The 113,386-nt window shown below is 43.8% G+C and overlaps 3 protein-coding genes across 7 annotated transcripts; 2 read left to right on the top strand and 1 right to left on the bottom strand.

Moving 5' to 3' along the window:
- Positions 1–30,674: 30,674 nt before the first annotated feature.
- LOC129838627 (sprouty-related, EVH1 domain-containing protein 2-like) lies at positions 30,675–61,690 on the top strand. Of its 5 annotated transcripts, none has more exons than XM_055905766.1 (6): positions 30,675–31,083; positions 47,365–47,542; positions 47,882–48,050; positions 48,319–48,383; positions 58,049–58,207; positions 58,494–61,690. In XM_055905766.1, exons 1-6 carry the CDS (start codon positions 31,058–31,060, stop codon positions 59,211–59,213), a joined length of 1,317 nt encoding a protein of 438 aa, XP_055761741.1. In that variant the 5' UTR covers positions 30,675–31,057; the 3' UTR covers positions 59,214–61,690. The 5 variants fall into 5 exon arrangements, with proteins under 5 accessions (XP_055761741.1, XP_055761732.1, XP_055761724.1 ...); XM_055905757.1 differs by having other exon boundaries at positions 58,049–58,237; XM_055905749.1 differs by having other exon boundaries at positions 47,882–48,104.
- Positions 61,691–74,138: 12,448 nt separating this feature from the next.
- On the bottom strand, positions 74,139–95,202 carry LOC129838620 (actin-related protein 2-A). Its single transcript, XM_055905724.1, has 9 exons — positions 95,057–95,202; positions 92,806–92,916; positions 86,565–86,780; positions 85,665–85,737; positions 84,692–84,828; positions 84,119–84,268; positions 82,256–82,401; positions 76,557–76,689; positions 74,139–75,948 (listed from the first exon to the last, which is right to left on the bottom strand). Exons 1-9 carry the CDS (start codon positions 95,102–95,104, stop codon positions 75,778–75,780), a joined length of 1,185 nt encoding a protein of 394 aa, XP_055761699.1. The 5' UTR covers positions 95,105–95,202; the 3' UTR covers positions 74,139–75,777.
- Positions 95,203–104,241: 9,039 nt separating this feature from the next.
- On the top strand, positions 104,242–107,469 carry LOC129838615 (ras-related protein ORAB-1). Its single transcript, XM_055905709.1, has 6 exons — positions 104,242–104,422; positions 105,107–105,179; positions 105,314–105,409; positions 105,505–105,600; positions 105,772–105,903; positions 106,116–107,469. The coding sequence occupies exons 1-6, from the start codon at positions 104,409–104,411 to the stop codon at positions 106,311–106,313; spliced, it is 609 nt and encodes a 202-aa protein (XP_055761684.1). The 5' UTR covers positions 104,242–104,408; the 3' UTR covers positions 106,314–107,469.
- The last annotated feature ends 5,917 nt before the right edge of the window (positions 107,470–113,386 follow it).

The raw sequence follows: 113,386 nt of genomic DNA, 5'->3' as shown, positions 1-113,386 counted from the left end.
CCAATATGACAGTAGAAGTGGGAAGAGAATCGGCGCAATTAAGCGCACATCAAACCACAGGCCTCAGTTCTCTAATATAAACATGGATGGTTTGGTGCATTGGGGACATGGGCAGCATTGTGTAATGAGAGCTTGCAAATAAATGACTAACTGTACTTGTATGTGTCAAAAGACAGTCACTGAACTATAGCCTATCAAGTTCAGTTTACTAGCTATTGGGGATTAAAGCTCCCTTCGCCGACCGTGCATAACATTATGAATTTCTTTAATTATGTTGTAGTTAGTCTACAGTTTAGTCTGTAAACAATTTAACTTTTGAGTCCGTATCCAACAGAGTATTAATGTTATCAGGTCAACTTTAAATGAAGATTGGAGGACAAGGGATTTAAATATAGCATGAAAGTCGTATAGAGTTTGTCCAAAGTGTTATCCAAAGACGCATAGCCTTGCCAAGCTTCAAACTGAGAGGCTGGTCGGTGGTTGACTTCAAAACACGGTAGCTTTACCCAGAGAGAGTGGCTACCTTGTCCATAGCAATTAATTTGGACTTATTTCCCTCGAGGATATACCTATGAGTAGATGGAATCGTACCAACCTCTTAAATACTTGGAATATGTGAGGTTAAGAACATATCTAAATAATTTCAAATAGTCTATAACCTCTGTGGTAGGCTATTACAGCTGCTTTCAGATCAGAACATACATTTGATGAAATGAAGCATGGCTGCAGGACGTGCAGGCAGGCAAAACCGCTTTGAAACCAAACTTTTGAGTACGAGTATGAAGTATGAACTTTTGTTTTATGAAGAAGCTATCCAATGATGTCCTTATAATTACATATGTTTATTAAAGGTACTATTCATGTATTTTTCTGTCAATCTTAGGATAAACTCCATGGAAGGACTTGATGGAGCCTAAACCGAAAGTGTAAGAAAGGTAATGAACGTTTATTGTAGTTTTGAAATCGTCAATCAATAATAATTATTATTCGGTATGAAATAAATGATTCCATTTGTAACGTGAATTAACGAATATCTGTGTCTACAGGCTACTTTTACAGCCTTTATTACCACTCCTAACATGTTTTAATATAAGCTTTACTCGACCACAATCCGCAGGGTTATTCATGTCTAGGCTAACCAAAACGTGAATCGGCTCATTTGGAAGACCCACATTTGTATTGTGGTCAAGAAAATAATATAGCCGTAGATACAGTGTAAGTTAACATCATTTACAGTAGGCCACATTTGACCGTTTGTTTAAGAATCTCTTATCTCGGAATAGCTCATCAAATGTTTGCGGAACAAACTCAAATTTTCTGTTGAGTGAACATATTTTCTTTTGAAAACCATTCAAATGTTTTTACACATAGGCCAAAATTATCTTACATTTCACAGAAAACTCAAACGTAACTTATGGAATAGCCTTTCACAGCTGAAATTACTTTCGGGAAGAAATTACTGCGGGAAGAAATATTGTAAAGGAACTGGTATCTTCCCTTTTACATTAGTCCATTCTTAATAATGTTATACAAAATGTGTAATTTGTGTATCTCATGACACTGATAACAATCTGTTCTCAACATTACTGTAATCAAATGAAGCAATCTGTTACATCACAGGTCTAGCTGATTTAGGCATGCATACCCTACAATGAAATATATTCTGAAACCAAGAGATGGGTAAACAAGTTCTCAATGTTTTCACTGATGCTGTTTGGGCAGTTTGTTTGGTAATTTACTGGACCATTTGCGCCATCTAGTTGTAGGCAAGCGCAAGTTCAATTAAAATGTGTTTGAGTTGTGGTATTTATTGTAATAGGTGTGTTATAGAGTTGTTGTAGCCACTACGACTGAAAATAAACATTTCACTTTATATAAACGGATTTTATGCAGAGAAAACGTATAGCAAAAGACACCTGTTACACCTGAGTTCCACAGATAGTTAGACTACATGGAATTGCAGTGGTGGAAAAAGTACCCTAATGTCATACTTGAGTAAAAGTAAAGATACCTTTAATAGGAAATAACTCAAGTAAAAGTGAAAGACACCCAATAACATACTACTTGAGTAAAAGTCTAACAGTATTTGGTTTTAAATATACTTAAGTATCAAAAGTAAATGTAATTGCAAAAATGTACTTAAGTATCAAAAGTAAAAGTATAAATAATTTCAAATTCCTTACATTAAGCTAATCAGATTGCACAATTGTTCGTGTTTATTTTTTATTTTTATGGATAGCCAGGGGCACACTCCAACACTCAGACATCATTCAGAAACAAAGCATTTCTGTTAAGTGAGTCGCCGGATAAGAGGCAGTAGAGATGACCAGGGATGTTCTCTTGACAAGTGCATGAATTGGTCAATTTCTGTCCTGCTAAGCATTCAAAATGTAACAAGTACTTTTGGGTGTCAGGGAAAATGTATGTAATTCAACGGCTCAGATACGAGACGTATGTGGCAAGGTCTACAGACAATCACAGACTACAAAAGGAAAACCAGCCACGTCCCGGACACGTCACGGACACTGACGTCTTGCTTCCAGACAAACTAAGCAGCTTCTTTGCCCGCTTTGAGAATAATACAGTGCCACCTACGCGGCCCGCTACCAAGGACTGTGGGATCTCCTTCTCCGTGGCCGACGTGAGTAAGACATTTAAACGTGTTAACCTTCGCAAGGCTGCCGGCCCAGACAGCATCCCTAGCTGTGTCCTCAGAGCATGCACAGACCAGCTGGCTGGTGTTTTTACGGACGTATTCAATCTCTCCCTAACTCAGTCTGCTGTCCCCACATGCTTCAAGATGGCCACCATTGTTCCTGTACCCAAGAAGGCAAAGGTAACTGAACTAAATGACTATCGCCTCGTAGCACTCACTTCTGTCATCATGAAGTGCTTTCAGAGACTATTCAAGGATCATGTCACCTCCACCTTACCTGTCACCCTAGGCCCACTTCAATTTGCTTACCGCCCCAATAGGTCCACAGACAATGCAATTGCCATCACACTGCACACTGCCCTATTCCATCTGGACAAGAGGAATACCTATGTAAGAATGCTATTCATTGACTAAAGCTCAGCATTCAACACCATAGTACCCTCCAAGCTCATCTTTAAGATTGAAGTCCTGGGTCTCAACCCGGCCCTGTGTAATTGGGTCCTGGACTTCCTGACGGGCCGCCCCCCTGGTGGTGAAGGTAGGAAACAACACCCCCACTTCGCTGATCCTCAACACTGGGGCCCCACAAGGGTGCGTAGTCAGCCCTCTCCTGTACTCCCTGTTCACCCATGACAATAGTGGGCTTGATTACCAACAACAACAAGACAGCCTATAGGGAGGAGGTGAGGGCACTCGGAGTGTGATGTCAGGAAAACAACCTCTCACTCAACGTCAACAAATCAAAGGAGATGATTGTGGACATCAGGAAACCATAGAGGGAGCACCCCCCTATCCACATTGATAGGACAGCAGTGGAGAAGGGGGAGAGTTTTAAGTTCCTCGGCGTACATATCACAGACAAACTGAAATGGTCCACCTACACAGACATTATGGTGAAGAAGGCGCAACATTGCCTCTTCAACCTCAGAAGGCTGAAGAAATGTGGCTTGTCACCTAAAACCCTCACAAACTTTTACAGATGCACAATTGATAGCATCCTGTCGGGTTGTTTCACCGCTTGGTATGGCAACTGCACCGCCCACAACCACAAGGCTCTCCAGAGGGTGGTGCGGTCTGCACAATGCATCACCGTGGGCAAACTACCTAACCTCCAGGTCACCTACAGCACCCGATGTCACAGGAAGGCCAAAAAGATCCACAAGGACAACAACCACCCGAGCCACTGCCTGTTCACCCCGCTACCATCCAGAAGGTGAGGTCAGTACAGGTGCTGGGACCGAGAGACTGAAAAACAGCTTCTATCTCAAGGCCATCAGATTAAACAGCCATCACTAACACAGTGAGGCTGCTGCCTACATACCGACTTGAAATCATTTGCCACTTTAATAAATGGATCACTAGTCCCTTTAATAATGCACTTTCATAATGTTTACATATCTTGCATCACTCATCTCATTTGTATACACTGTATGTTTTACCGTCTGTTGCATCTTGCTTATGCCGCTCTGTCATTGCTCATCCATATATTTATATGAATATATTCTTATTCCAATCCTTTATTCAGATTTATGTGTATTAGGTAGTTGTTGTGGAATTGTTTGATTACTTGTTAGATATCACCGTACTGTCGGAACAAGAAGCACAAGCATTTCGCTACACTCGCAATAACATCTGCTAACCATGTGTATGTGACCAATACAATTTTATTTTATTTAAGTAAAAAGTACATAATTTTCTTTAGGAATGTAGTTAAGTAAAAGTAAAAGTTGTCAAAAATATATGTAGAAAAGTGAAGTACAGATACCCCAAAACATTTCTTAAGTAGTATTTTAAAGTATTTTTACTTCAGTACTTTACACCACTGGGGCATTGTAATATCCTGGTGTGATGGTATGGAACTACACAGTAACTAAACTAATTTGAAACAGAATTTGGCAAGTTCCCTTTCAAAACAATTACCGGTACATCATTTTTTATTGATCTGCTTTCACCATGTACAGCTGCTGTACAACTACAGAAGCTTTTGTTTGGCATAAGAGCAACTTGTAAAGTGTTTCTGAGGACCCATCAAAACTGTTCAACTTTAAGCATACTAAAGTAGACATTTCTCTGTCCATGTTTTATGAGCTATGCATTTTGTACATGCATCATTTCCTATCTCTGGTCCAAAATAACAATTTCAACTAATGGTAGGAATTTTCTTGTCTCTGAACATTTGAAAGAAAAATATTATTTAAAATAGATTCATAGTCATCATACATAGTCAAGACCTAAACTGAACCATTTTCACAGTGACTGTTCTCTGATTAAGGTTGTTACAATATGGTGACCAAAACTGCATCATCAGCGCTAAATACAGGTGACCTCAAGCAACAACACAGCATATATATCTCATTCTGCAATATGTCACACTATTATTCATTTATGGAGACAGATAAGTGTCAATATTATGTAAATAATCAGAATACACAATCCTCAAATGTACATCAGTCACAATCCACAGACAGATACAATTTGCCTTGTACTCACACAATATTATTTATGTACTTGACTGTACATCCTCCACCCCCCACCACCACACAGAAACGAGCCCCAGCGGGTAGATAATGACGGTTGGGATATTCTGGGGACAAGGGGGGAAGTTTGCAGTGTTTCCTGTTGTTATTATTATTACAACATGAGGATGCGTCCCAAATGGCACCCTATTCTCTATGTCGTGCACTACCTTTTACCAGATCCCTATGGTCAAAAGTAGTGCACCACATAGGGAATAGTGTGGCATTTTGGACGCAATCCGTGGGACAATTCAGATTGCACAATTCAGATTGCCCTGGAATGTGAAAAGAGCGAGTTAAGGGCCACGGAAAAAGGTCACGGCCGCAATTATCTCTGGCCTCTGCCTGACTGAGACAGCTAAGCAGGCCTGGTATTCTTCCTGTTGCCTCTTGCTGTTGCTGTTTTGGGGGCCAAATGGACGATGTTTCTTAATCCCCATGGTCCCACTTGGTAGCTATTCTCGTACTTTTAAAGAATTGTACAATTTGGAAAGATATGAATAGGCTACCCGGAAAAGGCTTCTGCTGAGGATGAACCTGAATGGGGCCAGTATGTGCATAAGTTATTAGGAATATACATACATACAGCGCCTTCAGAAAGTATTCACACCCCATTACTTTGTCCACATTTTGTTGTTTTGCAAAGTGGGATTCAAATGGATTGAATTATTTTAAAAAATCTTAACGATCTACACAAAATACTCTGTAATGTCAAAGTGGAAGAAATTTTGAATTAAAAAAAATAAATAATAAAAAATAAAACACTAATACACTGAGTGTACAAAAAATTCCATGACATAGACTGACCAGGTGAATCCAGGTGAAAGTTATGATCCCTTAATGATGTCACCTGTTAAATCCACTTCAATCAGTGTAGATGAAGGGGAGGAGACATGTTAAAGAAGAATTTTAAGCAGTGAGACAATTGAGACACGGATTATGTATGTGTGCCATTCGGAAGGTGAATGGGCAAGACAAATTATTTAAGTGCCTTTGAACAGGGTATGGTAAGTAGTAGGTGTCAGGTGCACCGGTTTGAGTGTATCAAGAACTGCAACGCGGCTGGGTTTTTCACGCTTATTAACAGTTTCCCGTGTGTATCAGGAATGGTCCACCACCCAAAGGACATCCAGCCAACTTGGCACAACTGGGGGAAGCATTGGAGTCAGCATGGGCCAGCATCCCTGTGGAATGCCTTCAAGTCCTTGTCGTCCATGCCCCGACGAATTGAGGCTGTTCTTCGGGCAGAAGGTGGTGCAATTAAATATTAGGAAGGTGTTCCTAATGTTTTGTACACAGTTTATATCTTGATTAGATAAATATTAAACCTCCTGAGTCAATACAGGTTAGAATCACCTTTGGCAGCGATTAAAGCTGTGAGTCTTTCTGGGTAAGTCTCTAAGAGCTTTTCACACCTGGATTGTGCAACATTTGCCTATTATTGTTTTCAAAATTCTTCAAGCTCTGTCAAATTGTTTGTTGATCATTGCTAGACAACAATTTTCAGGTCTTGTCAGATTTACAGTGCAATCGGAAAGTATTGACTTTTTCCACATTTAGTTACGTTACAGCCTTATTCTAAAATTGATTAAATATGTTTTTCCCCTCATTAATCTACACAAAATACCCCATAATGACAAATGACAAATCAAAAGTATTATAATTATAATTATAATATATAATTATAATGAAAATATTATATTTACATAAGTATTCAGACCATTCACTCAATACTTTGTTGAAGCACCTTTGGCACCGCTTACAGCCTTGAGTCTTCTTGGGTATGACGCTACAAGCTTGGCACACCTTTATTTGGGGAGTTTCTCCCATTCTTCTCTGCACATCCTCTCAAGCTCTGCCAGGTTGGATGGAAAGCCTCTCTGCACAGCTATTTTCAGGTCTCTCCAGAGATGTTCAATCTGATTCAAGTGCGGGCTCTGTCTGGGCCACTCAAGGACATTCAGAGACTTGGCCCAAAGCCACTCCTGCATTGTCTTGGCTGTGTGCTTAAGCTCGTTGTCCTGTTGGAAGGTGAACCTTCGCCCCAGTCTTAGGTCCTGAGCTCCCTGGAGCAGGTTTTCATCAAGGATCTCTCTATACATTGCTCCGTTCATCTTTCCCTCGATCCTGACTAGTCTCCCAGTCCCTGCCGCTGAAAAATATTCCCACAGCATGATGCTTCCACCACCATGCTTCACCATAGACATGGCGCCAGGTTTCCTCCAGATGCGATGCTAGGCATTTAGGCCAAAGAGTTCAATCTTGTTTTCATCAGACCAGAGAATCTTGTTTCTCATGGTTTGAGATTCCTTTAGGTACCTTTTGGTAAACTCCAAGCGTGCTGTCATATACCTTTTACTGAGGAATGGCTTCCGTCAGGCCACTCTACCATAAATACCTGATTGGTGGAGTGCTGCAGAGATGGTTGTCCTTCTGGAAGGTTCTCCCATATCCACAGAGAAACTCTGGAGCTTTGTTAGAGTGACCAATGGGTTCTTGGTCACCTCCCTAAACCAAGGCCCTTCTCCCCCGATTGCTCAGTAAGGCCGGGCAGCCAGCTCTAGGAAGAGTCTTGGTGGTTCCAAATTTCTTCCATTTAAGAATGATTAACAGGTGTGCCTTCTTTAAAGTTAATTTGTGGACTTTCATTCCTTCTTAATGCGTTTGAGCCAATCAGTTGTGTTGTGACAAGGTAGGGGGGTATACAGAAGATAGCCTTATTTGGTAAAAGACCAAGTCCATATTATGGCAAGAACAGCTCAAATAAGCAAAGAGAAATGACAGTCCATCATTACTTTAAGACATGAAGGTCAGTCAATACAGAAAATTTCAAGCGCTATGATGAAACTGGCTCTCATGAGGGCCGCCACACGACAGGAAGACCCAGAGTTACATCTTCTGCAGAGGATAAGTTAATTAGAGTTACCAGCCTCAGAAATTGCAGCCCAAATAAATGCTTCACAGAGTTCAAGTAAGAGACACATCTCAACATCAACTGTTCAGAGGAGACTGTGTGAATCAGGCCTTCATGGTCGAATTGCTGCAAATAAACTACTACTAAAGGACACCAGTAAGAAGAAGAGACTTGCTTGGGCCAAGAAACACGAGCAATGGACATTAGACCGGTGGAAATGTTAAGATTTATGGTTCCAAACGCCATGTCTTTGTGAGACGCGGTGTGGGTGAACGCATGATCTCCGCATGTGTATTTTCCACCGTAAAGCATGGAGGAGGAGGTGTTATGGTATGGAGGTGCTTTGCTGGTGACACTGTCTGTGATTTATTTAGAATTCAAGGCACACTTAACCAGCATGGCTACCACAGCATTCTGCAGTGATTCGCCATCCCATCTGGTTTGGTCTTAGTGGAACAATCATTTGTTTTTCAACAGGACAATGCCCAACACACCTCCAGGCTCTGTAAGGGCTATTTTGCCAAGAAGGAAAGTGATGGAGTGAATCCCCTGACCTCAACTAAATTGAGATGGTTTAGGATGAGTCGAACCGCAGAGTGACAGAAAATCAGCCAACAATTGCTCAGCATATGTGGGAACTCCTTCAAGACTGTTGGAAAATTATTCCAGGTGAAGCTGGTTGAGAGAAAGCTTTGCACACTCTTGGCAGTCATCAAGGCAAAGGGTGGCTATTTGAAGAATCTGAAATGTAAAATATATTTTGATTTGTTTAACACTTTTTTGGTTACTACATGATTCCATATGTGTTGTTTCATAGTTTTGATGTCTTCACTATTATTCTACAATGTAGAAAATAGTCAAAATTAAGAAAAACCCTGGAATGAATAGGTGTTCTAAAACTTTGGACCGGTAGTGTTAGATCCCCATGTTCATCTTCCTCTGTGTGTTTAAATAAAGCTAAATAAACACTTGGGCTGCTTTATTCCCCTCTAACCGGGGGAAGCGTCAGTCACAATCCAGTTAAATACATAGACCCAAGTCACTCTCTTTCATGGTCCTTTGTCTCGCCGGATTTGTGACTTTGCTGACAGCACTAGAGCCCACAGAGACCACACAGGGTACTTTCCACACTGTACACCTGCTGTCCAGTGGAGCATGGCCCCGGGGTCTCCAGTGAACTACTACAATTGTCACGCCCTGATCTGTTTCATCTGTCCTTGTGCTTGTCTCCACCCCCCTCCAGATGTCGCCCATCTTCCCCACTTATCCCCTGGGTATTTATACCTGTGTTTTCTGCCTGTGTGTGCCAGTTTGTCTTGTTTGTTATAGTCAACCAGCTCTTTGTCTCAGCTCCTGCTTTTACTCAGTCTCTCTTTTTCTCGTCCTCCTGGTTTTGACCCTTGCCTGTCCTGACTTTGAGCCTGCCTTCTGTCCGGTGCCCTTGCCCCTACTCTGGATTACTGACCTCTGCCTGACCTGACCCTGGGGATCTCTGCCATCCTGTACCTTGGCCCTTCTACTCTGGATTATCGACCCCTGCCTGCCTTGACCTCTGCCTGACCTGACCCTGTCTGCCATCCTGTACCTTGGCCCTTCTACTCTGGATTATCGACCCCTGCCTGCCTTGACCTCTGCCTGACCTGACCCTGGGCCTCTCTGCCATCCTGTACCTTGGCCCCTCTACTCTGGATTATCGACCCCTGCCTGCCTTGACCTATCATTTGCCTGCCCCTGTTGTTGCAATAAACATTGTTACTTCAACACAGTCTGCACTTGGCTCTTACCTGAAACCTGATAACAATGTGGATTATACCCCCTTTTGGGATCCCCACGCCTGCTGACGATGCATTATGGACCCTATGGCCCCTCTCCTCCACCTATGAGATGATACTCAGCACCAGGTGGGGCCAAATCCCCAGCAACCCAGCGCGTGGATTGTTCTTCTACGTTGGAGTACCAGGGAGTTGCAGCGTTGTGGACATCACTGCATATGTCATGAGTACAGGAAGCTTGTTTAGCCCGTATTGAGCAGAATATACAGTATTTTTCACATTATGCCACAGAAGACCAGATCCCGAGCTTCTACAGAACCACAAGTATTCCACTACCTCTCCCACTTTTCATCCCCATGTTCATCTTCCTCAGTGTGTTTAAATAAAGTTCCTGTATGTGTTAACTCTTGGGCTGCTTTATTCCCCTCTAACCGGGGGCGGCGTCAGTGAGTCACATTCCAGTAAAATACATAGAGCTGGGTCAAGGGGTGTGAATACTTTCTGAAGGCACTGTACATACACACACACACAGAGACAGACAGACACACAGATGTGACACATGCACACACACACACATTTCATTTCCCGAGGTAAACCAAATCAAACCATCTGAATAATTGACCCCAGTGCCCTACTCCCTTGTCACTGTTGTCGATCTCAGAGGACTAGATAAATGGAAGCAATACGACAACATTTCACCAGCCAATCAGAAGGCACAATGTATTACCATAATGCAAAAGTCTATCCCATCATCTCAGATTTACTTCCTTGAGTGCCTAGGGTGTAGGGGCTAGGGGTTGTTTTGGGATTCAGAAGAGTATGGCTACATTCTGAACCTCTACCCGTGCACTCGTTCACTCCCCCTGATACATTTAAAAGCATTGGATTGGTGCAAGCATGACTGGAGAGTGTTTCCAACATATTCCTCACATCAGTCCATTATTTTTTTTATCTATAAGAAGAGTGCCCGCCCACATGGTATAAATACTATAGTTTTCACTGTAGTGTTTTTGCTGACTTTACTGTAGTATTGAATGTAGTGTTGCGGACATGATTGTAGTACACTGTAGTATTTACAGTTTACTTATACAATAAGGCCCGAGGAGGTGTGGTATATGGCCAATATACTATGGCTAAGGGCTGTTCTTAAGCATGACGCAACGCGGAGTGCCTGGATACAGCCCTTAGCCGTGGTATATTTGCCATATACCCCAAACCCCCGAGGAGCCTTATTGCTATTTTTTTAATTTTTTTTAAAATTATTATTATTATTATCATTTATTTTTTATTGGGGGGGTGGATCAGCTTAATATTGCGGAAAGAATGTTACTTCCAATGTAATTGTCTGCATCATTTCCAATCCCCCATATTTTTTAGGGTAAATATATATATCCATTCACGTATGCATACATATACACATATATACATACACATACCTACATAGACATTCATACTTTTTTTAAAGAGTATACCTTTATTATTATTCCCTGCAAACCCTACCACCGATCCCCCAATTGGAGTAAACTGATAAACATTTCTGTTTTTACCTTCAATTTATACATCTTATACACATTTTACAGACACAGTCTACTTTATAATAGTTCTCTCTTGTTTGTTCTTAGTCCTTCCTCTATTTCTGTTGTCCATCCAGTTTGATTTCCACTTGTAACTGTGCTATTTCACAATAGCTCCGCACCTATACACATTTCACAGATCCCGTATGCCCTACATTGTTTATCTTGTTATTAGTCCCACCCTTCAGCTCCACTCAACCTTTCCCATCTATCTTCCAACATCATCCATTTCGGATTTTTATTTGCCATATATTTTTCAACTGTGCTGTGATGCTTCACAAAAGATTTGAATCTTCCTATTCTCATAGCTTCCACGGATTGTAAATTAAAAATAAACATTTTTGCTAAAATAATTATTATATTATTGATTGATTGACTATGGCTTTTCAAATCCCCCAGTATTGCTATCTGTAGCGTTAGTTCTACGCAAATGTTGCAATTCTTCAACCATTCCTGGACCTGTGACCAAAAACGAGCTACATGCGGACAATACCAAAATAAATGGTCTAATGACTCTGCCTCCTCACAGCAGAATCTACAGAGCAGAGAAGATTGTATCCCCCATATATATAAAATATATAACATTCTATTAGTTGCAAGAATTTTGTACAATAATTTAAATTGAAAAATTCGAAGTTTTGAATCCGGCGTTGTTTTGCGTATCAATTCATAAACCATGTGCCATGGAATGGGTACATCGAAAATCTCTTCCCAACTATGCAATTTATATGGCACAGCTGTAAGTTTTTTGGTCCTTAAATGAAATTGGTATATGTTTTTATTTATCACACTTTTCTTTAACCATTTATGTTCTTTAATATAAGGCCGACATACAAGTTCCTTACTTTTATCCCCTTCCACCTGCCTCTTCCATTTTTGTGGTAATGCTGCAATTAATTGGTTGTAATTTTGGGTAGAGCAGACATTTCCATATGTCTGTGTTAGCTGCATGTGTGACATTACTCCACCAGTCCTATTTATGATATCATTCACAAAAATTATACCTTTTTTAAACATTTCTTCGATAAATACAGTTTTTTTTATCAATTACTATATTTGAATTTAACCACAAGATTTGGTGTACTATTTGTTCCGTCCTTTCAGGTGGATTAAACTGAAATTGCAACCAACTTTCTAAGGCTTGTTTAAAAAATAAAGATATTTTGGAAATTATTTCCTTTTCAAGCAACCGAAAGTGAGCAGGTGTAATCTGAATAAAGGGAAAAAGGCCCTTCTTGAACATAGGATGAGACATTCGTACCAATCTACTAGAGAACCAGTTTGGATTTAAGTAAAACTTTTGTATGACTGATGCCTTTAGTGAGAGGTCTAATGCTTTAATATTTAATAATTTCTGCCCTCCGAATTCATATTCGTTATATAAATAGGCCCTTTTAATTTTATCTGGCTTGCCGTTCCAAATAAAATTGAATATTTTTTGTTCATATAATTTAAAAAGCAGGTCACTAGGTGTAGGCAAAACCCTAAGCAAATAGGTAAACTGTGATATGATTAAAGAGTTAATCAGGGTGATTTTCCCACAAATAGACAGGTATTTTCCTTTCCATGGTAGCAAGATCTTATCTATTTTTGCTAACTTTATACAAAAATTTATTGGAGTGAGATCATTTCTTTCTTTTGGGATTTGTATACCGAGTATGTCCACATCACCGTCAGACCATTTAATTGGTAAACTACATGGCAATGTAAAATGTGTATTTTTTAGTGATCCAATACGTAATATGGTACATTTATCATAATTTGGTTTTAATCCAGAGAGGATAGCAAATGTATCTAGATCCTCTAAGAGGCCGTGGAGAGATTCTAGTTGTGGTTTTAAAAGAAAACATGAATCATCAGCGTACAATGACACCTTAGTTTTTAGGCCCTGGATTTCTAATCCCTTAATATTAATGTTTGATCTAATTTTAACAGCTAACATTTCGATGGCAATAATAAATAGATATGCCGATAGTGGACAACCTTGTTTTACTCCTCTAGATAGTTTAAAACTTTCTGAGATGTAGCCATTATTTACTATTTTACACCTAGGGTTACTATACATAATTTTTACCCATTTTATAAATGATTCCCCAAAATTGAAATATTCTAGGCATTTATATATAAACTCCAGTCGTACTTTATCAAAAGCCTTTTCAAAATCAGCTATGAAAACCAGGCCTGGTGTCCCCGATATTTCATAGTGTTCTATTGTTTCCAGTACTTGCCTTATATTATCTCCAATGTATCGTCCATGTAAAAAACCTGTCTGATTAGGATGAATAATATCTGACAAAACTTTTTTTATTCTATGCGCCAAGCATTTTGCTAGGATTTTTGCATCACAACACTGAAGTGTAAGAGGTCTCCAATTTTTTAAATGGACTGGATCTTTATATATACCACTTGGGTCCTGTTTCAGTAATAATGATATCACACCTTCTTGTTGCGTGTCTGATAATCTCTCATTTATATAGGAGTGATTAAAACAAGCTAATAATGGTCCTTTGAGTATATCAAAAAAAAAAAATTATACTTCCACTGGTATGCCATCCAGTCCTGGAGTTTTCCCATCCTTAAAGGCCCCAATTGCATCAAGTAGTTCCTCCTCCGTAATTAGGCCTTCACATGAGTTTTTCTGTACAGATGTTAATTTTACATTATTATTAGGGAAAAAATCCATACAATTAGTTTCAGTTAGTGGAGATGGAGGAGCCTGAAACAAAAATATATTCTTAAAGTACTTTACTTCCTCTTTCAAAATATCATTTGGTGAATCATGCGTGACTCCATCATTTGTAATAAGTTTTAATACGTTTTTTTTGGTAGCATTTCTATATTGAAGATTGAAAAAGAATTTGGTGCATTTTTCCCCATATTCCATCCAGTTCGCTTTATTTTTGTAATATATTACACTGGATCTTTCTTGAATAGGTTCCTCCATTTCTTTTTGTTTTTCCTCTAACTTATTCTGTGCCTCTATGGTACCGTTTTTATTGTTATCTAACTGTACTGTTAGTCCTTCAATTTCCTTTGTTAATATGGACTCTTTTGATCGAAATTGCTTTTGTTTTATAGATGAGTACTGAATTGCATGGCCTCTAAAGGCACACTTAAAAGTGTCCCATACAATATGGGGATCTGCTGTACCTATGTTATGTCTAAAAAAGTCAGTTATAAATTCTTCTGTCCTAGTTCTAAACAATTTATCATCTAGTAGGCTTTGATTAAATTTCCAATATCCTCGCCCACGTGGAAATTCTGTAAGAGTAATATATATGCCAATTATGTGATGGTCCGACCACATTCTGTCCCCTATCAAACACTTTTTAACTTTTGGTGCCAGAGAGAATGATATAAGAAAGTAGTCAAGGCGACTAGCTTGATTAAGCCTCCGCCATGTATATCTCACTAGGTCAGGGTATTTAAGTCTCCATATATCCACTAATTCCAATATATCCATGACATTCCTGATTTCCTTAAGTGCCTGAGGGTGATAGTTTGTAGTGTGATTTCCTTTCCGGTCCATAGAGGTATTTAAGACCGTATTAAAATCTCCCACTATAATAATAGAGTCTAGTGTTGCTTGTAGAGTTGATACATTCTTATATATATTGTCAAAGAAGCTTGGATCATCATTATTCGGACCGTATAGGTTAATAAGCCATATATGTTTATTGTCCAATAACATATTTAAAATAATCCATCTACCTTGAGGATCTGTTTGGACAAGTTGCACATTTGGATCAAAGTTATTATTAATTAAAACCATCACCCCTTTTGAATTTCTTTGCCCATGGGAGAAATATATTTCGCCCCCCCAGTTCTTTTTCCACAAAACTTCATCTAAAACTGTTGAATGGGTTTCCTGTAAACAGTAGATATTATAATCCTTCTCTTTTAGCCAGGTAAATACTGATCGTCTTTTCTTATTATCTGCTAAGCCATTACAATTGTAACTGGCTATACTTATTTCACCACTTACCATAATGAGACACACCTTTCAATTATTTTTATCAAAATATATGTTTGTAAACGTCCTGTTAAAAAGTAGCATAATGATTGAGTGTCTATATAGTTGTACCATGACATTTGCATCTCCACTAAGCAAACCTCCAATTGGTCCCCACTATTTGTCACGACTTCCGCCGAAGTCGGCCCTTCTCCTTGTTCCGGTGGTGTTTGGCGGTCGACGTCGCCGGCTTTCTAGTCGCCATCGATCCACTTTTCAGTTTCGTTTTGTTTTGTCTGTATTATCCACACCTGTTTTCAATTCCCCCATCATGTTCCCTATTTAACCCTCTTGCTTTCATTTCTGTTTTGTCCGTGATTGTTTATTACGTTAGTGGTTGTTGTTAGTTCTGTTTTTTCCCTTTGTGGATTTTTTGCTGTATTTTGAGTAAACGTTTTATGTTTCGCTCGAACACCTGTGTCCTGCATTTGACTCTGGTACTTCGCTACACACAACCCTGACAGAATCACGGACCGGACTTCAAATGGAGTCAGCAGGCACAGCCAGCCCCTCTATCCAAGTCGAGGAGCAAGTTCAACAGCACGCGACCATGTTACACAGTTTAGGGACTGCCATGGATCGCGTGCTGCAGACAATGGACCGATGGGAGAGAGGAGGTCTCCCGGTAAATCAGACCCCATCAACACCACCCGCGCCTATCTTTATTCCACCGGTCATCCCTCCATCTTCAGGACCCAGTGGGATTCGGCTCTCGCTCCCAGGAGCGTATGACGGTACAGCAGCCGGGTATCAGGGGTTCCTCCTACAGTTGGAATTATACCTGGGAACTGTTCATCCGACCCCTTCAGGACGAGAGAAGGTGGGCGCCCTCATCTCCTGTCTGACTGGTAAGGCCCTGGAGTGGGCCAACGCCATCTGGGGAAGAGAGGGACAAACACTGGACAACTATGATGACTTCTCTCGCCGCTTCCGGGCGGTCTTTGATCATCCACCTGAAGGGAGAGCGGCGGGAGAGCGTTTGTTCCATCTCAGACAGGGGATGAGGAGCGCTCAAGATTTCGCCTTGGACTTTCGTACTCTGGCCGCCGGTGCGGGATGGAATGAGCGGGCCCTGATCGATCACTACAGGTGTAGTCTACGAGAGGACGTTCGTAGGGAGTTAGCCTGCAGGGACACCACTCTTAACCTGGACCAGCTGGTGGACTTATCTATCCGGCTGGATAACCTGTTGGCCTCCCGCGGACGTCTAGATCGGGGTCCGCCCGTTCCATTACCCAGCCCCTTGGATCCTACACCGATGGAGTTAGGAGGGGCTGCTAGTAGGGGGACAGGAGGGAGGACCACTCCATGCACCAACTGTGGACGCAGAGGACACACTGCTGTCCGGTGCTGGGGTGTTTCTCCTGGAAGTCGAGGTAGCAGGCGGAGCACTGATGGGTCATCTCCGGTGAGTAGGCACATAATTCACCCAGAGTCTTCTGTTGCGCACATGTGGTTACATATAGAATTTCCTGAGTTTTCCTCGCATCCTCAGCATAAGGCGCTAGTAGATTCAGGCGCAGCTGGGAACTTTATTGATCGCTCTTTAGCACATAGATTAGGGATCCCTATTATTCCTGTTGATGTTCCCTTCCCTGTACATGCCTTAGATAGTCGTCCTTTGGGGTCGAGCCTGATTGGGGAGGTCACAGCGCCCATCGCTATGAGAACGCAGGGGGATCACGAGGAGAGAATTAGTCTCTTTTTGATCGATTCTCCTGCGTTTCCTGTTGTGTTGGGTCTTCCCTGGTTGGCCTCTCATGATCCGATTATTTCGTGGCAACAGAGGACTCTCAAGGGATGGTCCTGTCAGTGTTCAGGTAGATGTGTAGGTGTTTCCTTAGGTGCCACTACGGTGGAGAGTCCAAACCAGGTTTCCAACATGCACATTCCTCCCGAATATGCCGATTTGGCACTCGCCTTCTGTAAGAAGAAGGCGACTCAATTACCACCCCATCGACCGGGGGATTGTGCGATAGATCTCTTGGTAGACGCTAAACTTCCCAGGAGTCATGTGTATCCTCTGTCACAGGAGGAGACGGTGGCTATGGAGACATATGTCACCGAATCTCTGGGACAGGGATACATTCGGCCTTCCATCTCACCTGTCTCCTCGAGTTTCTTTTTTGTGAAGAAGAAGGATGGAGGTTTGCGCCCGTGTATTGATTATCGAGGATTAAATAAGATCACGAAAAAATACAGTTACCCGCTACCACTCATAGCCAGTATGACCGAGTCATTACACGGGGCGCGCTTCTTCACAAAATTGGACCTCAGGAGCGCTTACAGCCTGGTGCGTATTAAGGGGGGAGATGAGTGGAAGACAGCATTTAGCACCACTTCTGGGCATTATGAGTACCTCGTCATGCCGTACGGGTTAATGAATGCTCCATCAGTCTTCCAATCATTTGTGGATGAGATCTTCAGGGACCTGCACGGGCAGGGTGTAGTGGTGTATATAGATGACATTCTAATATACTCCGCTGCACGCGCCGAGCATGTGTCCCTGGTGCGTAAGGTGCTTGGTCGACTGTTGGAGCATGACCTGTACGTCAAGGCTGAGAAATGTCTGTTCTTCCAACAGTCCATCTCCTTCCTAGGGTACCGCTTTTCAGCGTCAGGGGTAGAGATGGAGAATGACCGCATTTCAGCCGTGCGTAATTGGCCGACTCCAACCACGGTAAAGGAAGTGCAGCGGTTTTTAGGGTTTGCCAACTACTACCGGAGATTTATCCGGGGTTTTGGTCAGGTAGCGGCTCCCATTACCTCACTGCTGAGGGGAGGACCTGTGAGACTGCAGTGGACAGCTGGAGCGGACAGGGCGTTTGGTCACCTGAAGGCTCTGTTTACTTCAGCTCCCGTGCTGGCTCATCCTGATCCTTCCTTAGCATTCATAGTTGAGGTGGACGCGTCCGAGGCGGGGATAGGGGCTGTGCTGTCTCAGCGTTCGGGTACGCCACTAAAGCTTCGCCCCTGTGCATTCTTTTCGAAGAAGCTCAGCCCGGCGGAGCGAAACTATGATGTGGGGGACCGGGAGTTGCTGGCTGTTGTCATGGCTCTGAAAGCGTGGAGACACTGGCTTGAGGGGGCTAGACACCCTTTTCTCATTTGGACTGACCACCGCAATCTGGAGTACATACGGGCAGCGAGGAGAATGAACCCTCGCCAGGCAAGGTGGGCCATGTTTTTCACCCGTTTTGATTTCACCCTTTCCTACAAACCAGGTTCCCAGAACGTTAAGGCAGACGCACTGTCCCGGCTGTATGATACAGAGGAGAGGTCCTCAGATCCCACTCCCATCATTCCAGCCTCTCGCCTGGTGGCACCGGTGGTATGGGAGGTGGACGCGGACATCGAACGGGCGTCACGTTCAGAGCCCATTCCACCTGACTGTCCAGCTGGGCGTATGTACGTTCCGTTTGATGTCCGCGATCGTTTGATCTGTTGGGCTCATACGTCACCCTCCTCTGGTCATCCTGGGATCGGTCGGACGGTGCGCTGCCTTTCTGAGAAGTACTGGTGGCCCACTTTAGCTAAGGACGTGCGGGTTTATGTTTCCTCCTGTTCGGTATGTGCACAGTGTAAGGCACCTAGACATCTGCCCAGAGGGAAATTACAACCCCTTCCCGTTCCACAGCGACCATGGTCACACTTATCGGTGGATTTTGTGACGGATCTTCCCCCGTCGCGGGGTAACACCACGATCCTGGTTGTTGTGGATCGGTTTTCTAAGTCCTGCCGTCTCCTTCCTTTGCCCGGTCTCCCTACGGCTCTACAAACTGCGGAGGCTCTGTTCACCCATGTATTCCGGCACTACGGGGTGCCTGAGGATATAGTTTCTGATCGGGGTCCCCAATTTACGTCTAGAGTCTGGAGGGCGTTTATGGAACGCCTGGGGATCTCGGTCAGCCTTACCTCAGGTTTCCACCCCGAGAGCAACGGGCAGGTGGAAAGAGTAAACCAGGATGTGGGTAGGTTTCTGAGGTCCTATTGCCAGGACCGGCCGGGGGAGTGGGCAGCTTACATCCCCTGGGCCGAGATGGCCCAAAATTCCCTCCGCCACTCCTCTACCAACCTATCACCTTTTCAGTGTGTGCTAGGTTACCAGCCGGTCCTGGCACCATGGCATCAGAGCCAGATTGACGCTCCTGCGGTGGATGAATGGTTTCGGCACTCAGAGGAGACTTGGAACGCTGCTCACGTACGGCTACAATGGGCCATCAGGAGACAAAAGGCGAGTGCCGACCGCCACCGCAGTGAGGCCCCCGTGTATGCACCGGGGGATCGGGTCTGGCTCTCGACCCGAAACCTACCCCTTCACCTGCCCTGCCGGAAGCTGGGTCCGCGGTTTGTGGGGCCATTTAAAGTCCTGAGGAGACTGAACGAGGTTTGTTATAGGTTACAACTCCCCCCTGATTATCGTATTAATCCCTCGTTCCATGTGTCTCTCCTCAGGCCGGTGGTGGCTGGTCCGCTCCAGCAGTCTGAGGTGCGGGAGGTCCCTCCGCCCCCTCTTGACATCGAGGGGGTCCCGGCGTATACCGTAAGGGCCATCATGGATTCTAGACGTCGGGCGAGGGGCCTTCAGTACCTCGTGGAGTGGGAGGGGTACGGTCCGGAGGAGAGATGCTGGGTACCGGTGGAGGACATCCTAGATCCATCAATGTTACAAGAGTTTCACCGTCTCCACCCGGATCGCCCTGCGCCTCGCCCTCCGGGTCGTCCCCGAGGCCGGTGTCGTCGCGCTGCTGGAGCCGCGCGTCAGGGGAGGGGTACTGTCACGACTTCCGCCGAAGTCGGCCCTTCTCCTTGTTCCGGTGGTGTTCGGCGGTCGACGTCGACGGCTTTCTAGTCGCCATCGATCCACTTTTCAGTTTCGTTTTGTTTTGTCTGTATTATCCACACCTGTTTTCAATTCCCCCATCATGTTCCCTATTTAACCCTCTTGCTTTCATTTCTGTTTTGTCCGTGATTGTTTATTACGTTAGTGGTTGTTGTTAGTTCTGTTTTTTCCCTTTGTGGATTTTTTGCTGTATTTTGAGTAAACGTTTTATGTTTCGCTCGAACACCTGTGTCCTGCATTTGACTCTGGTACTTCGCTACACACAACCCTGACAGAATCACGGACCGGACTTCAAATGGAGTCAGCAGGCACAGCCAGCCCCTCTATCCAAGTCGAGGAGCAAGTTCAACAGCACGCGACCATGTTACACAGTTTAGGGACTGCCATGGATCGCGTGCTGCAGACAATGGACCGATGGGAGAGAGGAGGTCTCCCGGTAAATCAGACCCCATCAACACCACCCGCGCCTATCTTTATTCCACCGGTCATCCCTCCATCTTCAGGACCCAGTGGGATTCGGCTCTCGCTCCCAGGAGCGTATGACGGTACAGCAGCCGGGTATCAGGGGTTCCTCCTACAGTTGGAATTATACCTGGGAACTGTTCATCCGACCCCTTCAGGACGAGAGAAGGTGGGCGCCCTCATCTCCTGTCTGACTGGTAAGGCCCTGGAGTGGGCCAACGCCATCTGGGGAAGAGAGGGACAAACACTGGACAACTATGATGACTTCTCTCGCCGCTTCCGGGCGGTCTTTGATCATCCACCTGAAGGGAGAGCGGCGGGAGAGCGTTTGTTCCATCTCAGACAGGGGATGAGGAGCGCTCAAGATTTCGCCTTGGACTTTCGTACTCTGGCCGCCGGTGCGGGATGGAATGAGCGGGCCCTGATCGATCACTACAGGTGTAGTCTACGAGAGGACGTTCGTAGGGAGTTAGCCTGCAGGGACACCACTCTTAACCTGGACCAGCTGGTGGACTTATCTATCCGGCTGGATAACCTGTTGGCCTCCCGCGGACGTCTAGATCGGGGTCCGCCCGTTCCATTACCCAGCCCCTTGGATCCTACACCGATGGAGTTAGGAGGGGCTGCTAGTAGGGGGACAGGAGGGAGGACCACTCCATGCACCAACTGTGGACGCAGAGGACACACTGCTGTCCGGTGCTGGGGTGTTTCTCCTGGAAGTCGAGGTAGCAGGCGGAGCACTGATGGGTCATCTCCGGTGAGTAGGCACATAATTCACCCAGAGTCTTCTGTTGCGCACATGTGGTTACATATAGAATTTCCTGAGTTTTCCTCGCATCCTCAGCATAAGGCGCTAGTAGATTCAGGCGCAGCTGGGAACTTTATTGATCGCTCTTTAGCACATAGATTAGGGATCCCTATTATTCCTGTTGATGTTCCCTTCCCTGTACATGCCTTAGATAGTCGTCCTTTGGGGTCGAGCCTGATTGGGGAGGTCACAGCGCCCATCGCTATGAGAACGCAGGGGGATCACGAGGAGAGAATTAGTCTCTTTTTGATCGATTCTCCTGCGTTTCCTGTTGTGTTGGGTCTTCCCTGGTTGGCCTCTCATGATCCGATTATTTCGTGGCAACAGAGGACTCTCAAGGGATGGTCCTGTCAGTGTTCAGGTAGATGTGTAGGTGTTTCCTTAGGTGCCACTACGGTGGAGAGTCCAAACCAGGTTTCCAACATGCACATTCCTCCCGAATATGCCGATTTGGCACTCGCCTTCTGTAAGAAGAAGGCGACTCAATTACCACCCCATCGACCGGGGGATTGTGCGATAGATCTCTTGGTAGACGCTAAACTTCCCAGGAGTCATGTGTATCCTCTGTCACAGGAGGAGACGGTGGCTATGGAGACATATGTCACCGAATCTCTGGGACAGGGATACATTCGGCCTTCCATCTCACCTGTCTCCTCGAGTTTCTTTTTTGTGAAGAAGAAGGATGGAGGTTTGCGCCCGTGTATTGATTATCGAGGATTAAATAAGATCACGAAAAAATACAGTTACCCGCTACCACTCATAGCCAGTATGACCGAGTCATTACACGGGGCGCGCTTCTTCACAAAATTGGACCTCAGGAGCGCTTACAGCCTGGTGCGTATTAAGGGGGGAGATGAGTGGAAGACAGCATTTAGCACCACTTCTGGGCATTATGAGTACCTCGTCATGCCGTACGGGTTAATGAATGCTCCATCAGTCTTCCAATCATTTGTGGATGAGATCTTCAGGGACCTGCACGGGCAGGGTGTAGTGGTGTATATAGATGACATTCTAATATACTCCGCTGCACGCGCCGAGCATGTGTCCCTGGTGCGTAAGGTGCTTGGTCGACTGTTGGAGCATGACCTGTACGTCAAGGCTGAGAAATGTCTGTTCTTCCAACAGTCCATCTCCTTCCTAGGGTACCGCTTTTCAGCGTCAGGGGTAGAGATGGAGAATGACCGCATTTCAGCCGTGCGTAATTGGCCGACTCCAACCACGGTAAAGGAAGTGCAGCGGTTTTTAGGGTTTGCCAACTACTACCGGAGATTTATCCGGGGTTTTGGTCAGGTAGCGGCTCCCATTACCTCACTGCTGAGGGGAGGACCTGTGAGACTGCAGTGGACAGCTGGAGCGGACAGGGCGTTTGGTCACCTGAAGGCTCTGTTTACTTCAGCTCCCGTGCTGGCTCATCCTGATCCTTCCTTAGCATTCATAGTTGAGGTGGACGCGTCCGAGGCGGGGATAGGGGCTGTGCTGTCTCAGCGTTCGGGTACGCCACTAAAGCTTCGCCCCTGTGCATTCTTTTCGAAGAAGCTCAGCCCGGCGGAGCGAAACTATGATGTGGGGGACCGGGAGTTGCTGGCTGTTGTCATGGCTCTGAAAGCGTGGAGACACTGGCTTGAGGGGGCTAGACACCCTTTTCTCATTTGGACTGACCACCGCAATCTGGAGTACATACGGGCAGCGAGGAGAATGAACCCTCGCCAGGCAAGGTGGGCCATGTTTTTCACCCGTTTTGATTTCACCCTTTCCTACAAACCAGGTTCCCAGAACGTTAAGGCAGACGCACTGTCCCGGCTGTATGATACAGAGGAGAGGTCCTCAGATCCCACTCCCATCATTCCAGCCTCTCGCCTGGTGGCACCGGTGGTATGGGAGGTGGACGCGGACATCGAACGGGCGTCACGTTCAGAGCCCATTCCACCTGACTGTCCAGCTGGGCGTATGTACGTTCCGTTTGATGTCCGCGATCGTTTGATCTGTTGGGCTCATACGTCACCCTCCTCTGGTCATCCTGGGATCGGTCGGACGGTGCGCTGCCTTTCTGAGAAGTACTGGTGGCCCACTTTAGCTAAGGACGTGCGGGTTTATGTTTCCTCCTGTTCGGTATGTGCACAGTGTAAGGCACCTAGACATCTGCCCAGAGGGAAATTACAACCCCTTCCCGTTCCACAGCGACCATGGTCACACTTATCGGTGGATTTTGTGACGGATCTTCCCCCGTCGCGGGGTAACACCACGATCCTGGTTGTTGTGGATCGGTTTTCTAAGTCCTGCCGTCTCCTTCCTTTGCCCGGTCTCCCTACGGCTCTACAAACTGCGGAGGCTCTGTTCACCCATGTATTCCGGCACTACGGGGTGCCTGAGGATATAGTTTCTGATCGGGGTCCCCAATTTACGTCTAGAGTCTGGAGGGCGTTTATGGAACGCCTGGGGATCTCGGTCAGCCTTACCTCAGGTTTCCACCCCGAGAGCAACGGGCAGGTGGAAAGAGTAAACCAGGATGTGGGTAGGTTTCTGAGGTCCTATTGCCAGGACCGGCCGGGGGAGTGGGCAGCTTACATCCCCTGGGCCGAGATGGCCCAAAATTCCCTCCGCCACTCCTCTACCAACCTATCACCTTTTCAGTGTGTGCTAGGTTACCAGCCGGTCCTGGCACCATGGCATCAGAGCCAGATTGACGCTCCTGCGGTGGATGAATGGTTTCGGCACTCAGAGGAGACTTGGAACGCTGCTCACGTACGGCTACAATGGGCCATCAGGAGACAAAAGGCGAGTGCCGACCGCCACCGCAGTGAGGCCCCCGTGTATGCACCGGGGGATCGGGTCTGGCTCTCGACCCGAAACCTACCCCTTCACCTGCCCTGCCGGAAGCTGGGTCCGCGGTTTGTGGGGCCATTTAAAGTCCTGAGGAGACTGAACGAGGTTTGTTATAGGTTACAACTCCCCCCTGATTATCGTATTAATCCCTCGTTCCATGTGTCTCTCCTCAGGCCGGTGGTGGCTGGTCCGCTCCAGCAGTCTGAGGTGCGGGAGGTCCCTCCGCCCCCTCTTGACATCGAGGGGGTCCCGGCGTATACCGTAAGGGCCATCATGGATTCTAGACGTCGGGCGAGGGGCCTTCAGTACCTCGTGGAGTGGGAGGGGTACGGTCCGGAGGAGAGATGCTGGGTACCGGTGGAGGACATCCTAGATCCATCAATGTTACAAGAGTTTCACCGTCTCCACCCGGATCGCCCTGCGCCTCGCCCTCCGGGTCGTCCCCGAGGCCGGTGTCGTCGCGCTGCTGGAGCCGCGCGTCAGGGGAGGGGTACTGTCACGACTTCCGCCGAAGTCGGCCCTTCTCCTTGTTCCGGTGGTGTTCGGCGGTCGACGTCGACGGCTTTCTAGTCGCCATCGATCCACTTTTCAGTTTCGTTTTGTTTTGTCTGTATTATCCACACCTGTTTTCAATTCCCCCATCATGTTCCCTATTTAACCCTCTTGCTTTCATTTCTGTTTTGTCCGTGATTGTTTATTACGTTAGTGGTTGTTGTTAGTTCTGTTTTTTCCCTTTGTGGATTTTTTGCTGTATTTTGAGTAAACGTTTTATGTTTCGCTCGAACACCTGTGTCCTGCATTTGACTCTGGTACTTCGCTACACACAACCCTGACACTATTCCACCCGCCAAAAGCCCCCATCTCGAGTTGGGTTGTCATCCCAATGCCCGGCAGACCACCCCCGACCCCCCGCATCGCACAGCCCCGGACCGACTGGGATCCATCCTTCGAAAAGTGCACACAGCACCATCCACCGAACCGAAGCAGATCCATTGCCAAATGCATTTCCATCGCCCTCACCTCGATTTTTATTACATATTGCTGTGAATCATCCTCTGTAGTCCCTAACATATTTTACTTCTTCCTTCGCAACAGTTGTGGGATACACACATACAACCACACACATTCAGCCCTTTCCCCCACACAACCATAAGCTCACCCTCTCAACAATTGCACCATCCCAGAGCCCAACTCAAGATGGGTCATGATTTACAAATGTACTTGCAGTTGCAGCTGCATGAGAAGGCCTGCAAGACCGCGCAAAAAATGAGCATAAATGTAGAGATTTATTTACCATTGTCATATCCTAGATGATGGAGGTCAAATGTACACCTTCTTCCTGAAACACCCACAATACGGTCATCCATTTTGAGCATGTTCCCAAGCATCTCCATGCATTCCGATTGGTTTCGTGCCACCAGGGCCACACTAATATACCCCCTCTCTGAATGTCCGAGTGTGACCCCCTCCCCGTGGGTTACTGCAGCTAGTGTTGCCAGCACTGCCACTGCCTGAGTGGGGGCACCCCACCGGAATCCCCACCGGCTAGGTACAAGGTCATCAAGGTTCTCATTAGCAGCTTTGAGAATTTCCTTGTTTATTATGCTCTCCCTTTAGGGGGCTTTGGCTTTGCAGGACCAACCCTGCCAAGCAGGCTCAGAATCTTGAGGGGGCAGTGCTGCTCTTGGTCCCTGACCTCATTTTGGCTGCATACAGACCGCATACAGCATGCACATAAAACAATTAGGGACTTCTCCTTAGTATCTGGGCCATTCATGTGGGTGTCTAGGGTATAGGGCCATGGACCGTACCATTAAAATAGGATAATAAATAATTAGATATAATTTATTTTAAAAATGTAGTTCCCCATGATAGGACAATAAATAAATAAGACGTGTAATTCATTATAAAAGTATATCCATCATCTGAACAACATTGAAAGCCCTCTCATACCCGGCCCACAGCAATACACTGGCTCTGGGATATGCAACTATTTCATTACTCACTCACTCAACTTTCCAAACATAACAAATAAAAATAAACACACACCACACCATCCACACATACTGTGCCTTCTGTTTACTTAGTTTTTATCTTCACTATATAGAAATAGTGCTTGTGTTCAATTAATTATATGTGAAGATTTATAGAAAAGCTATATTTTGTATTGTATTGTTACAATCAGTAACCGGGCTTGAATTGTGTTTATTTTCCTCATCTATGAGAACTTTGTAATTTTTAAAATAACCATGGAGTAATCTTTGTGTCTCTGAACAACTGGTTATCAATTTATAGTTTATCAACGAAGAGAGCTACTCGTTTCGCTTTTAATCTATTTTCTTTGAACTTTGCGCCGTTCTGCAATTTCTTTCGGAAACTGATCATTCATGCCAATTTTGGTCCCAGCAAGTCTTTACCTAGGCTTTTAACCATTATTTTATCTTTAAATGAAGCAAATTTGGCAACGATTGGGCGTTCGTACCTCTGCCCTCTCTGTCCGAAGCGGTGTACAAGTTCAAGTTGGATCTTATCGATAACTTCGCGCGGTATCTGAAGCGCTGCAAAAAGGAACTCTCTAACTACAGATTCAGGAACCTCTCCTTCGTTCTCTTGGATACCTGTAAGTACCAAATTCTCTCTCATGGATCTAGTTTGTATGTCCAGTAAGCATTCCTACAGAACGTTGTTCTCCTTTTTAAATTCATTCATTTCGGTTTCAATCTTATTGACCGTCCCTTTTAGCGCTTGTGTTTCCTTCTCCAAAGCCGTAGCTTTTTCATCACTCATCTCTAGGCTTGCCTTCAACTCTTTTATATCTTTACTAACTAATTCAAGTATACCCAGTTTGTCATTTATTGATTTTAACAGATCGGTTTCGACCTTTACCATTGCCGGTGTTGAGAATATTAGATCATCCGTGTCGGTTGAGGAGTCACGTTTTCGTTTTTGATTCGGTTCCCCTGTCTTATTCTCCGTCATGTTTGGGTGTTGCTTGTTTTCGTAATATTTGTCGATAAATGTCTCTAGTCTTAGGATTTGTTTTGTGTTATTATCCAGATTGAAGGTTATCACCCACCAGATTATTTAGTGCTAATATTTTAGTCTAATTTAGCAGATATTTTGAATATTATGTTTTATCTTGAGGTGCTCTACATAACTTCGTTCAGGCCGCCATTACCTTTACGTTACCTTTACGTCCGCCGTCTACGTCCTACCTGCTGCTACCCTCTTATTGCTATTATAAACTGGTTACCAACGTAATTAAACCAGTAAAAAGTACAAAAAATTGTATACCCATGGTATATAGTCTGATATTCCACAGCTTTCAGCCAATCAGCATTCAGGGCTCAAACCGCCTGGTTTATAATATAAAATAAATAATGTAGTAAAAAAAACTGTAGTGTATATTTATATAGTAATAACTGTAGTATTTTGGCAGACTGTAGTAATTACTGTAGTGTTTTTGCAGACATTACTGTAGTATTTACTATAGTGTTTGAGGTAGTTCAGAGCTTCTGCTCTTTTCTATAACCTGTAGGTAACACAATATATGGTCTATACATATGGTATATACATTTATACCATTCCAGCCATTACAATGAATCTGTCCTCCTATAGCTCCTCTCACCAGCCTCCACTGGTATATGCACATTAAATACTGTAGTATATACTTTAGTAATTACTGTAGTGTTTTTTACGGACTGTAGTGTTTTTGCAGACATTACTGTAGCATTTACTGTAGTGTTTTTGCAGTCTGTAGTATACTGTAGTATTTACTATAGTATTCTACACTATAGTGTAAAATTCTATAGTAAGTACTACACATGTTCGAGGGATACTACAGTGTGTAGCATAGTATTCTACAGTATACTACAGTTTACTACAGAATTCTAAAGTAAGTACCGTAGTATTCTATACTACACTGTAGTATGTTACACTTCAGGAGAAGGGTAGAGAATCTGAATGTAGCCAGTACTAACCATTGATTGAAGCATCCAACAGACTTTGGCTCCCTCTACTGAATTTGGCCATAACATGCTATTTTTTTTAATTTTTTTTTTATTCAACTTGGCAAGTCGGAATAAATTGTTATTTACAATGACGGCTTACCCCGGCCAAACCCTCACCTAACAACGCTGGGCCAATTGTGCGCCGCCCTATGGGACCCCCAATCACGGCCGGTTGTTACACAGCCCAGGATCGAACCAGAGTCTGTAGTGACGCCTTAGACCACTGCGTCACTCGGGAGCCGATTGCTGTGGTATTGTAATCATTTGTAGAACCTTCACTTTGTTTTTGTTAACTGTTTAAAAAACGAATAATATAATTCACAGATATATAAAGCAAAGTGTAATACATATTTTCTAGCTACGTTGATGTCAAACTAAAAGTATTACTATAACATGGTGACACAATGCAATAATATTACAGTACAATGCAAGAGTAGGCTACCATGCAATGTTATTTCAGTACGTGCTAGGTCATTTTACACCAAAATGTAATATATCAGATCATATAAAGTGCAGTGGTGTGAAGTACTTAAGTAAAAATACTTTAAAGTACTACTTAAGTAGTTTTGGGGGGGTATCTGTACTTTACTATTCATATTTTTTGACAAATTTTACTTTTACTCCAATATATTCCTACAGAATTCATTTTCTATTAAGATATCTTTACTTTTATTCAGTTTGACAATATTTGTACTTTTTCCACCGCTGCTAAAATGTAATCTGGACAATTGTGAACGGCAAATGAATGTAACACATATGTTGACCACTAGGTGGTGGTAGAAGACAACTATTGTAGTTTGGACCATGATTACATTTACATTTACATTTACATTTAAGTCATTTAGCAGACGCTCTTATCCAGAGCGACTTACAAATTGGAAAGTTCATACATATTCACCCTGGTCCCCCCGTGGGAATTGAACCCTGGTCCCCCCGTGGGAATTGAACCCACAACCCTGGCGTTGCAAGCGCCATGCTCTACCAACTGAGCCACACGGGACCACCCCGATTCGTTGTGCCTTCTATGTGTAAGATTTGAACTTCAGTTTATTGACAATAGAAAGAAAAAATATGTTTTCATTGTCACTAAGGCTGAAACAGCGGTAATGTGATACAATGACCTTAATTGAAAACTATCTACAGCTGCTCTACACCGCCTGGTACGGCAACTGCACCGCGCATAACAGCAGGGCTCTCCAGAGGGGGGTGCAGTCTGCACAACGCATCACCGGTGGCAAACTACCTTCCCTCCAGGACACCTACAGCACCCGATGTCACAGGAAGGCCAAAAAGATCCTCAAGGACAACAACCACCCGAGCCACTGCCTGTTCACCCAGCTACCATCCAGAAGGTGAGGTCAGTAGAGGTGCATCAAAGTTGGGACTGAGAGACTGAAAATAGCTTCTATCTCAAGGCTATCAGATTGAACAGCCATCACTAACACAGTGAGGCTGCTTGCTTACATACAGACTTGAAATCATTTGCCACTTTAATAAATGGATCAGTAGTCACTTTAATAATGCCACTTGAATAATGTTTACATATCTTGCATTACTCATCTCATATGTATATACTGTATGTTATACCATCTATTGCATCTTGCCTATACCACTCTGTCATTGCTCATCCATATATTTATATGTACAGTATATATTCTTATTCCATTCCTTTACTCAGATTTGTGTGTATTAGGTAGTTTTTGTGGAATTGTTAGATTACTTGTTAGATATTGCTGCACTGTCGGAACTAAAAGCACAAGCATTTCGCTACACTCACAATAACATCTGCTAACCATGTGTATGTGACCAATAAATTTTGATTTGATATATATTTTTTTCTCATCACGTATTGTGTCAATGAATGACAGATGTGTTTGGCAAATAATTGATGATGGTGCGATGAAAAATATGTTGTATTCCAGTAACTTCAGCTGTTATGAATGCATGATAATGCATGATTGAGGTATTCAGGTTACTCACTAGTTCATAAATAAGCTACATTAGGTATCATTAACCCTGTATCCACATCTTCATAATATACTAGCATTACTTGAAAATGTAACTAAGCACCTATGATAAAGTACAGGCCAAACTGTGATGTAAATGTAAAGTACTGAAAGTGACCTTATTGGGTGAAACAGTAGAAATAGGGAAACACATACATCATAATTTCGTATAGCCAAATAGTCCACTGCTAACGTTGGACATCCCTAAAAATTCTATAAGATCTGCAGTCCTTCGGGTCTGACGTCATCGTTTCCGCAAGCCCCCCCCCCCCCCTCCACTTCCAGTGTCGGCGGCGTTGGCTTCTACCTACAGAATCCAACATGGAGTAACCAGAGATGGGGCTCGTACGGGGCCATCCTCACCGACATCAACGCACGATTTTAATTACCGCATTTCAGCATGGGGCGCGACGGGATTAAATCGGTGGAGGTATTCCAAAGGGATTTACTCTCTCGTGGATGCGCTCGAATAATTGTAGTAAAGCGCTGAGAGACGAAGAAGAGAAGCGAGAAATAACGCAAACAAACGGAAAAAAACACTCGGAAAACTAAGCTACTACTGTTAGTGTGTGATCGAGGGGTTGGACGAGAAGGGAAAGATAAAATGAAGACACCACATTACGTACCCTCGGTGGAATATTATTGTAGGTGAAACGAAAAAATGACCGAGGAAACACACCCAGACGAGTGAGTAGCCTATAACGTTAGCTACTTCACAAAAGTAGTCTTAATTGTTATGTTGCATGTTATAAATGCTCTAATTATACCCATGTTATGCATGTCTGTTGATGGGATACTGAGACGGATGAGGAGAGTGGACCTAAAGTTTTTCCCCCAAGTTGAAAATGCTTTGTTACAATGTAACGTTAGTGGACAGAGGAGCGGGATGGTTAGGCCCCCTCGCCCTCCTGAACGACTTCAGTCTTGAAAGAGGGGGGACGAGGGGAGGGATCGGATCGGAAACATTTTGTAAAGGGTTTACAGTGAATAGTTTCAACTGCACTTCATATCACCATTTGCCATGCAAATAACACGGTAGACTTTGTAACAACATTGCATGTTGACCACAATGTAAATTATGTGGGTGCACGGTCACGGAAAAAGTAGCTTTCGTTTGCATTGTGACGATGTTGGCTAGAAAGTCTTTCTTTGTGGGGGACTGATATGCCATATCCGCCATTTCTTTTCGTGAATCGCTCTAATTTGCATACTGTCCTTCATTCATAAAAATACCAACGGCAAAGGCCGAGAGGGTGCGCGCAGCGTTGATAGAGTTTACGCGAATATTTAATCATTTAATCATAAAGTACGATCAAATATGAATGTCTAGTTTGACAGATAATCCAGTTGATTCAGTCCAGTACCGAATGATAGTCAACATTTCCGTCCTAAAGTGTTTTATTTTATTATAAGTACGTTACGTTAGGCTATTGGGTTGGTTGTTAGAAAAAATGCTCCCTCTATTTCTAGGGGTCAACCCATTTTCACACATGCCATTTTCTCATGTAAAAGTTCATTCCGTCTTACTTATAGGCATACACACTTTTGCTTTTCAAAATAGATATCCTATTGTAGCCTACATATAGCTTCCTCAGTGAAGGAAGGAGGAGGACCATCCTATTCATTGAATTTAATAAAAATAGTGAAACATTTAAAAAGTTATCATTTTTAGATAAAACTATAGGTACTAAATATTTTCACATTTCCCCAAATAATAGGGATGGACATCTGCCATTTTTTAAAAACTTTGCATGATTGTTTTTCCAGTACTCAAATGAAGAAAAAAAGATATTTTAGAACATTTATCTATATGCCACCAACGTATAATTTATCATAACCATTACAAATAACACATCCTAATTGCTAAAATACCCCAGTCAATAAAAAAAAGTGCAATTTTAAAAGTAATTAATTGAAACAGTAATTTAACCTGGTTATATTTTATTGTGGAACACAATCTTTAAAAAGTTAGTTGCCTCAGCAGTGGTGTTTGCTTGTAGAATCCTATGGCTGTGCAATGGCATAGCCTTATTTTTTTTATTTTTTTTACCAGGCTCAATTTTGTGAGTTGAAAGACCATTTTTTTAGGGTTACATACCCAAATCTGTCTTTTTTCAATATACATGCATTCGGTTTAGTTGGCCTAGGCTTAATGATTGTGATGGAAATATGCAATTTCTATTTATCAATCTGTTTTTCATATTTTCAGTGTGGAACCTGTCGCTGTTTAGGGGGGTTATGGCATAGGCTAACCAATTCTAAACGGCACTAGCAGTTCGCAAAGTAGTGTTGCCACCGCCTATTTCTTAATATCTTATTTAAACCTAACCCTTAACCCTAACGTTAACCACACTGCTAACCTTATGCCTAACCTTAAATTAAGACCGAAAATCAAGTTTTTGTTTTAATACAGTTTTACAGTATAGGCAATTTTGACTTTGTGGCTGTGGTAACTATTGACAACTGCAAAGTAGCCTGAGTGGAAATTAGACTGGACACAATTATTCCAAAACAGCAGCTTCTTGTTGGAACACGTATTTCCTTCAGTCAACCAGTCCATTTAGAATTTGTGAAGAAACTATCGTCATTTGGCATGGAATGTAGCTTGTGTATCCCATCAGTTAGATATGTTTTTTATTTCTAAAGGTCTAGAGCGAGATTGTGTGTGGCACTCATCATGCATGTGTAGAGGGAGCAATCAGAAACGCAATTGAGTGAGACACAGTGGGAAAGGGAATTTAGGGAGAACTGTTTGGTACATTTACATTTTTTGTCATTTAGCAGACATTCTTATCCAGAGCGACTTATAGTAGTTAGTAGGCCTACATCATTTTTTATACTGGTCCCCTGTGTGAATCAAACCGATAACCCTAGCATTGCAAGTACCATGCTCTACCAACTGAGCCACACGGGACCGCTTTGTTTAGTTTTTGTTGTGCCCCTGCAAATACATATGTACAAATGGAACACGAGTCAAAGCAAATTAACGTTGTCTTCAAAGACGGCCGAGTTTCGACCAAATATTTTTACAGTATTTGAAAAACGTGATCTCTGGTTAAAGATAGGTTTGATGTAAGTTCAAGTACTCGATTACTCATACCCATTCCTACCAAATAACTGATTAAAACACACTGTTTGCAATGGTCTGCAGTAGCCTCAACAGCACCCTCTAGGGTAGCACCATGGTGTAGCCGGAGAACAGCTAGCTTCCGTCCTCCTCTGGGTACAGTGACTTCAATACAAAACCTAGGAGGCTCATGGCTCTCACACACTTACATAGACTTATACAGTAACCCTAACCATAGCTATATTTTGTTGTAATTTTTCTTCTTAGTTTACCTTTCACTTAATGTAGCAAATTTAGGCATTATTGAATGTGTCACTTTTGATTACTCCATTTTGTCTCTCAACCTGTGCACCCACGGTATAAACTTTAATTTGTAGGCAAGGTTGTAGCAACCTCATGACGGGTATAAATTCCATTATCATGTAGTAGCCAAAACCTATTGATGTTACACTGAGCTGGGTGAATGGAATATGAATGACAGTCACCCGTGCTCTAGGTTGAATTCAGAAAAAAAGTGGGACGCTTTTTGCATTTCTGTCTTCTGTAACCTCTTTCAATGTCTATCCAACATATTAGCCCAACTAATGATACAACCAATGATACAATAGTCATCCCTAATATTAAACGGCACTGACCACCACTGGCCTACACGTTCTATAAGGCGTATGTTTTTGGGGTGTAGAGTACACCTTGGATGTTTGGCAATAAAGGTTCTGTTGCTCATAGCTTCATGTCCTTTATCCTGCGTGTAGAGATTTGGCAATAGCCTACTCCTTCAGGTCATGGGTTATCTTTTCTTATAATGATTTATGGTACACTCACACCCCTATAGGTAAACACATGACTCAGATGGTAATGTAAGGGGAAATCTAATAGTTTCAGCTTGTGAAATGTTTATCCGAACTGAAAGTACTAAAACAAGCAGGTTACTTCAATCCATAACCGTTGGCGTTGACATTTCTTAAGCAATTGAACATGATTGAAAGGTGGGAATGTTGGAACAAGGTCGTCTTGGCAACTTTTTATGTGTGCACAAAAGGATACGTGGGATGCTCAGGTTCTCGAATGATATCACAAGTTTTAGTACCCTCGAGCAACAGGCCAGAGTAGTTACACAACAGAGTTCCTGCAAATTCCAGCTACCTACAGTACACAACTGTTAAAGACTGTTTTATTATATGTATCCAAATGGCTAATAGTGGTCCAGTTTTATTGGTCTAAGTGCAATAAAACTCTGCTGTACTATGCTAGACAGCAAGTTTGTGAGGTGTTGTCTTGCCTTGCATTCCCCCAATCCATGTGCACGTCCCCCCTCCCCGTTTCCGGAGGTTGGGTTTGCTAGTTGTATTGATCAGAGTAATGACGCCCCAGCACCGGCAAACTCTGAGCTGTCAATAATGCCACTGAGGGGAGAAAATGACATTGAGGAAAGGTCACCACAACTCTCCCCAGCTTCCCAGCCCCATTACTGCCCTGGATCGATTTCATATCAACCCTCCCCTTCCATGAGCTGGGCCGGCAGGGTTCAGCTCAACAACGGCGAAATTAAGCAGAGACGAGATGAAACTATTGGAGCCAAATAGTTGCTGTTAGTGATGTCATTTTTCCCTCTACCGAAACATTGTTTGAACGTCAACAGAGAGATACCTCATTGCCACAGGCTTATTGTCTATCACCAACGACATGAAGCTTGTCATTACATGAATAATACTGCACTAGACAGTCTCTTTCATTCTAAGGTCTCGATCCCGACTTAAACTGCTCCAAACTTTGATGGACTCAAACGTGGTCAACCTGTACACTACATTGGGGCTTTTTGCCTAGTGATTGGGAAGTCACGGGGCAGAGATGGTGTTGGCCTGTAGCCCAAATGGCAATGTGACATGTCTAATGGAAGATGGATTTCCTTTACTTCAGTTCAATAGTGGCATCGCACGGGTCCACATTCTGCCTCTATCGACTTCGCCACACAGACCTGCTCACGTTTCGGATATCTGTCGACAGGGGAGCGCATGTGAAAGCACCGCACAAGGTCACAGTGTCCTTTTCCTTTTCCCCCCGGTTTGGTTGACTTGGTTAAAGAGCATAGGCCCTCTCTTTGTGACGGCGAGGGAACTCATTCTCAATGTTTGGCAGTGACCAAGTGAAACACCATCTGCTCCATCTCTCTGCTGATAGGGGAACTGAGATCTGACCATTTTGTATGGGGATGATGTCATAAGCACGTGTGGAGTTTTCATTCGTTTTCTCCGGTGTCAGTGGACCACCTGAGGCAACAGTGTGCTCGAACGGCTGAACCTGTAACGTCCAGCCGATGGGCCTTTGGCGTAAAGTTTGCTTTAGCAGAGCCACCCATTGCTGGTGAACGGTTTGACATCATGACTAGTTTTGCAGATATTAGATTTGGGCATGCAAAAAGGAAGTTCAGTTTACTATCGCAAAAAACTAGTTATTATCCTAGTTATTCCCATCCCAATGTACAGTACATTTGCCCCAATGGAGGTTTAAAAAAACTCAAGACACAAACTTATGCTGTAGAAAATGGTCACTAACATACTAAGTCTTGATGCCCCACTGAGGACCAATCAAAACTACCAACAGGTTTCTTAGCTAATAGGTTCTTGGATTTGATGTGATTGTGTGTTTTGGGGGTTTAAAAGCAGGCGAGGTAAGATTAGCCAAGCCTTATCACATCCTTTTCTTATCAGCGAAAGGGTGCAGAGGTTGGAACAATTTGAGCCGATTATTGTTTTATTTTTTTACCCCTGTGTGGCAGTTTGTTTTATTTGATTTATTTTGGCAGTAGGTTTGGCAATGTGGTTATGGAACAGCTGCTTAAGTAACATTTACGTACAGAAATGTAACTATCTTTCGGTATGCAACATTTAAAAGTGCTGTTGAACTACAGTACCAGTCAAGTTTGGACACCTACTTATTCAAGGGTTTTTCTTTATTTTTACTATTTTCTACATTATAGAATAATAGGGAAGACGTCAAAACTATGAAGTAACATGTATGGAATCATGTGGTAAAGAAGTATCTCCTGTTCCGTAGTGGTGGTGGTGTGTGTCTGGAGTATATTAATAAAGTGTGTTGCTACACTCAGTCTGTAGTGCCACCACTAGGCATGTGGTCTGTAGCCACAGATTACATGCCTATCATTTTCTATCCAATTTCAGCTGCCAGCCATACTGTGACATCTTCATTCTGAATTTAGTACACCTTCCGTATAAAGGTCCCTGTAAAAACTAGAGCGTACTATACTAATCGGAGATGTGTAGGGGGAGGATTGTTGGATAGTAAAGGGGAGAAATTGCGGTGTAGATATTGGAGGGGGCGAACAGTTGACGTAGGGTCACACATGCATATGTATTTATGTTAAGAATAAAAAGATGAACACTGAGTTTTATTATAGTTGTAGTTCGCCAACCCTATGCCCAGTCCACTAATATATATATATATGAGTGATGGTTGATGGTCTGATGTTATTTTAAAATGGACAAAAAATTGCTTTTCTTTCAAAAACAAGGACATTTTTAAGTTACCCCAAACTTTTGAACAGTAGTGTTTGTGTGTACACACACATACACTGCTCAAAAAAATAAAGGGAACACGTAAACAACACAATGTAACTCCAAGTCAATCACACTTCTGTGAAATCAAACTGTCCACTTAGGAAGCAACACTGATTGACAATACATTTCACATGCTGTTGTGCAAATGGAATAGACAACATGTGGAAATTATAGGCAATTAGCAAGACACCCCCAATAAAGGAGTGGTTCTGCAGGTGGTGACCACAGACCACTTCTCAGTTCCTATGCTTCCTGGCTGATGTTTTGGTCACTTTTGATTGCTGGCGGTGCTTTCACTCTAGTGGTAGCATGAGACGGAGTCTACAACCCACACAAGTGGCTCAGGTAGTGCAGCTCATCCAGGATGGCACATCAATGCGAGCTGTGGCAAGAAGGTTTGCTGTGTCTGTCAGCGTAGTGTCCGGAGCATGGATGCGCTACCAGGAGACAGGCCAGTACATCAGGAGACGTGGAGGAGGCCGTAGGAAGGCAACAACCCAGCAGCAGGACCGCTACCTCCGCCTTTGTGCAAGGAGGAGCAGGAGGAGCACTGCCAAAGCCCTGCAAAATGACCTCCAGCAGGCCACAAATGTGCATGTGTCTGCTCAAACGGTCAGAAACAGACTCCATGAGGGTGGTATGAGGGCCCGACGTCCACAGGTGGGGGTTGTGCTTACAGCCCAACACCGTGCAGGACGTTTGGAATTTGCCAGAGAACACCAAGATTGGCAAATTCGCCACTGGCGCCCTGTGCTCGTCGCAGATGAAAACAGGTTCACACTGAGCACGTGACAGAGGTGACAGAGTCTGGAGACACCGTGGAGAACGTTCTGCTGCCTGCAACATCCTCCAGCATTACCGGTTTGGCGGTGGGTCAGTCATGGTGTGGGGTGGCATTTCTTTAGGGGGCCGCACAGCCCTCCATGTGCTCGCCAGAGGTAGCCTGACTGCCATTAGGTACCGAGATGAGATCCTCAGACCGATTGTGAGACCATATGCTGGTGCGGTTGGCCCTGGGTTCCTCCTAATGCAAGACCATGCTAGACCTCATGTGGCTGGAGTGTGTCAGCAGTTCCTGCAAGAGGAAGGCATTGATGCTATGGACTGGCCCGCCTGTTCCCCAGACCTGAATCCAATTGAGCACATCTGGGACATCATGTCTCGCTCCATCCACCAACGCCACGTTGCACCACAGACTGTCCAGGAGTTGGCGGATGCTTTAGTCCAGGTCTGGGAGGAGATCCCTCAGGAGACCATCCGCCACCTCATCAGGAGCATGCCCAGGCGTTGTAGGGAGGTCATACAGGCACGTGGAGCCCACACACACTACTGAGCCTCATTTTGACTTGTTTTAAGGACATTACATCAAAGTTGGATCAGCCTGTAGTGTGGTTTTCCACTTTATTTTTGTGTGACTCCAAATCCAGATCTCCATGGGTTGATAAATTTGAATTCCATTGATAATTTTTGTGTGATTTTGTTGTCAGCACATTCAACTATGTAAAGAAAAAAGTATTTAATAATAATATTTCATTCATTCAGATCTAGGATGTGTTATTTTAGTGTTCCCTTAATTTTTTTGAGCAGTGTATATATATATTCCTTGTTTTTGAAAGAAAAACATTTTTTTTTGTCCATTTTAAAATAACATCAAATTGATCAGAACTACAGTGGTAGACATTGTTAATGTTGTAAATGACTATTGTAGCTAGAAACGGCAGATTTTTTAATGGAATATTTATCAGCAACCATCACTCCTGTGTTCCAATGCCACGTTGTTAGCTTATCCATGTTTATGATTTTAAAAGGCTTATTGGTCATTAGAAAACCATTTTGCAATTATGTTAGCACAGCTCACAACTGTTCTGATTAAAGAAGCAATAAAACTGGCCTTCTTTAGACTAGAGTATCTGGAGCATCAGCATTTCTGGGTTCGATTACAGCCTCAAAATGGCCAGAAACAAAGCACTTTCTTCAAAAACTCGTCAGTCTATTCTTGTTCTGAGAAATGAAGGCTATTCCATGTGAGAAGTTGCCAAGAAACTGAAAATCTCGTACAACGCTGTGTACTACTCTCTTCACAGAACAGCGCAAACTGGTCTAACCAGAATAGAAAGAGGAGTGGGAGGCCCCGGTGCACAACCGAGCAAGAGGACAAGTACATTAGAGTGTCTAGTTTGAGAAACAGACGCCTCACAAGTCCTCAACTGGCAGCTTCATAAAATAGTACCCGCAAAACACCAGTCTCAACGTCAACCGTGAAGAGGCGCTCCGGGATGCTGGCCTTCTAGGCAGAGTTGCAAAGGAAAAAGCCATATCTCAGACTTAGATCTGGACAGAGGAACTCTGCCTAGAAGGCCAGCATCCCAGAGTCGCCTCTTCACTGTTGACGTTGAGACTGGTGTTTTGCGGGTACTTTTGAACAGGGGGGGGGGGGGGGGGATTGTGTGTGTGTATACAGTACCAGTTAAAAGTTTGGACTAGAGGTCGACCGATTATGATTTTTCAATACCGATTATTGGAGAACCAAAAAAAGTCGATACCGATTAATCGGCTGATTAAAAAAATATATATATTTGTAATAATGACAATTACAACAATACTGAATAAACACTTATTATAACTTAATATAATACATCAATAAAATCAATTTAGCCTCAAATAAATAATGAAACATGTTAAATTTGGTTTAAATAATGCAAAAACAAAGTGTTGAAGAAGAAAGTAAAAGTGCAATATGTGCCATGTAAGAAAGCTAACGTTTAAGTTCCTTGCTCAGAACATGAGAACATATGAAAGCTGGTGGTTCCTTTTAACATGAGTCTTCAATATTCCCAGGAAAGAAGTTTTAGGTTGTAGTTATTATAGGACTATTTCTCTCTATACCATTTGTATTTCATATACCTTTGACTATTGGATGTTCTTATAGACACTTTTTAGTATTGCCAGTGTAACAGTATAGCTTCCGTCCCTCTCCTCGCTCCTACCTGGGCTCGAACCAGGAACACATCGACAACAGCCGCCCTCGAAGCAGCGTTACCCATGCAGAGCAAGGGGAACAACTACTCCAAGTCTCAGAGCGAGTGACGTTTGAAAACGCTATTAGCTCGCAGTCCGCTGACTAGCTAGCCATTTCACATCGGTTACACCAGCCTAATCTCGGGAGTTGATATGCTTGAAGTCATAAACAGCGCAATGCTTGAAGCATTGCGAAGAGCTGCTGGCAAGACGCACTAAACTGCTGTTTGGATGAATGCTTACGAGCCTGCTGGTGCCTACCATCGCTCAGTCAGACTGCTCTATCAAATCATAGACTTAATTATAACATAACACACAGAAATACGAGCCGTAGGTCATTAATATGGTCGAATCCGGAAACTATCATCTCGAAAACAAAACGTTTATTCTTTCAGTGAAATACGGAACCGTTCCATATTTTATCTAACGGGTGGCATCCATAAGTCTAAATATTCCTGTCACACTGCACAACCTTCAATGTTATGTCATAATTACGTAAAATTCTGGCAAATTAGTTCGCAACGAGCCAGGCGGCCCAAACTGTTGCATATACCCTGACTCTGCGTGCAATGAACGCAAGAGAAGTGACACACTTTCACCAGGTTAATATTGCCTGCTAACCTGGATTTCTTTTAGCTAAATATGCAGGTTTAAAAATATATATGTCTGTGTATTGATTTTAAGAAAGGCATTGATGTTTATGGTTAGGTACAGTCGTGCAACGATTGTGCTTTTTTCGCAAATGCGCTTTTGTTAAATCATCCCCCGTTTGGCGAAGTTGGCTGTCTTTGTTAGGAAGAAATAGTCTTCACACAGTTCGCAATGGCCCAAACTGCTACATATACCCTGACTCTGTTGCAAGAGAAGTGACACAATTTTCCTAGTTAAAAGAAATTCATGTTTGCAGGCAATATTAACTAAATATGCAGGTTTAAAAATATATACTTGTCTATTGATTTTAAGAAAGGCATTGATGTTTATGGTTAGGTACACGTTGGAGCAACGACAGTCCTTTTTCGCGAATGCGCACCGCATCGATTATATGCAACGCAGGACACGCTAGATAAACTAGTAATATCATCAACCATGTGTAGTTAACTAGTGATTATGATTGATTGATTGTTTTTTTATAAGTTAAGTTTAATGCTAGCTAGCAACTTACCTTGGCTTCTTACTGCATTTGTGTAACAGGTAGGCTCCTCGTGGAGTGCAATGTAAGACAGGTGGTTAGAGCGTTGGACTAGTTAACCGTAAGGTTGCAAGATTGAATCCCCGAGCTGACAAGGTAAAAATCTATCGTTCTGCCCCTGAACACGGCAGTTAACCCACCGTTCCTAGGCCGTCATTGAAAATAAGAATGTGTTCTTAACTGACTTGCCTAGTTAAATAAAGATTAAATAAAGGTGTATAAAATAAAAATTGGCTAAATCGGTGTCCAAAAATACCGATTTCCGATTGTTATGAAAACTTGAAATCGTCCATTCCGATTAATCGGTCGACCTCTAATTTCAACACATTTTGTCATTGGCCAGAGAGGAAAATGTAAATTTTTGAAGCAGATTTTCTGTAACTCTACACATTTTGCCATTGCTTATGGCGTGTTCATACGCTATCTGGGGGGCCTCCGACCTCCAAGGGAATCGACCTGTTGAATATTGGGGGGAACATGTCCCCCCAACCACATGTGGCAATATCGTCTATGGCATGGAGAGTAAAGAGAAGATGCCACCATTTAACATACAATAACTCCATTTATTTCAGTGCGACTGGCTTATTTTGGGTTAGAATATGAATATGTAGGCCTTAACCCTACTTGTTTGATAGGTCGATTTTTGATAGGGACAAATGATTCTATTTCATGTACAGTTGTCTATGAACTTCTGAGCCTTGAAAGACCCATTGCTGCTTTGCTTTGTCTGGTTCATCAAGTAACAGAACAGCCTCTTCTCTACACCTCAAACGCAAGGAAAGTATCCCATGACTTTAACTTTGTTAGTGGCCAGCTCCTTGTACAAAATCCTCATCTGATGGCCTGTGATAGAGAAATAAGAGCTTGGGAGGGGAACTGATGAGCTGTCCTGAATGGGAGCTGCCAGAGAGGGAAAAGGGAGAGGGAGAGGAGAGAAAAAAGGACTATCGATCACCTATGCTCCTACATTCTGAGCCGTGGATGACATCACCCCAGGTCTTTCACACCTACCTGTGGGTTGGGTTTGTACATTGTAAACCTTTGACCTCTTTTTATGAGCCTGACAAAGTAAGGACACCGGGCACACACTCCTGATAAGGAGACCAGTCAGAGCTGAGTAATATTCAACCCACATATTCTTCTGACCTGCATGCTAGCGAGAGCCATGAATGTACATGTTCTTTGCTCACTGCTGTACACAATGTGCACCAACCTTTTGCTGATAGGCAAGTTGTTCCAGTTGCTCCAAATTCATTTTGGGCTCCTGTGTGCGAGAATAAGCTGGTTTGGAATGGATGGACCCCCCCCCCCCCCGTTGTTTGGGTAGTGGTGGGCTTCTTAGGCCATGTTTCTCCCCTCACCCCTCCTCCTTGACGGATGAGGATGGAGTGTGCTGTGTGCCACTGCCGGCGAATGCGGAATGGCTGCCGGGAGATGACTCATGCTCAACTCACACACTACACTCTCTCGCTCCGTCTCTCTCTCGCACACACACACACAAGCGCCATCTGCTTGTCAAGGAGACTGAATCATACTGTACGTGGGGAAGCACTTTTGAGCCAACAGCCTGGAAGTCAGGCACGGCCGCTGCTGCTTCCACCATGGTCAGCCTGGTGATTGGGATGGGATGTTGTGTCATCTCGCACATCGCGACCGACTGCTGATGGAGACCATGAGGAATTTGTGACCGTGGCCACGGGATGTAGGAGAGATGTCCGATTATAAAAGGCAAGCCGTCCGGTTTTGTATTTCTGCTGCTTCCCTGGTTTCTGTTAGCCATGTCTTTCTGTGTCTACTCTGCAATGTCCTCCTCCTCGCTCATATTCTGTGTGGCTGTTGCTGGAGGGGCTGCTGCTCGTGACTACTGCGTGGCTGGGATAAGGTTTTGTTTTGGCTGTGGCGGAAAAGGTTAGATGAGCGAAGCAATGCTGCCACCTTTTACAGAGGAGATTTGGTGTTTCTGTAACGCCGGGGGCTCTCTCTGGCTTGTGCTCTCAGGTCTTTAGATGTGTAATCATAGAGTACATTCGCTGGCACTCTGCGAGATTGTTCTGAATCATCCATGTGGGCTCCATGTTCATGGATCTCAGGGAGACGGATCGTCAGTCTTGTTTGCAAAGACTGGCTTTATTCAGACATTTCTTCCTTCACCCGGTTTATTTGTCAAAACTCTAAATGAATATTCATTGTGTTTGGAAGTGCAGCCAGGGTATCTGGGATAATCATATCGTGTGTGTGTGACAGAGAGAAGATGTGGGAGGGAGAGAGGGGTGACCTCTGCAGTGGGAGAGGAATTACTCCCCCTTTTTAGTATGTACTATCATGGCCGCTACATTCCAGGGGTGTCAACAAAACCCGAGCTTATCGCGCTCTGGGGGTGGGTGGGCTGTGGAGTCATCATCCCTCATATGATATCAAATACTGCCTGTCCGTCAGGATTTGACAAAACCGTTTCCATGTCTAGTGACTCACACCCAATTTATATGCACCTGTGTATTTGTCTGGGATTTTATATATAAAGGATTGCTGCTGATTAATTCATGTGTAGCCCTTTTGCATTTACGCTTTTAGCCAGGTGTCCTTATTTCTCTGGTGTGCATTTCTCATGCTTCTTGGCATGGTTTGTACATGTCTCTGAGTTGGGCCTAGCTTGTCTGAGGGTGTATGTGTGGGAGTGTTAGTGGAGGTGTACCATCACTCATGCTCTCTTCAAATGCCAGATGGACAGTTAGTTTACCATATTAAAAGCCATGGGCACATAGACATCTTTCAACTGCGATGGATGGAAGATTCCTGCCTAATATATCGTCAAATAGTTCAATCTGATGTAGTGTCATGCATATAATTGTGCTGTACCCATGGTATAGCAACGCTGATTCTTACATGACTAGACTTGCCTCAGTATCCCTTTGAAAGTCCCTGATGACTAGAAAGACAAATGTAATGAATTGGACTTGTTTATTTACAGGTGTCCTGGATGTGCATGACGAGTAGTGTAAGGGTGAGATTAGGGAAGTGACACTTTGAAAAAACAATGGCGATTTAGACGGCCATGACTTTTTGTAAAGCTGCGTCTTTCTGTGTTCTTCATATCTGGTGTCGAGCAGCCGCTTGAATAACTGATATTTGGTACCTTTTTTCAGCAGCTTGACAATATAATTTTAAATACTATGTCATGCAAAGCCATACCGCTGCTAATGGGCGTTCTTCTTAAAAGCTGTGTTAATTGGTGCTAGTTTGTGTCCGTTCAAATATGGCAGAAGGTGAGGGGGTGATGCAGAGTGCGTTCGCGGACCAATTTCACAGCGCAGATGTAGGTATGACTCATCATTTTCAGGGGGGGGGGGGGGGGGTTGTTCACAAAAAAGGGGTTTCGTCCTGTGGCTGAAGGCAAATATGTAGGTTTAATTTATATCAACCATTTTGTTTTGTTATGTGCGCACTGCAAAGCAGATTCATGATTGTAACCTCATGTCACCTCATGTTTTAACATGATAATCCACAGCCCCATGTTGCAAGGATCTGTACACAATTCCTGGAAGCTGAAAATGTCCCAGCTATTCCATGTCCTGCATAGTCACCAGACATGTCGCCCATTGAGCATGTTTGGGATGCTCTGGATTGACGTGTACAACAGCGTGTTACAGTTCCCGCAAATATCCAGCAACTTCGCACAGCCATTGAAGAGGAGTGGGACAGCAGTAAAATCTTTGAAAATGTTGCATAAATATTTTTGTTAAAATATAAATGCGACATGCAACAATTTGAGTTACAGTTCATATAAAGAAATCAGTCAAATTAAATACATTTATTAGGCCTTAATTTATGGATTTCACATTAATCGGCAGGGGTGCAGCCATGGGTGGGCCTGGGAGGGCATAGGACCCCCCCACTTTTGTGCCAAGCCTGTCAGAATTACTTTCCCCCAGAAAAGGGCTTTATTACAGACAGAACAACTTATCAGTTTCATCAGCTGTCTGGGTGGCTGGACACAGATGATCCCGCAGGTGAAGAAGCCAGATGTGGAGGTCCTGTGCTAGCATGGTTACACGTGGTCTGTGGTTGTGAAGCCGGTTGGACGTACTGCCAAATTCTCTAAAACAACGTTGGAGGCGGCTTATGGTAGAGAAATTAATATTCAATTCTCTACCCGCTCTGGTGGACATTCCTGCAGTCAGCATGCCAATTGCACATTCTCTCAACTTGAGACATCTTTGGTGTTGTGTGACAAAACTGCTCATTTTAGTGGCCTTTTTATTGTCCCCAGCGCAAGGGGCACCTGTGTAATGATCATGCTGTTTAATCTGCTTCTTGATATGCCACAGTTTCCAGGTGGATGGATTATCTTAGCAAAGGAGAAATTCTCACGTAACAGCAACGTAAACAAATTTGTGCACAGAATTTGACAGAAATAAGCTTTTTGTGCGTAAGGAACATTTCTGGGATCCTTTGTTTCAGCTCATGAAACCTGTGGCCAACACTTTGTGTTGTGGATATATATCAGTCAAAAGTTTGGACACCTACTCATTCCAGAGTTTTTCTTTATTTTGACTTTTTTCTACATTGTAGAATAATAGTGAAGACATCAAAACTATGAAATGACACATATGAAAAAAGTGTTAAACAAATCAAAATATATTTGAGATTCTTCAAAGTAGCCACCCTTTGCCTTGATGACAGCTTTGCACACCCTTGGCATTCTCTCTACCAGCTTCATGAGGTAGTCACCTGGAATGCATTTCAATTAACAAGTGTGCCTTGTTAAAAGTTCATTTGGGGTGTTTCTTGTTAATTTCCTTAATGCGTTTGAGACAATTAGTTGTGACAAGATAGGAGTGGTATACAAAAGACAGCCCTATTTGATAAATGACCAAGTCCATATTATGGCAAGAACAGCTCAAATAAGCAAAGAGAAACACGACAGTCCATCGTCACTTTAAGACACGAAGGTCAGTCAATCCGGAAGTTTCTTCAAGTGCAGTCGCAGAAACCATCAATCGCTATGATGAAACTGGCTCTCATGAGAACCACCACAGGAAATGAAGACCCAGAGTTACCTCTGCTGCAGAGGATAAGTTCATTAGAGTTACGCGCCTCAGAAATTGCAGCCCAAAGAAATGCTTCAGAGTTCAAGTAACAGACATCTCAACATCAACTGTTCAGAGGAGACTGTGTGAATCAGGCCTTCATGGTTGAATTGCTGCAAAGAAACCACTAAAAGGACACCAATAAGAAGAAGAGACTTGCTTGGGCTAAAACACGTGCAATGGACATAAGACCAGTGGAAATCTGTCCTTTGGTGATGATGAGTCCAAATGTAAGATTTTTGATTCCAACCGCCGGGTCTTTGTGAGACGCAGAGTAGGTGAACTGATGATCTCCACATGTGTGGTTCCCACCGTGGAGCATGGAGGTGGTGGTGTGGTGGTGCTTTGCTGGTGACACTGTCAGTGATTTATTTAGAATTCAAGGCACACTTAACCAGCATGGTTACCACAATATTTGGCAGCCATATGCCATCCCATCTGGTTTGTGCTTAGTGGGACTATCATTTGTTTTTCAACAGGACAATTATCCAACACACCTCCAGGCTGTGTAAGGGCTATTTGGCCAAGAAGGAGAGTGATTGAGTGCTGCATCAGATGACTTGGCCTCCACAATCACCTGACCTCAACCCAATTGAGATGGTTTGGGATGAATTGGACCGCAGAGTGAAGGAAAAGCAGTCAACAAGTGCTCAGCATATATGAGAATTCCTTTAAGACTGTTGGAAAAGCATTCCTCATGAAGCTGGTTGAGAGAATGCCAAGAGTGTCAAGAATGCCAAGGCAAAGGGTGGCTAATCTAAAATATATTTGGATTTGTGTAACACATTTTTTGAGTTACTGCATGATTCCATATGTGTAATTTCATAGCTTTGATGTCTTCAATGTTGTTCTACAATGTAGAATAAAGTAAAAAATAAAAACCCTTGAATGAGTAGGTGTGTCAACTTTTGACTGGCACGTGTATATATATATATATTTTTTTTGTGTATATACACACGCATGCATTCATATGCTCTACAACCTCATTGCTAACTGACTGACCCCAACTTTCCCCCTCTCTCAACCATACAGTGACAGCTACATTGTCCGCGTCAAAGCGGTGGTCATGACCCGGGACGACTCGAGTGGCGGCTGGCTGGCCCAGGACGGAGGATGCCTCAGCCGTGTGGGCGTGTGCAAGGTGCTGTCGGCCGAGCTGCTGGGCCGAAGCAGCTTCCTCATCCACGGCGAGCGCCTCAAAGACAAACAGGTAAAGCCCCTGCTAGCACTCAGACCCAAATCCTGAATCGTTACAGTAACAATTAGCTTGGGATCGAATCCCGTCCAGGGCAGATAAGGGTTGACTCTGTCACACGCATTTAGAATGTATTCACAAATCCTTAATTGTCACCAATTAACGTTTTTCATGTTACCCAAATGTGTTTGTCAGATATCGATCCTCAGCTTTTCCCCCTCTGTTTCTCTTTCTGTTCCTTTATAGATAATTCAGGTAGTAGAATCAGTGTGGGCTTGTAAAGAGGCTTGCACTTTCAGCATACTTTGTTAGGAGCATTGTTTATAGTCCATTCAAACGTGTGCCGCCTCCCAGGTGATTTTGGAATGCTTCCTGAAGAAGGATCTGGTGTACACCAAGGCCACACCCACATTTCACCACTGGAAAGTGGACAACAAGAAGTGTGGCCTGACGTTCCAGAGCCCGGCCGATGCACGCGCCTTCGACCGTGGGGTCAGGAAAGCCATGGAGGACCTGACGGAAGGTACGGGAGGGGAAGGCGAAGACTATGAGGGCTGTATCTCAATGCTCTTGAATGGTATACGTCCCTTTCCTTTATAGCCACTGATTGCTGAAAGAGTTGGATAGGCAACCACCATGTTGGTTTAACTTATCAAATGCGTTTAGATTCTCGTAGCAAGAAAAGGAAGATGTTTGATGCTATGGGAATGTGGAAGTCCAACTAAAGTGGTTCAGCCTCCTGCGCTTCAGGTTACTCACTATCGGCTTGTTCTGTCATCTTTGTTTTCCAGGATCTACCACCTCTTCTTTGACCATCCAGAACGAGAGCGAGTTGGGTGACGACGATGTTTTCACCGTGAGTCCCTCCCCTTGTTCCTCTATTGTAGTTTCAAACACCAGCAATGTTCAGGGACATAGTAAACAGTTGAGAGAATCCAAGTTTCTCTATTTTGGTTAGGGTCAGATTTTTAGTCCCGCCCAAAACTCTGGGCTTCATATCAATAGAGATGGTATGTTTCCCATCTATGGTCATGGCTGTCCACTTGCATGTTGGGACTCCATATTGTACCCGTCTGCAAGATCACCTCTAGTCTGTGATTGGTCGGGCTTCTCTCTCGCCTTCACTTATAGTCCCTTTTTTTCTTTTTTGAAGTGCGTGTGAAGATTTCAGTTATTTTAGTTTGGCCCATTTCGGGAAGAGATGGCCCTTTGTTTTTGAGCAGGAGATGGCTGGTGTGATAGTAACAGGCGGGTGGAGGGAGAGTAGGAGGAGGAAGAGAGAGGAGGGGTGAGGGGTAGGTATCCTGTAGTGTTTTGACCAGACTCCGCCGCCGCTTGGCATTTGGTTTGTCGCCGTCACAGGAGATGAGGAGCAGCAGGCAGGGGTCGCGAGGTCTCTTCCTGCCCACCCCCCTTTCCTCCTCCCACTCCACCTCTAAAACTATCATTAGCAGCTGCTTCCTAGCAAACTGCCTCTGTGATTTAACACCATGGGAGGGGGGGGGGGGACTGAGAGAAGGGAACGCCTTGTGCTGTCTCTCTCTCTTCCCTCATGTCTGGAGAGAGCTTGGGGGTTTTGGCCGGTCCTCTTGGAAGAGGGAGTTGGTGTGTGTGTGTGTGTGTGTGTGCGTACTGATGCTTCCTTCAGCTGTGTTTTGACTTTCCTCCGTTGTGGATTTCTGAAGATGGATGTTTTTGTTAGCAATTGTGGATGTTCAAAGAGCACGTTTCTGAAGCAAACGTCTAAATAACTTAATTTAAAATGCTTGAGGTTATTAAACATGCTTATTTACTTGAGTGCAGAAGCTGTGAAAGGGCATGTTGCTAGCATAGTTTAGTTTCCCCAAGCTACCAGCTTCGACACATTAGACAAGATGGGTCACTTCCATCTCTTTAAGAACAAGGCCAATGGCCGCATACTCTTCAAACTCCCAATTCTCCGCATTACTGACAATGTTTCGATCCGAAACGGATCTTCGTCAGGTCAAACTAACAATCTGAGTGCTCACTTCCCAAAATATACACGTTTCACATCACAAGACCATTATGCACGTGACGCATGGTGGGTGTGGAAACAATTCAATTCACTTTTGTGCACAATCAATCATAATTAATCACAGAGGTACATATGGTCATAAAGGATTATCTACATATGGGTTCAAGTTAACCAGGGAAACAGTAAAAAAAGATTGTTGGAATACCGGCCAATATGGCCATTATGCGCAAGAGGCGCGCTGGTCGTAGATATAATTCCAGTGACCTATTTCAACTTGTGTATCGCTAATAATTTGATATCAATGAGATGGGCACATTAAGTACTTACAGAATCTAATATATACTGTGTATTCAGAAAGTATTCAGACCCCTTGAGTTTTTCCATATTTTGTTACGTTACAACCTTATTCTAATTGTTTTTTCCCCCTCATCAATCTACACACACTACCCCATAATGACAAAACCAAAACAGGTTTTTATTTATTTTTGCTAATTTGTTATAAAAAACTATCACATTTAAATTAGTATTCAGACCCCGTTACTCAGTACTTTCTTGAAGCACCTTTGGCAGCAATTACAGCCTGGAGTCTTCTTGGGTATGACGCTACAAGCTTGACACACCTGTATTTGGGGAGTTTCTCCCATTCTCTGCAGATCCTCTCAAGCTCTGTCAGGTTGGATGGAAAGCCTCTCTGCACAGCTATTTTCAGGTCTCTCCAGAGATGTTTGATCGGGTTCAAGTCCGGGCTCTGGCTGGGCCACTCAAGGACATTCAGAGACTTGTCCCGAAGCTAGTCCTGCGTTGTCTTGGCTGTGCTTAGGGTCATTGTCCTGTTGGAAGGTTTCTAAAAACCTGTTTTTGCTTTGTCATTATGGGGTATTATGTGTAGATTGATGAGGGGGGGAAAGTAATTTAATACATTTTAGAATAAGGCTGTAATGTAACAATGTGGGAAAAGTGAAGGGGTCTGAATACTTTCCAAATGCACTGTAGATAAATGTGCAATTTTTTCCCCCCAAGTGCCTTGTGTTCAAAAAATATACGAGTACTTTCCATACGAGTACCCAAAGAAATCATGCGAGTACAGTCAAAACATTTAAAATACCCAGAGCTAGCTAGAATGTGGCCACCTCCGGCAGTTCATCAGAACACTGCCCTGAATGCCAGTTCAGTTCCTGGCATGGATAACATGAAATCCTCACACAACAAGGCATCAAAAGCATCATTCCAGTAAGGTATACATACATACATACACACATACATACATACATACATACATACATACATACATACATACATACATTCCTGCACAGCTATAACTGCAGTGTGAGTTGCTGTTATATCACAGGGTTTTGAATAGGCCTAATTTCAAGGGAGGAGAGAGCGAGGGAGATGTACATGAGTCATAGTGGTGCATCTGCAGTGGAGGCCTCTGTCTGGCAGCCTCCATCCCAACTGCTGCTGCTGCCTGACCCACTGTACTGTACCCAGCCTACACACAGTTAGCTAGCCTAGCGGACATGCTAATATGTTACTTATTTATCTAGCTAACACTTAAAGGGACACTGCAAGATTTTGAGATGTCGGTTGTTTTTCTACTTACCCAAAGTCTCTGCGTGCAGTTCGGCGATTATTGATGTAAGCATATCGTTAGCTTGGCAATGGCCGAAGGTGCATAACGATGTCGGAATTCAGATATGACGTCATGGTTTCAACACTATCCACGGAGCTTTTAAACTACGGTGCGCAAACATGGTTCAATGTGCCAATAAATCAGCACTTGTGAACTTTTTCAGTTTTTCATATTGCCAGTGTCTTGGAGCTTAAATTGGGATCGTGTATACTGTGCTTTATGACGATACAAAGAAAGACTAGGCCCGCATAACAAAGCGCAAACTTGGTAAACAAGACATTTGTGGTAAGAGCATGGATCTTAATACACCTTCGCCATTCCTGGAAGTCTCCCAGTACAGTAGGCAGCTCCTCTCAAAAGCATGGAAATAGACTTTTTATAACTAAACCAAAGCTGGATCGTTGGTCATTTTAGTCTCACAAAAACCTCTACAATAATATTTTATACATTCGTAAATTTGAATGATAATCATAAGAAACGAGATTTTATCCACTTCCTCATTCTCTGTCCCGTTGTCGCATAGAGATGTATAGAGAGCAGAACATTTGTATCTTTACCATTATGGTATCTGTGAGCGCCATTGAGACAGATAAAACGTTGCAATCTCTGTAGATCTTGGTGACAAAGGGAACGAGAATGACGTGGATAGAAGATCAGTCAAATGAACAAATTTACTATGAATAGCTTTGTAAGACGCTAAGCTTTGGAGTAGTTGGAAGGTCTATTTCCCTGCTTTTGAGAGGTGTTGGCTACTGTACTGGGAAACTTCCAGAAATTGCTCTAAGCTAACGATATGCTAACTTAAATCATTTCCAAACTGCACGCAGAGACATAATGGTTTTCAATGAGCTCGTCTGACTCTGGGTAAGTAGAAAAATTATCTACATTTTGAAATCTCGCCGTGTCCCTTTAAGTTAGCAAACATGCTAACACATAACTAGACACGCTAAAACGTGATGCTGACAAGATTACCAAGCCAAGAGAAAAGACGCAACTAAAGAACATGACTAGGAAATGGTAAAGTACTACACTACTACTAAAAGAAACTGAGATGGGCCTTCACTGCTACACAACTTTATCCACTCTCAACATTAATAATAGCAACCTGATGATACTAAGCTAGTGAATCCGTCCATTGTAACTAATTTGCTTTCCTCTTGTCTGGCGTACCTAGCCTTTATCCTAAATCTGATAGTAATGGGAAGTCCAGGTCCTTGCTCTCGCTTCCCCTCTTTCTCTTCTTTTTTTTACTCCTTCTCCCTTCCGATGGCATCAAAGAGGAAAAGGGCCTAGCGTGTCGTTTCCACAGGATGTCCAGTCAGAGGGAAGAGGGTCCGTCAGTAATCTGTCACTGCCTCCCTGTTTACATAGCTGGCCCTTTTTAGAAAAAGCAGGTCCGCTCAAGGGAACACTCCAATTCGCCTCGGTTGCAGACCCCCCCCCCCCTGTTTTTTGTTGTATTCTTTTGGAATCTAGCCCCATTCCCCAGTGGCCCAGAGAGCTAGCCTGAAGAGGGGGAAGGTCACATTGTATTAGATGGGATCTGTCTTTTTCGAAAAGCCTGAGGGAACTGAAGTCCCGGCACAGATGGAGGAGAGAGGACAATGACGAATGACCTTTATCCCCCCCCCCCACCGGCACTAGAACAATATTAGTCAAGAGTAAATAACACACTTGGATGATGCAATACTTCCTCCTCTTTTCGGAAGGTCCGGTGTGACTGGTGAGATTTGGAAAGACTGTTGGAATGTCTCCCTTTGGTGCTTGTGGGGGGGGGGGTTTAACAAGGGTGCAGGAGGCTCAAACGCCTCACACTGCGTGTGTGTTGTCTCACCCTTTTGGACATCAGGGTCTTTTTGAATGGGCTGCTGGTGACCAGACTGTCCACTCTGTAGTGTCGATGAGGCCGAGGGTAGTTTTAGAATCACCAGCTGCCGCGAGTTCCATTCCTGTGTCTGGTCTGGAGGCTAAATTGATAATTAGCTCAGCCACAAATACACCCCTCCCCAACCACAGAAATCATTCCGAGCACAAGAACACACATGCACACACACTTACAAATATATCCCTTACATATGCGCGCACACACAAACACACTTCCAATTAGACCCTGGCGCACACATCCCCCAACCGGCCCCACAGTAATCACACTTAGCACACAACACACACACAGCTCCTACTATTTGGCTTTTCCTGTGCTCTAGGGCACAGTGGCTAGTAGCTGGCTTGTGTGTGTGCTTGTGCGTTTGTGTGTGTTACTCTGTAATTACCTCAAAGAGCTCGTGCCCCCCACCAGATGCAGCCCCTTGCCTTAATCTCCAGTCTTTATTCACCTCCATTCACCCCCAAACCAAGAGATGATGAAAATCTCCAAACAAGGCAGAGGTATGCCTTTGAAATCAGACGCTGCGCCACACACATCTCACATCTCCCCCCAATCAACACGCCTGGTGGACTTCCGTGGCTTTTGTGATGAACATGGGCAATTTAGCGCTTTTACATTCCATAGGTCTTGCGCTATTAGTGCTCAGGAGCATTTCTTTCTCCCTATTTTTTTTTCCCCCTCAAGCCCTGCTGTTGGGAGTAAATATCTGAACAGGGTCTGTGTTTGTAATCATCTCCATCAGACAGGGGCCCCGGTTCGCCTCCTAAAGAACATTGCTCAACCCTAACCAAGCTCTTGGCATCGCCCAAGGAAGGGATGCCACTTTTAGCTTTGGTCGGGCTCACTGAAGCCCTCTATAGCAAGTGGCTTGGGGTCCAATAAACTTAGGACTAAGAAACCAGAAACCATCCAAAGTGAATGGGAGTGGACTAGAGGTGGTGCTCTCATTTTGATATCATATGCCGTGGCAGGATTCCCCCTCGTCTGATTACCGCAGTCTAGCGGTCCTCTGGCACGCGCCTTGGCAGCGGTAAGGAGAACTGGGGAACCGAGTTAGCTCAAAAGCACACCGCCACATGAAAGAGGTGCCCCGCGCCGGCCTCAGCTAGTGACGCAATCGACCACACTTCTGGTCTTGCTCGACGCTAAAGGGGCTGTAAGTCTCCTAGCTGGAATTAATTTAACCTACCCTCAATATAAAAGGGAGACTTCAGAACAGTTTTCCCCACTCTTTTGTTCTTGAAGGAATTATTTTTTGGGAGGCGTGGGGGGTTGTTGGTTAATTACATACAGAAGTAGGGAGGTTTTGACTCTGAGCCATGACACGCTTTTACCTCAGCAATGGCCCATTGAGCGCATGCCATATGCAGGTCGGTTTGTTGGTCTCTGTGTAAAGGGCCGATGGGAGTCTGCTTCCCGCACGGGTTCTCGTGCCCAATCAAGGGTGTCGTTATCTCCCACCCACTGGGGAAAAACTCCCCCTCCTGCATTTCCTGGGCCGTTTGAACCATTGTAATCGCTTCAGACTGGCTGTAAGAGTTTTTTTTGCATTTCTTTGGCTCCAAAATTTGTGGTATCGTTCATTACATCGCTAAGCCAAAACGTCTCAATGTTTTGTGGAACATCTTTGGTCCACTAAGGCCAGGCAAAATTGATTCACTGTTTAACGGTGAGCGAAAAAAAGGAGGGGGGGATTTTATATATATATATACACACACACACACAGTTGAAGTCGGAAGTTTAAATATACTTAGGTTGGAGTCATTAAAACTCGTTTTTCAACCACTCCACAAATTTTTTGTTAACAAAAATTGTTAACAAACTATAGTTTTGCCAAGTCGTTTTGGACATCTACTTTGTGCATGACACAAGTAATTTTTCCAACAATTGTTTACAGATTATTTTATAATTCACTGTATCACAATTCCAGTGGGTCAGAAGTTTACATACACTAAGTTGACTGTGCCTTTAAATAGCTTCAAAAATTCCAGAAAATTGTCATAGCTTTAGAAGCTTCTGATAGGCTAATTGACATCATTTGAGTTAATTGGAGGTGTACCTGTGGATGTATTTCAAGGCCTACCTTCAAACTCAGTGCCTCATTGCTTGACATCATGGGAAAATCAAAAGAAATCAGCCAAGACCTCAGAAAAAAATGTGTAGACCTCCACAAGTCTGGTTCATCCCTGGGAGCAATTTCCAAACGCCTGAAGGTACCACGTTTATCTGTACACAAGTATAAACACCATGGGACCACGCAGCCGTCATACTGCTCAGGAAGGAGACGCGTTCTGTCTCCTAGAGATGAACGTACTTTGGTGCAAAAAGTGCAAATCAATCCCAGAACAACAGCAAAGGACTTTGTGAAGATGCTGGAAGAAACGGGTACAAAAGTATCTGTCCACAGTAAAACGAGTCCTGTATCGACATAACCTGAAAGGTCTCTCAGCAAGGAAGTAGCCACTGCTATAAAACAGCCATAAAAAAGCCTGACTACGGTTTGCAACTGCACATGGGGATAAAGATCATACTTTTGGGAGAAATATCCTCTGGTCTGATGAAACAAAAATAGAACTGTTTGGCCATTAAGACCATCGTTATGTTTGGAGAAGAAAGGGGGAGCCCTGCAAGCCGAAGATCACCATCCCAACCGTGAAGCACGGGGGTGGCAGCATCATGTTGTGGGGGTGCTTTGCTGCAGGTGGGACTGGTGCACTTCACAAAATAGATGACATCATGAGGCAGGGAAATTATGTGGATATATTGAAGCAACGTTTCAAGGCATCAGTCAGGAAGTTAAAGCTTGGTCACAAATGGGTCTTCCAAATGGACAATGACCCCAAGTATACTTCCAAAGTTGTGGCAAAATGGCTTAAGGACAACAAAGTCAAGGTATTGGAGTGGCCATCACAAAGCCCTGACCTCAATCCTATAGAAAGTTTGTGGGCAGAACTGAAAAAGCATGTGCGAGCAAGGAGGCCTACAAACCTGACTCAGTTACACCAGCTCTGTCAGGAGGAATGGGTCAAAATTCACCCAACTTATTGTGGGAAGCTTGTGGAAGGCTACCCGAAATGTTTGAACCAAGTTAAACAATTTCAAGGCAATGCTACCAAATACTAATTGAGTGTCTAAATCTAAACTTCTGACCCACTGGGAATGTGATGTAAGAAATAAAAGCTGAAATAAATAATTCTCTGTACTATTATTCTGACATTTCACATTCTTAAAATAAAGTGGTTATCTCAACTGACCTAAAACAGGGATTTCTACTAGGATTAATTGTCAGGAATTGTGAAAAACTGAGTTTAAATGTATTTGGCTAAGGTGTATGTAAACTTCTGACGTGTGTTTGTATGTGTATATATATATATATATCTCAAAAAAAGAATCATTATCATTAGGTGGATAAGGAATAACAGTACTTTATCACATTGTCCTCTGCTATATGGATATGGACAATAGGAGAAATATTCAATTTCAGACTGATTTTCAGATTATTAATACACAATTAACATTAATGAACATTCACATAGAATATTGCATTCTGTTATACATGCCATCATATTTTTATTTTTTTTATCTTAAAAAGTAATATATGAATGTTATCAGTTCAGTAATCTACTTAATTGTATAGCCTAACAAATTAAAGAATGACTGACAAATAATTAATCAAATTAAAATGTTGATGCATAATAATGAGTTAATTACCTGAATGCACCTTTATAGCCTAGGCATTTAACAAAATATTCATACAACTAGGATTAGGCCTCTCATAGACTAGGCCTTGTAGAAAGAGGGTCAATCAAGTTAGGTCTGCCAAATGAATGTATCATTGGAAAAAAAAGACATACATCCCCAAATTACATAACTCCAGCCATAGAGTATAAGCTTTAATCATCCCCCCAAAATGTTGTTAACAACATGTACAATTAGAAGCATCAATCCATTTAGAGCGAGCGTGACTAAATTCGAGCCCAGTAACTTTGCTCACCGCATCCTCCTTCGATTGTCTCGTCTGGCTGCCACGAAAATCCCCCACCTGCTGATCTGCACGAACTGTGTGCTTGCCAATGGCGATGTACTTTGCTGGACGTGCAAGCTGTTCTCCGCGGCGCATCATCACTTCAAACGCATTCCGTCGTTGTGTTATCGGTTGGCCTACTACTACATGTAGTACCGGCAAAATGTAAGTTATGAATCGCAAACCACCATACAGCTGCCACACTTCGATTTCATCAATAATTTTGAGTTCAATTTGGTTGTCCAAAATACTATCAGCTTGCACTGCGTCTTTGCTGATGAATGCCCTGATCTCTGGCCAGTCAATTGGTTAAATGACATTGTTGTTTCGTCTATGAATCGCTTCTAATAGATCTGAAAATGATGCAATAACCATGAATTTAACCGACTGATTATACTGAGGGACGTCCCACGTTTAACCTGGACACAAATAGTAGGAAATTGCGCTGGCTTCAGTCATGACAGCATGACAGAGAAATGAAACATCTGCACGTCGCCTGCAGTTGCGAGCGCGTGTGTTTCACTGTCCTATCCGAGGCTCGAACATGATCTGAGCGCGTGATCTGAGGCAGTTTGGTCTCTTGGGCATCAACTTGGGAAAGCCTCAGCGGACAGAGCATTTATAAATGAAGAGCCGCATATATTGCCCAAAAAAATAACACATCAGATTTTATTTTTTCGGTGTGGAGAAAAGTGTCCGTTAACGTTGTCCTAAATACTGCGTGTTGAGTTAGCGTAGCCAATCGCAATGTTCCAGAAAGCAGTGATGTTTTCTAATGGTAAGCTTGGTCTGATATTACTCCCATGTAGTCATGGGTCATGTTCATTAGACACCAAGCAGAAGAAAACTGACCAAAACAGGAGGGGCTATCTGAAACTGTCCAATAAGAAATGTAAATTTTCAGTTGCAAAACGTTGTCTGTTGTGTGCCCTAATGAATATGACCCAGTCCTGACTCGTGTTTGGTTTGGTCTTGTCTCTCAGAATGCCACTGACAGCTCATCCAACTCCTCCCACTCCCAGAAGAAGGAGCCCCTGCAGACCCTGGCCCCGCCCAGCTTCTGCGAGCCGCGTCGGCACCACTGCATCCTGGGTCACTTCTACGACCAGCACCGACACTCGGACCACTACTTCCTGGATCAGGTGGGTGGCTGGGAGACGACGGTGGCGAAGGTGGGTCACCAAAATTTTGACCTTGAAAAAAATATCATATGCATTGGAGCTAGAGGGTTGCGGCTATATTCTTTACTACAATGGGTAGGTGGGAGGGACAGAGGGAATGATTGTTCTTGAAGCATAAACTATGGTGGTAATGTGAATGTATTTCAAGTTAGGCCTGGAAGTTGACTGCTTGTTGGAAGACATGTTTTGTAGTTTGTAGACTGGTCTGTGTAGTTCTGATTTTTTTTGCTCTCCTTTATCTCTGCAGTCGGTTCCCGTGTTCCCACGCCACGTCAGCTTCCAGGTGGAGGAAGAGGAGGAGATTGTGCGCATCAACCCTCGCGAGCGGACCAGGCTGACCGGGTACGGGGACTACCGGCACGCCACCGCCGCGCGCGACAAGCTCATCCAGCACCCAGAGGACGCCGACGCCTACGTGCAGTTCGCCAAGAGCGAGCCGCCCAAGCACGACTACACCTACCCTTACCCCCTGGGCCTTGATCCATACCAGCACACAAGGGACCCCAAGATAGGCTGCGTGGACCGACTAGGTGGGGGTGGCCTTATCGGGGGACACAGGGCAGTGGTCACAGCCCAGCCCCGCACTCTCCAGCTCAAGGGCAAGCGGCGGAAGGAAGACGGCGAGCGCTCGCGCTGCGTCTACTGCCGGGACATGTTCAACCACGAGGAGAACAGGCGCGGGCGGTGCCAGGAGGCGCCGGACCCCATCCAGACGTGCATCCACCGGGTCAGCTTCATGTGGTGCGCGGACAGCCTGCTCTACCACTGCATGTCGGACCCAGAGGGCGACTATTCGGACCCGTGCTCGTGCGACACCAGCGACGAGCGCTTCTGCCTGCGCTGGCTGGCCCTGGTTGGGCTGTCACTGCTGGCCCCCTGCATGTGCTGCTACGCCCCCCTGCGCACCTGCTACCGCTGCGGGGTGGCTTGCCACTGCTGCGGGGGCAAGCACAAAGCCGTGGGCTGAGGGCCGGGAGGTGCCAACGGAGAGAGAGAGAGTGGAGAGTAGAACAGAGACACATGGAAGGGACTGGACCAGAAGTGGGTGGCCCCGCTATTCTTTTGTTTTGAGTTTTTGTTTTCGCTGTTGCTTCTCTCGGCCAAATTCCAGATGGGAAAACAATTGGCTTGTCCCGATTTATTTTGGAAATGGAAGTTTCTCTCGGTGGAAAGAAAGAGAAAAAATACGTTTCCTATTGTTTTTATTTTTGTTCGTTTTTTTTATTTTTACAGGGGTACCCTGCCTACGGCTTCCACGTCCTTGCATTACAAAGACTAAAATAATGAATATTCATTTATATATAAATATATATAAACAGGTACTTTATATTTTTACACTCATGTGTTTTAAAGACTTGAATATTTTTCTTTTTCTCAGTGTTTTGTGTGAGGTCAGTGTGAGCGTTGTTTTCTGAGGGGGGCTCTCACTCTGTTCCCCTCGCCATGGCTCACCATCAATCACAGATCAAGCTTGTTCCCGCCTGTAAAGCAGAGGCACTTAAATCAAATGTGTGTCCTAAATGGTACCTTATTCCTTATAAAGTGCACTACTTTTGATCATAGCCCAATGGGCCCTATTCTAATGTAGTGCAATATATAGGTAATAGAGTGCCATGTGGGATGCAGCCCAACTGTGATCACGTCTGCCCCTCCCCAGCCAATGAAATTCAAGAAAAGGCAAACGTTTAACCAGTATTTCCTCGTTCTGCTCCTTGACTACTCCTGACCTAGCCTGGTCCCAGAGCTGTGCTGTTTTGTCAACTCCTATGGTTGTCCATGGCTATAGGAGTTGACTATAAAGCACAATTAGACCTGTGGCCAGGAAGGTACCTGACTATACACATTTTATAACCAAATTCAACCCAATATCAATTAATGTCAGTGGAGACACACCTGGAAAAAACATGAAAGTACCATTCTACTGCTCGGTCAAGTTAGACTGAATGTATTGTGGATTCGGCCCAGAACAAAAGATAAAATGGGTCAGGGGTACTTGAGTATTGGATGGGGAAACTCTGCTTTAGACACTTGATCTGTGTGTGTGTCTTCCTTTGTGCAAAGGTCTGGAAAATGGAATGGGCAGCAATGTATCCCGGATTGCTATTGTTGTGACTTCAACTGAAAGCCAAAATGACAAAATAAGCTGCAGCATTTATATAGAGTATCTAAATTAGTCATTTTTTGAAGATAATAATCCTCAATCAACCGTTTTATTACAGTGGAGGAGGAGAACTCGAGCCTTAGGTGACTTTTTATTCAGTTGATGCTTGATGTTGATCTTTTGATATAGTTTTTATTTATTTGCCTTGCTAAATTTAGACACCAGCCTAGGGGACTGGGGGGTTAAGAGGAAGGGAACGGTCCTATTGTAAACTGAACACAGCCAAGAGGGGAAGAGGAGGTTTTTTTTGCCACCTTTTGAGATGGATGATGTCGTTGTCCACTACAATGTCAATGGTGCTTTCTTTAGTGTGTCTTTTCTTTTGTCTTTCAAAAGGACACTCAACGAGGCTAACTGTCAGGGAAACTCTGTCTTTAGAGTTTCCCTCAACTTTAGCTCGAGAGAAAGTACTGTTTTGATCTGGTTGCTCATACCCCCTTCAAGGGTATAAGATTGTGGGTTCTCCAACGAAGGGACCTGCTAGCACACCTGATTCACCTAATCGTGTTCCTCAGTCTATACCACGATTAGCTGATACGGGTGCGTTACTGCAGGGCTGGAACGAAAGGCTGCACACCCAGGAGCTCTCCAAGACCAGAGTTGTGGAGAAGGGTTTTTATCTATTGTTCTGTAGTCCAATAAATCCCACTTCCTGGTCTTTTACTCAGTATTACATTACAGCCAATGGCAAGGGAGGAGGCTGTCTGTCAGCCAATCACATCGGTCAGGTGGTGTCAAAATGTATACAAAAATAAAATGGACGCTACAGTATGTATGTATGTATTGAAACAAAAACTAGCCTCAAATTTAAACCACCCTGTAACCTCACCTCGTGGGAGGAACATTGTTTGATCCTTCTCTGTATGAAGCACAACACTAATCAGAAAAACCTTATGAACAAAATGCGCAAATGTGGTAGAAAAAACATCTTATGCTATCTATCCCAGTCATACATTAACTAATCGTCATAACCATTCAAGTACCAAGCAATGTCTGGGGTTAAATGGGTGAAGGTACCATGGCATTGCGGATTCTGTACAAAAGCTGTCGTTGTGTCCATGTATTTCTCTGTACTCTCTCTCTCTGCCTTTCTTCCTTCCTTTTTTTTCTGCTGTGTGTTCCTGTTTGTCAGCTTTGCAATACTGTTGCCATTCATTGTAGAGAAGATCCTAGTTTTATTTTTCTATCTGTGGTAAAAGAAAAGTTAACCAAAAGCAGTTTGTCTGTTTTGGTGCGGTGTCTAATTCCTGCACACATTTAACTATTAAAGGAAAGTGCCTGAAGCATCCTCTTCATCTATCTCATATATATATATATATATATACTTAGTCTTTTTTTATTTTAATGTTTAAAAAAAAAAAAAAGTTAAATTGTCTTTTTTCTTTTTTTACAATCTGCATTTTTACCTCTGTAAAAAAAAAAACTCAAATATATATATCAAGTGTATGATGTACATTTTAAGTTATATTTTTGTATTGTTTCTAATATGATCGTCACGACTCTTTGCTTTTAAAATGAGAAAAGAGAAATTAACATCTGTATAAATGCCAATACATCATATGGAAACTAACAGAAGCATGGCCTGGATAGTAAGTATTTTTCCGTGTGTGCGTGTGTTCATTTCCACTGTGTTTTACAGAGACATGGTTTTTGAGAGATTAAACCATGTTACAGTGGCATCTCACACAGCCTGAACATTTATCCCGTATACATAGCATCCATATAGTATTCCTATAGAACCTTTCAACAGTAGTTCGGTGTTGTAGCCCAGCACTTCCCTGTGTTGCGTCCGTTCTTTAGGAGCATTGGTGCGGAGGGGGCAGCTGATCGACCTCATGCTACTCTGCCCATTACCATCCTGCTGCAACACGGTAAATACATACGTGGGCCAGGGCATGTGGGGAGAGAGTGTTTCAGTTTGAGTATACGCATGTTCTTGATTAAAACACATCTCCATCGTATGTGTGTATCATAGAGGGAAAGACTGCAGCAGTCAGATCCTGTCTTTGCTCCAGAGTATTCCCCCCCCCCCCTTATCTGTCAAGACTGAAATATTTCCGTTAGGCGCTAGACAGGTTCGTAGAGCTGTACCGTGTTCCGCAAGTCTCTAAAATCTATAGAGGGCACAATGTTGTTTTGCTCTGTGGGTCTCTGGAAATGCATATGAAAGACAGTCAGAGAGCGAGGTCCCTGAAGGCCCTGGCCGGCTACGGAACTCGGCGACTGCAAATAGTATTAAACTTCAACATGTGCAAACATTTAAGGCGTACTTTATTCTAATGAGGTCACTTTTTTTCTTTCCCTTTTGAATCGGGGTTTGAAAGAATGAGCCAGCACTTAAAACGCTGTGGCCATCTTCGCCGTTCTTATTTAAGGCTTGTGTACTGCGATGTCATAGCCTGCCCCCTTAAAATAGTTTGACAGATTTATATTAACCTACATCCATAAACACTGTTTAACATGTTTTGAAATACATGTTACAGTATGATGATGGGAAGGAGTAGGCCTGTAACTTGGTTCCCCGCAGAGAGGTTTTCAGCACTGTTGAGCACGTGGTTGTTTCCGTGAGTCGAAATGGCACTTTTGTTGTCGAGGTGTGCGCATTCTCATGCAAGCAAGTATACCGGTAAGCTTAGCTGGCTAGCAATGAATATAGGTTAAAATAAGTTTATAACACAAACATGAACATGTTTGCCAATTTACAACTCTGTGTAAGCGTTCTCTGACTCAACTGGACAACATCATCATTATTTTTTGAGGTGAGTGCTAGCAAGGTTGGTCAGTGTGACTGCTAACAAGTTGACTAGCAAGCTAGCTTTGAGTGGATGTCAAGAATAACTTATATTTAGCAGTAAGCCTGTCCTTCCCAGGTTTTTGTCAATGTCTGCTGTGAATTGCTAGCTAGCTCCCCAATCAGTAGCTATAGCTGTTCAGTCAAAAACTTCTTAAAAGTTTCTTATTTTAGAGAGGGGAAAAACAGGAGACATTTTGAGAAGGTAGCCTAGTGGTTAGAGCATTAGGCCAGTAACCGAAAGGTTGCTAGATCGAATCTCCGAGCTGACAAGGTAAAAATATATCATTCTGCCCCTGAACAAGGCAGTTAACCCAATGTTCCTAGGCCGTCATTGAAAATAATAATTTGTTCTTAACTGACTTGCCTAGATAAAAAAAAGTTAAATTTTAAAAATTAACTATTTCTCAGCGATAGCTAGCCTATTTCATAGGGTTGAGAGTGAGACATATCATGGAACTTATTGTAGTCCACTACCTGGTTGTAGCTCTCAGTATCATAGTTATTCGGCATATCCAGTGCTATTGAAAATGCCGTCACGTCACTCAAACATTTCTAAATAACCCAGTCCAAGATGGGCGTCACCATACAATACACCATACAAATTTTTGCCACCCTGACCTGAGCCTAGGAGTTGACAACAGAAACGGTTGAGATCCAAGGATACCGTCCATCATGTGTGACCCCAGACAACTGGTGTCAGGCACTAATTCTGATCTGCTAGGCTTTTGTAAACAGACCTGCATGTTGACCAGCGCTCGCCATGTGAAACTGGACACAAGACCTCAAACTCGGCACGGTATGCCATATAGTGTGTCTCTCCAATCACCATTGAACCTGTTCTGTGTGAATGTGTGTTAGGCCACAGCCTGCGACCGATGGCCAAGGTTCCATGGGGTCTTAGGTCAACACTAGGCGCTGCGAACAGCATCCACCACCAGCTCCCTCCATGATAACCCCCGCCACAACCTTTATAAAACATGGTTAAACCGTGGCATCCGTCGTTAAAGTGGCGCTCCTGTTTCCCACCACGACACAGCTGGACACCCTCTTGGCAGGCCTTATCTGTCCAGTTGGCCTGCTTTTACATGGACGATGCATGCTTTAGCCGTGCACCCCCTCGTAGCAATGTTCTAGAACATTTATACAGGACTACCTACTGCTGCAGGATTAGGAATAAAAACTTGCTGTCCATTTCCCACTGACCCATCCTCCCACCAGTAGTGTGCTCGTCGCCGCAGACCAAATGGTGGACACACCCCTGGCTCCAGTCCCATCCCGTGCTTAGCCAGAGAACTTCAGGGCTTTATTTGTGTACCGTTTCCTCACCGGTGGGAACATTGCAGGACACTCATCAGGATGTTATTGTGCACATATCACAACAGAGAGAGAGAGAGAGAGGGAGAGGGAGCCTCTCCATCCTCCTGTGGACAGAGGAGAGGGAGGTGCTTTCCCACACTGCTCAGGGGCCATGGGGTGGTGGGGGGGGAGGGGTAAAGTGGGAGGAAAGAGACGGGCGCGATGGCATTGTCTCCAAAAGTGCCTTTTTTGGTTATCTCCAGCTATCTGGCAGCAAAAGTCATTGGCAGCAAAAGTCATTGACAGCCAGTGGGAGTGAACTCCAAAATAAGTGGTTCTCTATTTAGTCCTTTCAGGACATCTTGTAGTTGATATTTGGCTTCTCTGAACAATAAAGCCTATATGGTGCATATCGCTATACCTGTATAAATGGCTCCTCCCAGTTATGAAGACTGTTCAATGATCAGTAAATTCCATCATTTTGCGCAAGCAGGAGGTTTCAAAGTGCTTGATTAGGATCTGAAAGGATTCAATGAAAATGATTCTCAGGTAAGCCTAGTAGTATTCAGAAAATGTAGTCACTTTCACACATAGTAGTCGTGCCCCGATCTGTTCAACAATGACCATGCATGCTCCACGAACCAAGCAACAACCTGTGTGCAGTGAACACAAAATATAGGATGGAGGCTGTTTGCATTGGCCAGTCCAAGCAAGGCCAATACACACAAATCAGGCGGAATTGGTTGCCAATCTCCCAGTCTAAACCTGGGTTTATATACGTGCCCCATGCCAGTTTAACTTATGTGGTCAACATGGACACGGCGTTATTTCCAAAAAGACCCAACCCTGGTGTGTGTCTGTTGGCACGACAGGGTGTAGCTAGTGTTGAATCAAACCAACAGGAAAAGTGCAGTGAAAATAATATGACCAGTGTTTATTTTTGCGGACGCTTGTATCGAGAGTTTGTGTGCCGTTCCGGCCACATTTGGGGTTACTCGGAGGCACAGAAAGGCTTCAGTTCACCAATGCTTCGCTTTGGGCAGGTAGGAGGAAGGAAGTGGACTTTAACTGTTAACTTTATTCCATCTGAACCCTGCCCCCACTCACCTCAGTTACTTGAATGTTCCACCCCAGTTACAAAACAATGTTCCACTGCCAGAATGGCCTTGGTGGTCATTTTGCAGATAGCTGGAGCTAGTTGAGTTGTACAGGCTGTGTAATGGGGGAGCTGTAGTCTAGATCTAGATAAACCCGAATGTTTACCAAATTGTCGTCAGATCTGCCAACAAGCCCCCCAGGTCTTTTTGAGAGATTGTGCTGGTCTACTTATTCTCCGTTAGTGCTGTACAGGAACTGTGTAGATTCCAACAGGGTTGAAACAAACGCAAAAGAGAGAGCATTATACACACACACACCAAGAAGCCTCTCATCCACTGTAATAAACGGGGGAAATGACAGCATAAAAGTCATTTCAACCAACTAAAGAACTAGTTTTACTCCTGCCACAAGAGCACTGAGTGATCCCATCAAAGCCCTAGCGAGTCAGAATGTGCTGATTGCCTAGCATGCGCGGGGAGTGAGGCAGCAGCTTCTGACGGGATGTTAGTCTGGGCCTAATTTAAATAGGCCCCAGCGTGTCTGCCTGCCTCCCTTTGTTTACATGGATGAAATCTGAAACAAATGTGAACACGATACCCCTCTTGTCCCCCAACCCTCCCCTCAACCCTCCCCTCGAGCGAGCTGCCTCCCTCCCTGGGTATCTCAAACGGAGCCATGTGTGCTATTTTCTTGGACCAAAATGAACGCACAGTGGGTTCGGGGTTAACTCCCCACCGGGCTCCTTACAGCATTGACTTTTTATAGCTTCCCTTTTTTGCTAATTGCCTATGCTCCTCTCTATGGCTTATGGTGTTACTGGCCATCAGTTGTTGCTCAGGAAAGCCAGGGAAGGAAGATGACTCTCCACTCTCTCCTCTCCTGGAAGGGAGCTACTGTAACTACACTGAACAAAAATATAAACAAAGTGTTGGTCCCATGTTGCATGAGCAGAAATAAAATATCCCAGAAATTTGCCATAAGCACAAAAAGCTTAGTTCACTCACATTCTTTGGCACAAATTTGTTTACATCCCGGTTAGTGAGAATTCTCCTTTGCCGAGACAATCCATCCACCTGACAGGTGTGGCATATCAAGAAGCTGATTCAACAGCATGATCATTACACCGGTGAACTCGTTACACAGGTGAACCACAGATGTCTCAAGTTTTGAGGGAGCATGCAATTGGTTTGCTGACTGCAGGAATGTCCACCAGAGCTGTTTGCCAGAGAATGCTATGTACATTTTTCTACCATAAGCCACCTCCAGCTTCATTTTAAAGAACTTGGCAGTAGGTCCTCATACGGCTTCGACTTGTGGGCAAATGCTCACGTTCGATGGCTAATTGCACACTGGAGAAATGTGCTCTTCACTGATGAATCCCAGTTTCAACTGTACAGGGTAGATTGCAGACTGCGTGTATGGCATCGTGTGGGCGAGCGGTTTGCTGATGTCAACGTTGTGAACATGGTGGCGGTGGGTTTATGGTATGGCAAAGCATAAACTACAAACAAGGAATACAATTGCATTTTATCGATGGCAATTTGAATGCACAGGGACGCTGTGACGAGATCCTGAGGCCCACTGTCATGTCATTCATCATCCGCCATCACCTCATGTTTCAGCATGATAATGCACCGCACCATGTCGCAAGGATCTGTACACAACTCCTGGAAGCTGAAAATGTCCCAATTCTTCCATGGCCTGCATGCTCAACAGACATGTCAACAATTGAGCATGTTTGGGATGCTCTGGATCGACGTGTACTGCAGCTTGTTTCAGCCATTGAAGAGGAGTGGGACTACATTCCACATGCCACAAAAAACAGCCTGACCAACTCAATGCGAATAAGATTTGTTGTGCTGCATGAGGCAAATGGTCATACCAGATACTGACTAGGTTCTGATCCACACCCCTACTTTTTTCCCCAAAAGGTATCTGTGACCAACAGATGCATATCTGTATTGCCAGTCATGTGAAATACATAGATTAGGGCCTAATGAATTTATTTAAATTGACTGATTTCCTTATATGGACTGTAACTCTTAACTGCTCCTCCTGCTTTCAAACATGCTACATCTTGGTCCAAACCCCCCTTTACTCAGAGAACTTGTTGCTTAATTGCTACATTGTTTAAAATGCATGCAACCCCTTTTTTAGTTTCCCTCTTTGTGTTAGAAAACAACCATCGGTACCAAGAGGCATACAGTTGAAGTCGGAAGTTTACATACACCTTAGCCAAATACATGTAAACTCAGTTTTTCACAATTCTTGACATTTTATCCTAGTAAAAATGTCCCTGTCTTAGGTCAGTTAGGATCACCACTTTATTTAAAAAATGTGAAAAGTCAGAATAATAGTTGAGAGAATTATTTATTTCAGCTTTTATTTCTTTCATCACATTCCCAGTGGGTCAGAAGTGTACATACACTCAATTAGTATTTGGTAGCATTGCCTTTAAATTGTTTAACTTGGGTCAAACATTCCGGGTAGCCTTCCTCAAGCTTCCTCAATAAGTTGGGTGAATTTTGGCCCATTCCTCCTGACAGAGCTGGTGTAACTGAGTCAGGTTTGTAGGCCTCCTTGCTCGCACACGCTTTTTCAGTTCTGCCCACAAATTTTCTATGGGATTGAGGTCAGGGCTTTGTGATGGCTCTCCAATACCTTGACTTTGTTGTCCTTAAGCTATTTTGCCACAACTTTGGAAGTATGCTTGGGGTCATTGTCCATTTGGAAGACCTATTTGCGACCAAGCTTTACCTTCATGAATGATGTCTTGAGATGTTGCTTCAATATATCCACATAATTTCCCTGCCTCATGATGCCATCTATTTTGTGAAGTGCACCAGTCCCTCCTGCAACAAAGCACCCCCACAACATGATGCTGCCACCCCCGTCCTTCACAGTTGGGATGGTGTTCTTCGGCTTGCAAGCCTCCCCCTTTTTCCTCCAAACATAATGATGGTCATTATGGCCAACCAGTTCTATTTTTGTTTCATCAGACGAGGACATTTCTCCAAAAAGTGCGATCTTTGTCCCCATGTGCAGTTGCAAACCGTAGTCTGGCTTTTTTATGGCGGTTTTGGAGCAGTGGCTTCTTCCTTGCTGAGCAGCCTTTCAGGTTATGTCAATATAGGACTCTATTAACTGTGGATATATATACTTTTGTACCTGTTTCCTCCAGCATCTTCACAAGGTCCTTTGCTGTTGTTCTGGGATTGATTTGCACTTTTTCACCAAAATACGTTCATCTCTAGTAGACAGAATGCGTCTCCTTCCTGGGCGGTATGACGGCTGCATACTATTGTTTGTACACATGAACGTGGTACCTTCAGGCGTTTGGAAATTGCTCCCAGGGATGAACCAGACTTGTGGAGGTCTACAATTTATTTTCTGAGGTCTTGGCTGATTTCTTTTGATTTTCCCATGAAGTCAAGCAAAGAGGCACTGAGTTTGAAGGTAGGCCTTGAAATACATCCACAAGTACACCTCCAATTGACTCAAATTATGTCAATTAGCCTATCAGAAGCTTCTAAAGCCATGACATAATTTTCTGGTATTTTCCAAGCTGTTTGAAGGCACAGTCAATTTAGGGTATGTAAACTTCTGACCCACTGGAATTGTGATACAGTGAATTATAAGTGAAATAATCTGTCTGTAAACAATTGTTGGAAAAATTACTTCTGTCATGCACAAAGTAGATGTCCTAACCGACATGCCAAAACTATAGTTTGTTCACAAGAAATGTGTGGAGTGGTTAAAAAACAAGTTTTAATGACTCCAACCTAAGTGTATGTAAACTTCCGACTTCAACTGTATATGAGACGTCAGGCAATCTGTTTTTTCTCAGAATTACAATTATCCAAATAATCTTTGTTGTGGGATTTAGTGTGCAGTTTTCTTAGTAAGTGCCATTTTCAAGCCTGGTTGGTTGGCTTGAGCCCATGAAGCAAATGCTCTAAACAATTAAATAATCATTTTGGGTTCAGAGGGGATTTTTGGGCCTTTGTTAATCCCTGACAAAGTGTACCCTAAGTGGAGTTGAAGTAGTGGAGCATGGTGGGAAAGGTGTTAGGGGTGCGGGGGGCATGATTACCCCCTCCAGAGCAAATTAGCAAATTCTCCCTCCTGAAAGTATTTAAACGAGCCTCACTGCCCTTTCAAACGTGATGCCATGCAAAAGAAAAAAAGTGTCTGGTAGATAAAGAGGGGTGCCATGCATGTCCTTCCATACAGCTTCTGAGAACAGTTAGCCCCCCCAGCCTCCCCCTTCTAACCTCCCTGCAATTTCCAGAGACCCTCACAGAGTTCAAAGGGTCCTCTGCTAAACCTGTGCCACACCCCTTGGCCTCAACTTGTCCTGGCTGTCTTTTCTCTTTGGTGGTCTTATCACGTCTCTGATCTGAAGATAAGAACCACTCTCTTGTCCAAACCGACAGGTAAACATCCTTTGAGTTTTAGCGTTTTGCTATTTATCATAACGCTAACGCCACCAACCATGTGAAAGGAACTGAGGTGAAGTGGGACGGATCCATGCCGAACTGCCAGTGGAGTCTGTCTTGTTTGCGAAGGCCATCGCCTTGGAGACCTTGGGTGGGAATTCCTTGTGTAGCGCCATGGCAACGGTGCAACATCAAAGGGATCGGCAGAACGGTTTGGTTCTGCAACAGTGCCCCTCCAAAGGGACTGGTTTCCTCAACCTACAGACCCTGACACCCCCCCAAATACCTTAGCATAATCTCCCTCTCCTATATACTTACATACACATCTGTATTACCTTGATTTCCTTAAGAAAGTATTTACACCCCATGACTAAATTAAGATTTTGTGTCACTGGCCTACACACAATACCCCATAATGTTAAAGTGGAATTATGTTTTTAGAAATATTTAGAAATGAAATACAAATAAAAAGCTGAGTCAATAAGTATTCAACCCCTTTATGACAAGCCTAAATGAGTTCAGCAGTAAAAATGTGCTTATAAAGTCACATAAGTTGCAATGACTCACTGTGTGCAATAATAGTGTTTAACATGATTTTTGAATGACTACCTCATCTCTGTACCCCACACATGCAATTATTTGTAAGGTCCCTCAGTCGAGCAGTGAATTTCAAATACAGATTCAACCACAAAGACCTGGGAGGTTTTCCAATGCCTCGCAAAGAGCACATATTGGAGGTGGGGGGGGGGTAGACATTGAATATCCCTTTGAGCATGATGAAGTTATTAATTACACCTTGGATGGTGTACTAAGACACAGGTATCCTTCCTAACTCAGTTGCCACAGGTGAAGGAAACCACTCAGGGATTTCACCATGAGGCCAATGGTGACTAAAACAGTTCCAGAGTTGAATGGCTGTGATAGTAGAAAACTGAGGATGGATCAACGACATTGTAGTTACTCCTCAATATTAACCTAAATGACAGTTAAAAAACAGAATAAAAAAATATTCCTAAACATGCATCCTGTTTGCAACAAGGCACTAAAGTAAAACTGCAAAAAATGTGGCAAAGAAATTAACTTTATTTCCTGAATACAAAGCATTATGTTTGGGGCAAATCCAACACAACACATCACTGAGTAACACACTTCATATTTTCAAGCATGGTGGTGGCTGCAACATGTTATGGGTATGCTTGTCATCAGCAAGGACTAATGATAAAAAATAAATGGAATACGGCTAAGCACAGGCAAAATCGTAGAGTATAACCTGGTTCACTCAACCTCACCTTTCAGAAGGATAATAACCTAAAACACAAGGCCAAATACAACGAGTGGACAAAACATTAGGAACACCTTCATAATATTGCGTTGCACCCCCTTTTGCCCTCAGAACAGCCTCAATTCGTCAGGGCATGGACTACAAGAAGTTGAAAGCGTTCCACAGGGATGCTGGCCCATGTTGACTCTAAAGCTTCCCAAAGTTGCGTCAAGTTGGCTGGATGTCCTTTGGGTGATGCACCATTCTTGATACACACGGGAAACTGTTAAGCGTGAAAAACCCAGCAACGTTGCAGTTCCTGACACTCAAACCAGTGCGCCTGGCATCTACTACCATACCCCGTTCAAAGGCACTTAAATCTTTTGTCTTGCCCATTTACCCTCTGAATGGCACACATACACAATCCATGTTTCAATTATCTCAAGACTTAAAAATCCTCCTTTAACCGGTCTCCTCCCATTCATCTACATTGATTGTAGTGGATTTAACAGGTAACATCAATAAGGTATCATAGCTTTCACCTGGTCAGTCTGTCATGGAAAGAACATGTGTTCCTAATGTTTTGTACACTGTGTATACACTGGTTGCTTACCAAAACAATATTGAATGTTCTTGAGTGGCCTAATTACAGCTTTGACTTAAATCGGCTTGAAAATCTATGTCAAGACTTGAAAATGGCTGTCTAGCAATGATCAACAAACTTGACAATACTTGAAGAATTTTAAAAAGACTAATGCTTACATTTTGTACAATCCAGGTGTGCAAAGCTCTTAGATACTTACCCAGAAAGACTCACAGCTGTAAACACTGCCAAAGGTGATTCTAACATGTATTTACTCAGGAGTGTAAATACTTATGTAAATTAATATGTATATATTTCATAAAATATCTGTTTAATCCATTTTGAATTCAGGCTGTAACAAGAAAATGTGGAATAAGTCAAGGGGTATGAATACTTTCTGAAGGCACTCATTTCTACCAGCATGTCATGTGCAACTAGAGGCAAAAAAACTCTAGATCACCTTCACTCCACACATAGAAACACATACAAAGCTCTCCCTTGCCCTTGATTTGGCAAATCTGACCATAACTCTATCCTCCTGATTCCTGCTTACAAGCAAAAACTCAAACAGGAAGTACCAGTGACGTGCTCATAACGGAAGTGGTCCGATGAAGCGGATGTTAAGCTACAGGACGGGTTCGCTAGCGCAGATTAGAATATGTTCAGGGATTCATTAGATGGCATTGAGGAGTTTACCGCATCAGTCACCAGCTTCATTAATAAGTGCATCGACGACGTCGTACCCGCGGTGACCGTATGCACATATCCCAACCAAAAGCCATGTATTATGGGCAACATTCGCACTGAGGTAAAGGCTAGAGCTGGAGACTAATCCGCACGCTTATTAGAAATCCCGCTACGCCTTCCGACGAACCATTAAACAGGCAAAGCGTCAATACAGGATTAAGATCGAATCCTACTACACCGCCTCTGACGCTGGTCGGGTGTGGCAGGGCTTGCAAACTATCACGGATGACAAAGGGAAATTGACCAGTGACGCGAGCCTACCAGATGAGCTAAATGCCTTCTATGCTCACTTTGAGGCAAGCAACACTGAACCATGCATGAGAGCACCAGCTTTCCTGGACGACTGTGTGATCACGCTCTCCGTAGTGGATGTAAGACCTTTAAAACAGGTTAAGATTCACAAGGCCAGACGGATTGCCATGACACCTACTCAGAGCATGCGCTGACCAGCTCACAAGTGACTGCATTGCATATTTTCAACCTCTCCCTGACTGTAATACCTGCATGTTTCAAGCAGACCACCATAGTCCCCGAGCCCAAGAATACCAAGGTAACCTGTGTAAATGATTATCGCCCCGTAGCAGTCACAAATGTAGCCATGAAATCCACACACACCAACAGTCGTGAAGAGGGCACGACAATGCCTCTTCCCCATCAGGAGGCTGAAAAGATTTGGCATGAGCCTTCAGATCCTTAAAAGGTTCTACAGCTGCACCATTGAGAGCATCTTGACTGGTTGCATCACCGCTTGGTATGGCAACTGCTTGGCATCTGACCGCTAGGTGCTACAGAGGGTAGTGCGTACAGCCCAGTACATAACTGGGGCAGAGCTCCCTGCCATCCAGCACATCTATACCAGGCAGTGTCAGAAGGCCCCAAAAACTGTCAGACTCCAGCCACCCAAAGACTGTTCTCTGCTACCGCAAGGCAAGTCTGGAACCAACAGGACCCTGTACAGCTTCTACCCCCAAGCCATAAGACTGCTAAATATTGAGTCCGGATAATTATTTGGTTAACTACTTAACTCTCTGCATTGCCCCTTTTTGCACTAACCTTGTCTCATCACATACACTGCTGCTACTGTTTATCATCATCTGTCACTTTATTCCTAGTTATATGTACAAATCTACCTGCATTACCTTGTGCCCCTGCACATGGACCCAGTGCTGGTACCCTGTGTGTATAACCAAGTTATTGTTACTCATGTGTATTTATTATTATTTCACTGTTAGTCTACACCGGTTGTTCACTAACATGTGACGATTACAATTTGACACACTCAAGAAGAAGCCACTCACATTCTTGTTCTCTGCAGCCTTCATTCTAAATATGACCACATAGTTACACAGCATGCCCATGCATCCGTACACGTGAATGTACCAACTCATTCTTTTGAGGCAATTCATCTGCCTTCTAATTCGGTCTTATTTAGGATCACTGCCGACAACGACGAAAATGTCACAAGTATTTATGGCAACCACATGCTACATCTCAAAGACAGAGCACCACCAGGTATTTATAAATCACGTTGCTTTATTTAAATCAGCGGTAGGCAGTTATGCTATGAACAAAAACAAAGAAAGAGAAGAAAAAAAGCTACAAAAAAATAAGATCCAGCTACAATAACTGCACTTGGCACTGGATGACCGTTTTGTCAAAAAAGAAAATTATACATACACAATTGTGTAAGTGCCTCCAATATACATATGAAAAACAAAAAAGGAAAACCTTAAATACCAGCTTTTATGTGGTCTCCATGTCTACCGACACCCAAATTGTTATTAATATTACAAAAATGTTCAACACCCCCAACAACACCTGATCTCAAAAAATGTATCTTCACTGGAGCTGAGACTATGGAGAGTTCCTACTGGTCTCAGAATGACTTCCTCTCTAAACAGGTTACGGTTCAGTACGCCCTTAACAACTGGTCCTAGGTCTGATATATTGTTGAGCTCACAATGGTTAAGGATAGGCCTGGGATAGAGATCCTAGACCTGTTGTTGGAGGGAAAACTCTAACCCAGACCTTAAAAACCGATGGACTCGTGTGTCCAACAGCCATGATGAGTACGCCACGTCCTCACTCTTTACGAGAAAACACGTGAGTAATGCACTGCAAAAAAAAAAATACACAAAACCATACAAATAACATGTCTGACAAAACGAAAGGCAAAACCTCTTCTCCCCCAAAAGGAAAGCGCATCAGCAAAATGAATGTGAACACAAAACGTGACTTCAAAGAAAAGGCTGAGCAGTCCTCATTGGAATTGAATGCATGGCAAATATTTTGCCATCAGTGGAATGAAATGCCTTTTTTTTTTTTTTTTTTTTTTAAATCGTGAGGGAAGGCCAATCGTTTCTTTTTGTCATCATCACATCCCCCTTACAACACATGATGACAACAGACTGTTTGGATATGGGAGTCGGACAAGTGGGCAGGTGGACCCTGTGAGAAGGAGAAACATGCCCCAAAAACCACCTTCCCTCTAACCCACCATCATCCCCTGACCTCCCAATGTTAAAACAACCTTAAATTAACCTTGGGGATAAACAGAGTGTGTACCTATTTGTTACGAGGGTCTCAAGAGGAGCAAGCAATCCCCCTGCTGACTAAGACTGGACAAAAGACGAAGATAAGCAGAAGGGTGGATTTAAGAAGGGCAGCTTGCCTTTGATGGGGGCCCCTTGTGTACCCCGTGCCCACAACACAGGGGAATCCAACACCCCCTCTATAAATGAATCCCTAATAATAATTGACTTCACCATTGGGATCGCGTTTTGACCGAATAAGTTGGGCAACATGATTTAAACTATTCCCATGAGACGCGTTGTTAGCATCTCATCCATCTCCTCCCACCTCCCCAACCCCACCTGACCCCACCAGTCTGTCCCAACATGCCCTTGGAGAGAGTGAGTGAGCGAATCTGGGACAGGTGGTAAAAAAAGATGACCGCATCGAGAGGATGAGGTGAGCGATAGATGGATATCAAGTGGAGGAGGAGGGCGGGAGAGAAGACCAAGGCCGCATCCCAAATTGCACCCTATTCCCTAGATAGTGCACTACTTTTAACCAGACCCCATAGGGTAGTGCACTAAGGGAATAGGGTGCCCTTTCAGACTTAGCCCAGACTTGTGCATCTTGGAGGGGGTTTATCTGACGGTGACCCCTAGCTTCTCCAGGACACGTATCCCCTTCTCCTGGTACTCCTCCCTCGTCAGCCAGAAGTTGTCCTTGTCCTTCATGATATCGGCCAGCACGGCCCCGCCCAGGAACACCATGTGCTTGCGCCGAGGGGGGTCCTCGATGCGGATCTTGAATTTCTGCACGCGAGCAGGAAAGGAGAGACAGAATGGAAGAGTGTGAGAAGAAGGGAAAGCAAGAGCATAAGAGGGGGAAGAGGAGAAATAAGGAAAGGGGCAGAGACAGAAGAGGAGAAGGAAAAATGTATGTTGGTGTCTGTCAACAACCTTAACTAAAAATAGGTGTGAAATCATCTAATAGTTACATGAACTGAACCAGCAGGCCTGTCATTGAAAATGCTGAAATGGATATTGTTGCCAAATTGAGCATTCATGTAAAGGAATGAATGAGGAACAATGAGACATATTTAATTTTCTTGTCGAGCGCATGATTTAAACATGGTCCCATGACGAAGATAGTTCACTCTCAGTGTCTGAAGAAGCACATTACTTGTGTTGTGTACACCATTTAAATTTAGGGCTACACCGCCACCTGGTGGCTGATGAAATTAAGGCAGCGAGAAAATCGATCGTTAAATGTCTGTAAGTAGTTGATCCATCTGTTAATTAAAAGCCAAATATTGGACAGTGAAACCTGCACTAAAAACGGCAACAATTAAATATGACATGTACTTAAAGCAAGCTACTTCAAAGTAAAGATATAAATAGCGTTCTGTGTCTGTCCTCACCGAGAGCTTATCCACGTCTCCCTTCAGCACGCGCTCCAGGTAGAGCTGCTTGAGCTCACGCTCCAGTCGAGAGGGAAGGCCGGGGTACATGGTGGAGCCCCCCGACAGCACTATGTGTTTGTAGAACTCAGACCTGTGGAGAGAAGGAAGAGACGTTTAGGGAGGAGAGAAGACCTGGAGGAAGGATGAGGAATGGAGATTAATAACAAAGGTGACATGGAGAGAGGAAAAAAGCGAACACTGAACAATGTGTTTGTAGAATTCAGCCCTGAGGAGAGAAGGTAAGAATGTTTAGGGGAGAGAAAAGGGGATGTAGAGAATAGAAGAAAAAATACAATACAGAGAAAGAAAAAAAATCTGAATTCATCTAGGACTGACCCCATTTAGTCGACTGGTCGGTCGATAGGCTGCTGGTCAACCAAGATTTCTTTAGTCGAGCAAAAACAAGTGTTAGAAATAAAAATCATGGTGTATAAGACCCCCGTCTGATTCGTGCCTGTCTGATTGGAATGATCCATTGTGGAGGCTGAAATTGTATACATTAGTGCGCTGCTGAATTGGCACCTTTGCCTAGACCATGTTTCTATGGCGCAGCGGTCTAAGGCACTGCATCTCAGTGCTAGAGGCTTCACTACAGACCCTGGTTTGATTCCAGGCTGTATCCCAACCGGCCGTGATTGTGAGTCCCATAGGGCGGCGCACAATTGGCCCAGCGTCGTCCGGGTTAGGGTTTGGCCGTGGTAGGCCGTCATTGTAAGAATAAGAATTTGTTCTTAACTGACTTGCCTAGTTAAATAAAGGTTAAAGAAATAAAAACATTTGCAAAGTTAACCAGCATATTGGTGTTGAGAACAACGGGGCGGAGGCAGCAGACGAGAAAACAGCCCTTACCTTAATTGTCTAAGAAAAGTGAGGAGAGAGGAAAAACTTAATTAGGTCTATAATCAATCGCCTAACTGTTAAAATGTGCCTGGCTTTATAAATCATCCATTTACACTACCAGTCAAAATTTTGGACACACCTACTCCATCAAGGGTTTTTCATTATTTCTACATCGTAGAATAGTTGCCTGCACTCATTGTCTGCATCCGTAATGGGTCTGGGGTCAAACGACCACCCCTCATCACTGTCAAACGCTCCCTAATATACTTCAGCGAGCAGGCCTTTCTAATCGACCTGGCCCGGGTATCCTGGAAGGATATTGACCTCATCCCGTCAGTAGAGGATGCCTGGTTATTCTTTAAAAGTGCCTCCCTCACCATCTTAAATAAGCATGCCCCATTCAAAAAAAATGTAGAAGGAACAGATATAGCTCTTAGTTCTCTCCAGAACTGACTGCCCTTAACCAACACAAAAACATCCTGTTGCGTTCTGCATTAGCATCGAACAGCCCCCGCGATATGCAACTTTTCAGGGAAGTTAGGAACAAATATACACTGGCAGTTAGGAAAGCTAAGGCTAGCTTTTTCAAGCAGAAATTGGCATCCTGTAGCACAAACTCCAAAAAAGTTCTGGGACACTAAAGTCCATGGAGAATAAGAGCACCTCCTCCCAGCTGCCCACTGCACTGAGGCTAGGAAACACTGTCACCACCGATAAATCCACTATAATTAAGCATTTTTCTACAGCTGGCCATGCTTTCCACTTGGCTACCTCTAACCCGATCAACAGCCCTTCACCCCCCACAGCAACTCACCCAAGCCTCCCCCATTTCTCCTTCACCCAAATCCAGATAGCTGATGTTCTGAAAGAGCTGCAAAATCTTGACCACTACAAATCAGCCGGGGTAGACAATCTGGACCCTCTCTTTCTAAAATGATCTGCCAAAATTGTTGCATCCCCTATTACTAGCCTGCTCAACCTCTTCCTCATATTTTCTGAGATTCCCATAGATTGGAAGGCTGCCGCAGTCATCCACCTCTTCAAAGGCGGAGACACTAGACCCAAACTGCTACAGACCTATATCTATTCTACCCTGCCTTTCTAAGGTATTCTATAAGCCAAGTTAACAAACAGATTACCGACCATTTCAAATCCCACCCATTCTCCGCTATGCAATCTGGTTTCAGAGCTGGTCATGGGTGCATCTCAGCCACGCTCAAGGTCCTAAATGATATCATAACCGCCATCGTTAAGAGACATTACTGTGCAGCCGTATTCATCGACCTGTTTAAGGCTTTCGACTGTCAATCACAACATTCTTATTGGCAGACTCAACAGCCTTGGTTTCTCAAATGATTGCGTCGCCTGGTTCACCAACTACTTCTCAGAGTTCAGTGTGTCAAATCGGAGGGCCTGTTGTCCGGACCTCTGGCAGTCTCTATGGGGGTGCCACAGGGTTCAATTCTCAGGCCGACTCTTTTTTCTGTATACATCAATGATGTCGCTCTTGCTGCTGGTGATTCTCTGATCCAGCTCTATGCAGACGACACCATTCTGTATACCTCTGGCCCTTCTTTGGACACTGTGTTAACTAACCTCCAGACGAGCTTCAATGCCCTACAACTCTCCTTCCGTGGCCTCCAACTGCTCTTAAATGCAAGTAAAACTAAATGCATGCTCTTCAACCGATCACTGCTCGCACCTGCCCGCCCGTCCAGCATCACTACTCTGGACCGTTCTGACTTAGAATATGTGAACAACTACAAATACCTAGGTGTCTGGTTAGACTGTAAACTCTCCTTCCAGCCTCACATTAAACATCTCCAATCTAAAATTAAATCTAGAATCAGCTTCCAATTTCGCAACAAAGCATCCTTCACGCTGCCAAACATACCCTCGTAAAACTGACCATCCTACCGATCCTTGACTTCGACGATGTCATTTTCAAAATAGCCTCCAACACTCTACTCAACAAATTGGATGCAGTCTATCACAGTGCCATCCGTTTTGTCACCAAAGCCCCATGTACTACCCACCACTGCGACCTGTACGCTCTCGTTGGCTGGCCCTCGCTTCATACTCGTCGCCAAACTCACTGGCTCCAGGTCATCTACAAGTCTCTGCTAGGTAAAGCCCCGCCTTATCTCAGCTCACTGGTCACCATAGCAGCACCCACCCGTAGCACGCGCTCCAGCAGGTATATCTCACTGGACAACCCCAAAGCCAATTCTTCCTTTGGCCGCCTCTCCTTCTGGTTCTCTGCTGCCAATGACTGGAACAAACTGCAAAAATCACTAAAGCTGGAGACTCTTACTCCCTCACTAGCTTTAAGCACCAGCTGTCAGAGCAGCTCACAGATCACTGCACCTGTACATAGCCCATCTGTAAATAGCCCATCCGATCTACCACATCCCCATACTGTATTTATTTATTTTGCTCCTTTGCACCCCAGTATCTCTACTTGCACAATCATCTTGTGCACATTCTACCATTCCAGTGTTTAATTGCTATATTGTAATTACTTCACCACCATGGCCTATTTATTGCCTTACCTCCCTTATCCTACCTCATTTGCACATGCTGTATATAGACTTTTCTACTGTATTATTGATTGTATGTTTGTTTATTCCATGTGTAACTCTGTTGTTGTATGTGTCGAACTGCTTTGCTTTATCTTGGCCAGGTCGCAGTTGCAAATGAGAACCTGTTCTCAACTAGACTACCTGTTTAAATAAAAGGTAAAAAAAAAAATGTTACGACATCAAAACTATGAAATGACACATGGAATCATGTAGTAACCAAAAAAGGTGTTAAACAAATCAAAATCTATTTTATATAATTTGAGATTCTTCAAATAGCCACCCTTTGCCCTGATGACAGCGTTGCACACTCTTGGTATTATCTCAAACCAGCTTCATGAGGTAACATGGAATGCTTTTCCAACAGTTACCACATATGCTGAGCACTTGTTGGCTGCTTTTCCTTCACTCTGCGGTCCAACTCATCCCAAACCACCTCAATTGGGTTGAGGTCGGGTGATTGTGGAGGCCATTTCATCTGATACCGCACTCCATCACTCCTTAGTCAAATAGTTAAGTGTGCCTTGAATTCTAAATAGAAATCAGACTGTCACCAGCAACGCACCCCCACACCTCCTCCTCTATGCTTCACGGTGGGAACCACACATGCGGAGATAATTTGTTCCCCTACTCTACATCTCACAAAGACATGGCAGTTGGAACCAAAAATCTCAAATTTGGACTCAGGCCAAAGGACAGATTTCCACCGGTCTAATGTCCATTGCTCATGTTTCTTGGCCCAAGCAAGTCTCTTCTTATTATTGGTGTCCTTCAGTGGTTTCTTTGCAGCAAGCCGACGATGAAGGCCTGATTCACGCAGTTTCCTCTGAACAGTTGATGTTGAGATGTGTCTGTTACTTGAACTCTGTGAATCATTTTTTGGGCTGCAATCTGAGGTGCAGTTACCGGTAATTGCCAATTTCTGAGGCTGGTAACTAATGAACTTCGCCTCTGCAGCAGAGGTAACTCTGGGTCTTCCTTTCCTGTGGCGGTTCTCATGAGAGCCAGTTTCATCATAGCCCTTGATGATTTTTGCAACTGCACTTGAAGAAACGTTCAAAGTTCTTTAAAATATTACAGATTGACTGAGCTTCATGTCTTAAAGTAATGAACTGTCGTTTCTATTTGCTTATTTGAGCTGTTCTTGCCATAATCTGGACTTGGTCTTTTACCAAATAGGGCTATCTTCTGTATACCACCCCTACCTTGTCACAACACAACTGATTGGCTCAAACGCAACTTCTTCAGGATTGGTGGGTCCCCTGCAGGACAGCTGAGCTAACGTAGGCTAATGCCAGTAGCATGAGGTTGTAAGTAACAAGAAAAGTTCCCAGAACATAGACATATTTGATATTGGCAGAAAGATTAAGAATTTAAGCTATCTGCACTGTCCACTTTACAGTAGTTATTACAGTGAAAGAATACCATGCTATTGTTTGAGGAGAGTGCACAGTTTTGAACATGAAAAGTTATTAATAAATAAATTAGGCACATTTGGGCAGTCTTGACACAAAACTTTGAACAAATGCAATGGTTCATTGGATCAGTCTGAAACTTTGCACATACATTGCTGCCACCTAGTGGACTAAATCTAAATTGTGCCTGGGCTGGAATAATACATTATGGATTTTCTCTTGCATTTCAAAGATGGTACAAAAAAAGGTTTAAAACATTTTTTTTTCTTTTACCAGATCTCTTGTGTTATTCTCCTACATTCCTTTCACATTTCCACAAACTTCAGTGTTTCCTTTCAAATGGTATCAATAATATGCATATCCTTGCTTCCAGCAGTTAGATTTGGGTATGTCATTTTAGGCGAAAATGTTAAAAAAAGGGGCCGATCCTTAAGAGGTTTTTAAACAAGGAAAGAAATTCCACAAATGAACAAGGAACACCTGTTAATTTAAATGCATTCCAGGTGACTAGCTCATGAAGCTGGTTGAGAGAATGCTAAGAGTGTGCAAAGCTGTCAAGGCAAAGGGTGGCTTGAACAGACGACTCTTGGTCGACAAAGATATTTTGTTTTCCGGGGACAGCCCAAATTCCATCATAGCACTGCACAGTGACTGACCTTTGAAGGGTTTTGCCTATGCAGTTCTACACCATCACTCTGCTCAAGAGCATCCACTCAAAGTCTAGAACGTAAACTAATGAAAATGGCAAAATGTGAAAGGGAAGGAAAGAGGCTTGGAAATGATTAGGTCACTAGTAAATAGGGGGAGTCTGCCACGGAGTTACCTGGTGTCGATATCTGCTGCATTGATGGTGTTGAAGAGGAGCTCTGCCACCCCGACTCCCTCCACGTTGATGAGGTGGGGCTGGAACAGAGCCTCAGGGGCCTCGAACCGCTCCCCTCCCACCTTGATCATCCTGCCGTCGGGGAGCTGGGGACACAAAGGGGAACAACATTCACACATCGGAAAGCATTTAGTTGACATCAAGACAGGACTGATGGCTTTCTTCTGCTAGAACACTGCTAGGGAAATATGAAGGCAATGCTAGGCTAGAGATGGACAATAGACAATGTTTGGAACTGGCAACGTTAAGTAAGAGTCTTTCTCCCTCTGGTCAGATGGAGCCGGCTGACAGACAGTAGGCCTTTTACAGAGCGTGGCGGAACACTATGTGGGAGGGAGCATAAAGGGCCCATTGACGGCTCCAGTCTGGAGTCCAGAGGAGGAAACAGACACCAGGGCAGCACGTGGCGTGGGAGTCTGGGTCGTACAGGAAATGATGTCACGCCCATGGATGGGGAGGGGGAGTCGTTTCTTCAACGCTACAGTAGTGCTCTTGTTCCATCCTCCGCCTCTCCTTCTCCCTCTCTCTCCAGGATTTGGGCAAGGAAACAGGGAGGTGCGCTGCCGCCCGCCACACATGGAAAATTCCGTCCACTCCCTCTACATCACAGGGACTCGCGGTTCCTTCGTGGTTCACCTCCAACCCGTACCGGCCACCGAACCCGGGTTGCGCAGGGATTTGTGCAAAGTAACCTGGGGGCATCCAGAGCTTGGTTCAAGAGCTCCTCCCACACTAAATATGGCTCCTACTGTTCTAAAATTATAACCCGATCTGCATGATACATTATGTCCACAAGGAGGCAGTGTTACCATGTAGCCAGGCCTCAAATACAGATGAATTCGATTATTCTCAGTGTAAGATGGTGTCACACTTACCAGGCAAGACTAAGTAGAATATGATGCAGTGTTTGGGGTAATGAGTTATTTAAAAAAGTAATACATTACATAATCAGATTACTTTTGTAAGTAACTCGTAGCTTTTTAAAAATTGGGTAATATTATTACAGTTACACTGTCAAACAACGTGTGCGTTACTTCCAGAATCATCTCTCTACCGGGCGCGTGTTTCCCATGATCCAATCTCAAATTGTTTCCTCAAATGTAATTCTCGAGCAAGCAGAGAAAGGCTGTTTGGAGAAATGTCATGGCAGCTGCTGTCCATAGAAATATATAGAGGGTGCACCTCTGATTTTTGCCTTTGATCACTTCTGTGATAGAAAGCCTATAGGTTTTCCCGTCTAGTGACAAACGTGCCTTCTATACATCTCTATGTACTAGCGGCTCAAGAAAGATTTTGAATGAAAAGATAGGAAATCTGTACAGATGTTTGGCTTACAGTATATACGGCTAATTAAGCAGCCCATATATAACTCAGCACTTGTCGACTAGTACAGGAAAGCAGCGCCACAGATGAAAGGAGTAACTAGTGATCAAACCTGAGTTAGTAAGTATCCCATCTTTGGTAGAGCGCACAAGGCTCACCTTGCGCCATCCGACAGTCAAGCAAACAATTAGATTTAAAAAAAATGTTTTCATGAAAGTAACAAATATAACATGTTACTTTACACACAAAGTAATATCATAACGCGTTACTTTTGTTAAATGTAACTAGTAATATTACTTTTTCAAGTAACTAGTCCCAACGCTGATCTGGTGTGCTGTTTAGATGACAAAGCAGGGTCGGCCTCAGAATGCACAAAACAACAAGAGAAAATACTTTGACTGAAACAAGGTTGTACTACCTAAACTTGTACAATAAGAACTGAAAGTGTAGGACTCGACCATGTAGGAATGTGTTACTGACCGTGTAGGACTCAACCAGCACGGTGGTCTCCAGCGCCAGCTTCTGCTCCTGCTCGATGTTGTAGCCCACGTAGCACAGCTTCTCCTTCATCATGCGCACCGTCTCAAAGTCCGCCGAGTGGTTGAAGGCATAGCCCCTCAGCAACAGCAGCTGGATAAAGGTCAGAGGTAAGGGATGTGTTTGGTTGGTTTGCAGATATCTCAGTTGTAAAGGACTGCAAAACTAATTTAAAGACTCCAATACTCTTTACATCGTCACCTTTCTTAATCACAAATCTTAACATGAAATAATGAACAGGTGTGGTTTACAGTCGACTGATTTCCACTAGCAAGTCGTCAGACATACTCATGAGGGAATCAAACCCTAGTTAGTTCCCCCTAGGCTCTTACGTAGATTTGAAAGAATTAGGCTAGATAGTTATAAATATATATGGTAGTAGCTCCAATGGGCAAGGTGTAATATTCATCATATTGCGTTAATTCAGTCTTCTCAGATCTACACATGCCTAGGGGCTAGGAGTGGTTTCTGGACAGGACATTCTAAGACAGTCACGTGTAGGGAACGAGGGTGTACCTTGATGAGGTAGCGTGTGATGTCCCGTCCTGCAATGTCCAGGCGTCTGGTCAGGTGGGGCAGGGAGAAGCCTTCGTACACGGGGCAGATGTGGGTGACGCCATCACCAGAGTCCACCACCACACCCGTCAGGAGACCTAAAAAAATACCACAGCAGTGCCAACAGAATAGGGCCAGTGAGAAAACACATTCCCCATTTCCAAAGCCCATATCAACATTAGACCATTTCTGTCATTACTCGATTGAAACGGAAAGCTTTTTATTAATTGTTTTACCGATTTGTTGGTGTCAAGAGTTTTCCATCATAATATATTGGTTCAATATCAAACAAATGCATGGGCCAATGAAAGTATAGAACAACAAGAAGTACACAGCTACGTGATGCTGCATATTCAGCTCTCGTCCTGCCACTGAAAGGGTCACACATTAGCACAGCCTGTTTCATCCCTCATTCCACAGCTGTGCTTATTTTTTCCCCCAGAGAAAGACCTCGATGTTACAAATACAAGCAGTACAGTACAAATGGAAGTACTTTATTTTATGATACTAGGTATTTACTACTGTAGGAAAGGATGTGGTATCAATGGGTACTTTCTGGTACTTACTTAAAATAATTGTTAACTATCTGGTACCAAATCAATTGGTTTAATTTGTTTCTCAAAGAAACAAACAAGTAACTCATAGCTTATTATTGTGTAACTACTAACTAATAACAATTTTAAAATGTAAAGTAAATATCTGGTACTTTCTGTACCGGAAAATAAAATATAAGCCCAAAATAATTGTTGCTGCCATGGTGGAAACGTAGCAAAAGCAAATGACCGGGTATAATCTCCTACATTCCTCCATGTGTTCTGAAAGGTACTTTAAATTGCAATTCGTTGGAGTGAAATCTCACGTACCCAGTGCTCTTCCCTGGTTTTGGGTGTCCTACCTTCCTTCTAGTGGCCTTGTTTTGTTTTAAAGAACCTACCTTGAGCATAGAGTGTGAGCACAGCTTGGATGGCTATGTAAACCCCGGAGAACTGGTACGTCTCAAACATCACCTAGGAAAGAGGGAGGGAGTGCGAGAGTATGTCACTGGAATGTGTAGTTACTGCAACAACAAAGAAAAGAAAAAATCTGTGCATTTATAGTTAAACAGTAACTTAGCAAATTAGCTTTGTTTTTGCATTTTGCAACGCTAGGAAAACCGCAACAAATCTAACCTCAACTTCCACTCAAAGGAATAGACCTCCGTGTTCATAAACCTGAAGTTTAAATGGGTGAAAAGGACTTATTCTCAAAGAACTTAGCCATGGCTGGCCACCCCACAGAGGACAGCCTGAATCATTAATAACAGTGGCTCTGACTGACTCCCACCGAGGAGCTGGCGCCAGGCAGCAGACCTGGGTTCAAATAGCAGTTCAAGTCTTTCAAATACTTTAGCTGTGGTTGATTGACCTGGCCTTGCACAATGGAAGCAATGGAGTAGTCCCAAAAGTGCAATGTCCACCCATGTGAAACTCCAGACAGGCTCAATCAAACTCTAAGTGTTTGAAAGAGTTCAAATACTTGTTGAACCCAGGTCTGCCAGGCAGCGTTGCTGCCTTAGTCACAATGACTGGCAAGTTGCAACTCCAAGATAAACCTCCTTATCGGGAGTGCTACTGCCTCCTCAGCACAGAGCATCACTGTTATGACTGATGAATCATTTAAGATCCACAATGGAACCGTATAAAAGGCCTTACAAGAGATCTCCTCCAGCCGTTCCGGGTACACGCCAGAATACACACTTTCAAAACTAAAGCATGTTAATGAAACTGTCCTCAGACAACATATTTAGCAGTCGTGGGTTAACAAAAAGAAACACTTTTTAAAAATGTATACGCACCTCAATGATCTTCTCACGGTTCTTGGTTGGGTTCATGGGCGGCTCGGTGAGCAGGATCTTGCAGTTGCGCGAGTCGATGTTGAGCTTCTCGGGACCAAAGGTGTAATCCCACAGGTGTTTCATGTCATCCCAGTTCCTCACGATGCCGTTCTCCATGGGGTAGTTCACCTCCAGCATGGAGCGCAGCTCGCTCGCCTCATCCCCCACCATCAGGTCCTGGGGAGGGAGGGGATAAAGATCCGAGTTTATCAGACTAGGGTCAAAACCAGGGCGTGACATTTAAAAAAAAATGAAACCACCATTTAGGAGGGACCCCAATAGTGCAGTAGCCACTGAATATTACTGCATAGAAAAGTTGCAGTGTCCACCACCCAAGTCATTGACGTACCACAGCAACAAACCGACTGTCACAGTATCAATGGCAACTGACCACAGCTATACAACAAAAAAAGGAGGATGGAAAGCTCTGGGTAAGGTGGTAACAACGTCACAAAAGGACATCCACCATCTTAAAATGCTCTACAGAACAAACTTAAAGAACTTCCCTAAAAGGACATTTGCATGCCACAATAAAAAAGTCAAACATCACTTATTATAGTTGCAGTCAACATCTAGTCATTCTGCGGGCATGTTGCTTTTAGTGATCTGACGATACTTTCAGCCCTGTTCCAGAGAGCAGGCGGTAGAGAAGGCAACATTAGATAGAGATTCCAGCCATACAGTCAGAGCACACTTAGTAGAACGGAATCCATTTGTTTAATTGGGATGCAGATCCTATTGAAAATGTCTAGAACCTATAGTATAGGCAAACTCCGAATAGGCCTGACTCTACCGCCCAACAAACAGGTCACTCATATTGGCAGAGAACTGCATTGTCAAACTCATGCTCAATGTGGTAGTTTTTTTTATGCTATGAGGAGGCTTGGAAGTTTCTTTTAACATGTGAAGCTACAGCAGACAACATGTTCCCCTTCTCATGATGATCTCGCTACTATTGATATCAATCCAAAATTAAATCTAGAAGAATCGGCTTCCTATTTTCACTCATGCTGCCAAACATACCCTCGTAAAACTGACTTTCCTGCCGATGCTTGACTTCGACAATGTCATTTACAAAATAGCCTTCAACACTACTCAGCAAAATTGGATGCAGTCTATCACAGTGCCATCTGTTTTGTCACCAAAGCCCCATATACAGTTGAACTCGGAAGTTTACATACACCTTAGCCAAATACATTTAAACTCAGTTTCACAATTCCTGGCGTTTAATCCTAGTAAAAATTCCCTGTTTTAGGTCAGTTAGGATCACCACTTTATTTTAAGAATGTGAAATGTCAGAATAATAGCAGAGAGAATTATTTTTCTTTCATCACATTCCCAGTGGGTCAGAAGTTTACATGCACTCAATTAGTATTTGGTAGCATTGCCTTTAAATTGTTTAACTTGGGTCAAACGTTCCGGGTAGCCTTCCACAAGCTTCCCACAATAAGTAGGGTGAATTTTGGCCCATTCCTCCTAACAGAGCTGGTGTAACTGAGTCAGGTTTGTAGGCCTCCTTGCTCACACATGCTTTTTCAGTTCTGCCGACAAATTTTCTATGGGATTGAGGTCAGGGCTTTGTGATGGCCACTCCAATACCTTGACTTTGTTGTCCTTAAGCCATTTTGCCGCAACTTTGGAAGTATGCTTGGGGTCATTGTCCATTTGGACGACCAATTTGCGACCAAGCTTTAACTTCCGACTGATGTCTTGAGAAGTTGCTTCAATATATCCACATAATTGTCCTGCTTCATAATGCTATCTATTTTGTGAAGTGCATCAGTCCCTCCTGCAGCAAAGCACCCCCAACAACATGATGCTGCCACCCCCGTGCTTCACGGTTGGGGTGGTGTTCTTCGGCTTGCAAGCCTCCCCCTTTTTCCTCCAAACATAACGATGGTCATTATGGCCCAACAGTTCTATTTTTGTTTAATCAGACCAGAGGACATTTCTCCAGAAAGTACGATCTTTGTCCCCATGTGCAGTTGCAAACCGTAGTCTGGCTTTTTTATGGCGGTTTTGGAGCAGTGGCTTCTTCCTTGCTGAGCAGCCTTTCAGGTTATGTCGATATAGAACTCGTTTTACTGTGGATGTAGATACTTTTGTACCCGTTTCCTCCAGCATCTTCACAAGGTCCTTTGCTGTTGTTCTGGGATTGATTTGCACTTTTCGCACCAAAGTATGTTAATCTCTAGGAGACAGAACACGTCTCCTTCCTGAGCGGTATGATGGCTGCGTGGTCCTATGGTGTTTATACTTGCGTACTATTGTTTGTACAGATGAACGTGGTACCTTCAGGCGTTTGGAAATTGCTCCCAAGGATGAACCAGACTTGGAGGTCTACAATTTCTTTTCTGAGGTCTTGGCTGATTTCTTTTGATTTTCCCATGATGTCAAACAAAGAGGCACTGAGTTTGAAGGTAGGCCTTGAAATACATCCACAGGTGGATGTCATAAGGTGAATGCACCAATTTGTAAGTCGCTCTGGATAAGAGCGTCTGCTAAATGACTTAAATGTAAAATGTAAATGTACACCTCCAATTGACTCAAATTATGTCAATTAGCCTATCAGAAGCTTCTAAAGCCATTACATAATTTTCTGGAATTGTCCAAGCTGTTTAAAGGCACAGTCTGCTTAGTGTATGTAAACTTCTGACCCACTGGAATTGTGATACAGTGAAATAATCTGTCTGTAAACAATTGTTGGAAAAATTACTTGTGTCGTGCACAAAGTAGATGTCCTAACCAACTTGCCAAAACTATAATTTGTTAACAAGAAATATGTGGAGTGGTTGAAAAACGAGTTTTAATGACTCCAACCTAAGTGTATGTAAACTTCCGACTTCAACTGTACTACCCACCATTGCGACCTGTATGCTCTCGTTGGCTGGTCCTCGCTACATATTCGTCGCCAAACCCACTGGCTCCAGGTCATCTATAAGTCTTTGCTAGGTAAAGCTCTGTCTTATCTCAGCTCACTGGTCACCATAGCAACACCCACCCGTAGCACGCGCTCCAGCAGGTATGGTTCACTGGTCATCCCCAAAGCCAACACCTTATTTTGGCCACCTTTCCTTCCAGTACTCTGCTGCCAATGACTGGAACAAATTGCAAAAATCACTGAAGTTGGAGACTTATATTTCCCTCACCAACTTCAAGCATCGGCTGTCAGAGCAGCTTACCGATCGCTGCAGCTGTACACAGCCTCTGTAAATAGTCCATCCAACCAACTACCTACCTCATCCAATATTAGTTTTTTTTCTGCTCTTTTGCACACCAGTATTTCTACTTGCACATCCTCATCTGCACATCTATCACTCCAGTGTTAATTTCTAAATTGTAATTACTTCGCCACTATGGCCTATTTATTGCCTTACTTCAGTCGCACACACTGTATACAGATCTTCTATTGTGTTAGACTGTACATTTTTTTATCCCATGTGTAACAGCGGCAGGTAGCCTAGTGGTTAGAGCGTTGGACTAGTAACCGGCAGGTTGCTAGATCGAATCCTCGAGCTGACAAGCTAAAAATGTGTTGTTATGCCCCTGAACAAGGCAATTAACCCACTGTTCCTAGGCCGTCATTGAAAATAAGATTTTGTTCTTAACTGACTTGCCTAGTTAAATAAAATAAAAAAATAACTTGTTTTTGTCGCACTGCTTTGCTTTATCTTGGCCAGGTCGCAGTTGTAAATGAGAACTTGTTCACAACTGGCCTACCTGGTTAAATAAAGGTGAAACAAAAATATATAGTCAGTGTTCAGTATTTAACATGTTGATTTGTAAAGAAAAAAAACAAAACAAGAAAGGGGTAAAACAGTTTGTAAGGTTAGTCAGAACACCATTTCATCACAGAAAACTGGGGAAAGAGTAGTAGAGGGGGAATTAGGAAGCAATGCCAAACAATTGACAGATAAAAAGAAAAGGACCATTCTTGTCAGAGAGATGACGAGTGCAGCCATTTCATTGTCTGAGCAGAGACAGGCCCATGACACTGCAAACATACACACTTACCATCTTTCTGTTATTCTACCTCAACAGGAAAAAAGGAGGAGAGGTGGGAGGAAGAGAGGGATGAAGCAGAGGGTCAGAAGATAGAACAGAGAGAGAGGAGGACAGAGGAGCCAAGGACAGAGGTGAATCAGTGCGTGTCCTACAAAAACCACCTATCCTCTCATATAATGCTGCAATGTTATCAAAAGGTGATTGTTAATGTGTAACGACCTGATAGCAAGACTAGGTGCGACATCTAGGCTAAATCAACAAATCATGCGCTACGTCCCAAATGGCATCCTTTTCCCTATGCAGTGCACTACTTTTGATCAGGGCCCATAGGGTTAAAAGTAACTATGTAGGGTATAGGGTGCCATTTGGGACTTATGTCAGCAATGGTAAATATTAGCCTCTTGTTTCCCATAGGGACCAGTGTGTTGGATTTCCAGAGGACACTCAATGGAGGAAATACTTTTTAAACTCTCCAATACTGTGAAAAACTCAACTCAAAGTGCCGGTTTCCCAAACGCAGATTAAGGCTAGTCCTGGACTAAAGCATGGTCAATTAAGAATCTCCATTGAAATAGCTTCTTTGTCCAGGATAAGTGTCAGGAAAATTGCTCCAACAACTTCACAGTGGAGGGACTAAGCAACATTTAATCTAACATAAAGTAGTGTAAATCAAGAGATGTGCACCATTCTCCCGCTAGGTCTACATGTTCTGAAAAAGAAAAACTTAGAACCATGGTCTGCTCCACAAATCATTGCAGCCATTTCAGAACTTCCCTAAATCTCCACAAATAACAAAACGTCATATTCATGAGGGCTATGAAGAAGTTAGCCTAGCGGATAAAAGTGTTGGGCCAGTAACAGCAGGTAGCCTAGTGGGGCGGCAGGTAGCCTAGTGGGGCGGCAGGTAGCCTAGTGGGGCGGCAGGTAGCCTAGTGGGGCGGCAGGTAGCCTAGTGGGGCGGCAGGTAGCCTAGTGGGGCGGCAGGTAGCCTAGTGGGGCGGCAGGTAGCCTAGTGGGGCGGCAGGTAGCCTAGTGGGGCGGCAGGTAGCCTAGTGGGGCGGCAGGTAGCCTAGTGGGGCGGCAGGTAGCCTAGTGGGGCGGCAGGTAGCCTAGTGGGGCGGCAGGTAGCCTAGTGGGGCGGCAGGTAGCCTAGTGGGGCGGCAGGTAGCCTAGTGGGGCGGCAGGTAGCCTAGTGGGGCGGCAGGTAGCCTAGTGGGGCGGCAGGTAGCCTAGTGGGGCGGCAGGTAGCCTAGTGGGGCGGCAGGTAGCCTAGTGGGGCGGCAGGTAGCCTAGTGGGGCGGCAGGTAGCCTAGTGGGGCGGCAGGTAGCCTAGTGGGGCGGCAGGTAACCTAGTGGGGCGGCAGGTAACCTAGTGGGGCGGCAGGTAGCCTAGTGGGGCGGCAGGTAGCCTAGTAGCCTAGTGGGGCGGCAGGTAGCCTAGTAGCCTAGTGGGGCGGCAGGTAGCCTAGTAGCCTAGTGGGGCGGCAGGTAGCCTAGTAGCCTAGTGGGGCGGCAGGTAGCCTAGTAGCCTAGTGGGGCAGCAGGTAGCCTAGCGGTTAGAGCGTATGACTAGTAACCGAAAGGTTGCAAGATCGAATCCCCGAGCTGTCAAGGTAAAAAAATCTGTCATTCTGCCCCTGAACAAGGCAGTTAACCCACTGTTCCTAGGCTGTCATTGATAATAAGAGTTTGTTCTTAACTGACTTGCCTAGTTAAATAAAAAGGTAAAATAATAAAAAATAAAATAACCAAAAAAGTTGCTGGTTTGAATCCGAGCCGGCAAGGTAGAAAAAAACTGCAGTTTGGCCCTTGGGCAAGGCAGTTAACCCCCTCGATGACGTCGATTAAGCAAGCCCCCCCGCACCTCTCTGATTCAGAGGGGGTTGGGTTAAAAGCGGAAAACAAATTTCAGCTGAACGATTTCATTTGTGCAACTGACTAGATTTCCCCAGATGATAGGTACAAATGACAAAACAGGACCCATTTTACAAAGTATTCTGTATTACACTGAACACACATACTAATACCGATTTCAGACAGAATTCACAGTGTTACCCGTTTAAAAAAATTATGCAATGTTTATATGACCCCCTTCGAAACAGGTTATTAACACTTTCTTGAGTAAATAATAAAGACATATTTTTGTCTAGATATCAAAGGGATTTAACATTCCTGTGAAGTAAACAAGTGAGGTTACCTTGATCTCAATGTTTCCCACTTTAGCTGTGGAGCGAATGATTGGCCTGCCAACCAATGCAGGGAAAATGTGCTCTGGGAAGTTGGAGCCTGCATAGCCACACTTCACAAACTAGGATTAAAGGGAGAGACAAAAGGCCCGGTCAGTGACAAACATTATTTTTGGTAAATAACATAGGACATAAATACATTTTCATAGCGCACAGAATGACAAAATTAATAGATTAATAATAGCCCTATAGCCAAATACTAGAAATTGGATCAAAGCATTTAGCCCAGACTCCTTTAAAAGAAAACCTTTTAGTCCATTAACTCTGATACAAACTAGCCTGATCAATAATGCAGTAACGCACTTCCCTTGTCTTGTTTATTAGGCAGAAGTTAGAGCCTTCTCTACTTTCTCTGAGTCACATGGTGCTGTTTGAGTTGCCACTAGGTACAGATTTAGGATCAGCTTTGCCCTCCCCAAATCCTAACCATTAGTGGGGGAATTGCACAACTGACCAAAGACCAGCCACAGCAACTTCACCCTACTGTGTTTGTGAACACTCTGAGGGGTTACAGAGAAAGTTACAGCATTGGTAGTGTTTTCATCCCACAATCACTACCTGACGTGCAGCATGCTTAGGAAGTTACATAGAGAACTATGCAGGGAATTTCATTCAAACCTGTTAGGTTGTACTAGACGTTCGCGTCAAGGAATAGCCTAGCGCTTGAATCGATAAGAGCGCTTTTCCCATGCATGTTTAAAGTCCATTTGGGCTTTCTTTGGGCCTACATAATGATTAATGGCAATTGTCCTTCTTTCACATACGTTACATAAACGACCTCATGTCATTCTCAACCTTCCGGTAAGAAGAATAAAATAAGTGTATGACATGCATCATCAAGTAGACATGACATCATCAGCTCAGAGAGGAAGGGGTTACTCAAAGACAAGAATAAAGACAGAAGGTAGGCTACAGTGTACAGTATGTCCCATTTACACTCTCCAAGCTATGAATAGCTATCAGGCTGTTTTATTTACAGTGTGAAAACAAAGGCTGTAAGCAGCATAGTTTCTTTGTGGTAGGTAGCTGGAGAGAGTCAGCTAACCACTGAATGGAACCGATTTTTTTTTATAAAGTAAACAGCATAAATAGATAGTATTTAGCCAGACTATTCATTAATCTAAGGTAAAATGTTGGAGGTGAAAACTGCTTAAATTAAATTGTAATTTATTGTCCATTTTAACCGGATGACTCATGTTTACAAACATATTTGACAAGAGAGTTGCAATAGATCTGATAACTCCTTACATGGAAGAATGGTTTCTGACTTCCTCACTGTACAAGAATGATGCATGCGCATTATCTACTGCGCGAGACAAGTTTAGTTGGTTAACTCGCCTTGCTCAGTTGGTAGCAATACTTAAATTTTGATACTTGTTTGTTGCTGCCTGGTTTAGTAAAACTATATGTTCAAATCCTCATCCATTTACGCAACAGACAATGCAACAATGTAGCAGTGTAAAATACTTGTTACAAGTTCAAAGAAGTTTCGGTGAGGGCGGGGCTACAGATGCTGGATCATCATTCTTTGTGAACAACACCAAATAGTATCTAAAAATGTGGAGTTATTGAATAAAACAATAGATCACGTCATTTCCTTGCAATTAACAATGACGCTGGCAACTTCTTACAGAGAGTCCTCATCTTGTTAGTTTGAGCTAACAATCAAATTCAAGCAAGGGATGGAAATGTAGGGTAATGATGTCTGACGAAGAAATAAAATATATAACTACATGTGGCAGAACACGATATTTAAGTGTTCTCTGGAGCATGCTATGAAACAATAAGACTGCGATTTGTAAGGTTGAATGCTAGCTATTGAGCTTGCTGGCCAGCCACCTAACTAGCTCGAGACGATTCGAGTTCGCAATGTCAGCACGAGCAGCCGACAGCTGCGATAACAATACTTAAGGCTACTCCCACTGATTCACGAATTCGAGGAAACAATCGGTACTCTAAACATTCCACCGACCGGTGTTAACCTTGCCACCTCTAATTAACAGATGCACCAACCTCAATGAATGCATAACTAATTGACAAGCTGACAGATAAATTCACCCAGACCGTGGCTACACAACAAGCTAGCAATGAAACGAGCTACTTCCTGTTCCTCCCCATCTCGTCTCCTCTGCCAAAATGCACAGCACAAAAGCCGGAACGCTCATAATTTGACGATAGAACACGGTCTGTTTGTAAACTTACCCCGGTCCCATTGTCACAAACCACCACTTTCCTTCCCTGGCTGTCCATTTTCTTGGAATACAGAAACCAGCAGCCCTCCTTTGCACAACTTTCTTCGGCAAGGCGGAAAACACCACCCCGGCTCTAGCAAAGGGCTTCTTCCGGAATGTATGACACATGCCCATATTACTCACACACCTATCAGGGTAGAGATAGTAAAGAAATTCCGCCAATAACATATGGCAACGCCTTTCCATACACGTTTCTATTCGACAATCACAATGATTGACAGCGTCGTGTCAATCAGAATGTTGAAATATCCGTAATGCAAGCTTTATCAATACATTTAGGTGGTGGCCTGGTGGGCCTACGCCGAAAACAGTTAAGTTGATCGATCTATGTCGAGGGAGGAGAGCAGATTTGTTTTTATATGACAATTAAATATTCTTATGATTACTGTAAAATTTGTTGGCACCTTCAATTCTTGCATATTTTCTCAGAAAAAGTATATTTCAACCATAAAGTATGAAAGAGGCCTCTAGTGGTAGAGCCGGGGTGAAAGAGGCCTCTAGTGGCCAACTTCATTAGCTGATCCACATCACCAACAAACTATCATGGTCCAAACACACTAAGACAGTTGTGAAGAGGGCACAACAAAGCCTATTCCCCCTCAGGAGACTGAAAAGATTTGGCATGGGTCCTCAGATCCTCAAAAGGTTCTACAGCTACACCATCAAGAGCATCCTGACTGGTTGCATCACTGCCTGGTATGGCAACTGCTCAGCCTCCGACAGCTTCCTGGCACCCAGGACCTCTGTATCAGGCGGTGTCAGAGGAAGGCCCTAAAAATTCTTATAGACTCCAGACACCCTATTCATAGACTGTTCTCTCTACTGCCACACGGCAGTCGGTTACCAGAGCGCCAAGTCGATGTCCAAAAGGCTTCTTAACAGCTTCTGCCCCCAAGCCCTAAGACTCCTGAACAGCTAATCAAAGGGCTAACCAGACCCCTCTTTTACACTGCTGCTACTCTCGGTTTGTAATCTATGCATAGTTACTTTAACTCTACCTACATAAACATATTACCTCAACTAACCGGTGTCCCCGCACATTGACTCTGTACCGGTACCCCCTGCATATAGCCTCGCTTGTTATTTTTTTCTTAACTTCCTAAAGCATTGTTGGTTAAGGGCTTGTAAGTAAGAATTTCACTGTTTTATTCGGCGCATGTGATAAATACAATTTGATTTGATCCCTCCTGGTGACCAGTGGCAACCAGTCATTTAGGGCAGGTGACCTGTTTTGAGCCCGACATTTAAAAAGAAATAACAGGCTTGGCTATTTTGCATGCTATTTTGGCATTCATACTTGTTACATACAGTTTGCAAACAATGTAAAAATAAATAAATAAATAAATACACTACCATTCAAAAGTTTGGGGTCACTTAGAAATGTCCTTGTTTTTTAAAGAAAAGCACATTTTTTGTCCATTAAAATAACATCAAATTGATCAGAAATACAGTGTAGACATTTTTAATGTTGTAAATCACTATTGTAGCTGGAAACGGCTGATTTTTAAATGGAATATCTACATAGGCGTACAGAGGCCCATTATCAGCAACAATCACTCCTGTGTTCCAATGGCTCGTTGTGTTAGCTAATCCAAGTTTATAATTTTAAAAGGCTAATTGATCATTAGAAAGCCATTTGCAATTATGTTAGCACAGCTGAAAACTGTTGTTCTGATTAAAGCAGCAATAAAACTGTCCTTCTTTAGACTAGTTGAGTATTTGGAGCATCAGCATTTGTAAGTTCGATTACAGGCTCAAAATGGCCAGAAACAAAGCATTTTCTTCTGAAACTCATCAGTCTATTCTTGTTCTGAGAAATTAAGGCTATTCCATGCAAGAAATTGCCAAGAAACTGAAGATCTCGTACAACACTGTGTACTACTCCCTTCACAGAACAGTGCAAACTGGTCTAACCAGAATAGAACGAGTGGGAGACCCCGGTGCACAACTGAGCAAGAGGACAAGTACATTAGTGTCTAGTTTGAGAAACAGATGCCTCACAAGTTCCTCTGTCCAGTGTCTGTGTTCTTTTACCCATCTTAATATTTACTTTTTATTAGCCAGTCTGAGATATGGCTTTTTCTTTGCAACTCTGCCTAGAAGTCCAGCATCAAGGCCAGCATCCCGGAGTCACCTCTTCACTGTTGACGTTGAGACTGGTGTTTTGCGGGTACTATTTAATGAAGCTGCCAGTTGAAGACTTGTGAGGCGGCTGTTTCTCAAACTAGACACTGATGTACTTGTCCTCTTGCTCATATGTAGATATATATATATTTTTTTAAATCAGCCGTTTCCAGCTACAATAGTCATTTACAACATTAACAATGCCTACACTGTATTTCTGATCAATTTTATTTTACTTTAATGGACCAATTTTTTTGTTGCTTTTCTTTCAAAAACAAGAACATCTAAGTGACCCCAAACTTCTGAATGGTAGTGTATATCATTGAGTTAATAAAGCCGCATACAAACATGGTCTCTTTCTTGTTTTCTTGAGTAAGACAGCTCCAAAATGCAGGTGTTTCAGCCCAGCGCTTTCGGTGGTGGTGGAACAAGCCAGCAGAAAATAGAGAGTTGCGCTGTGATTGGCTCAGTGTTCTGTCACTCATGGGGAAACTACGTCACCGCAAAGTCTAAGGGGAGAACTCGAAAATTCTAGCTCTTTGGGTGCTGATATAGAGATACATTAGAAGTGTCCATTCAAGAAGGCTCAAGGTCATTGGCCACAGATAAAATTATGTAAAATCACAGTATATGTAGAGTAGCTTTGATTGGACTGATCTTGTCAACATCATACTTTCAAAATCTTTGCTAGCAGTCTATAAGGGCACAAGGCGAGACCCAAATGCAGACACAGGAGGCAGAGCTCCGATATTTATTATAACAAAGGGAGTAGGCAAAGGCAGGTCAGGGACAGGCGAGAGTTCATAAACCAGGTCAGAGTCTAAACAGTACCAGACGATAGGCAGTCTCAAGGTCAGGCCAGGCAGTGGTCAGAAACCAGATCCGAGTCCAAAAACAGTACGGAATAGCCAGGCTGGTGGTCAGGCATGCAGGTTTGGAGTCAGGACAGGCAAGGGTCGAAACCAGGCGGACTAGAAACAGAGACTGGGTAAAAAATAGGAGCAAGGAAAACCACTGGTTGACTTGGAAAACAAGATGAACTGATCGCAAATCGCAAATTCAACAATGAGTGGTTTGGAAGGAATTGAGCACAGCACAACAACGTGAGTCCAAAAATGTATTGTATGCTGCTGCATAAATGGTATACCAAGGAGATATGTATATTGTAGCTAAGAAAGTGTATGTTGTGTAGTAAACTGTTAGTAGCCCATGTGCCTCACACTAATAATTTGGTCCCTTTTCCCTTCTTTCGCCTACTGTTCTGACTTGGTGGTGCATGTGCACATGTAGCCTATAGCCTGTTTTAGAGAAATGTAATCATCAAATATTGTAAGAGGTTTCATTGTCTGCTTATATGGCCCCATTATTTATTCTTCGGTTCTGACTTGGTGTACTGGGAGAATACTGTAAGAATGGCCCATGTTCTGAAATCTGTCGCTGTACATTTCAAAAGTGCTTAACAAATAGTTATATTGACAGCGTCCGTACTAGCTCTCTCATTAAGGTCTTAATCGAAATGACGGATTGCCTCTTATCTGCTTGTTGTTCCCTTATGCCATAGTTTGTACATCGCAATTGTCAGTAGATACCACATTTGTTTAAACAAGTCAGCAATATCAGCTATGTTTTTTAAAAAGGCAGTAAATGAGGCTGAATTAACTGTTTCGCTGCCAGACAAGGCTCTGCTGATAGCCAGGTGTAGCAGTGGTACCTTTTTGGGGCAGCTTTATGTAGGCCCTAACAGTTTGTGGGCACCGTTTGTCACCGTTATAGTGCAATTAATGTATTGTTTAGTGGCTTTGATGGCATGCATACATATCTTTTTTTTTCCCCACCAGGATTTACATGCTAAAATCACCACCGCTGGTGACACTGTTGGAGTCATATCCAACCAGGTCATGAGGGATTCGAGAATGGGGCTGCAATGGATAGCTACTGTTTTATGGGCTCCTGACCAATTCTGCAATTTATTTATTTTTGTTGCACTGATCATAATGTTTCCGCCATCGTTTCCAATGACCGAAAAGAGCTTCTGGACATCAGAACAGCAATCACTAACCTTGATTTGGATGAAGATTTCTATTCTACTATTTCAACGAGTCAGACAGGACATACTGCTCAACTGGACCAGGCCCTTGTAAAATAAAAAAGACGGAGCAAGAGAGGCCGACGTGCAGGCACCCTGACAAAACTACGTCTGCGTGTACATAAACTGCCTCTACCCTCCTTCCTGTTGGCGAACGTACAATCACTGGAGAACAAACTGGGCGAGCTCCCTTCGAGACTAACCTATCACCGGGACCTGAAGAACTGTAAGATCTTATGTTTCTCAGAGTCGTGGCAAAACCAGGACATGGATAATATACATCTGACTGGTTGTTCTATGCATCAGCAGGACTGAACGGAAGTGTCTGGTAAGCTCAACGGGAGGGTGTGTGTCTCTTTGTTAACAGCTGGTGCACGATGTTGAATATTAAGGCGTTAGAATACCTCACGATGAGCTGTAGACCATACTATTTACCAAGAAAGTTTCTCTATATTTTTCGTAGCTGTCTGTTTACCACCACAAACTAAGACCGCACTGAACGAGCTGTATAGGGCCATAAGCAAACAAGATAATGCTCATCCAGAGGCGCACCCCCTAGTGGCAGGTGATTTGAATGCAGGAAAACTGAAATCCGTTTTTATCTAATTTCACCATGTCACCTGTGCAACTAGAGGCAAAAAAATGTGACAGTACTTACATATCCCGACCAGAAGCCATGGATTACAGGCAACAATTGCACTGAGCTAAAAGCTAGAGCTATCGCTAAAGGCTAGAGCTACCCTCCGACGAACCATGAAACACGCAAAGCGTTAATCCTACTATGCCGGATTTGATGCTTGTCGGATGTGGCAGGGCTTGCAAACTATCACAGATTACAAAGGGAACCCAGCCGCAAGCTGCCCAGTGATGCGAGCCTACCAGACGAGGTAAATGTCTTCTATGCTCGCTGCGAGACAAGCAACACTGAACCATGCATAGGAGCACCAGCTGTTCCGGACGACTGTGTGATCACGCTCTCCATAGCCGATGTGAGCAAGACCTTTAAACAGGTCAACATTCACAAGGCTGCAGGGCCAGATGGATTACCAGGACGCCTACTCTGACCACGCGCTGACCAGCATCTTCGCTGACATTTTCAACCTCTTCCTGATCCAGTCTGTAATATCTACATGTTTCTAGCAGACCACCATAGTTCCTGTGCCCAAGAACGCCAAGGTAAACTGTCTAAATGACTATTGCCCCGTAGCACTCACATCTGTAGCCATGAAATGGTTTGAAAGGCTGGTCATGGCTCACATCAATAACATCCTCCCTGGATCTTTCTGTTAAAGGTCCCCAAAGCACACACATTTCTGGGTCACTCCTCTTTTCAGTTCGCTGCAGCTAGCGACTGGAATGAGCTGCCAAAAACACTAAAATCTCTTCAGCCAGACTCAAACATGGACACTCTTACTGACAGTTCTTGCTGCTTCGCATGATGTATTGTTTCCTCTACCTTCTTGCCCTTTGTGCTGTTGTCTGTGCCCAATAATGTTTGTACCATGTTTTGTGCTGCTACCATGTTGTGCTGCTACCATGTTGTGTTTTCATGTGTTGCTGCCATGCTATGTTGTCTTATGTCTCTCTTTATGTAGTGTTGTTGTGTCTCTCTTGTCGTGATGTGTGTTTTGTCCTATATTTTAATTGTATTTTTAATCCCAGCACCCGTCCCCACAGGAGGCCTTTTGGTAGGCCGTCGTTGTAAATAAGATTTTGTTCTTAACTGACTTGCCTAGTAAAATAAAGGTTAAATAAAAATGTTAAAAAATCCAATTCGCATACCGCCCCAACAGATCCACAGATGACGCAATCGCTATTGCACTCCACACTACCCTCTCCGGCCTGGACAAGTGGAACACCTGTGAGAATGCCCTCCAAGGTCATCACTAAGCTAAGGACCCTGAGACTGAACACCTCCCTCTGCAACTAGATGCTGGACTTCCTGACGGGCTGGCCCCAGGTGGTGAGGGTAGTCAACAACACATCTGCCATGCTGACCCTCAATGCGAGGACCCCTCAGAGGTTGGTGCTTAGTCCCATCCTGTACTCCACATTCACCCATGACTGCGTGGCCGCGCACGACCCCAACACCAACATTAAGTTTGCTGACTACACAATGCTGGTGGGCCTGAATGACGATGATACAGTCTATAGGGAGGAGGTCAGAGACCTGGCTGTGTGGTTACCAGGACAACAACCTCTCCCTCAACGTCAGCAAGACAAAGGAGCTGATTGTGGACTACAGGAAACGGAGGGCCAAGCACGCCCTCATTCACAGACGGGCTGTACTGGAGCGGGTCGAGAGCTTTACATTCCATCACTAAGGATCTATCATGGTCCACATACCAACAGTCAAACTTCCTTTATATCATTTTTGGGCCTCCCGGGTGGCGCAGTGGTCTAGGGCACTGCATCGCAGTGCTAACTGCGCCACCAGAGTCTCTGGGTTCGCCCCCAGGCTCTGTCGCAGCCGGCCGCGACCGGGAGGTCCGTGGGGCGACGCACAATTGGACTAGCGTCGTCCGGGTTAGGGAGGGTTTGGCCGGTAGGGATTTCCTTGTCTCATCTCGCTCCAGCGACTCCTGTGGCGGGCTGGGCGCAGTGCGCGCTAACCAAGGGGGGCCAGGTGCACGGTGTTTCCTCCGACACATTGGTGCGGCTGGCTTCCGGGTTGGAGGCGCGCTGTGTTAAAGAAGCAGTGCGGCTTGGTTGGGTTGTGCTTCGGAGGACGCATGGCTTTCGACCTTCGTCTCTCCCGAGCCCGTACGGGAGTTGTAGCGATGAGACAAGATAGTAATTACTAGCGATTGGATACCACGAAAATTGGGGGGAAAAGGGGATAAAATTTTAAAAATATATTTTTTATTTTTTTATTTTTTTAACCATTTTAAAATTTCAACTAATGGGGTTGTGACGTCCCAAGGATCCCGGAGAGCACGGACCAACATAAAAGTAAGTATTTAGAATTGTTTTGCAAGAATTGACATTGCCAACAAACGGAAATATACTCCGAAGAAATACATTTACACAATATATAAAAAACAGCTCCTCCCTCGACATAGATCGATCTTCTCAGAAACTAAAGAAGATAGCATGCTACGGCCCACCACCTAATATGCATCATACTGTCTGTGGTCAAATGATTTTTTTAAGCTTTTGTGTATAAAATGAACATAAATTAGATTGATTATACTGTAAAAAGGGGAGAACTTTGTGCATTAGTTCAGTTACATTGTATTGAAATAACTCAAACAACATCCTAACCAACTGTTTGTAAAAACTGAAACAACTCAGCTTTCTAGTTCTTTCTGAGCTGCATACTACAATGTCATAAATACATAGACTGATGATATAATTACTGTTATAAATTGGGTGGTTTGAGCCCTGAATTCTGATTGGCTGAAAGCCATGGTATATCAGACCATATACCACGGGTATGACAAAATGTTTAGTTTTGCTGCTCTAATTACATTGGTAACCAGTTTATAATAGCAATAAGGTACCTCGGGGGTTTGTGATATGACCAATATACCACGGCTAAGGGCTGTGTCCAGGCACTCCGCATTGCGTCGTACATAAGAATAGCCGTGGTATATTGGCCATATACTACACCTCCTTGGGCCTTATTGCTTAACTATAGAGCATCGCCGTGACAAGAAAATGGTGGCAAGATGTTAGAGGTCTTCAGACGAAAGCGAAAGAAGCTGGCAAACACAAGTCAGCCAGGCGAGCTGCATGGTCTTGATCTGTGCTTATACATTGTGCCTAGAATGGCTCATTAGTCTCTAGAGTAGACAGACGGGTTGCTTCTCACATTGTACCAATGTTCCAGTTTTCAGCGTCAGTTTGGCATAGAGGAAAGGGCTGAGTTGGGACATCCGGCTTTCTTACGTAGCTGCCTTATCTGCTTATTGCCTTAGCATAAACATCTCCCGGACACAAAATAGTAGCTAGCAAGAGGTCATTTTTAATGATTGCATTTCGCAAGTGGCTAGTTTACATCAATTACCTTCACTAAAACCACTGCAAAAGTTTTGCCTGCAAACATTCTGTCTATCTCATGATTTGTCGGGAGAGGTGTCTGTCTGTCTGAAGAGGATTTTTTTTCTTCATTTTCCGTCATTAATCCCAGACCTAGTGCTGTTGCTGCCCTAGGTCTAGGATTTCCTTGACTAATGGCTCATCAATTCCTCAGATCCATCCGTAGCACACATAAGAGGAAGTTAAACTGATGTAGCAACCACATAGAAAATGCATGTCAGACAATTCATTTACAGACTGCACTCAGCCACACAATAGGCTAAATAGAAGTTATAGTTATACCTGGGTGGTAATCTGAAGCTATCCCTGTGTTTACTTTTTCTAGCACTGGCTGTGCTTTGAAGCATGGGAATTAAACCATCACTGATGCACTGCACAGATGCTCTTTATCCTTGACCTTAGACCTTACAGCAATCAAGAAGAAACTGGCTGAGCCAATAAGGTACCACCAGCATGAAGAGCAAAACGCACAGTACTGTACACCAGGGGAGGCTGCTGAGGGGAGGACAGCTCATAATAATGGCTGGAATGGAGCAAATGGAATGGCAGCAAACCATGTATTTGATAAAATTCCACCAATTCCGCTCCAGCCATTACAACAAGCCTGTCCTCCCCAATTAAGGTGCCACCAACCTCCAGTGCAATACAGACATCTGTCAGTGATCTCATGATCCAGTAGGGATCATGAGATCACTGACAGATGTCTGTGTTGGGCTACCGCTCTTCTGCATCCCAAACAATCGGACAGGTGTGTGGACCTCTCTTTATCCCATGATAATGCATGGAGTGGAAATAATGAATGAATGAATGATGGATGATAAATAATGTATGCCTAATACGATTTGACTACAACTTCCACTAGCCCCATAGGTTTGGTTGGCATTTCCTGGTCAGAAGGGCAGCCATATTTGATTCGATTATCTTGGCTCGGAGTAGTTAGCTAGCCAGTTGCAGTTGTTCTGAAAAAAATATATATTACACAGATTTTCCACGACAAAGGACAGCAATATTTTAAAGAATAACTGCTTAACCCAACCGTGCTTAGTCAACGATGAATCCCGAATAGTAAGTAACACTGTTGGTTAATGATGACAGCCTGTTTTTTTATGCTAGATAACGTTAGTCCGTTAACTTACCTGGATGGTTTACATCAAATAAGATACTTGTTTTGTCTTCTATGCAAATATGAGATCGATGACATAAGGTATGTTCTGTATCAACTCCGCTCTAGACATGTTTTATATTGAATGTTAGTAGGCATGTTAGGGTTTGTTTTTATGTTCTTAGCTACGTTCAAACGCCAGCTAGCATGAATGCTAACTAGCTACCCATAGGCTAACTAACTAGCTATTATCAGCTGGAAGCCAATTTAGCTAGCTAGTATCAGCTGGCTAGCTAAGTAACGTTAGCTAAATTAGCTAGTTAAAACGTCAACTGCTTCGTTGACTTTTTCAAATATGAACATGTGTAAAAAGTCAGCTGACCAATTTAACTTTAATTGCCCAATAATATAGCTAAATCTCGTTAACTATGTCAGTTGAAATCCAAGGCTACTTTGATTGTTGTGTGAAACAAATACAGTACATTTATTGACTGACTTTTGTCACAATAGTAGACAGAACTAACTACTGTGACAATTTGTTGCCTTGTGGTTTTTGACTTTCAACAAATAACGAATAATATATAGTAATATCTCCATGACAGTGGAATTGACATTTATTTAACCTGTGAAATATCTACTCCTTTCAGTGATTATTTATTCAAGCTGCTTCTGATTGGCGACTCTGGTGTTGGAAAGTCTTGCCTCCTCCTCCGATTTGCAGTAAGTAACTTTCCTCTGTCTAGGTGGATTTTTGCCATGTTGATATTTTGAATAATAATAGTTTGACATCCCAGGAACTTTACTGTACACTGAGCACCCATAGGAATTTTCTGTTTTTCTTATTTTCTCTTCAGGATGACACATACACAGAGAGCTATATTAGCACTATTGGAGTGGACTTCAAAATTAGGACCATAGAGTTAGATGGGAAGACCATCAAACTTCAGATTGTGAGTACCTGTGGCTGACATGACTTGATTGAGTCACAAGAACGGCAGAAGTGGAACATGGTGTTGGGTCTGACTTTGCTCTCATTGGCCCACAGTGGGACACAGCTGGACAGGAACGGTTCCGGACAATTACATCCAGTTACTACAGAGGAGCGCATGGCATTATTGTAGTGTACGATGTCACAGACCAGGTCAGTCCATCCCTTGTTCGCTTTACATTTTCTCCATAACAAGTTTACATAGCAGATAACCTTGTTCTCAAGCCTGTGTAAGTTAACAGTGTTTCAGTGTATCTGGTTACGCTGCCTATTGCATCGATTGTTGAGTTATCAACAGTTGTCTCCTCTCCTGTCACACCCCAGGAATCCTTCAATAACGTGAAACAGTGGCTACAGGAGATTGACCGTTACGCCAGTGAAAACGTGAACAAGCTGTTAGTAGGCAACAAATGTGACCTGACGACAAAGAAAGTGGTGGACTACACGACGGCCAAGGTAACGCTCTACCTGGTTACGGAATGAAAAATAACTATCTTTTTTGTTGTTGCATTTTTCAGTTGAATCTTTTCTCTCTCCCATTCTGTCCCCCACTCTTTTCTCGTCTCTTTGCCTCTTTCCTGGTGTGTATATGCCTCTCCCCTACTCACACCTTATTGTTGCCTCTCTCTCTTACTCCCCCTGTCTTTTTTTTCTTCTTCCTCCCTCAGGAATTTGCTGACAATTTAGGGATCCCCTTCTTGGAAGCTAGCGCCAAGAGCGCCACCAACGTGGAGCAGGCCTTCATGACCATGGCAGCTGAGATCAAGAAGAGAATGGGCCCTGGGGCCACAGCCGGAGGCTCGGAGAAGTCCAACGTCAAGATCCAGAGCACGCCAGTCAAGACATCCTCTGGAGGCTGCTGCTGAGGACCCTCAGCCCCCCGAACGCCATCCACTCAGACCCCTATCTACCAATCTCAAAAGTTACCTTGCTCCACAGGGAAAGGGAGAGAGAAATATGGTGAGAGTGACAGAGAGGGAAGACTGAGTGGCCTGGATTGTGTGTGCAGTTGCAATACCTGAAATATGTCCCCCCACCCCTAACAAGGTCAGCAATAGGATGGTAAGCCCATCCACACCCACAGAAACACACTAACATAATGTGGGATATTTTTACATATTACCAAAACATATACCTATCCAGAATAAGATGTGGCAACTTATCCAGACATTTTTAAGCAAGGTGATGAATATGAATAAACCTTGCCCAACTCTTTACTCCAGGTCTGGTAGTTAATAATACATTTTTCTACGATGGTTGTGTTCTCCTTATTTCACTGTGGATCTCAGCATGACTTTGGCCTGATCTCCTCAGAAGCTGAATTAGGAAGCACTCCCAATAAAGCGCATTATACATGTCGGCAGAACTGATTACTTTACCCATAATGCATCTCTAATGCAGTCATCATGACTTAGCACATCTGCTCACTGTAATCAACCCAAATTATTTAGAGGAAATATCATTCAATGTCATGTGGTCCAACTTCATAATGTTGCCCCAAATAATGTGCCAGTGCCTTTATGGCAGGATGTGTGTGTATACATATATATATATATATATGATATGCCCTTGGCACACTGCGTTGTTGGCATGTCCTTCCAGCCCTAAAGACCTTTTGTATGCCCAAGCTCTTATCTCTTATTTGGGTTTATTCTAATGCATTTTGTATGATACTAACATTAGTTAACATTCCTGTACAGACAGTAATTGTTCTGCTGACATACATAATAGCGCATGGAGACGTGCTACATTGAAAGTGTCAATGACATTTTTCCTCCGCCAGTGTCTCTCAACCAACAGCACAACAAAGTTTCACCAAACGATTAAAGAATTCTACCAACTGTATATATTTATACATATATGTAAGAACTGATTAGCTAAGCCTGTAGAGAAGCAAGTTCAATATATATGACATCATGAAAAGTAGCTGAACATTTTCATTTCGGCATGTGATTTGTGGCTGAGGACTTGACATTTTTGTGGCACAATGTCTATTAAACAATGAAGGAGATCTTTAATAAACCTTTGTCTTATTGGAATTCTTTCCTGATAGTTACACCTGTTCTGCATGCACATTTCACACTGAAATAGGCCTAGTCTCTGAAATGTGACAGACTTTGTGCTCCTGTCTCATAAGCTGAACGGTATGATCTTTGGCCCAGATTTCATTGTCTCCAGTAAAGGGTGCAGTTGTGCTGAACTTGAGACTTCCATACCCTAACCCTTACCTGACCTTAACCTAAAATTTGACTTCAATGGGGTGACGTCCCAAGGATCACGTTTAGACTTCTCCTCTCTTTTACCCAGCTCAACTACCTTTTTGTGCCCACCGGGGCCAAAACACAATATCTTACTTTTGAGTCTGTCCAGCAACAAGTGTACATTACAGTTAATGGGATTCTCTGGTACTTTTATATACTTTTTAGCCAGTAGTTCTGAAAGTAGCGCTCACGGCCCAAAAGTGGTCCCTTAAAATGGTGTACTACGTTACATATGTGCAGATCTGTGCACCATGTCGTTACTCTCGCTCTGCTGTGTGCATGATGTGCCTCTTGCTAGCTGTCACTCATATGGTGAGGGTCTGAAGCTCATTGGTTGAACTTGAATGCAAGGGGGCTGGCCCACGTGTGGAAAATAGCGCAGCACAGCTTCCAGAAAAACAAACTCGGAATGCCACGGCTAATTGGGTTAAGACAGTAATTCTGCTCGTGGATTATGCATGTATGAACTGCACATTGACACATCCAGCCCAAAGTAGGAGGTTAAAAAAATACTTAGTCGCCGAAGTTCCGGAGCATGTCTTTAACATTATGTAATGCAAAGGGACCCAGTAAGACAAAACTGCAACATTGAATCTGGTACAGGTCTGTACCAGTGGAGGGCAGCATTAAGTGGCCTAGTTCATGTCTGCAGCCGTACTGTCTGTCTCCCAGTAGTTTGGGCTTCTTGAAATCTGATTTAAGGACAATTCCAAATCAATCATTTTGAATTGGCCCTCATTCGAATAGTAATTAGATTACGCATCCCCAACAGCTGTCGTGAATTACATTGGCTTTTCCATGGCGCTCTATTATGTTCAACGGTTATCTGAGTTCATGTGACGTTGACGTCCGTGACCATGACAAAGACATTGTTTTGTGGCTGTGATCGATACCGTTCATCTATTCTTTCACACCAACCTTGTCAAAGAATTAGTATCATACCCAACGTAGAGCACCCACCAGATCATCCCGTGATTGGTACCCATTGTGTGCCTGCTTGATTAACATCTGGCCCTCTCATCAGCGCTGCAGTCGTGGTGGCATGGTGCCCGCCGCTGTAAATGTGCCCCGACCGGCCTCTCACACATAGGCCCCAGGCAGAAGAAAGGGCACACTCTTAACCGCTTGGCATGCTCCCTTCCCCCCTCCTCCCCTCTTTCAGACCCCTGTAATTATGTCAACGGAGTATAGTAAAAGGCAGTGTGAAGCCAGCCTCTTGTTTAGCTGTTGAACTGGAGTCTTCTCTTTTTCCTAGGCATAACCCCAATTTGCTTTTAAGTGAAAACAAAACCTACATTCAGCCGGTCAGCGTGGACAAAGGGCTAGATGTTTTGGTGTGAGGTTCAGAGGGAGTGAGTGGGAGTTGGGATGGAGAGCAGCAACAACGGCGCTGAGGAGGGGGTTAGAGTTGATGGCGCAAGAGGGGGGGGGGGGGGGGTTGTTTGCCTGCTTTATTTGTTCTTAGTTGCCGGGCAATGGAAGGGGGAAAGCATCTGTGACAGCTGTAGAGGGGCTGCAGCCTTTCCCCGGATATACTGAAGAACCCCTGTAGGTAAAATACAGAAAGAGAGTGAGTGGTGGGGGAGGATAAGGAGGGAGCTAGTTAACCCATGTGTGAAGTTCACTCAGACAATACAGCAAGAAGGTGGGAACTGGAGCTGGATTTGTGGAGAAGAGATGGAGAATCAAGCCTCCGTTACGTCAATCTTGGTTCTTTCGCTCATGCCTAGACGGCAGTTGTGCACTTGAGACGGGCTTTGGCCACGGGCTTTGTAGTGTGACGTCATCAAATGGAGTGAGAGGTGTTGGGGACTGTGTGTCAGCTAGCACGTGAGCACTGAACAGCATGCTGCCCTACTGGCCAGACGGGTCCCGTTTGTATGCCTGACGCCCTTCTGAATAATGGCCAAGTGTGCAGCAGAGCACAGAGTTGATTCTCTTCGGATGAATCAGAATCAGCAGCAGCCTGAAACGACTGAATTAATACAAGTCTGCATGGACAGCTCGGTGAATTAGACTACCGGTAGTGACTCTTTCTATCTGTTAGAATTGGAACTGAGAAAGGTGTTTTGCGTCTGTTCTCAAGCGGTTGTCTTTTGGTCTTTGCTAAAGTACTGTGAGTAAACAATACAACTACTTGCCTTTGAAAGATTTTGCCTGTAACACTCATTATTGTATTGCGACTCAGCCTCCTTGTATTCACTGTTAGACTAAACGTAAGTGGTGCCTGTTTATTTTACAAGGCAGCCTATTTTAAACTTCATTGACACCTATTTTTTTTGGTAGCCAGGCTATGTAGGGCAAGATGAGCAAACAAAAGATACCTGGTTTCTAGTCACCGGCTATAGGATGAACAGAATTCTTACATAACCTTACATAACCTACATATGTATACACTCCCCTTGAGTATTTACACAGCCCATAAACAATGATTACTCATTCCTGACTATCCAAGCGACACTATCAGACTTCACCTTACATGTATCTTTTCTTGGAGTTTAAAGCTGCTTTGGTCGGAAGCATATCTCCAGCAAGCGAGTTGACACAAGGGCATCTTGACTTGACTTGAGCTCCCTATTAGCTTTAGTTACAGTATGTCAGTCCCCGAACCTTTTGTTCATGCATGCATGTACAGTGAGCTCCAGTGAAAGCATTTGGGGGTGTGATTCATCAAATATGTACACTAGATATCTCACCATTTCATTCACCTCACAGTGAATGCTAAATAATCAAATACAAATCTCCCTTTTCCCCCTCAGCATCTACACACTCATTCCAGCCAGGCCCCACTTTAAATTGAAGGCCTCCGTTACGCATGTTTTTCTTTGGCTAGACTTTCTTTGGCTTTTAATCCTTTCATGCGAGACCTACCCCCTCCCTCTCTTTTAGCTACTCTCAATAAAGCCAATGGCGATACTGTATCATTCTGAAGTAGCTCCTAGTAGTTCTTTGCCAGGCAAGACAAAAACCAGAAAGAAAAACACAGTGATGGATGGACGCCCGCGGCGGAGGAGCCAACCTTAAAAAAACTGCAGCCGTTCATTTCCTGATCCCAGCCTGGCGGCCCTCCCTCAGTGTTCTCTCTCAGAGCAGGAGGAGGAAGAGATGAGTGGGATGGGGTTTTGGGAGCTAAATGGCAACCTTGGCGGTTTGTTATGGAGGGGGGTCTGTTTCAATATCCCTGGCAACGGGGTAAACTCAAATAGTGCCCTGGTGCCAGTTGTACACTTTTCTATGTGGCGGAACCGGCTCCAGAGAGTCTATGTTGTAAGTAAGAGGCCCAAAAGAACTGACCCAGGATCTGCCTGACGTTGACGCAAAACTTAATCTGGAGGATGTATGCAGAAAATGGGAGTCTTAAATGACACCTAATTTCTTTGGCAGTTCCATGAAATAATGGGTGTCTTGTTTGTCAGATGTAACAACTTCTCCCACTATCTTACGTTTTCTTTATTGACATTTATATCTTATGTCATACTCTTGACAGTTTCATTTTAATATGGCCGTCTTGTATGCAAGAGACCGCAACTTCAACCACTATCTTTTAGCTTCTCCTCAACCTCTTCCATTCTCTAACCTGTTCTAAAATTGCTTCCAGTTGCTTACAAGAAACATCATTCTCAGAGTAGAGGTCTCGGTCTCTCGCCATGCCTCTCCACTCTGCTCCAGTACCATCATGGTTGTTGTGATTAGATCACTGCTACTCTATTGGCGTGTCAAAAGGTAGGCATCCCTCAGGGCTGCGTCTTTCATTCAGCTTAATTTTGTTTCCACGTGTAATTACGAGTGATGTGTAACGAGATGTCCATTTCCTGCATGGGCTCTGATTGGGGTTGGAGTTGAAGTCATAAGGCAGTTCTCTGTACAGTCTCAGGTCCGTCTGTCTGTGGGTGGACGGACGGACGGTCAGGTGAAACGTGAGAGAGACCATGATGACCGCAGGAGCCCTGTCTCAACTGGTGCCAGGCCCAAAATAGGAGAGCAGCGCTCATTCCACTCACAACTGGCAACCCAGTCCCCCCTCTCTTGCCCCAATGAGGGCCAGCAATACCCCTAGCCCGGACTACTGCTGCCCTTCTGTCACGACTGTTTACCAGCTGTGGCACTGCCATTGCTTTCAGAGCCCTAAGGACCATTGTCATTTTCATTATTTAAATGTTACTACATTCACTTGACTTCCCTTATTTAGTACTCATATACTGTGTTTCTGGCCTTAATTTTTTACATTGGCTTTTGTTCTGATTTACGCTGAGGTGTTAAACTTAACTTTGAACCAGTCCAAAGTTCAGAACGGGTTCCACTGGTCACAGATGGGAATGCCATATCTTCAGCTCCTGCATTAATTTGAAGGGAATCAGCTGCTTGTGTTGGAGAGTCCTCCGGTTTTTATTCTTGCCATCTGGTTGCAATTATGTTATGCTCTGCCTAACTCGGGGATAACCACCACATTATTGAACAGATGCCAGAGAATGGAGTAGTATGGGGCTCACATCATTCTTTCCTAAAATGAGCATCTGCACACACACACATACACAGGTGTGTGCATAGCCACATAACGACCCACGTCCATTTTGGGCATATGAGCATTTGTAGGAGTGATCATTGACAATACATTTAATTTCCTTAGCTAACATACAAAGAATGCATTACAATATTGCACTGGCTAATACCAAGATGTCTAATGTTGAATAGCTTGGATGCCTTACATAGTTGTGGTTGCTCACTCACAGCAAGACTTGTTGACACGAGAATGCTCCCAATAATAGGCTATGACTTTTTCTCTGAATTACATGTTATCATCATTATTCTGCCTGAAAGCTGCCTACCCACACAATGGGTTTTGATCTATAGGCTAGCCTAGGATATTTACACTAGCGCAACAAAATTCAATGTTATAGATTTTTGTTTTATTTCAGGCTATTATGTCTGGTCTGTGCATGGGGGGGTAGCCTGGGCAGACGCTAGTTGGTGCTATGGATCTCCACTATCGTCTGGGTTTAATGTGCCAAACCAGTCATACACTCGTTTCCCCCGGCGACCAATTCGTACTAAAACCTTTTTACATTCTGGCTGCAAAGGATTTGATTTCCTCCGTAACTCGATTTCATGGCTAGAAGGCTTTAAAAAAAAATGAATATATGCGTACTTTCTTTATGAAACAGAATTTTCTACAATCATGCAAAAGTGGCTAAATGCTAGTACCGGATGTTGCGTTTCGCATTCAACTAATCAGGTTGCAGCAGTCTGTTTTCTCACACCTAACGTAGCAGCATTAAAAGAAACAGAACCCCCAGGCTGCAGTCTAAATTCAAAGTCGACAGCCCTTGGCTCTAAACCCTCAGGCCTTGAATGACGTATTATATCGTCACATCCGAGTGTACCTTGCCCAAGCGAGGGAGAGTGATGATCAGATGCAACGTCCTTGGTGGAAATCTTGAAAATGAGTTTAATATCGACCAACCTAAATCTAATAATGTACCTAGCTAACTAGCTACAGTAACCCATAGCTAGCTAGTTTGGTCATTTAATCCAATACATTTCAGAATTCCCAAAAATGTATTTATGAAGCTAGCTACGTTTTATTGGGTACTCACTATAAGAATAAGCTAATTTGCCAACGCTAAAATCAGTGTCATCTATATATATATTTATAGCATGCTAACTTTATAATTTTGTCT

Source organism: Salvelinus fontinalis, chromosome 3 (assembly GCF_029448725.1).
Source record: "Salvelinus fontinalis isolate EN_2023a chromosome 3, ASM2944872v1, whole genome shotgun sequence".
In the NCBI taxonomy this organism is placed as follows: domain Eukaryota; kingdom Metazoa; phylum Chordata; class Actinopteri; order Salmoniformes; family Salmonidae; genus Salvelinus; species Salvelinus fontinalis.
This window is presented reverse-complemented; position numbering and strand designations above follow the sequence as displayed.

Excerpts from the sequence above, each read along its gene's own strand:
- LOC129838615 (XM_055905709.1), top strand. Across the intron at positions 105,410-105,504 it reads AGACCATCAAACTTCAGATT|TGGGACACAGCTGGACAGGA; the intron begins GTGAGTACCTGT and ends ATTGGCCCACAG. Across the intron at positions 105,601-105,771 it reads TGTACGATGTCACAGACCAG|GAATCCTTCAATAACGTGAA; the intron begins GTCAGTCCATCC and ends GTCACACCCCAG.
- LOC129838620 (XM_055905724.1), bottom strand. The coding sequence starts at position 95,104 with ATGGACAGCCAGGGAAGGAAAGTGGTGGTTTGTGACAATGGGACCGGG. Across the intron at positions 84,269-84,691 it reads TCACACGCTACCTCATCAAG|CTGCTGTTGCTGAGGGGCTA; the intron begins GTACACCCTCGT and ends ACCTTTATCCAG. Across the intron at positions 76,690-82,255 it reads GCAGCAGATATCGACACCAG|GTCTGAGTTCTACAAACACA; the intron begins GTAACTCCGTGG and ends TTCTCTCCACAG.
- LOC129838627 (XM_055905736.1), top strand. The coding sequence starts at position 31,058 with ATGACCGAGGAAACACACCCAGACGA. Across the intron at positions 31,084-47,364 it reads GAGGAAACACACCCAGACGA|TGACAGCTACATTGTCCGCG; the intron begins GTGAGTAGCCTA and ends TCAACCATACAG. Across the intron at positions 48,105-48,318 it reads TATCTCAATGCTCTTGAATG|GATCTACCACCTCTTCTTTG; the intron begins GTATACGTCCCT and ends TTTGTTTTCCAG.